Source organism: Phascolarctos cinereus, unplaced genomic scaffold (assembly GCF_003287225.1).
Source record: "Phascolarctos cinereus isolate Bilbo 61053 unplaced genomic scaffold, phaCin_HiC Scaffold_5;HRSCAF=322, whole genome shotgun sequence".
NCBI lineage: Eukaryota > Metazoa > Chordata > Mammalia > Diprotodontia > Phascolarctidae > Phascolarctos > Phascolarctos cinereus.
The window spans coordinates 243,111,423-243,240,142 of record NW_027555958.1 but is presented as its reverse complement, the minus strand read 5'-3'; the positions used below and the strand labels follow the sequence as shown (position 1 = coordinate 243,240,142).

Here is a 128,720-nt window from a genome sequence, read left to right as displayed (position 1 = left end):
TCACCAATTCTACTCCTCCTCTTACAGGACATTGATTTTCACCAATGAGAAAAGAGTTGCATACCAATGGACTTTGGGGACGTGGGCTACATTACTCCCCTGGGATGAAAGTCTTATAGTCCCTTGTGAAGATTTGCTAAGGCAAGTCCCAAACCTGTAACTATACAGTTTAAAGACAAGCATAAGTGTTTTAAAACCACAAGGATGTGACACTAATGCTCTGTTTGGGGAGTTCTGAACTGATCCATCCATTCTAGAGAACAATTTGGAACTATAGGCTATAAAACTGTGCATACCCCTTGACCCAACAATATCACCACTAGGTCTGAATGCCAAAAAGATTAAAAAAAAAAGGAGAAAGACCCATATATACAAAAATATTTATAGCAGTTCTTTTAATGGTGGCAAAGAATTGGAAACTGAGGGGATGCCCATCAATTGAGGAATGGCTGAACAAGTGGTGGTTTATGATTGTGATGAGATCTATTGTGCTACAAGAAATGACAAGCAGGATGCTCTCAGAAAAACCTGGCAATGCTTACATGAACTGATACAAAGTGAAATGAGTAGAACCAGGAGAACATTGTATACAGTAACAGCAACATTGTATCAACTGTGAATGACTTAGCTTTTCTGATCAATACAATGATCCAAAAAAATTCCAAAGGACTTATAATAAAAAATGCTATCTACTTCTAGAGAAAGAATTGATAGAATCTGAATGCCATTTGAATCATAATATAAAAAAAAATTTCTTTTTTTAGTGTGCATTTTCTTTTGCAACATGGTTAATATGAAAATGTTTAGCATGACTACACATGTGTAATCTATATCAAATTGCTTGCCTTCTCAAGTAGTGGGGAGGAACAAGAGGGAAGGAGAGAATTTGGAATTTTTTTTGTATTTTATTTTTCCCCAGTTACATGTAAAAAACAATTTTTTTTTTGTTTTGTGGGTCAGGCAATTGGGGTTAAGTGACTGGCCCAGAGTCACATGGCTAGTGAGCATTATGTGTCTGAGGCTGGATTTGAACTCAGGTCCTCCTAACTTCAGGGCCAGTGCTCTATACACTGCACTGTCTGTGTATAAAAACAATTTTAAACATCTGTTTTTAAAACTTTGGAGCTCAAAATTTTTAAAAACAAATGTTAAAAAATTTTTGTTTATATTTTTAAGAAAGAGCCCATATTTGCTTCTTAGCTCTAAGAATTCTGTAGTCCTTCATATTCACATTCATACATATAATGTTTTTTTTCCCTCTTATTGATTTCCTCAGGGCATGAACCCAGCACTGGGATCCTTGGATCAAAAAGTATTAACAATTTAAGAAACTTTTCTTTCATAACCCCAAATTGTTTTCCAGAAATGTAGGATCAATATAGAACTCCCCTAGCTGGGAATTAGCATGCTCATTCTCCCATTGCCCCTGCAACTTTTAACTTTTTCCATCTTTTACCATCTTGGCCAACTTGAAGAAGGTGAGATGAAACTTAATTTGCATTTCTCATTTGATTAGTATTGATCTTGAACAATTTTGCAAATAATTTTGAAAAGTTTGCTTTTCTTCTTTTGGGAAAGAAATCATTCTCAACCAATTGACCTTTAACTATTTGTCTGTTGGGGAATGATTCCTAGTCTAATATATGTGACAAATCCTTTTAGATTTTGGATGTCAAATTTATTTGAGCTATTTGATACAAAGATGTTTTTCCCTCAGTTCTTATTTTTTATTCTAACTGCGTTGATTTTGCTAGTGCAAAAACTTCATATATTCAAAAGGATCTATTTTATCTCATGATCTCCTTTATCCCACGTCTACTTATGAATTCTTCCTCCTATCCACACTTGCATACTTTATTCATATTTTCAAGATATATTTTTATTGGTATCTGTTGTTTTTGCATTGCTTACTTTTCTTCCAGTATCCCTCTCCCTCTGACGTGATAGCCATACCTTATTTTAAAAAAAAAAGGTTTTTTTAAGAAGAAAAAGGGGATTAAATCTATCAATATTAGTCATTGCACAATGTGGCTGTTACTGTGTACAACATTCTCCTGGTTCTCCTCACTTCACTCAGCATTAGACCATACAAGTCTTTCCAGGTTTTTCTGAAGTCAGCCTGTTCATCATTTCTTATAGCACAATAGTATTCCATTACATTCATATACCACAACTTGTTCAGCCATTCCCCAGTTGATGGGCATCCTCTCAATTTCCAATTCTTTGCCACCACAAAAAGAGCTGCTATAAATATTTTTGTACATGTGGGTCCTTTTCCCATTTATATGATCTCTTTGGGATACAGCTCTAGAAGCGCTTTTGCACCCTTCTCAGCAATACAAGTATCTAAGACATCTCCAAAGGCCTCATGATGGAAAATGCTATCCACATCCAAAGAAAGAACTGTGGAGTTTAAATGCAGATCAAAGCATACTATTTGCTATTTTTTTTCTTCTGTTGTGTTTTGTTTCCTCTTTCTGGTGGTTCCTCCAATTGGTTCTAATTCTTACTTACAACATCACTAATGTGAAAATATGTTTAATAGGAAAGTATATGTAAAGCCTATATCAGATTGTGAGCCATCTTGGGGAGGGAAGTAGGGAGGGAGGGGGAGAAAAATTTAAAACTCAAAAGCTTATGGAATTGATTGTTGATAAATCAAAATAAATTAATTAAAACAAAGAAGAAGAAGAAAAAGGGGGGAAATCAGCAAAACACTGAAAAAAAATCTGTGGTCAGATTCAGTGGTCCACATTTATGATTTCACCTCTGCAGAGGAGCAGGGGCTTGGAGGTATCTTGTCATATGTCTTTTTCAGAACTACTCTTGTCTTTTCTTGTGTATTTTAAAAGTTTTATTGATGCTTTTTGTTTTTATGTCATAGTCACTACTGCATAACCTCTCTACCCCCACTCCAAATGAGCCTTCCCTTATAACAGAGAAAAACAGTTAAGCAAAACCAACTGACAGAGCAACCCCATCTAACAGCTTATGTAATATGCTTGTTACAGCAATACCCACCCTTTCTTACCAACGAAAGAAGAGAGGTGTATTTCTTCAGCTCGTGCATGATGATTACATAGTGTTCAATTTCATTTTACGGGGTTTTGCCTGTTTACATTACTGTAGCTGTTCTGTATATTGTTCTTTTGTTCTGCATACTTCATGCTATGTTGGTTAATACATCTCCCCTTGTTTCTCTGAATTGTTTATATTCACAATTTCTTATAGAATGATAATATCCCATGCCATTCATATGAACTATTTGTTCAACTATTCCCCAGTAGATGGACTTTGTATGCAGGTTTTCATTACCACAAACAATGTCACTGTGTATGTTCTGGTATGTTTCTGAACTTTTCTCCTCTCCTCAACTTCTCTAGAGTACTTAAACCTACTTTATCTTGGGACAAATAATATGAACAGCTTAGTGACTTTTCTTATATAGTTGCAAATTGTTTTCCACAATGGTTGGACCAACCCATAGATCTATAAAGAATGTATTAGCATTCCTAAGCTCCTCCAATAATGATTATTGGTCACCAGTTTCTATGGTGTAAAGGGGAACCTCAGAATCGTTATTTCTCTTATTCATGATTTAACACAATTTTTCCTGTGGTTGTCAATCATTTGCCTCCTTTTGAGAACTACTCATTTATACTCTTATTGGGGAATGACTCTTTAGTCTCTTAGATTTGTGTCAAATCTAGAATTATTAGAAAATTAGAATTTAGATGTAAAACTTGTAGCAGATCGATTTTACACAAAGATATTTCCCCTCAATTTATATCTTTTTTTAAATTTGTGCTACATTGATATAGCACCTACCTCCCAAATGAGATAGTATTTGTAAAATGCTTTGTGAGCCTTAAAGTGTTATGTAAGTGCTAGCTACTACTACTATTATTGTTGTTAGTATGAAAGTTTTTTTTTATTCCATATAAAGTATGGTTGTATACTTTGTCTTCTATCCCATGCCTAGTTGTGAATTCTTGTTATCCACACATATGTATTTGAACAAGGGCTTTTTGGAGTCTATGTTTTAACTGAGACCTTGCTAACAATCTCTGAACCAACTGTCAGATCTCCAAACTAGTGTGTGTGTGTGTCTCTCTCTCATACACACACACACACACACACACACACACACCCCTTCTTCTCTGTCTTATCCTTTCCAAAGTTTGCCAGGATTTCTCTAAGGGGAGAGAAGCGGCAGGAGCAGTAATAAACTATGTTCACAGATACACATACACTCATGATATTAAGGCTTCTAGAAAATAAAAGATAATTGTCTTCCTTTGAATATGTCGGATCCTCCATTTTAAGAAGGCCTTCCACCTCTATTAGCTCTTTTTGAAACCCACAATGACCCTGTGGGGTAGGCTGAGCAGAGATTATTGTTCCCATTTTGTAGATGAGGAAACTGAGGCCCAGAGATGGAAAATTATTTGACCATAATCACAAAACTCTTCAGTGACTAAGCCCCTAGTTCTAGAACCCAAGATTTCTGACTCCCAGTCTATTGTTCTTTTTAACTATACCAGGCTGCCTTATTATTGTTCTTTATTTACAAAAAAAAAAGGGCAATTTTCTACCTAAATGGAAAGGAATGATCCTAATGATAGAATGTCAAGTGCTGTGGTTGGAGATGTTTAACATATAGGAAAAGAACCCAGATATAAAGCCCACAGCATGGGTAAGGAGAGGAGTTCTGTGTATTCCATGGAATTATATAAGGAATTACCCCTAAATACAGTTGGGTGCAAAGTTCCACCTTTTTTCTGCCCTCTAGATTCTTTGGCATCCTAGAAGAGGGGGCCAGAAAATCCAACTCGGAGAAGTTGTAATGGGATCAAATATGGGGGAATACAGATAAATTAATCAATCAATAAATATTTATTAGCACCAACATGCAGCTAGGTGGTACAGTGGATATGTTGCAATCTAGGGGTACTAGGAACCCCAAAATGCCAGGGTACAGGGCAGGAGTCCATCTTGAAAGAATTTGACCAGTCAAGCCTTCTTTCAGTCAGAGACAATGTTTATTGTGTTGCCAATAGAAACAGTCAAGATTTTAAGAATCTGCACATTTGATTAGGATAAGATGGATATTTTCTTACAGAAAGCTGTGGGAAGATCTGGATGGGATTGAGGAGTGGCAAGTAGCCTGGGGTGGGGCCAATTGCAGACAACTGAGGGAGTTAAGCGGCCAGTGAAAGGGCAGTTAAAAGGATTATACTGGGATAGGCCAGATGCTTCAGGAGATTGCTGGGGACTAGGCCATGTGGAAAAGTTTGGGACCTTTTAGGGGTCCATCATCAGCACCTCATCAGACAGAGTGCCAGGCCTGGAGTCAGGAAGACCTGAGTTCAAATCTAGCCTCAAATACTTCCTAGCTGTATGAACCTGGGTAAGTAATTTAACCCTGTTTGCCTCAGTTTCTGTAAAATGAGCTAAAGAAGAAAATGGCAAACCACTCTAGTATCTTTACTAAGAAAACCCCAAAGGGGGTCACAAAGAATCAGACATGACTGAAATGACTCAACAGTAGCGTAATTTTAAAGATATTCAGGATCGATTTTTTATATATCTCAGTAAGTAGAAGAATGCCCTCCAAATGGACAAGATCACAAGTGGTTATGTTACCAAGAGCAACAACTATTGCCTGGTACGTCTAATTTCTCATCTCTATAAAATTGTTATGATAATAGTCTTTGTACTTATCAAGGGCATCCTTGATGAAAGTGGGAATTCAATAAATATGAATTAAGTGTCTGTTATGTGCCCAGGCACTGGGCTTTTGTTTGTTTGTTTGTTCGGTCTGCACCTGTGATTTCATTGGTGTGGGGAACTCCTAGTGTAGAAATTGCCTACACTCTTGCTGTTCTATACTTCTTCTCTAACTTACAGGCTTAGAGAGTTGCCTGGCATTACTGAGAGGTGAAGCTACTTGCCCAGTGCCATTCAGCTACAGTGCATCAGAAGCAGGCCTTGAACCCCGGTCTTCCTAACTCCAAGGGCATCCCTAAAAATACAAGAACAAGGGGCAGCTAGGTGGCGCAGTAGATAGAGCACCGGCCCTGAAGTCAGGAGGACCTGAGTTCAAATATGGCCTTAGACCAAACACTGGACACTTACTAGCTGTGTGACCCTGGGCAAGTCACTTAAGCCCAATTGCCTTAAAAAAAAATTCAAGAACAAAAATAGCCCCTTCCTTCAAGGAATTTACATTCTGTTGGGGAAACACCAGGTAAAGCAATAAATACAAGATAATTTAAGGAGAGACAGAGAGAGATTGAAACAGAGAAAACACAAACAGTTGGAAGAACCAGGAAAGTCACCTGGGCTGTGTTTGGATGGAAACTAAAGATCCCTGGAGGCAGAGGTGAGGTAGACTGTGTTCCAAGCATGTGTTGAACTGAGGCAATGGCTAATGCAGGCCAGTGTGACTGGAATGTAAAGAATGTGAAGGGGAATCATGTGACAGGTCTGAGAAGGTAGGCTAGGAGGAAGCTAAAATGTGAGGCTTAAGAGATTGTTATAAAAACAGCAACAAACAATAACTGAATCATTGTGATCAGGGAAATTATATTGTCAGACCTGTGTGCCTTAGGAAGATGGTTTTGTTGCTTGGAGATAGGCTGGAGAAGACAGAGACCAGAAGAAGGGAGAGCAACTAGGTGGCTATTGCAAGAGTTAAAGGGAGCAGTGTAACTTTGTAAGCTGAGAGAAAGGGATGTGTATGAGAATTGTTAGGAAAGTAGACTCAATTAGACTTGGAAATTAATTGGCTACGTGAGGTGATGGAGAGAGTCAAGGATGACGTCTAGGTTCTAAACCTAGGCAACTGGAGGGAGGGCAGTCCTCTGTCCTCAACAGAAATAGGAAAATTTGAAGGAGGGGTTGGGTTAGGAGGAAAAATGAGGTCTGTTTTTGGGCGTGTTGAGTTTGATGTGCCACTGGGACATCCAGGTGTGAAGGTGTCCAGTGGTGGGAGTTCAGAAGACAGAGTAGGACTGGATTTTTATACATTTGGGAGTCATTAAGATAGAGATGACCATTGAATTAGTAGAAACAGATGAGATCATGGAGGAAAAGAATATAGAGAAGGGGAGAGAGCCCATGCTAGACACCGCGAGAGACACCTGCACTGAACTGGTGAGATGTGGAAGATGAGACTTCTCCAATCTGTGTTCCATACACACAGGAGGAGGCCTAAGGGAGGTAATGGATCACCTAGGAGGAGGTTGTGGTCAGTGGTGATGAAAAACTGCACGGAGGTCATCAGATTTAGAGCTAAGAGGAGTTTCTTGATAAGCTTTTAAAAAATTTTTTTCAAGATTAATTTATTTTGAATTATCAACAATCACTTCCATAAGCTTTTGAGTTTTAAATTTTTATCCCCCTCCCTCCCCACCTCCCTCCCCTAGACGGCGTGCAATTTGATATAGGCTCTCTATATACATTCTTATTAAACATATTTTCAAATTAGTGATGTTGTAAGAAAGAATTAGAACCAGTAAGAGGAACCACCTTAATAAGCTTTGAAAGCAGTTTGGTCAGAGATCAGGCTGCAAGGGGTTAAGTGAATGAGAAGAGAGGAAATAGAGATATGGAATGCAGACTTTTTTTTTTTTAGGAGCTCGGCAGGGGAAAGTAGAAGAGCTATAGCTTGTGGGGGATGGTAGGTCCAAACGAGGATTATGTAAGGATGGGGGTGAGTTGGGCATGTTTGTTGGCAGCAGAGATGAGAAGCAAGTAGGTAGGAGAGGAGAAAAGGAGAAGAAATGTTTAAAGAGGAAGGTCGAGAGAGAGAGAGAGAGACAGAGAGAGACAGAGAGAGAGAGAGAGAGAGACAGAGAGAGAGAGAGAGAGAGAGAGAGAGAGAGAGAGAGAGAGAGAGAGAGAGAGAGAGAGAGAGAGAGACTTTCTGATCAAGGGTAAAAATAGAGGGATTTGCCATGGCAAGAAAAAAGGCTACCTCTTTCTCAGAGCCTTGGAACTAAGAAAGGAGAGAATAGAGAACAGAGGGACTTTATGGCGTGGAGTAAAGGAGAACACGGAGTTCACAGTGGATGAACTTGATTTTGTCAGTAAAAAGAAGTGGTAAAGGTCCCCTGCTAAGATCGAGGGAGGGAGGTTGGTCGGAGGGGGTGCCACAAGGGGCTTGAGAGAAAAGAAGGTTTAGAATAGTTGCTACAGGGATCCGGGAAGAATGAAAAGAATGCCATGCCTTGGGGACCAACTGCTATGAAATAGTATATATTTTACTGGGCCCAGCCCTATTGTTTGACCTTTTAAAATTGTAATTTCTAAAATTATGAGCTTGAAAAATATCAACAAGTGTGAACATTTCTTTTTTTAAAAACTCGATTTATTTTTAAAAAATTTTAGTTCCCAGTTCTCTCCCTCTCTCCCACCCATTGAGAAAGCAAGCAATATGATATCAATTATACATGTGAAGTCATGCAAGACATATTTCCACATTAGACATGTTGCAAAAAATAAACAAACAGGAAAAAGCAAGGAAAATAAAATGAAAAAAATAAAGCACGAACATTTCGATATACAAAAGAACAGAAAAAGAGGATTTCATAAGAAACTATGAACTTTTATTGTGTGGCTTGTTTTTATGTATATATTGAATTTAATGACAGTTATAAAACTGTTCTGCTTTTCTGTATCCCTTCCTGAACATCCTTCTGCTTTGTTCTATGTATTTTTTAAATGATTCATTAATGCCCCCTTTTTTGCATCACTTTCACTTCTCATCCTTTCTACAGCAGCATTTAGTAGCAGTTGAGAGAAGATAGAAATTGGGGCAGAGAAGTATACTGGATTTGGAGTAGTTTGGCTGCATCTGGGTGATCCCAGGTAAATCACTTAACTTTTCTGCAACTTAGTTTCCTTATCTGTAAAATGAGGGATTTGAACTAGATAATCTCTAAAGGTTCTTTCCAATTCAATTATTCTAGCCAAAGTGGAAATAGAGAAGGCAGTTGGTTAGGGTAATCTAGGCAGGTTTTATTTTTTAATTGTATTCATTTAGAATTTAAATACAAAAGGACAAAGAAAATCTAATATATTCCCATGTACACAGCACAACATAAGAAGAGGATTCAATATAAAAACACAAAGTGCCATTTCACACTGTTACTTTTTCGAAAAACTATGTAATAAATACTACACATTTTCAAAGCTACCTCGCTTTTTTGTGGCTCCCTCTAAATTTTTTTGTTGTTGTTGTTTTCTGCTGTGCACTTATTTTTTTCTCCCTCTCTCCTCACCTGAGAGAAGGCTATCATTAGGTATATATACATATGTATATATATGTATATATGCACACATATGTAAAACAATACTGTACATACTTCTATTTATCAGTTCTTTCTCTAGGTATGGATTACATCTTCCTTCATAGGCCCCTTATAGTTGATTTGATATTAGTTGATCTTTAAAATGTGGTAGAATTCACTTGTAAATCCATCTGATCCTGATATTTATTTCTTAGGAAGCTCATTTATGACCTGTTCAATTCCCTTTTCTAAAATAGATTTATTTAAATATTTTGTTTCCTCTTACGTTAATCTAGGCAGTTTACATTTTTGTAAATATTCTTCCATTTCATTTAAGTTGTTAACTTTATTGGCATATAATTGGGCAAAATACTCCTTATTATTACTTTGATTTCATCTTCACTAGTGGTATATTCACCCTTTACATGTCTATTTTATTGTTTGTTTGTTTTTTTCATAAAACCAACTCCGAGTTTTATTTGTTAATTCAATGGTTTTCTTATACTCAATTTTATTAGCCATACCTTTAATTTTTAAGCTTTTCAGTTTGGTGTTTAATTGGGGATTTTTAATTTGTTCATTTTCTAGTTTGCTTTTTTTTAAATTACATACCAATTGCTAGGTTGTTTAGTCCCCAATTAGTTTTTAATCTGTTTCATGCAGGTTTTTGTAGACAATTTTGTAACCAGACCTTATTTTTACTGTTCGACAATTGACTAAAAGGTATAGAGAGTACAACACCCCACTCTGTTTATATTTGTTGATTTTAAAAGCATTTTGTTTGATAGAGCAAAATTCAACTTTAAGATCTCTCTCCCAACAAGGCTCCTTTTCACATGTAGTTGGGGGAGAAAATTGGTTTCCCTTCTGGATGTAATTATGAGATACTGAGGTGATAAACTAAGTGTAAAGATAAACTTATCCTTGTATCCCTTTATAATGTGTGAAAAAGCTCTTTAATTGAATTAAAAGGGGAAATGGCTTTTTACCCTTGGAAACAGGCTGATTGAAGACAGGCCATGCTTCTGGTGGCCCTTAGAAAGCTAGCTTGTCGCAAAGCTGGCAAGCAATTTTTACAGCAAGTGTTTCTGATAAAAGTCTTGTTTCTAAAATATATAGAGAAGTGAGTCAAATTTATAAGAATATAAGTCATTCTTCAATTGACCAAATGGTCAAAGGACATGAATAGGCAGTTTTTAGACGAAGAAATTAAAGCTATTTGTAATCATATGAAAAAATGTTCTAAATTATTATTGATTAGAGAAATGCAAATTAAAACAACTCTGAGGTACCACCTCACACCTATCAGATTGGCTAATATGACAGAAAAGGAAAATGATAAATGTCAGAGATGTGGGAAAACTGGGACACTAATGCATTGTTGGTGGAGCAGTGAACTGATCCAACCATTCTGGGGAGCAATTTGGAACTATGCCCAGAGGATAATCAAACTGTGCATACTGTTTAATCCAGAAATACCACTTCTAGGTCTGTATCCCAAAGAGAACATAAAAAAGGGCAAAGGACTTACATGTACAAAAATATTTATAGCAGCTCTTTTTGTGGTGGCAAAGAAATGGAAATTGAGGGAATGCCCATCAATTTCAGAATGGCTGAACAAGTGGTGTTATATGAATATAATGGAATACTACTGTTCTATAAGAAATGATGAGCAGGCAGATTTCAGAAAAACCTGGAAAGACTCACACGAACTGATGCTGAATGAAGTGAGCAGAACCAGTAAAACATTACATACAGTAACAGCAACATTGTGTGATGATCAACTGTGACAGACTTAGCTCTTCTCAGCAATACAATGATCCAAGACAATTCCAAAAGACTCATGATGGAAAATGCTATCCACATCCAGAGAACTATGGAGTCTGAATGCAGATCAAAGCATACTATTTTCACTTTTTTTGGGGGGGGTTGTGTTTTTTCCCCCCATTTTATTCTGTTCCTTCTTTCACAACTTGACTAATGTTTAACGTGATTACCCATGTATAACCTATGTAACTTATATCAGATTGCTTGCCATCTTGGGGAAGGGGGAGGGAGAAAAATTTGGAACTCAACTTTTTTTTAAATGAATGTTAAAATGTGTCTTTATATGTAACTGGAAAAAATAAAATGCTATTTAAAAAAAAGTTAAAAAAAAAAGAAAGAAAGGTAGTTAGTTAGCTCTGTAGCTAGTCCAGATAAGAGGCAGGAACTTAGTCCCTTAAAGGGAATAGCTCTTCATCTCTTGAGGAAGACTCCTCTCTCCTTTCCATCAGCCATGGCACTCTGCATTGGAGCTACTCACCAAATACGAGTCATCACATCCATTAGCAAGATGGTCTGGGAGACACTCAGTTCAAAGGAGTTCAAGGCACAGTGAAGATACAACCAGAAGGGTTTAGAGACACATAATCTCCATAGGGACATAGACCTAAAAATGAGTAGCATTCCAGCTGAGACATATCTTCAGGAAGTACGACCTCTGGCGGAAGAGAAGAGAGCTGGCTGGCTATGTATTAGGTAGGGAACTAACCCTGAAAACTGAGAGCTGACCTGTGGAGGAGAGCAGTCTCAGGGAGCCGAATTAAGCAACCAACCCACTAGAGATGCTGGGAGAGCAGCATGAGGACTCCATGAGAAGGGAAAAGGCATCTGCATGAGTGATAGGCATGAGTCGGCCTGGCTACATGTGCTTCTTACATTTATACCTCATTACTGGGGTATTCTATGTATGTGCACTGATGGAGCCCCATGAGTTATAACAACACCAACAACTAACATTTATATAACACTTACCATGTGCCAGGCACTGGATAAGTTTTACAATTATTATCTCATTTGACCCTCACAACAAATCTATGAGGTAGGTGCTACTATCACCATTTTACAGATGAGCAAACTGTGGCGAACAGAGGTTAAGTGACTTGTCCAAGGTCACACAGCTAGTAAGTGTGTAAGAGGGTGGATTGCAACTCAGGTTTTCCTGACTCCAGGCCCAGCAACCTATCCATTGAGTTATCTAGCTGCCCAATAGTTTTGGGATGTCCAAACTCATAGCCTTACTTTCAGCCTGGGGACAATAGTGATCATGGCTAATACTTGTAGAGCACTTTAAGGTTTGCAAATACACAGATCACCTTTCCTCTCTGGGAGTAGGTGTAGAGGGGTTGCTACATATTTGTTAGGAGTATTCCTTGATAGGTTTTTTATGATAGAAATAATACTTTTTATGGAATCAAGGGACTTGGATATTTGAATCCCACCTTCAACATTCATTACTTGTGTGATTGTAGGCAAGACATTCATTCGACCTCTGTTAGCCTCACTTTCCTCATTTGGAATAGATGGCCTCAGAGGTCCCTTTCAGCTCTAAATCTGTGATGACTTTATATGATCCCCTATCAGTATTAAAAGAGGCATGAAACAGGGAGATACACAATTGCCACAAAGGTGGTTGCTAGCGTCTTGTAGAATGGCCTGAGAAAAGTCCAATTCAAAAAAGGAATCCTATAGATTGTGAAGCCTGATGTTCTTGTGTGTGGATGGCATTGTGCCGATTACATCAAGCCCAAGAATACTGATGATGAGAAAGGGAGATAGGGTGGTCATGTAGCAGTCTACTTTTCCCAGAGCTGCCAGGATAATCTTCCTTAGGAACTGCTCTAAACATGATACTCAACAGCTTTCAAAGTCCAAACAGCCATCCCCACCCACAGACATCTTTACGAGGGAAGCAATTATTGTGGAGAAGGGGCCCATCTCCCTCATCACCAGCAGCTACAACTGCTGACCAACGGCCACCAGATAGGCAGAGAGACACCGGAGCCCCTGGGAGAGGGCCACTGGTCCGGGTTCCAGCCCAAGCTGGCAAAGTGGCCAGCCATCTCCACCAACTGTCAGCTGGCTGCCATCAACAGCACAGGCAGGCCAGCCTAGCTGAAGCATCAGGGCATCCTGAAGAAGAGACAGCAGGCAGGTCAGACCACCTTGGCCATCATTTCCCCTCAGATCCTGATGGAAACAGCTCAGGACTCTGAACCCAAGAGCCTTGGAAATGGAAACACCTCCAGCCCAGAGCCCCCACCCATCATCCTGAGAAGCAGCCCTTGTGGAGATGCAGCCTGGCCACGGCTCCTGCAGGGGCTGCAGCCACAGCTACTGAAGGCCTCTGAGAGAAAGTTCTTGTAACCAAAGTCTCTGTCACTGTCAAATGGTTCAACATCAGAAATTGGTATGATCTTATCAGTGGAAATGACATGAAAGAAGAGGTGTCCCTATCTGCTTTGGTGTGGTGCCCTAAGGACTATGTACTTTTTTTTTTAAAGGCAGTCGGAGTTAAGTGACTTGCCCAGGGTCACACAGCTAGTAAGTGTATGAGGCTGGATTTGAACTCAGGTCTTTCTGCTCCTAGAGCCGATTTGCTATCCACTCTGCCACTTAGCTGCCTCTGTGACTTTTCCATTTGACTTTGCAGCTGAAATCTTGCATATGTATTTTCTCCCTCATTAAAATGTGAGCCCCTTAAGGGCAGAAACTGTCTTCTATTTGTATCCCCAGTATGGTGCTCTGCATATAGTAAAAATTTAGTAAATACTTTATTCATTCATTCTTTCATTCAGTTGCCTCCCAGATCAATAGACTCCTGAACTTGTCATTTGAGTTCCTCCATAGACCGATACTGTGCTAAGATACAAAGAAAGTTTAAAGATAAAACATTTAAGGGGGTGCTATAAGAAATGATGAACAGGATGACTTCAGAAAAACCTGGAAAGACTTGTATGGTCTGATGCTGAGTGAAGTGAGCAGAACCAGGAGAATGTTGTACACAATAACAGCCACATTATGCTATGGCTAATACTGATAAACTTAACCCTTCTCAGCAATACAAGGATCTAAGACAGCTCCAAAGGCCTTGTGGTGGAAAATGCTATCCACATCCAGAAAAAGAACTATGGAGTTTGAATGCAGATCTAAGCATACAATTTGCTCTTCCCTTTTTTCTTCTGTTGTATTTTGTTTCCTCTTTCTGGTGGTTCCTCCTGTTGGTTCTAATTCTTACTTACAGCATCACTAATATGAAAATATGTTTAATAGGAATATATATATGTATAGCCCATATCAGATTGTGTGCTGTCTTGGGGAGGGTGGTGGGGAGGAAGGGGGAGAAAAATTTTCAACTCAAAAGCTTATGGAAGTGATTGTTGATAAATCAAAATAAATTAATAAAAAAATTTAAAAAAAAGACCATTTAAGGGGTGAGTTACACAACCAAGCAACTATGTACACAGAAGATACACTCAGAGTAGATTGAACAGTTTCAGGAAGAAGGCACTCTCTGTTCCCCCTTTGGTTATGCTGCCTTCTAGCTATAGCCATGCTCCTTTCTCCCTCTCTATCCCAATGTAGGCCAGCCCACACAGGTAGTTCAAGGACGCATTTGTACTTGAGTGGTGTGAGGGAATTTCAGGACACACTTTGTATCCTGTTGAGGTAAGTCACATGTTCCTCAGCCTCCTGTTACTCATTCTCTTGGCTCAGGTTAGAAGCTGTAAATAATCCCTTTCAGGAGCTTCCTGTGGTCACCTTTCCGAGGGGCCCTGAAGCTTGGCTCATTCTGCCTAGTCCACCTGAGCCGTGTTGTGACCTTCAACTTTCTACTCTAGGACAGTCAGGTCCTTTCTTGTTCCCAGCTATACCCTTTCAACCAGTCACTGGCTAAGCATGCAATATATTTTCTGCCTCTCTTGGCAAGTTAGTGGACATTCGTTCTCCTGGCACGTAGTAGATGCTCGATAAATATTTTTTGGCAAGCCATCAGTGAAGTGTTGTGGTCTACATAAACCTCTGATTTTTCTTCCCAGTCTTCACAGTCCAAGGAGCTCTCTATGGCTCTAGCAATACCCACTTTCTTGATTGTTACCCTCCTCCCTCTTCCTCCCTGCCCCTCCTCTGAAACTCTAGCTGCCAGTTGCCTCCATGCCTATGGCCTCACAGGTGGGAAATCAATCATTCGCACTTGCCTGAGTGGCACCCAACCCTTTTCTATAAACCCCTCAAACTGTCCTGAAGCAGGGACCCAGAGTTCCTTGCCAGAGCTTGGTGCAAGACTGTGCCTAGTCCTGGGGCCAGCCTCTTGCAAAATGATCCCAGACTCTCTCCTGTTATGGCCCAAAGCCACTTTGCCCAAGGCTCTATGGCAATATCCCATTTGGCATGTCTGATCTGCCCTTTCTCAGAGGTCTCAGCCTTGGTGGTGGAGGAAGGTACTGTGGGTTGTCTCAGTTTAGAGGTGACAGTCCTGGCCCCTGTGTGAGGGGTCAGCAGTGACCTTCCCTTCCTGCTTCTGGCTTCCTTGGGCATCTCCAGTTAAGTCACATGGCCCTTCCTGGAATGAGCCAAATACAAAGGCTTATTGCTTCCAGCACTATTTGGCTCATTTAATCTTTCTTTGAAGCGCAGCAAAGAACCCCGACACTTTCAGGCACAAATAGGAATACTAACAAAGGAGGACCACAGGAGGTAGAGTTGTCAGGGACCACAGACTCTAGGACAACCTCTACATTTTACAGATGGTGCCCAAGGTCATAGGATCATGGATTTAAAGCTGGAAGGTGCCTCAGAGGGCCAGAACCAAACCCTTCCTCTTTGGTTTGTTTTTGTTTTTGTTTGTAATTAATTTTCAGTTTTCAACACTTACTTCCATAAGATTTTGAGTTTTAAATTTTCTCCCCTCCCTCCAAGAGAGCGTGCAATCTGATATAGGCTCTACTTACATATTAAGCATATTTCTGCATTAGTTATGATGTAAAGAAGGATTAGAACTAGTGGGAGGAACTACGAGAAAGAAGAAACATAACAAAACAACAAAAGAAAAGGAGAGCCAATAGTATGCTTCGATCTGCATTCAGACTCCATAGTTCTTTCTCTGGATGTGGATAGCATTTTCGATCGTGAGTCTTTTGGAGTCGTCTTAGATCCTTGCATTGCTGAGAAGAGCTAAGTCTATCAAAGTCAGTCATTGTACAGTTTGGCTGTTACTATGTACAATGTTCTCTTGGCCAAACCTTTCCTTTTACAGAGAAGGAAAGCAAGGCCCAGATAAATTAAATAACTTGCTCAGGTCACACAGCAGGGCCAGGATGCAAACCCAGATCTGATAACAACCTTGGGGTTATATGTATTTTGGAGACAGAGAAGGTGAAACCTACTTCATCTTTATGACACCCTTTATGCTCCTGTTCTCTATCCAGAATCTCTCATTTTTTTTTTAATGCAATTGGGGTTAAGTGACTTGTTCAAGGGTCACACAGCTAGTGTCAAGTGTTTGGTCTGAGGCTGGATTTGAACTCAGGCCCTCCTGACTTCAGGGCCTGTGCTCCATCCACTGTGCCACCTAGCTGCCCCCAGAATCTCTCATCTTCTTTTACCTTCTTATAGTCATTCAAAGTACATGGAAAGCCCCAGGGAAGGAAGACATGGGAGGGGGTGCATTTTTCTGAGTTACCTCCCCCACACTTGTCTTTATTCTTCTTGGGCAATATCATCATCATCCCATTACTACTCATAATAAGCTCACTTTCACATCACCCTTTAAGCTCCCAAAGCACTTTCCTCACCACACTCCTCTAAGGTAGACTACCTCTCATTTTGACGCATTTATGATCTCATCTGTGGACATTCTCTCCCCCTACGAAGATCATAGCTCTTTCAATGCCTTCTTATCCCATGAAACAGTTATCTAGGTCCTGTGATAAAACTTCCAGAAAGAGTGACCCCAGACTCAGTTCCAAAGACGGGTGTCTCAAAAGACTTTTTATTAAAGAGGTTGAAGTACATCATTTCGATTCTCATGCGGGCTACTTTGGGGTATCTCCGGACAGGGTTCCTGGAGTCCCTTCCCTGGCGCCTTTTCCTTTCAATTCTTCCCTCCCATCTCTAAGTCAGGTCTATTAACTAACGCTTAGTTAACCCAGACAAACTGACTCCCAGAGATGAGGGATTCCCAGATCAACAAAGGCAGAATTTTTCCGCTAATTTCTTCCTACCTTGGTAAATTTCTTCCTACTTTTGTTTGATATATATCGACTTGAGTGATCATCGGCCGGTTTCCTTTTTTTTTCTTTTTGTCCCCGTTCAACCTCTCTCAGCAGCAATGGCTGCCGTCTTCAGGATTTCACAAGCCCCAAGGAAAGCGAAATGTAAGTACTGGGACCATTAAAGTCAGCAGGAGCACTCTTCCCAGCCTACTTGGATCTCACCTTTCTTGGTAGTTGCTTGGATCCCAGGACGAGCCCCCAAATTGTTATAAAGATGACCCCAGACTCAATTCTGAAGACTGGTGTCTCAAAGACTTTTTATTTAAGAAGTTGAAGTCATTTCGATTCTCAAGAGAAGCGGGTGCACTTCCTTGGGAGGAGAGAAATGCACAGAAGCCAGGGCCAGCTTTATAGTTAGTATTTGCCTAACTCATCCTTTCTGGATCAGGATTGGTCCTAATCCTTCTGGGTTACAATCTTCCTTATATGCCCCACCCCTAACATACATTATGTGCCTAGAATTGTGTTATCACCCCCCCCCAAGTTAGCCTGTCTATGCCGATTTCTTTTCTACTTATGTGGAAACTTAACTCTTTCATTTGTCACAGAGTCTACCTAATATGTTAGGGAGACCTTCCTCTGGGTTGTGGGACATTTCACATTCACATGACTAGCCCACCTTACTTCCTGAGTATATATTTTTCATGTCCCATCTTGTTTGTGAGTCATGTTGGTAATTTAGGCTGCGGTGTATCATCCCCACTATGGGTTCCTTCATTTCCCTTCCAGTTTCCTGTTGTTTTTTATATTTTCAAAGGCTGTGTTAGTCTTCAGGAGAATAATAGTATGTAAAGATCAATCAGCCAGTATGCATTTATTAAGCTCCTACTATGTGCCAGGCACTAAGCTAAGCACTGGGGATTCAAAGAAAGGTAAAAGACAGTCCCTGCCCTAAAGGAGCTTCCTGTCTAATCACAACAAGCAAACAAATACGTAAAATAAGCTATGTAGAAGGATAAACAGGAAACAGGAAACTGTGTTAGGAAGCAACTCAGGGTCATTGAAAGCACTGTAGTTTTCCAAATATGATCTGGCCCTTTTTCTTCTTGCTTGATTACCTGTTCAGCTCAGGATAAGATACAATGAGAATGTTCTAGACCAAAATAAGAGAAAAGAACAGGGAGGACTTTCTGATTCTAGTAAACTACATCTTTTTTTTAATTAAAATTTTTTTTCAATTAACAAAAGATTTATTTTCTCTCTCTACCACCTCCCCTGCCCCTCCCCATAAACCCTTGGAACAAAGTACATAGTAAAGCCAAAAAAAAAAAAAGACATACTGGCCATGTCCCTAAACTGTGCCTCATTCTGCATATTTAATCCATTCTCTCTATATCAGGAGGCAGGTAACATTTATAAAATATTCTCTCATTTTATCTTCACAGGAATCCTAAGAGGTAGATGTTATCATCATTAACTTGCAGATGAGGAAACCTGAGGCTAAGGACAGGTTATGATAACTTGCCTGGACCATGAAATGAGTATTTGAGGCTGGATTTCCCGACTCTTAGCCCAATGTTGCCTTGTTATATTTATCAGTTCTTTCAAAGTTGTTGGTTGTTACAATGTTGTTCTAGTATAAATTCTTCTCTTGGCTCTGCTCCCTCCAGTCTGCAGTAGTTTATACAAATCTTCCCATGTTTTTCTGAAACCATTCTCTTTGTTGTTTCTTATATAGTATGACATGATTCCATTATGTTCATACAGCATTTGTTCAATTATTCCCCAATTGGTGGATGCCCCTTAGCTTCCAGGTCTTTGCTACAATAAAAAGAACTGCTATAAATATTTTTGTACACGAGGGACCTTTTCCTCTTTCTTTCATCTCCTTGGAGGTAGAAGCCTAGTAGTGATGCCTTTGGGCCAAAGGGTATGTACAGTTCAGGACTTCTGGGGTATAGTTCCAAATTACTTTTAAGAATAGCTACATCTGGGGCAGCTGGGTGGTGCAGTGGATAGAGCACCGGCCGTGGAGTCAGGAGCCCTGAGTTCAAATCCGGCCTCAGACATATAACACTTACTGGCTGTGTGACCATGGGCAACTCACTTAACCCCACTGCCTACTCAAAAAAAAAAAAGAATAGCTACATCAATTCATAAATCCACCAACAATGTTAAATGTTTGTTTTCCCATAGCCACTCCAACATTTGTCATTTCATTCTTTTTTCAGCTTTGCCAATTGGATGTATATGAGCAGCTTTAATTCGTATTTTTCTAATTATTAGTGATTTTGGGGCACTTTTTCATATGGCTATACATAGCTTGAATTTCTTTCCCTGAAAACTGACTGTAATATCTTTTGACCCCTTATCAACTAGGAAAACACTCTCATTCTTATAAATTTGAACACATTCCTTACAGATTGTTGAAATGAGATCAGAGACTTCCCAGCAGACCACATCTTCGGAGTCGTATGATTGATAGGTATACAGAAAACAAAATCCTGCTTTGCTTACTGTTTGTAATGTAACAGGAGTTTGGGCAATGAGGGCCCAGTCCTGGGAACATGTGCAAGGGACCCTTCTGGATGCTTGAGAAACTTGCTTCTCAAGAATGGATAATGATACAAAATGGAAGGGTCCAGTTCTCCATTTCAGAATATGCACAGGTATTATGTGACTATTTCCTATTCATGTACTGCTGTTTGTTTTTCCTCTGTTCTTGAAGAGGACCATGACATCAGAAAGGTGATGCCAGGCTTTGCAAATAAATTGCATTTAAGTGAAGGAAGGCTATGCCTTTGCACCAGCCTCACTTTCTCCTCCAGAACCATCTAGGTCCAGTGGGCAAGATATAGATCAGGATGACTGGAGATGGCCTCGATGCATGGTGGCAGGAACTGGGAGAGTGTATAAAATGCACTAAAACCATGTCTTTTATCTGGTGATAATGAAGATAAAAACTGCTGTAAACCTCCAGGTGGGGAGAGAGAGGTAGGTCTGACTTGAAACTATGAGTGCATGGTACAAATTTTTCTGTCCCTGTTACATTTATTCTTTCCTTTTCTTAAGTGAAGAAGTACTGGACAGTGATGAATGGCTCAATCAACCTAAGCCAGAAGTGGACTGACCTAGCACCTGAGACACTACACGTTGTAAGGGTGCAACTTATTCATGAGCTGTGCTGCACTGAGAAGTAATCTGACTAGGGGAAGAATGCAGTTTACCACTTTAAGTCTGAGACTACTCTTAGACCAAGGTGTAGAGGGGAGGGTGTGACCCAGTTTAGTTTTTGTCCTCTCTTTTCAGTAAATATCCTTGGTAAAAGCTAACCACACTGTGTGACTCTGGGCAAGTCACTTAAATCCCAATTGCCTCACCAAAAAAAAAAAAAGCTACTACATAGTGAGATGTTAATCACTAACACAGAGACATTGAGGAGATTAACTAGTACTGGATATTTAAAATTGGGGGAACACATATAGGAATTGGAGCTTGAGCTGAGAGCATTAGAAAGACATGCCCCAAATCCCTCAGGGGATAACCTAAGAAATCCTGAGGAGCTGATGTAAGCTACCCAGACCTCTGGGGACTAGATGCAACAATGAAAATGGGTGTTGGGAAAAGGAATACCAGAGTCTTAAAATGGGCTACAAAAAAGCATGACAGAGTAAGGCAAAATACAAGCTCTTCCAATTATGTGTCTCCTATGCATATGTAGGGAGACAAGAGATTTTGTTTCTGGCAGGAATGTATAACAAAGGCAGGAACAAGGGGGAAACTTAGGGCAGAAGTCATCAGCCCCATCTGGCCTTTTCTGTCCTTGACGTGCATGGCAGGGAAGGCACTATGGGAATCCTAACTTCACAGAACAAATCCCCAAGGTCGCCTTGAGGCTGAAGGTTCCCCACTCCTGGTACTCTAAACAGTACCCATGCTACCCTTGGAATGGTTTCCTCTGCCAATTACATCACTATTTTCCCATTTACTGGCTCAAAATCTTGAAGTCATCGTTAACTCTTTCCTTCATTCAAATAGTAACCCTTAGCACTGTCCTGATCCTTCAGTTTTTCTTGCACCTGGCCCTTCTCTATTTCTATTGCTAGTAACCAAAACCCCAAACCCCTATGCTTGAAATCAGAGAATTTCAGAGCTGAAAGGTACCAGTTAGTCCAACCCACACTCCCAAAAGAATCCCCACTACCTCAACAAACGACTATCTTGCTTCCAATGAGAAGAAACCCACCATCTCTTAAAACAGTCCATTCTTTTGGTTAACTTCTCCCACCCCCACATCAAGCCTAAATCTGCCTCTCAGCAGCTTTACCCACTGCTCTTATTTGTCCCCTAAGGCCAAAATGAACAAATCTAACTCTTCTTCAACATGTTTGCCTTTTAGTTACTATTATCAGGTATTTTCAGGCTAGATAATTCCTTCAACCAGTCTTCGTATGATATAAAGATATAAACTTTTCTTCATCATCCTGGTCGTCTTCATCTGAAGTTTATCAATGTCTTTTGTAAGGTGTGATGCCCAGAAATTCCATGAAGATGTCACTAAACAGTTAAGTCTGTTATGTTAATTCAGTTTTGGGCTGATCACTGTTCTCAGTAGTAGGCAGTTCCCCCGAGTGAAGGGAACTTAGGACAGATGAGGGAAGGAGCTCTGATTTGACAATGTTCAAACCACTAGAGAGGGAGGGAGGGAGGTCTGAACAGCCATGAGAATGTGAGGGCACTGGAAACTCTCTGCTGGTGAGAGAATATCAAAAGCACCAAACCTAACTTCTGCCAACTCGACTTCTCTGTCCAGGACTGGACCAACGCCTAATAATTGGTCAGAGGGCTGGGAGGGCCAGACCTTACTGGACTTAATAGAAGGAGTGAATTTAGAGTCAGATCTGAGTTCAGGTTCCACATCCACCACTACTTTGTTGTGTAAACTTGGGAAGGTCAATTTTCCCAAGGAGAAAAAAAATCTTAAGAATTAGAAAGGTCCTTAGAGCAAGTATGAACAGTCTTCTAGCTGGATTTCCTTCTCCATCTTCTTTCCATGAAAGCCATCTTGCTCATTGTTAGATAAATCAACTTAGTTCCACGATGCCATGTCATGTTGAAAAAATTTCTTTTCTTCCCAATTATCTAAATGCCCGTTCTTGATTTTCAAGATCCAACAGAATCTATCCCCACCTTAACGATACAACTTTATCTTCCACACCACCTAAAGTACTCTTCCCACTTTTTCACAAATATCCATATCCAAATCCCTCTCTGTTCATTTTCTTTTGGTAATTTGCCTTGTTTTCCTCCCTTCTCCACCTATCTAAGCATAACTCATCTTCTAAGACCCACCTTCTTCATGAAACCATCTTCAGCTACTCTGGACCTCATTCCTCTCTCTATTTTTGAACTCTAGCCTTATAGTAATGTGCTTTGTGGCCCCTCTCCTCAGTAGACCACTTGTCCTGACCAAATTAGATGGCTACCAGCAACAAGGCCCTTTCCCAGTTTGAGTTGCTGAAAAGCAGACTTTGCACACTGGTACTTCCTTTTTTTGCTGGTCCAACTACTAAGGGATCACTCAAGACAGACAGTAACAGGAATAACTGTGAGGAACTGGAAAACTGCTGGTAAGAAATGAGAACAGACACCAGGCAGAAGGGTATGTGAAATACCAGTGTTTATTTGTTGGCACGAGATCACAACCTACAATTCCAATGCCTTTCCTTCACACAAAACTCAAGTTGAAGGAAATTGATCAACATATAAAGGAACTACACATTCAGACATATTAATATCAGGATTTTTAAAAAATGTGGGTGGGAGACTTTTAGTGGTGGTGTCAAAGCTTTATCTATAGATGGGAGGGATGGCTTTACTTTCTATTGCTCAGTCTATGGAAAGAATATTAAACATGTCCACCTCATCTTAGGTAGAAAAGGGATATGTGTGTATGTGTGTATGTGTGCATGCATATGTTTATGCACACACTGTTCACAGCTTGAAACTGGCCTTCATGATCTTTCTTATTCAGTCCTATTTCTCTACACATTGAATCGAACCCAAATCTTGCCAGCAAAGGACAAGCCTAGTACAAGGGGGAAAGGAAGTGGGAATAAGAATGAAGCCTAAAAAAAAACCTTGAAAAAAGAAATAAAACAAAACCAAACCTGTAATTCCTTCCATATCCATATGACAGGCTTCAGAATTGTTCCATTCCAAGAGATTAAACCAACATCCTTAGAAGCTGTTAAAATGCCACAAGTGGAGGACAAGAAGTCAAGAGAAATGGACCCCCAGAAAGCTCACCTAACTTTTGTGTTACGAAGGTTATTTTGGGAAAATGTGAATGGGAGGGATGGGAGGAAAAGGAAGAGTTTAAACTACAACATTACAATAACCAGAATCAGTAATAAAGAGCATGAGGTGCAGGGCATAGAATCCTCTGGCCTCCGAAGGGCCCTGCAGCTGTTCCTCTGCTTCCACAGTCCAATGAGCTCTTCCTTAGGATCACTTGTTCAATGTTCCTTGTTTAGAGGTAACTGAGACTATAAATTTTAAGCTGTTCTTTTCACAGATGCAAAACACACAACCCTAGCAAAGAGGTGTTTGTCTTCTCTGGCCCTGAGGATGGCTGGACATGTCCCAAGACCACAAGTGAGATACCTTCCTCCCCCCAAGTGTGTCATGGGCAGTACATAATAAAAAGATAATTAACATGCCAAACATTTCCCCCCCTTGCCTGAAATGAACAACAAAGTCTTAAGATATTGGCTCTGTGGGGTTAGAACAGAGGTTCTTACCAGCTTCAAGATCTTTGAAGGCTGGTTTCTGGATGAGGAAGGCTTGGGTTCCGAGATTCAGTTTTGAAATCATTACTTAATTTTGGCTGTTATTTGTACAACAGTGACCCTCCACTAAAACATGAGGATGGGCAGAGAAAGGATTATGGAAGGGTTTTTTTTTGCCCTTTTGGGGGACAAAAAAAGAACAGATACAATACATTTTGCTTCTTTGCCTCAACTTGGTATCTCCTGGAAACATCTGTTCATATTCATCTAAGAAGGAAACATGTGGCCTTTATATCTGGCCACTTCTTCCTTGAGGGAATGCTGAATGCTGTTATGGAGGAAAGTGGAATTGGCATTTCTAGATACACTTTTTTAAAGAACTAGTGTTATAATGCAAATGACAATTTATATCATCCACAGTGACAAGTATTCTACTGCAGAGAAACTACTCCACAGACAGCAACCTGTTTGGAGAGACCACACATTACTGGTAAAACGCATGCAACTTGACTTTTGACTTTCAATACTTCATGCTTACCCTTTACAAAAGGCCATCAATGGTGACAGAGACAACATACTTGAAATAATGGATTGGCTGGCAATTGCAAGACACAAAGATATTAATTTGCTGCCATTTTTGCAGCTCTGACACACAAGAATATGTGAGAGATTCTTGCTTAACACATACTTGTTTTAAAATAGTTCCCAACATCCTCAAATACTCTCAGTTACTTCCTCAAACACAAGACAATGTGCTACACACAGCTAGGACATCTTTCTTCTAAAGACATGCTAACTGTGATAACCTTAGGAGTTCAACCTATCAGCTGAAAAGAGCCTACAAATACTCCCAAGTTTAGAGAAACCAAACCTTAACAGGCAAATCTCCCAGAAATTAGGCCCATCAAAAACACATTCAAGGGTGCAGGACTTTTTTGATTACAAACCAGCTGTGAAATTTTCAGACCTTATAAAATGGACCCTATATCTTTACAAAGCTACATTCAAATCCTTTCCATTTCAAATGAGTTTCAAGCACTTTGTCTATTAATAAATGATACAATCCCATGCAGTTAACTATACTCTACTGGGGCTGAAATTAATCATTTATATTAAGTACAGTGTAGCATAACACATTTACATACATTCTGAAGATTTTAAACTCCACAGACCAAGATAACAAATGGCCTTTCCTGTCTATGAGCGGAGCAGAAGCAAGCTCTCATGTTAAATAAAAACTCTGAACACTTTAGATTGGAGAGGAATAGACATCTTGATAAACCCTTGGTGCAAAAGGGGCTCCACTTGATATGTGGAACAAGGCAACAAAGTTGGATTCTCTTGCCCAAGTGACAGCTGCTCATCCCTTCTTTGGCCTTGTTATTCATGTACCGGCTCAGGGAGAACACTGGCTTCTTGCCCACTGACAAGATAACTTGCTCTCAATTTTCATTTTCCTCAGGGCTTTGGAAGCACGGATCTAATTTTTGCTTCAAGTCTCTGCTCTTTGCTAAGGATCTTCTAAGAATGGTTCAATTCAATGTTAGTTCCTATGTTAACTTACATAGATTTTTCTAGTCCTTAAAGACTTAAATTTCTGTACCCTATCCCAAACCATCCCCAACTGCTTGTCCCCCACCCCCCACCCCAATCACTCATGTTAACAAAGGTTCTCATAAGTATATGTAACACTGTATATTCCTTGGACACCTAAGATACAGAGAAAAACCAGCTTTATACTTTTGAACAGAAAGTACACAACTCAGCAATGAGAATACAGTTAAAAGAACTCTGTTGTAGGATGCCAAGTTGGATAGGACAACATGGACCCCCAGTCAATGCCTTCTGCAAAAGAAAACCTTCAGTACTCCACTTGTGAGGCAAAGTTGCTCTAAGCATACTCTGCTCAGGAAGATTCTCACTGGGATTATTTCCAGTGTGAATTTAAGGGCAACGTCACTAGATAAATTGTTAAGCCACCAAATCCTAAGCTTCAGGAGTCAACACAGACTTCAGAAAATAGTGTGGTTTGAGGTCCCAGTACTTGTTTTCTTTAAAGAAATTCCAGAAGCTTTCATAGAGACTCAAGTATCCTTCCTTCCTGGCCCAATTCCTCTTAATTCTGTTTAAATTGTTGCCAGAAACACACCTGGCAAATAAATGATCCTCTGAGTACATGTTAAAACTATTAAGCTGTGATAAGCATTCTTGGCTCTAGGTGCACATATAGAGATTATGATCAGATCAACTAGCCTGGAATTCAATACCTAGATAAATGCTTAGCTGTACTCAAGTATTGTTCTGAACAGAATAAATATCATGGCTAACGTCTATCAACAACCAGCACATTAGTAGTTTGTGCTAATATTTTTGCTCCCCAACCTAAGGTTTTGTTTTTTAAATAGATAGCTTTCTATCTGCATTTGATGTGATTAGCGTATTAAAAAGGTATTTGAAAAGCTTAGCAAAATGAAATTATATCCACCTTACTCTTTTGTATTTAAAGCTAATTAAAACATACATTCAGTTGAAAATGAATCAGAGAAAAAAACTTAAATGTCTGATCACTGACAAACAGTAGCCTAGGAATTCCATCATACAGGTAACTTATGGTATCTTTTTTTTATTAAATAAAAAATTCTCCTTTTAGCAGAATCCCCTATAGTATCAGTCAATTAGTGGATTTCTGACTTAGAATTGTTGGATTAGTCTCTCCACCCTGCCCCATACAAATAATTTCATTTTTTAGAAATCCTAATCGAATCAATGTTATCAATGGTAGCCCCCAAGCTTAAAACTAAATGGTTATTTGCAATAGCGGCTGAGCTTCCAATGAAATGGCCCTAAAACTACCACATAGGTTTTTTCTTTAAAGCAGAACGGGGTGAATTAACATCTTGCATTTGGTCCTTCTCAATGGGAAATGCATGATTTTGCCAGAGATGAAAAGTCCAAGTTCCCCACATCTCCAGGGAGGTTCTGGGCTAAAGAAAATGATGAGTCTTTGTGAAAAAATTGAATGCATTTGTCCAAAAATTAAGACTGAAAGGCTAACTGAATAGAATTAAAGGCTGTCAGTCTCCAGTAAGAAATGATGAGATTTCTGATTCCACTAACTGGGCTTTGATAGAAACAACCTAGCAACAGTTCCCCCCCCGCCCCAATTAAATACAATATACACATGCACTACAGTCAACATTCTCTCATTTTCTTTCTTTCTTCCCCCCCCCCATCCCAGAATATTCTCCCATTGTTGGTGATATCTGAGAGGAGGCATCCAGAAAAAGGAAAGCCATTCAGAGGCTTCTCTGGATTCCCAGAGCTTCTAATTTCAAGGTCAGAGCAGTAACTGCCAAATAAGACCCATATTTTTCCTTAGATTTCTTCTCCATTAACAGACATTGAAATAAGCTGGTCTTGCACATATATATTATGAAGCTCAGTCCATATGCTTGCTATCCATCTGTGAGCACTACAGCCCAACTCTGGAAGACTACTCCTTTCACAGTTTCCAAGCCTCACGGGCCTCTCTGGGGCAAGCCTGATCTCCGTGTGGTTTACATTAACAGAATGTCAATGTGGTTAGGCAGTGTGACAAAACTATGTGAGCTTCAAGCAATCCCTTGCCTTTTTTAGAGATTAAAAAAAGAGGGAAAGGGGGAAAAAAAAGAGGGAAAGGGGAAAAAAAAAGAGGGGGAGGGTAAAGATGGGAGTGGGAGTTGGGAGAAGAGACACACCAAAATACTTGACTTCTGTACCTTCAAATAAAAAGTCACTTCACAGCTAGATTCCCCAAATATAGTCACTTGAGTTAATCATTCTGTATTCCAGCTTATTCTCTTGATGCACGTTATTTTCTGAAATGCAAATGGAATCCAAACCAAAGGACACTACTGATTATACCACATCTCTGTCTTCAGCCCTCTCCCCCTACAAACACACACACAGAAAAATTGTGATATTACGGAAGTCACTACATATTCTATTGCACATACTAAGTATACTCTCAGCTCAGGCTTCAAGAACCCTAGAGAAGTATTGGAACACCACAGTGCTAGGTAAGGAGCACATTATGGCTGTGAAATCTTTATTAACTGGAAAAGTAAACATGGCTCAGAATAAACTGATTTAAAAGGAAAAGGAAGTGTGGGAAAACTGTCATTCAGACCTCTAGAGAGGCATCAATGCATTAAATGGAAATTATAAATTTTTCAGTACAGGAAGCAGAATACATACTAGGGTCTAAAAGGTGCCTATTGATGGCGCTCTGTTTAAGAAGGCAAAAAGATGCCTTGAACAACTACCTTGCCTAGAGGATGGAGAGCTGAGGAGGAAGAAAGTCTCCATTACACAATTTTTTTACCCCTTTTCCTTATAAACCACAAGGACTAAAATATTCTTGTCTTGTCTTTTTTTTAATTCTCTTCTTCTGAGTAAAAGATTCTAGCATGGGTTACTAACCAACTTCTGACATCAAAAGACAAAACATTTCTTCACTACAGAGGAACTTGACTGTGTAGAAACAGGATTGCAAAGCTCCTGCAGCACACTCCTCAAGTACTTGATATTCATGTTACTTCCCCCGAGGTGTTTTCTAGCCATGGACTTGGGGTTGAGAAGGAAGGCCACAGAGACCACAATTCTATTGCTGGGCTGTGCAGCAAATGTGAGGTGACCTCAGAAATTATGCAGACCAACAACTACTCTAAAACTATGTGTAATCTCAGAAAAATTGACATGTCTCAAATTTATGTTACTTCTCCCTTTGATCCATTTCAGTTACTGCTGACTTCACAGGGCCACAGTGAGTAAATCTTCTGTACAACAGAGTATTGGCATCTGACTCTGGAAAAGTAAATTCAATGACTGCACTTTCATATTGGGTATACCACACACACAAACACATATACTCCCTTCTCTCTCTTCTTTGTCTCCAAGAAAGCTGGGATAGTTTATTAGCACCCAATGAATGAAGCCTCAGACCCACTGCAATCTTTACAAACCTTCAAGGGGAAAAAGGGAATATGAATTTTAAAAAAATTTTAAAAGAAAAAAAACAATTTTTACTTTTTTCTACAGGTATTCATTCAATAGACACAACGTACACGGCTCCTAAAATATGAGCCAAATCAAGAGGGTATGTTCTTAAATATTATGTGGATGGCTTGTGTATATGTACACACTTTCTTGTTTCTTGCTTTCTTTGAGGAAATGGGGCTATGGAAATTAAAAGTCAATGGATCCATCTATCAAATCAATCCACCTATTCTATCACAAGAGATCTCTAATCCATACTAAAAATGATAGGAATGGAACTTGTGATACAGAAAGGAAAAACAAAACTGTCATTCACTAGAAGCATGGTGCAACAATGCACTGATTTTAACTATGGGTATTGGACAAAGCTTCCATTTTTTAGTTAAAGAGTCTATAAACAAGTCCCTCCAGCTAAGGGCATTAGTAGCACTGATTCATGCTACGTTAAAATACTTCCTCGGCACAATTGATTTTCCTGACCCAAACAAAAAAGTCATCAGCAGTCATTAACAATATTCTATCCTTATATTTTGAATTTAACAGACTAGTAATAACATTTTCAAAATATTGTTAAACATGCCTTTTAAAAAAAGGCCTGCATGCTACTGATACCAAACTTTAGCTGCTCTTTCAGGAGTACCAGCTGTTTTTCTGCACAGGATTTTCAAAACAGCAAATCTATAGAACAAAGACAGAATCGATCTGGAAGGCAATGGTAGACGGCTTACATTCTTGGGATGTCACTTAGGTCTTGGATGATTTGATCTGATTTTGTTTTTCTTGGCTCTTTTGGGCAGGCCCTTCGAGTGCTCTAAAGTAGAGGGTGGGCTTCTTAAAAAGAGATGGTACATTCATTTCTAAATGGTTACATGGAAACCGAGTTCAACATTTAGAATCAAAGTGTAACGCTCTATTTCAAACCATTGGAAATCCTGAACCATGGATATAAAAACTACTTAATTAGTATGGGATTAGTGTATTCTGACAAAAATGCTAGTATTGCTTTTTGGCCCTGTAGTTCAAAGCTTTGCTTTGCTGTGATCTTCCTGTCTGCGAGCTTCTAAAATTGGCTACCTTCTTCTCCAGTCAGACACTAAATTGATAGGTCTACCAGACTTATTTGTTCCTCTTTTAGTGGGAGGGAAGAAAAAAACCCTTTTTGAAAGTCTAAGTATTTATTAGAATTATTAAATAAAAGAGTACTGCAGATTTAATTTCACATCTTGGCTATGTTCTGACAAAGGAGATGCTACTAAGAGCCTAGCAACAACCTCCTGTCCCAAGCCAGGGATTAACTAATGCCCTGCCCCCGCCCATCCCACAAACTCACAACCATTTCCTTTTTATTTCCCAACTAAACACAGCTGGCAAATAAAGACTGACAGTATGAAACATCAATAAACCAATAAACGAGTTTAAAATGTGCCAATACATTATGTAGCTATTCTAATAAATGATTAAGAGTCCTCTACCTTAGTACTTCTGGGCAGAAGTTGTACCTTCCATATCCATCGGAGGAGACAATATTCTGAGCATGCTCCACGGTAAATTTATAAATGCTGCTACACCACAAGCACGACAGTGAGCACATGAATGTTCCCCTCACATGCTTCTTTTTGGGGACACGACACGGTTGCCCTGGCACAGAAGAGGAGGAACACGTGTGGCTACTCTGGGGGAAGCACGGTCGGATGCTTTAGCACAGATACAATATCCAGTTCAGCACGATAAGGCATATGGACAAAAAGAGAGAGTTTATCAACTACAAATAGGGCTGTGGAAAGAACTTCAAACTGGCAGGACAGAACTGGTGCTGGCTATTCCAGGTCTTTACAGAGTCTAATCCCAAGAGCTCCAAGTTCAAATCCCCATTGTCATCAGGGCAGGCTGAGATTCAATTCTATCACTTTTTCACTGGATCTAGACTGGGGCTACTTGCTCCTCCTGCCTGGGTAATAAAAAGAAGCAAAGTGTTCTTCATGTTTTCTTCTGACAGAGTAGCAACGCCAACTGAGAAGACGGAAGGCTGTGAGCACCAGGGGCAGTCTGAAAGTCGTCCAACTCTTTCCTCACCCAGGTCATCATAGCAAATGACCAAGGGTGGGGAAGTTGAAGAATGAACAGGGAAACTGGCCTAGGACTGTCAAAAAAAATAAAAGATGAACCCTATTAGGCAGATTACTTAAGAAACTCTCTTCTCTCCTGAAGCACTCCAAGTGAAAGAAACTCTGCAAAATTAGACTCTTGAACACGTCCTTCTCCAACCATTTATTTACATATTATATGTCAATTATATAATGTGTATATAAATGCATCGTGCACTGACCATGACCAACCTGACAGTCTGAACAGCACATTACAGGACAGACTCCTGGAAGAGATCGCCTTGCATTAGTATCTTTTAGTTTAAGAAAGAGGGAAACGTCTGGCCAGGATGGGAACTGGACAGATAGGAACGCTTCAGAGTGCGAAGCAGAGGAGAAGCTGCCCGGCTCTCTTCAGAGGGTAGAGGTGGTGCTAAGGGAAAGAACACATCATGCACAAAATATACTTTACAAAATACATACCCATCCCACCCTCAGCCCCCCAAAGAGGATTTTTTTAGAAAAAGAAAAAAAGCTCCACTTCATACCAAACAGCAACATTATCAAAGAATACTTCCTCTGTTTTAGGCTGCTGCCCATGCCTTGTTTGAAAGAGGAGGCATGTGAAGAGAGGGCAAAAAGAGAATCAGGGAGAGGAAAGGAGATCCAGATTTCAGTCTATTTTCCAATTTCTGTTTTTCTTGGAAGGATGTCTTCAGTCATCTAATGTCTGGCACCGAGCTCTGACTGGTGACCGAGTATGTAGTGCCCATAACCAGGGTGCCGTTGTTCGCCAGGCAGCCTTGCCTCAAGGTCTCAAAGTATGAGGCCTGCACGGGTTTGTGATGCTGCAGCACTTTTACGGCATCTTCTATTTTAAACCAATCCCTTTTCCTTCCTGTTGGGGGGTAGAAAGAGTGACAGGAATGTTAGGGAAGCAAGGAACAGCTCCTTATCCTATAGCTAGTCTACAGAGGAGGAGTTTAGCACTGAAGCATTCTTGCAGGATAAGGGACCCCACAGACTACCTGACTGTTTCTCCTTGCCACTGTAAAACAAAAAGTAAAAAGAAGACTCCCAACAAAGTTTTTAAAATTTAATTCAAATAAGCAAGATACCTGCTTTCTTTAAGATAACAATTTTAACAAAAAACAAAACATAGGGGAAAAGCAGTTCATCAAAATAAACCGAGCAAACAACAACAATAAAAAACCTAACTTCATACAATGGGAAGGAAGTGACAGAAAAAACAAAAAGTTATCAATAAAAATAAATTTTAAAAACATTTAAATATTATAATATTAAGACAGTATTATTAATTCAAGCCAGAAATAAAACTATGACACTGTGATATCATGGCTCATGAAGAGTACCCATATCACACCTGAGACTCCACATCCCCTGTTGCTATAAAGGGCAATACAGACTTGTATGAACTGATGCTGAGAGAAAGGAGTAGAACTGAGAGAGCCTTTGCTACAACAATGTTGTAAAGACAAACCATGAGTCCAGGGGGCTGACGATACAGCATGTATTCCTAAAAGGTGAGGGACTCGGGTACAGAACGAGATGGATTTTTTTGGACATGGACAACGTGAGAATTTGTTTTGCTTGACTACATTTATTTGTTTGTTTACTGTGAGGCATTCGGGGTTAAGTGACTTGCCCAGAGTCACACAACTAGTGTCTTATTTCTGTAAGATAATGGCTACATGAGCTCAGTCAATTAATTGCTCAAGTGTTCAACTCTCCTGAACCCTGTTTCAAAGAAAGTGTTGACTTGATTTGGTAAAACGGGTTTACTCTTCCAGGAATTCCTCATATCAGTGAAATCACAAGTCCAGTCCTATCTCTATTCCAGCGGCAACTCTAGTTCATTATTTGGCCATCTTTGGGGCATAGCAAATAGTTTGGCGGTGTTTTTGGCAAATGGATTACCTACAGTGAAATTACACAAATGTGATTTAAAACAGAAAAGTTGGCAATGCTTTTCTGATGGCACTTCCACTTGAGTGTGCCTATTTCCAGTGATATTAAATCGATAACTCTGTTAATTGCTTACCCACAGAATTCTGACTTTGTAAAAAGAACTTACAACATCAATTTACGAAAGATCAAGTGGCTCTTCTGGAGAGAGCCGGCCCCACAATAAAGGCTGGAATGGACAGAACAATGAAGTCACTGGATCAATCTAAGACTATTAAGTGACTCCTCAATAAAGAATTCTGGATTTGGAGCAGTCAGAGGAATGGGACTCAAATCCTGATTCTGGTACTGACTACTTATGTATGACTTTGGCCAAGTCATTTAATCTTCATAGGACTCAATTTCTTCACTTTCCAAACCTCCCTTCTCTACATCATAGACAGATGATTTTATGATTCTAAGAGGGCTACAATACAAACTCCCTGATAACAGTTTTGTTTTCTAAAGAAATAAGAACAGTTTGGCACAAGCTGAACAATACAAACATTAATTACTGAGTCAGGCTTTTTCTTCCTTTCAGAAAAAAAGATGATTTTAGAAATAAATTCAATATACCCTCCTGTTTTCTGTTTTTCATTGATAGGCTTTGAGGAGATAGGGAATTTTAGTTTATTTAACATAAATTCTAAAATTCTCATTCTCAAGTTCAAAGGGCTTCCTCCCTCCCCCCTTTTCTTTTTAAAGACTTTCCTATTTTTTCTATAAATAATTCACGAACCCTTTGAGATTGTATCATCTACTAAGGTAAGAGTACAAGGGGCACCTGGTGCAGTGTTACTTACAGGATCACCTCCAAACACCCAACAGGATGGATAACTCACCAATATTGACTGAGTCCTCCCAGTCTTCCAACACTTCTGTGACAATAAGCACATAGACATATGTTCTGTGCTTCCTTTCCTGGTTCTGAAGAGGAAAGGGAAAATAAACAGAGAACATCTTCTATCAGACGGCTGATAATAATAATAAACTTACATGCCTCTGTTAAAGGTACTTGAACAGAAGGATTCTTTCTTTACTTTCTTTTTTCTTTGCGAGGCAATTGGGGTTAAGTGACTTGCCCAGGGTCACACAGCTAGTACAGGTCAAGTGTTTGCTCTGAGGTCGGATTTGAACTCAGGTCCTCCTGACTTCAGGACCGGTTTTCTATCCACTGCGCCACCTAGCTGCCCCATCTTTACTTTCTTATCTTCTTAAAAACCATAGAGTCTATTTAAAATAGATTTCACTGAATATAAAGTAAGGTCATTTGGCTAAGCTACCCTGGGAAAAAAGGTCACATTTTTCCCCCTATACCTCTCCATGGACTACCACTTCAAAAATTCCTAAAGCCACTACATAAATTAAATCAGATAAAATACTAGACTAAGAAAATGAGATCAGTGCCAAAATGATCAGAGACAGTGGACCAAGAGGGTGCATTAAAGGATATTTTCCTTATAGACTTCATCACTCAGCTGTTTTCTTATTCCTTATTTTTTTCTGGGCCAGCTTCACCAAATATTCACCTCAACACCATCTGTTCCCTCTTCGTCATTAAGGAAAGACAGGCTGTGCTTAGGATGATGACTGGGACATCATGCAGATCTTAGTTAAAGGTTATGGAACGGACTACACCTTGGAAGGTAGAGGGATGCCTGGATCATTAGAGGTGTTCAAGCAAAGGATAGGAGAATACTTGTTGGTTATTCTTGTTCAGGTATGGCCCCGAGTCTTCTTCCAACTATGAGATTCTATTATTCTGTGCTTTCATTGGCTCTGGGATGCACTGTCTCTCAAACTGGCCTACCTGCTATTTTAGTCCCCAAACTGGCACGTCATTTTCCCACTTTGTGCCTCTGCACTAGCTGTCTCACTTGCCTCCAATGAACCCCCCTGCTCATTTCTGCCTCTTGGAATTCTGAGCTTTCTTCAAGGCTCAGCTCAGGGACCATCTATTGAAAAACTTACTCAATTTCTTTAGTTATAAATGGTCTCTCTTTCTCCTCAAACTATTATGTATTAATACTTACTTGTAACATGTTTCCTGTTCCCTCCATGTCCCCAGTAAATTTAAACTCCATGATGGCAGAGACCATTATCTTCTTGTCTTTGTATCCCCTGGGTCTAGCATAGTGTTTTGCAAATAGGAGGTAATTAATAAAAGCTTGCTAATTGAATATGTTCTCTATTTTTCCCTGGCCCCTGCTTTACTCACTTGATCAATTCTACTAGACATCAAATATTTCAACAGAGATGACATCTGAATGGGGGTAACAATGCTACTCCAGAAGGAAACGAACACTACAGCACAGTGTTCAATAAACTCAAAGACCCTAAGCACTAGGTTAAAAGCTGACAATAAAAACTGTTGGGAAAACTGCAAAGCATTCTGGCAGAAATCAGGTTTATATTAACATCTCACATCATAAATGAAGATAAAATTCCAAATGGATATTATTACCTATATGTAAAAGGCAACATTATAAACAAATTAAGAAAAGCAAGGTAGGAAAGATCACTTCAGGTAGGGGAAGAATTTATGACCAAACAAGGAGAGTTACAGAATATAAAATAAATAATTTCGATTACAAAGAAACTTTAAAAGTTTTTATACAAACAAAACCAATGGAGTTAACAAATTAGAAGGGAAATTTCCTGTAAACCTGGGGAAAATATCTTTGAAAAAAACCTTCTCTAGTAGAACTCTGATGATTTATAAGGAACAGTTTTCAAATACATACAGGACAAAAGTAATTCCCCAAGAGACAGTCAAAGGACATGAAGAGGTAGTTTTTTAAGAAAGTGATACAAGCCATCAACAGCCACATGAAAACATGCTCCAAAGTCACTTATTAGATACCTACGTAGCAATGATATTTCTGGGTCAGAGGTTCTACACAGTTTAGTGACTTTGGGGATTTATTCCCAAATTGCTTTCCAGAACGGCTGGACCAGTTCACAGTTCAGTTCCTCCAACCATTTTAAGTTTCCTTTTTTGGTCAATTTTGATGGACGTAAAGTAAAACCTCAGATTCTCTCATTATTAGCAGCATCTGGAGCATTTTTTCCACATGGCTATTGATAGTTTGGATTTATTTCTCCTTTGAAAACTGTTTGTTTATATCCTTTGACTATTCATCTACTGGGGAATGGGTCTCTCTTATAAATTTGAATCAGTTCCTTATAATCTTAGAAATAAGAAACTTGCTACAAAGATTTGCCACCCCCCACCTCCACTCCATTACCTGCTTTCCCTTCTAATGTTAGCTGCATTGGTTTGTTTGTGCAAAACCTTTTAGATATTTTGTTCATTTTATCTTCTGTGAACCTCTCTACCCTGTGTTTGGTCATGAATTCTTTCCCTACCCACAGATCCAAAAAAGTACCTTCATTCCTTGCTCTTCTAATTTCTTTACGATGTAACCTTTTACCCCTAAGTCGTGTACTCATTTAGAGTTTATTTTGGTATAGGATATGAGGTTTTGATCTAACCCTAATTTCTGCCAGATCTTTTCCCAGTCTTCCCAGCTGTTTTTGTCACACTAGAATTTTTAAAGCATATCCAAGCTATTGAAGTGTTTATATCAATTTCCCAACAATTTAGAGGAAGTTAAAAGATTTAATTGACTTACTTCAAAAACGCCCACCAATCTTCCCAACGTCCCTTTCACTCCAGCCTGAGTAAGAGAGAAAAGAAAATAAGGTATTAATGCTTTGGTCCTTTATCACATTGCCTTCATTTTAAATCACACAAAATGAGAAGAGTTAAATCCAGGTGGCTTCCTTGTCTACAGCAGCCGTAGCAGTGCTCAGTGTCCTGTCATGAATGGGCCATGGCTGGGAACATGCTTGACAGAGACATCCTCTCCCATGAAGAAACATTTTAGCCCAACTACATCCCATACACCTACTTACAAATATACTTTAGCCCTTCCCTTGCCCTAGCCAAAAGCTAGCAATGTAAACCAAGAAGAAACTAAGAGCTCAAGATAACACTAAGATTTTTTTTTTATTATTTCCATAGTATTGCAATTTATATGGTGGGCCTGGACACAGGAGTACACATTTGAATTCCCAGGGTTTTGACCTGCAGTAGGACTAAAGCTGATGGGGAAGGGAGACAGAGAGCGAAGGAAAGGAGGAAGGAAGACAGATGGGGAAGGAGGGGAGAGAAATGGAGAGGAACAGAACAGGGAAGGAAGAGAAAGAGAGACAGAGCTTACACAGGCAGGCATGAGGCTGCCTAAGGAGGGGTCATTCATTCAGTGGAGAAAGACTGGAAGATACTGTTAGTAAAAAGGACACAAATTCAACCCTCCTGGTTGGGTCAGGCAGCAAAAACTTGAACTAGGTGGGAGTTAGGAGACGCCAGGAGAGGTCACTGAACCTCAGTTCCTCCACCCATAAAATAGGGCTAATAGTACTTTTTCACACTACCTATCCTAGAGGATGGTTGTCAAAGTCAATAAGCAGTTATTAAGAGCCTTCTGTATGCTAGGCACTGTGGCTACAAAGACAGGCAAAATACAGACCCTGCTCTCAAGGAGCCCAGGGTCTAACAGGAGGGATAACATGGAAACAACTACATATAAACAAACAAGATATTATACCCAGGATAAACGGGAGTGTCAGAGGGAACTAAATTTTTTTTATGCTCCCCCATTTAATATTTATTTTTAACATTCATTTTTAAAATTTGACTTACAAATTCTCTTCCTCCCTCCTGCCTCCATCCCTCCCCCATGCATTGAGAAGGCAAGCAATACAATGATTATATATATGAAGTCATGCAAAAACATTTCCATGTTAGCCATCTTGGGGAAAAAAAAGCAAGAAAAATGAAGTGAAAAAATATGCTTCAAATACATGCAGACTATTATCAGTTCTCTCTCTGGAGTTGGATAGCATTTTTCATCTTAAGTCCTTCAGAATTGCCTTGGAGCATTCACTATTGATCAGAAAAACTAAGTCATTCACAGTTGATCAACATATAATATTGCTGTTACTGTATACTACGTTTTTCTAGTTCTGCTCATTTCACTTTGCATCAGTTCTTTTTTCTGAAAGAAAAGTTTTTTTCAAACCTTTTCCAAAGGTTTTTCTGAAAACATTTTTGTCATTTCATCCTTTCTTATAGCACAATAGTATTTCATCACAATCATACAGCACAACTTCTTCAGCCATTCCCCAACTGATGGGCATCCTCTCAATTTCCAATTCTTTGCCACCACAAAAAGAGCTACTATAAATTTTTTTTAACATATAGGTCCTTTTCCTTTTGCAGAAAACACTAAGATTAAGTAGGACTGGAAAAGGTCTCTTGTATAAGGTCAGACTTTAGCTGAGACTTGAAGGAAATCAGGGAAAGTGGGAAGATAAGATGAGGAGGAAAGGTTCTAGGCAATGGAAAGCACCAGCGAAAATGCTCAAAGTGCACATTTCAGAGATGATTGGAGTGTCTTGTTCGAGGAATAGCAAGGAAACTAGTATCACTGGATTATAGAATATGTGGAGGGAAATATAGCATAAGAAGACTAAGACTAGACTAAGAATCTCAGAGGGCCAGATTATGAGAGGCTTTAAACGCCAAAATACTTAGAAAACTTTAAAGTGTTAAATAAATGTAAGTGATGACATTGTTTGTAGTTAGCATCTTGTCACCTTCCCTTAGCCCACCAATATTCCACATAAAATGTGGGACCAACAGGACATAATTCTTTAGATATGGCCTAAACAGGGTAAATAAAATACAGAGAGCTTTTACTCTGGCCACTAATCTCTTAATAATTCATCCTAATAACTACACGTTAGGTCTAACCCACAACTGAGCTTGTAGTAGTAGACTGCTCTCTTGGACTTCACCACTGTCTCTGGAAACTCATTTCCCTGCAAGACCACATCAATTCTGACACTCACCCATCCTTAGAACTCTCCTGCCCCTGACGCCCCTCTTCCACTCTGACAGAAGTGGAGGGTGATTATTGGAGAGCTCCTCTCAATAAGATCTTCCATTTAAAGAGGGTGCCTAGGGCAGACATCTCAGCCAGCCGTAGGTCTTCACCATGCTCCCTTTTACAGTTACTTTTCATGTGTTATCTTCCCCCTTTAGATTGTGCACTTCTTCAGGGCAGCAACTGTCTTTTGCCTTTCTTTGTAACCCAGCATTTAGCACACAGTGCCTAGTACACAGTAGGCATTAAATAAATGTTTATTGACTGACTAGTAACACTAGACAACTAATGTCCTGACATGTTTTTCACTTGAACTATTTTTTGCCTGTATTTGCCCTGCCTATAAATGACAGATAAAAAATAAAGATTAAACAAAAATGTAGATCAGGTTTTATAACTTTTAAGTAGATAAAAAGTAGCTTGGTATAGTAGAAAGAAGCACTGAATCTCAATTCTGACACATTAGCTGTGTGACTCTGGGCAAGCTACTTAAAATCTCTAAATCTCAGTTTCCTGTAAAATACAGGTAAATTAACACCTGCATTACTTAACTCTAAGGAGTGAAAGACATGACCATGAAAGCTTTAAAATGAGAAATATATCTGATTTTTTAAAAACAACTACACACACATACAAAATTATAAAAAACCTTCTATACAAATAAATTTTTACACAAATAAAATCAGATTTAAGTAATTGGAGAGATATTAATTGTTCATGGGTAGACAGGGCCTGAACTAGGGTGACTGCAGTGTGAGTGGAGAGAATGGAATGGAAATGAGATGTTGTGGAAGTAGAATCGGCAGGACTTAGCAACTGACTTGACATAGAAAGTCCCCTTTAGCTTTTCATGACACTGCTCTCCTCTGGTCTTCCTACTATATGTACTATAGCACCTTCTTAATTTCCTTGTTAGTTCTTCAATACATCAAGTCCTCTTGGCCTAAGAATTTTCAAAGGCTATGTTTGTCCTGGATTCCTTCTCTTTTCCCACTGTACTATCTGTGAAAGCATACTAAAACTTTTTTCCATTCAAATGAAAGTACTGGGGGCAGATAGGTGGCTCAGTGGATAGAACACTGGCCCTGCAGTCAGGAGGACCTGAGTTCAAATCTGGCCTCAGATACATAACACTCACTAGCTGTGTGACTCTGGGCAAGTAACTTATCCCCTTTGCCTACCACCCTCCCCCTCCAAAAAAAAATTAAAGTATTAAGAACTATTTCTTTAGTCTGAAATCCTTTCCAGATTTCTCTTTAGGAAAAGTGTGTAAAAAGGACAAGAACGAAAGCTAAGGCCTGGGAAAATGGATTAAAGGTGTTAACCAAATTTAGAGAAAGAAAAGTCTCTGGGGTCCAGTTAAAATCATTGCTTCCTCCAATTCCTGAAGGGATTAAGAGTTATGATTCACCTAAGTACAGTAACTCTTTCCCCATTCTGAAGGGATTATTGTATTGATCAGAGGAGGGGAGTGGTCAGAGAAGATACTAGTTTGAGGGGATTAGGTGACTACAATTCTATTTGATAGGGTAGAATGTTAACTCAAAATTATATTTATATATTGTAACCTTTTAAGTTGTTCAAGATTCCTATGTTACTTCAAATAGTCTTATGTCAATTGCACATGTATAACCTGCAATAGATTATATAAAATATATATATAAATAAAATAGATCCCCATGTTGGGGAGGGGACATGGGAGGGAAAGAGGGAGGAAAAATTTGACTTAAAATCTTATAAAAAATTAATGCTGAAAACTATTTTTATATGTGATCGGAAAAAATAAAATGCTATTTACTAAAACAAACGAAACCAAATGTCTTATGGCATGTCCAAAGGCATCTTTCTCAACCAGATCAATGCTTGAATTTAGATTAATGTTTAATGAATCAAGATTGTTTCTGGTAGACTTGTGCCTAAAATGCAGAGTAAAGTATTAATACTTTTGGCATTCGCTTTGCTGATCTCATCAGCTCCTATGGGTTCTCATCTCTATGCAGATGGTTGCCAGACTGTACTGACTGTAACTCTGCTGAGACAGAGTTACACATCTCTAAATTATTCTTGTGCATCTTAAAAATTATCTTCCCCTTCCAAGACCATCCTTCCCTTTCCAAGTGTCCTTATTGTTGAGGACAATACTATCCTCCCAAACAATGAGGCTCAAAATCTTACTTTAAAAAAAATATCCTTGACTCCTAACTCTCACTCCCATATATTCAATCCATGGATTTTGTCATTTCTACCTTCACAACATCTCTCATACCAGCCAGTCTGCTTCCTTTCACTCACATAGCCACCACCCTACTTCAGGCTCTTTGTATTACTGCAATAGCTTTCTAACTGGTCTCCCTGAATCTCTCCCCATTACAATCTATGCTTTACTCAGCTGCCAAACTGATTTTTATAAACAGAGGTCTTGAACATGTCAACTCCCTACTCAATGAGTTCCTGTGGCACCTTCACTTTTGTATACAACTTTTAATGGTTTATAAAGAACTTTGACAAAAATAAGTGTTTTAGGATGAGTTAGATAGAATATATTACAATCACATTTAAGAGATATAACTGCAGGAAAAAAGCTTTTGAATCTACTATGGCTCAACAAGGTCAAAATAAAGGTAAAAATTAAATGGAACTGAAATGAACCAATAAAAATACTAGAGGGCATTCATCAGACAGAAACCTAAAGTAACTAACTTTTTATATTACATAAGACAGTAATCTGAAGTTTAGTTGGCTTATTCAAAATAATAACCATAAAGTTGATGCTGCCAGTGGTTAGGTCCTCCCTCTATGTTTATGTATTTTATATATATGAAACAGTTTACAAGCATGCCTTTGGAATTATGCAAATAGTAGGCACTTGAAAATTTATTGATAGTACAAGAGATTAAAAAAAAACTCAAGAACTTCATATAAGAGGTATTTAACTGGAACAGGGCACCTCACAGAACTGTACTTTTGAATTCATTGCTTGTTAATTATCAGACTATAAACCATTCTCCCTTATATTCACTTGGCACTATGCCTTTTCCCATTATTTCTCATAATTACACATTTATATTCTTTGTCTCTCTGCTCCAAAGAGACTTTGAAAACCGCATGAATGGAATTCTTTCTTATTTAAATTGATTCCCACCCCCTCACCCCCCACTATTGGAAATAGTTGGTTTTCCACAGCCAACTAAGAATAACTAGGTTGCACTCCATGAATTAACCAGTGATGTTTATTATTGCACAAGAGGGACAAACTGGCAGGCAAAACCACTGTGGAACGCCAATTCTCCACTCCCACCTTGAGCAGCCAGAACATGCTCAAATAATCTCCAGAGACACACCAAATGCTTTTCCACCACTGCACCTCCACACTTACAGTGCTTAGGAATAAAGTCAGTGTTATACATTGCAGGAGAAGGGGAGGGGAAGAAGTATGGAGAGAGATTTACAGGAAACAGAAGTTACCTTTTCTTTTAAGCAGTGGGGAAGTAGTATTCAACAGAAGTTACTGCCCAAGTAGGTTAAAAGCATTTGAAAAGGGAATTAAAACTAAAAACACAATAGCTACAAATCCTAAAACTAAAGGGTACAATCAATTACTTAATTATGAAGCACTGATACAGAATCTTTTTTTTTAAGCACATTGCTACAAGATTTGCCATTTCTATATTCAACATCAACAAAGATGCAGTCTGTGTTATGGTGGAAAGAATACTGAGCTAAAAGTCAGGAAGAGACTTGCAACTAGAGCCCTGATTTTGTCAGACTTTAAGACCCAAGTCCATTTTTTGGACCAATTTTTTTATCTGCAAAATGAAGGGATTAGACTAGATGATCTTTAAGGTTCTTTGCAGCAATGACATTATGTCACTAGGTTTCAATGGTTTACATGTGTGTGTGTGTGTGTGTGTGTGTGTGTGTGTGTGTGTGTGTGTGTGTATGCTGGTTCAGCAACAACAGGGACAGTTATGAACACATCACACTTTTTTGCTCTGGAAATGTTCCTAATAAAGTTTTGTATAACTCGCATCATCATCTCTTCCACTGACATTTCTGTGCTTAACTTTGATTCATCTTCAACCGGCAGAAACGAATTTAAATTTCTACAGCCTGTGAGACCTTTTGTTAAGTTAATAATCAATAAGCCAACATAATTATACTAATGGAAGCTGCATTTAAAAGATCCTTGTGGGTAAATAAAAGAATTACCCAAAAAAGCATATTTTCCCTAAGTTCAGATTTTGACATTTTCATAGATCAGTCAGTATCACACACAGACTTGAAGCTAGAAGTACCCAAAGGTCATCTAATCCAAGCTCCTTTACAAAATGAGAAACCTGAGTTGAAAAAGGGTCAAATAACTCGCTCAAGGTCACAGAGAGTAAATGGCAGATCCAAGATTAAAACCCAGGTCCTTTTAATTGTGAAGCACTGAAATGGTAAGATATGAGTTTAATTAATTAATGTTAGTTAACCAATTAATATTGGTAACTTCTGGGCCTCAGCTTCCTAATCCTCAAAACGAAGAAACAATATCTATATTACCTAACTCAGAGGTTTGCTATGAATAAAGTGCTTTGTAAAATTTAAATCACTATATAAATCTCAGAACTGCTGAGATGGAAGGAAGGGACCTTTACAGATCCATCCCTCTCAATTCACAGATGAACGAAGTATGACACAGAGAAAAAAATGAATTGAGTTGCTGCTTAAGGATTCCAAGTCCAATCAATGATGGAAGCACCACACTGGGCTTCCTCTATATAACAATAATCATCAATAAACTAGCATTTCTTTTTTGTCTTGATTTTTCAAAAAATGTACATCTAACATAAAGAAGACTATTCTAGTTCTTTATGGTGCAAGTATCTACAATAAAGAGAAAGTAATTATTAACAAATAAAAGCCTTAGACTACAGCTTGCTTCAATAATCTTTGCCATGTACATCCATACAGAAGTATACCGTGTATATTTATTACACAACTTTCCTTTATCCCACGTTCAACCTTCAATCCCCTCTCTTTAGAATACTAATACGGACAACAACCCTTGAGGAGGCTATTTTTACATATCACATGATTACTGCATGCAGGTCAATGTAGGTATCACCATTACATCTGACAGATATCTGGCTCTGATATTTGGGGATAGATTTTATTTGGTTCACAAGACTGTTTTGGTCCAGCCAGGTTGCTTATCTGGACCAGTTTTTTTCTTGAAGTCAAATGAGTTACAAGCCTGATACGGGTGTCAAGTCAACGTGAGGAGAGAAGGGGGAGAATCTAACTCAAATCCTATCACAGCCATAAAAATTCAAACTGAGTTTTGTTGCTTAACATTTAGCTGTGACTGTTTATTTTACTGCTTAAGAAAACGAAGGTGAAAATTCTTCCTAAGTTAGCTTAGATGAATACCAATTTAAATCTAATATTTTAGGTCCAACAGAAGTAGGCTAAGAAACTTCTACTTTTAAAGATTCCTCCGTATTCACTTTATTCAGCAGAAGGCAATTAATTAGCTATCATTCCAGTAATGTTAGTTCTTAATGATGGGTCATAACATATACTGGACTCTCCAACAGGGTACATTCTAATCTCTATGTAAGACAATAAATTAACTATCAATTAGGTGAGAACCATATAAAAACCTGGGGGGTGGGGGTGACACACAGAGCCAAGATGGCAAAGTAAAGGCAGGGACTTGCCTGAACTTTCTCCTAACCCCCTCCAAATACCTTTAAATAATGACTCCAAACAAATTCTAGAGTAGCAGAACCCCACAAAAGACAGAGAGAAACAATTTTCCAGCCCAAGAAACTTAGAAGGTCAACAGAAAAGGTCCAGGGTGAGAAAGAAACAGTCCAGTACAGGCACCAGTGCAGACCAGGCCCCAGTAAACCAGGAGCATGCATCAGGGAGAATGAGTGGTAGCAGTGGAGGTTTCCAGACCTCTCAGCCTACACATGGCAAGGGGAAGAGACAATAGGTCAGAAGGAGTTTACAGGGGTCCCTTTGCTAGCACCCAGGGAATGACTCTGTTCCACTGCCTATATCTGGATCTGGATTGCAGTCTGGAGCCTTAGTTCCAATGTGAGGAGGAGCACTAGCACACCAAAGCTTGAGGCTGCAGAAGAGCAGGAACCCTGATCACAGTTCCAGGGTTGAAAAGAGAGCTTGTGGTTGCTCACAAACCAGTGCACTGCACAAAAGAGTAGTAAACACATCTCTCCCTAGAATCACACCACTTTGAAAGAGCCAAAACCCTACAGGTCCCCAGAATGACCTCTGACAACGGCTGCATAAAAAAACTGAAGCTTGGGACAGTGTCTCCACCACTCGGGAAGTAGAGCTCCTCTTTAGCATAGAGTCAAAAGTCAAGAAATAGGCTGGAAAATGAACAAGCAACAGAATAAAATTCTGACCGTATAAAGTTACTATGGTGACAAGGTAGATCAAAACACACTCAGAAGAAGACAAAGTGAAAATTCCTGCATTCAAAGCCTCAAAGAAAAATATGAATTGGTTTTAAAAGAGCTCAAAACAGATTTTAAAAACCAAGTAAGAGAGGTACAGGAAAAACTGGGAAGAGAAATGACAGTGATGGAAGAAAATCATGAAAAAAGAGTCAAGAGCTTTGTAAAAGATGCACAAAAAATACTGAAGGAAATAACACTTTAAAAAACAGAACTGGCCAAATGGAAAAAGATACACAAAACTTCACTGAAGAGAACTCTCTAAAAAGCAGAGTTGGCCAAAAGGAAAAAGGTACAAAAGCTCATGGAAGAAAATAATTTCTTAAAAATTAGAATTGGTCAACTGGAAACTAATAATTTTATGAGAAATCAAGAAACAATCAAACAAAATCAAGCGAATGGAAAAAAAAAGAAGAAAATGTGAAATATCTCATTGGAAAAATAACTGACCTGGAAAATAGGTATAGGGGAGATGATTTAAGAATTACTGGACTAGGGGCAGCTAGGTGGTACGGTGGATTGCGCACCAGCCCTGTGTGACCCTAGGCAAGTCACTTAACCCCACTGCCTACCAAAAAAAAAAAAAAAGAATTATTGGACTACCTGAAGGTCATGGTCAAAAAAAGTGTTAACACATCATCTTTCAAGAAATTACCAAGGAAAACTGCCCTAATAGTCTGGAACCACAGAGTAAAATAGAAATTGAAAGAATCCACCAATCACCTCCTGAAAGAGATCTCAAAATGAAAACTCCCAGGAATATCATAGCCAAATTCCAAACCTCTCAGATCAATAAGAGAATACTGCAAGCAGCCAAAAAAGAAACAATTCAAATATCATGAAGCCACAGTCAGAATAACACATCAGATTTAGTAGCTTCTACATGAAAGGATTGCAGGGCTTGGAATATGATATTCTAGAAGGCAAAAGAGCTAGGATTACAACTAAGAATCATCTATCCAGCAAAACTGAGTATAATCCCTCAGGGGGAAAAATGGACTTGAGGTACAATCATTAACAAAACATTGAACTGATAAAATTGGTTATTCAGATTATTCTCCCTTATTTCCCACTACCCACAAAAGGAGCACAAACTGGAAAGGCAATAAAGAGAAAAGGAAATATTGTTAAATGGAATAACAAACGTTTTAGTGGCATTCAAGCAGGCTTACAATAGTTGCCATCTTATCTGAGGGACTCTGAAAAGAAGAAATGCAAGGCTTCCATGCAGGAAAAAAACCCAATATGAAGCAGAGGGGAGGGTACTAGTAGAAGAGAAGGGACTTAACCCACATCAGGATGACTGCCTGTGGAAGAGAAGAAAGAAAAGGAAAATGACAGCCATACAATTAGAGGTTAAATATAAATTTGAGGCTCTTCCTAAAGAAAAAGATGGATACTCTTGGGAAGAATGTTAGAATAGAGCCGTAGAAGCCATTAGGTGAGAGCATCCAATTACAGACAGAGGCCTTAACGCAGTTTGAGTAAGGTTCGGGATCCCAGGATTCTCCCTTATGTGCCACTTATGTTGCCAGGGGGAAGAGACTGAAGGTTCTGGAAAGGTTCCTAGTCAGAGCCAGGGAGAAATCCTGCCATTAGTACATGAGGTTTCAAGTACCAGTTCCTGCTTGTTACATTCCCTAAACCACATCATGAGAAGCAGGTGCCCCTGCCAAGACCATTAGTCCCTGTTCTGGTCAATAACTGATGTTCCTAAATGGGTAAACTGGAAAGGCAGATCAAGGCATGATAGAACATAGAACAAGATGGAAGCCAACAGACAAGTAAAGCAAGCAAGCTTTACTGAAGGGAAATTGCACAAATGACACTACCAGAAGGAATCTAAAACTTATTGTCAATGATTATGAAGTCTTAGGCAAAAAACTGAAGATTATAGGGCGATAGGTTGTATTTTCCTCACAACTCATTGCCTATTAAAGGCAATGGATACAAGAGAAAAACTAATTTGGGAAATGAACAATTAGCTAAGAAGATGGTGTGTAAGAATAGGATTCAGATTTGTGGATTATGGCTTACAACACAGGGACTGACAGATTCCTGGCCAGAGTACACCTAAGAAAGTATTTTGGGGGCTGCTAGGTAGTACAGTAGATAGAGCTCTGGCCTTGGAGTCAGGAGAACCTGAGTTCAAGCCTGGCCTCAGACACTTGATGCTAGCTGTGTGACCTTGGGCACCCCAAATGTCTCACCAAAAAGGCAAAAAAAAAATCAGAAGAAAGGAAGGTTGGGGGCGGGAGATAATGAGTTCAGTTTTGGAAATGTTGAGTTTAAGATGTCTATGGAACATCCAGTCTGGTATGTCCTATAAGCAACTGGAGATGTAAATCTGGAGGTCTTTGAAGAGGTTAGTGCTGGATAAGTAGATCTAAGAATCATCAGCATAGAGATGACATTGATAGAGGCTGAATCCATGGGCGCTGTTGAGATCATTGAGTAGGTTTGTTTAGGTTTGCAGCTAGGTGACAGTGGACAGAATGCTAGGCCTGAAGACTCATTTTCCTGAGTTCAAATCTAGCCTTCTAGACACTTACTAGCTGTGTGACCCTGGGCAAGTCACTCAACCTTGTTTGCCTCCACAAAACGAGCTGGATAAGGAAGTGGCAAACCACTCCAGCATCTGCCAAGAAAACCCCAAATGGGGCCATGGAGAGTCAGATACAACTGAAAAAGGGCTGAACAACAGTGTAGGTTCTGGCTTCTCTCTGAATCCTTCTGGGCTCCCTGCTTCTGAGAGGTCTCCTTCCTCATGTTTTCTGCTGGCTCTCTGTCTGAGCCTCCCCTTTACCTTTGAATGGGATGTCCCAGTGAAGACTCCTCAGTATAATTAAGGTTTGGGATAAGGTTGAATGAGATAAGGGGTCCCATGAAAACTTCTTAGAAGAATAAACAGAAATTGTATTAGACTCAAGGCAGGCATAGCAGCCTGACAGGCCTAAGTTTTAGTTTACTAGAAATCACCTGAGTTACGGGACTCTAGCCCCAAGTACCCCCCTTTCTATGTCATTGTTATTTCAGAAGTTAAAGTTTGCCAAGCCTGAAACTGCTGAAGCCCCTCCTGTATCTTGTTGCTATATTCCGGTCATTGGCTTATACAGTACAACGTATCTCAGTAGTTAAAGTTTGAAACCCCCCTTTGTATCATGTTGTTACACCTGTTGCTATATTCTGGTTACGGTGGTAACCTTGCCACAACAGCACAGTGTCTAGCTTGACTGCACATTTTTAATTGTTTCTTTGGCAACACATCAGTAAACATAGGGGCTAAATACAGAAATGTATATTGTTCTCTACGTTATGTTTTCTGTTTCTATAGATTGGGACCCAGAACATTGGCCAGTTGGTGGGAGGGAGGGCTATTTAATTAGGTTCTTAGCTCCTGTACTCTGTCTCCTTTCATTAGATCATACCGGTGGAGGGACACCCAAATCTCGAGATTTGAAATAATAATAAATTAACTTTCTGTTTCTCCTTGGATACCTCTGTGTGTTTTTTAATTTGAGTGGCGTCCCACACACCTTTCTCACACTCTGCTTTGTGTACTAGTTACTTGTCTACATGTTGGACCTCCCTTTTAGACTGTAAGCTCCCCAAGGGCAAAGACTGTCTTGTTTCCCAATTTTGTATGGAGAGGAGAGAAAGGGAAAGGGAAAGAGAAAGGGAAAAGGAAAGGAGGAAGGAAAGAGGGAAGGTAATATAGCCATATGCTTCTGCACATCAGTCAATCAGAGGTTGGAGTCAGAGAAATAGTTTTTCCACAAAAAGCCAAGTGGAAACCTTAAGGAATACAGTCTGGGGGCTAGGTGGAAGTTAAACAAAGGGAGTTATAGAGACTAATAGGCTGGAAAATCAGTTCTGAGGTTAACATAAAAAGGGGTGTTCCCAAGTAAGGGTCTGGTAGAACTGTGTGGAGTGGGAGATGTGATAAGGGGCAGAGATTCACTTGGGCAAATTAGGTGCTTCAGATAGGCTGTAACCTCTATAGTACTCAGCGAATAGGGAAACAAGGGAAAGGAAATTCAAATGGGAAACAGGGAATAAAAAGGTGTGCAACAAGGTGTATTTGTTGATACATGTGCTCTCACACATGTGGGACATCTGGCTTTCCCAGGTTTTTAATAAAGCTTCTTCCTGATTCAACAATGGCTTCATGGAATTCATGATACTGATATAGATAACAGTGGCAAGACAGAAATCAAGAACACTGACCAAGGCCTAGGATGCAGTGGGAGACCTTTGCCTTTCTAGGTTAAGATCGTTTTGTCAGTTTGTCAGAGGAAATGCCCTTTGAATGACTAAGGGATGACTAAGAATGGAGGCAAAAGATGGCCCAATTTATGGGAGGAGAAGAGTTTCTAGCCAGAACAAAAAACAATTGTTATTTATACTCATTCTAAGCCATCAAAACCTAAACAATGAACCCTAGAGGCTTGGATTGAGGGCTATTCAGTGAAAGCCAGAGTGATTTGGGTTTAAAGGCCTAGTCAAGTAGTTCCATTTGAAACACAATGGCTTTTTAAAAGCCTGTTTTTCCAGAGCCTAATTTCAAGAAATAGTAAATGAAAACTGCTCTGGACAAGGACAAAAAGTTAATTGTCCTAGCTTTTTTGGGTGCTGGGGTGGTGGTGGTGGATAAAGAAATGTAAGAAATTTTTAAAAATCACTGAATGGATAACTAAGTAAATAAAAGAATCTAGGCCCCCCCCCAGCCCCAAAATATCTTACAAAATATAATCAAGCAAAAATTATATTCTCTTCCCCCTCCCCCCCATGAAGAACCCTTCCTTCCTTCTGGAATAGAACCAATGACATCACCAGGGTGATGTCTTGATTTGCCTTCCAAATGGATTTAAGTACTGCAGAGCTTCATTTAAGTTTTCAGCCTTACTCTCTCCTCCAGAGTCAAAACAAAAGGCAAGGTGACTCACCATTCAATTTGCTGTCTATACTTTCCTGACACAATTTTAAGTTTCAAAAAAAAAAAGAGGTTTAAGCAATCAGCACATTTCAGAGATGGCATTTAGCAGTCTGGCTAGGGAGTTACCTGGCAATCCAAGTTTCCAAAATCTATTTCCTCCTATTCTGGTATTCCACCTCTTCTGCTGGCTAACTGCAATCACAAGTATCGACGGATAACCTCCCCCAGTCCTTCAACATATCCAGTTCTAGAGATGAACACCAGAACTATAAAACCTAAGAAATAACTCATAGCCATAGTATTGTAAATACTAATTATACATAAAACATTTCCAACTTCCTTAAACAGATATTAACCCTTAATGGTCTCTTGTAAGGTTACTTCTAATTCAAAGGAAAAATTTTCAGAACAATGGAAGAAAGTTTTTGCTTTATTTTATAGTAATGCTAACAACTGGTTTCACAGATGTTTTATATCTCTAATTATATCTCTAATTTATAATCTCTATATTCTAATACCTATGAATTCTGGATTTCTGCCCTGAGGACATAATTTATGTTGATTACAGTTTTTTCCCTAGAAGACTAATGTGTTGTTGTTTTCCTCTACTTAAGTATGTCCATAGATTAAGTTTAATATAGTTTCAGAAGTACTTTTTAAGCCTGAGAGAAAACCCAAATTCTACCATTTTACTTCCTTCCCCATTCCAAGAGAAGATACTATAATGCATTCAACCTAGAGACAGATGAATCTCATTTATGCTTACCTGTCTCAAGGGTTATAGCCTCATTAAAATATTCTGTTATCTACCGTTGACTAAGTAATAGAATCCTAATGGTTAGACAAAAATAAAATTACAAACTAACTATTGATTTCTATAATAACAACAACAACAACAGCAACAACAATATAGCATTTATAGAGCACTTTAAGATTTGCAAAGTGCTTTACAAATTTTATCTCATTTGAACCTCACAACAACCCTGGAAAGTTAGGTGCTATTACCCCATATTAGAGATGAGTAAACTAAGGCAGGCAGAAGTTAAGTAACTTGCCCAAGTTTACACAGCTAGGAAATGGCAGAAGTTGAATTTGAACTTGGGTTTTCCTGACTAGGTCCAGTACTCTATCTACTGCACCACCTAGCTGCCCGTCAAAGAAGAATGTTAAGTTTCTATTTTGGGGGGATGGAGCCAATATGGCAGAGTAAAGGCAAGAACTCGCCTGAGCTCTCCCCCAAACCTTGCCAAATACCTTTAAAAAATGACTCTACACAAATTCCCAGTCCAAGACAACCTGGAAGGTCAGCAAGAAAGGTTTGTTGGACCTGGGTGAGGGAGGAGCACAAGTAAATGCAGGCCACGCCAGCACAGCCTCAGTCCCAGCAAACCAGGAGTGACTGAATCAACAGTGCTGATGGCAACAGCTGCTTTCCAAGCTCTTAGCTCACAGATGGTAAAGGGAATCAAACAAGTGATCAGAAGGAGATTATAGGCATTTCTTTGCTGGCTCTGAGGCAGGATTCTGTTGCTTTGCCCATACTTGGATCTGGGTTGCAGTGCTGAGTGGAAGTACTGGGACAGGGAGGGGCACTGGCATAGCAGAGCTTACGGCAGCAATGGAGAGGGAACCCTCCTCACAGTTCCAGGGCAAACAGTGCTTATGGTCACTCACAGACCAGAGCACAGGCCAGGAGAAGAATAAACATTTCTCCTTAGATCATACCACCATGGAAGAACTGAACACATACAGGTCTCTAGAAGTATCTCTGAAAACAACTGCACAACACCCCTGAAGTTGGGGACAGTTCACCCTCCACACTGAAAGCAGAGCCCTACCTTAACAACGAGCTAACAAGTCAGGTAATAGGCTGAGAAAATGAGGAAACAAAGGAAAAAACCCTCAGACTACAGAAACTTACTTTGGTGACAAGGAAGATCAAAACATACACTCAGAAGAACACAACAAAGTCAAAGCTCCTACATCCAAAGCCACTAAGAAAAATATGAATTGGTCTCAGGCCATGGAAGAGCTCAAAAAATATTTTGAAAATCAAGTAAGAGAAAGAGGCAAAATTGGGAAGAGAAACTGATGCAAGAAATTCATGAAAGGGGCAGCTAGGTGGTGCAGCGGATGGAACACTGGGACACTTGACATTCACTAGCTATGTGACCCTGGGTTGTCACTTAATCCTATTATCTAGCCAAAAAAAAAAAAAAGAATCGTGAAAAACGAGTCGACAGTTTGGAAAAGGAAACCCCACCTCCAAAAAAAATACTTAAGAAAATAACACCTTAAAAAATAGAGTAGATCAAATAGCAAAAGAGGTCCAAAAAGCTAATAAGGAGAAGAATGCCTTAAAAAGCAGAAATAGCCAAACGGAAAAGGAGGTCCAAAAGTTCACTGAAGAAAAAATTAGAATGGAGCAAATGGAAGCTGATGACTCTATGAGAAATCAAGAAATTATAAAACAAAACCAAAAGAATGGAAAAAATGGAAGAAAATGTGAAATATCTCATTGGAAAAACAACTGACCTGGAAAATAGATCCAGAAGAGATAATTTTAAAATTTTTGACTGCCTGAAAGCCAGGATCAAAAAAAGAGCCTAGACATCATCTTTCAAGAAATTATCAAGGAAAACTGCCTTGATATTCTAGAACCAGAGAGTAAAATAGAAAGTGAAAGAATCCACTGATTACCTCCTGAAAGAGATCCCAAAAGGAAAATTCCCAGGAATATTATAGCCAAACTCCAGAGTTCCCAGGTCAAGGAGAAAATATTGCAAGCAGCCAGAAAGAAACAATTCAAGTACTGTGGAACCACAATCAGGATAGCACAAGATTTAGCAGCTTCTACATTAAAGGATCAGAGGGCTTATAATATGATATGCCAGAGGACAAAGGAACTAGGATTAAAACCAAGAATCATCTACCCAGCAAAACTGAGTATAACCCATGAAGGGAAAAAATTGGCATTCAATGAGATAGAGGAATTTCATGCATTCTTGAGAAAAGACCAGAGCTAAATAGAAAATCTGACTTTCAAATACAAGACTCAAGAGAAGCATGAAAAGGTAAACAGGTAAGAGAAATCATAAGGGACTTATTAAAGTTAAACTGTTTACATTCCTACATGGAAAGATGATATTTGTAACTCATAAAACCTCTCTCATTAAGGTAGCTAGAAAGAGTATAGACAGCGGGCACAGGTATGAGTTGAATATGAAGGAATGATAGCTAAAAAATAAATAAAAATAAAATTAAGGGGTGAGAGAAGAATGTACTGGGAGAAAGAAAAAGAGTAAGGTAGGATAGGGTAAATTATCTCACATAAAAGAGGCAAGAAACAGTTTTTACAGTGGAAGGGAAGAGGGGGGAGGTGAGAGGGAATGAGTGAACCTCACTCTCATCAAAATTGGCTTAAAGAGGGAATAACATACACACTCAATTGGGTATAGAAATCTATCTTAGTAGGGCAGAGAGGTGGTGCAGTGGATAGAGCTCCAGCCTTGTAGTCAGGAGGACCTGAGTTCAAATATGGCCACAGACACTTGATACTAGCTGTGTGACCCTGGGTAAGTCACTTAACCCCACTGCCTAGCCCCCCCCAATCTATTTTGCCCTATCGGAAAATAGAGGGGAAAAGGATTAGAGAGAGGAAGAGTGCTAGAAAGGAGGGCAGATTGGGGGAGGGGGTAATTAGAAGCAAACACTTTTGAGGAGGGACAGGATCAAAGGAGAGTGGGCAGGATGGGATGGAGCAAAATATAGTCAGTCTTTCACAACATGACTATTATGGAAGTGTTTTGCATGACTACACACATATAATCTATACAGAATTTCCTTCTATATAGCTTGCCTTCTCAATGAGGGGAGATAGAGAAGGGGAAAGGGAGAGAAATTTGGAACTCAAAAGTTTTAAAAAATTAATGTTAAAAATAGTTTTTTAAATGTAACTGGGGGGGAATGTAAATAAAAATTTAAAACAAAAAAAGTTTTCTATTTTTAAGGCAGCAGAACACTCGCGGGTGATTGTGGGATCTAGTGTGCCTCACGTAAGCTGGCAAAGTAATTTTCCTTAAGCACAGCAATGACTCCCCAGCTCAATCAACTCCAGTGGCTCCCTAGAGTCTCTAGGATAAAACATTATTTTTTATTTGTTTAGCTTTCAGAGCCCTACAAACTGACCCCAAACTAACCTTCCAGCCTCACTGGCCATTATTCTCTTTCCTGCACTCCACAATTCAGCTAAACTGGTTTCTCTCTATTCCTCTGCACTGGTCTACCCATATGGTCACCTCATGGGCCCAGGATACACTCCTTTCTTATGTGTTGAGTTTTGTTTCCTCTTTCTGATGGTTCTTCCTATTGGTTTTAATTTTTACTTACAACATCACTAATGTGAAAATATGTTTAATAGGAATGTAAATGTATAGCCTATATATCAGACTGTACACTGCCTTGGGGAGGGTGGTGAGGAGAAAGGGAGAGAAAAATTTTAAACTCAAAAGCATATGAAGTGATTGCTGATAAATCAAAATAAATTAAAAAAATAAAAAAAAAGAAAAGGCCTAATGATTTATCTGATAATAGGTCTGAATTTTCTAAACACATGCCATTTGAATTGTACCTTTCCTAACCTTACCTCTACCCCTCCACAGCTTTATTCAGAAAATAAATATTAAAATCTCCAGAAGAGCAGGTTCAGGTTTTAAAGCTGAACTGGTATCAGAAACAAAAAAGAACTCAGTTCCCAGAGATACAGCTTCATTTCCCTTCACAGATGTTAAAGAAAATACAAGATGGAATTTTAGCTATTCTACTTTACTTTATTTGAGCTCAAATACATGACATCCAATTACAAGAGAAAAAATGTGATTTTTGTTTTCTCCTACTATTTTACTTTGATACTTCTAAGAAAATCCTATTCAAAGTATTTCAGATCTCTACAAATAGGACTTCTAGCCTTTGAACTTTAATTCTTTAGGACTGAAACATCTTAAAGCATTTTCAAATCTTAATTATTCATAGTAATAAAAATAAAGATAATGCAAAAATCAATTATTGACTAATATTTTCAATATTCTCTCCCATCAAGTCTAATTAAGTTTTCTTTCCACTCCCTATCTTTCAGTAGGATTTACTAATGAGCTGGAAAATAGTTGCCAAAGTTGCCTTTATCAGAATGAAGATAAAGAAGTAAAAGGTCTGGCTAAATCAGTCCCCAAATAACTGACAGCTATGTATATAGGTAAAGTTGCCAGGTTTTACTGTAATGCATAATAGGCATATTCTGACCAAGAAGAAGGGAAAGAAAGGGACCAGGGAAATAGAAATCATCTACAATTTCTAACGAGATTCAAATAAAGCACCATTATGTGTTCTAACAAAAATAGGATACTGAAATATGGAATAACCTCAGGTGTGCATAACATTTGGCTAAAATGGAGGGGGAGAGACACAGACAGAAAAACACAGAGAGACAAAGAGAGAACCTTTTTGCCGTGTGCATTTTAAACAGAATAAAAATCAATATTGCTTTTATTGTTGTTTTTTTTTGGTCTGGATGTAAAAATAGGACAGGAAGAAAAGATATAGAAGCACTCACAAGCATACAAGCAAAGTCACCAAAGTGTGTCTTAACACAACCTTCCAAAACAAAAAATACTGAATAAAAATATGAAATATTATTGGTTTTAGAAAAGGTCAATTTTTCCTTCTGCAGGGATTACCTTTATATGGTATGGTAAGTTGTTTTTGATTATAAGCTTTCTACCTTTTAGAATCTTGTAATCCAAGCTCAGGGACATGGCACAGTGGACAGAGTGCCAAGTCTGGAGTCAGGAAGACTCATCTTCCTGAGTTCCAATCTGGCCTGAGACATCACTTCACCCTGTTTGCCTCAGTTTCCTCATCTGTCAAATGAGCTGGAGAAGGAAATGGCAAATCCACTCCAGTATCTTTGCCAAGAAAACCCAAATGGGGTCATGTTCTGAGGACTGATGGAAATCAGTATCATGTCATTTGCAAATGGGAGGATCTAGAGGACCTTACCTTCTAAAGAGAAACCCTCATAAACCAGGACTCTGCACTGGATCTCCTCCATCACAGGGACAACTACCTTCAAGGGAGTGAATAGCCCACTTACTCCTGCCTCACCAGACATTTATTATCATAGGGCAGTCACACAGGGTTACAGTATTTCTGTTGTTATATCTTCTAAGGAATCTGAATGATTCTGACGTAACCAGGGAGACAGCTTGTTGTACAACTTATTGTAAATGATAGCATTTTCTCCTACCAAATCAAATACTTTTTTGTAATCAATAAAAAGTACAACAGGATACTATATTCTCTTCATTTTCTATTTAATAGCGAATGGTAAAGAACTGGTCCATAACTAAATATGCAAAAGCCTGCTTGTTCCCTACTAATACTGCTGAGGACAACCTTGACTTGTATATAGATGTTTATAAATATTTTGTAGAGGTAGAAAATAATCATGTAAATTGCATTTTCTCAGTATTCATAGTTATTTTTCTCCATGCTTTCAGTATTTTCCTTCCTTGTATATCAGTGTCTCAATGCCTCACCACTGTATTGCCTCCAGCATGAATCTTCTTTACATATACTTGGTCAAATGTGGGTGCTTTGCCTATTTTTACTCTCTATAGTTCCATTTTTACCATCTAGATAAGCGTATCTGAAGCTGTGGTATTAGGGGTAAGGACCAAGTGAGGTTGATGGTAAAAAAAAAAGTTTCTTTAAAATGTTTTTTGAAAATATTTTTCACTACTGTCATTTCATAATGGTAAAATAAAAGTCTGTTAAAATGTTTCTGGAAACAAAAAAGAGAAAATAAATTTTCATTACTGTCATTTCATTTTCATTATGGAATACCTATGGGATGACTTTGCTTAGTAGGTATATTGCCAAGAGTTCTTTAAATTAGTCCTTAAATGGTGAAGTTCTTCAAATGTATGCAATATCCTGTTCTCAGTATTTTATCTTTGGGTTAATTTTTATCTTAGTTCTGATGAGTCAACTGTCTGGCTGTATACAGAGAACTGACCCAGTGATAATTTTCACATCCATAAGAAGTATTTTCCTGTCTGTTAAAATGTAATATATTTCATTTTTTCTGGTGTGTTTGGTGCTCGTCATATCCCGTGCATGCTATTATTATTATTATTATTATTATCTTTGTAGAATGTGCTCATGAAGTAGAGGTGTGAAGCTTTTGTGTAGTCTAAAAGTCTTTGTTCCTTCTTATTTTCTTCCTAATTTCTTTCCCATCTTTTCCCCCATCCTCATATCTTTTTCACTTTTGGATTAAAGTTACCATGTAGGGGCAGCTAGGTGGTGCAGTGGATAAAGCACCAGCCCAAAAAGTTAGGAGGACCTGGGTTCAACTTTAGCCTCAGACACATAACACTCACTAGCTGTGTGACTCTGGGCAAGTCATATAACCCCAATTGCCTCACCAAAAATAAATGAATGAATGAACAAACAAAAAAACAAATAAATAAAGTCACCATGTATCAGAGTATTTTGTTAATTTCATTTGCTTGAGGGTCTTATCAATTCTTCATAGACTTTCTCTACCCACTTCATCCTTAGCAACTATGTTGGCATATAAGCTGTAATTAGTTTCATGGCGTCATTTTGCAAATGTTTATCATTAATACTACAATTTGTGGTGACCAAGTATGCCATGAATTGTTTCTTGTTTCCTTTGGGCATGTGATTAAACCTGCTCTGCCAACTCCATCCTTGGCCTCTTCAAGGGAGTATCTTTGAGTCATCCTTCTAACTAATACAACTTCCTTCTATCTTCTGGTTTCACTTGCAGTAAGAATGTCAAGATTTAATTCATTTGCTCAAGTAATATGTCTAATTGTTAGTGACTGGACAAAGACCCATGGTACACACTGAAAATCCCCCTACTAGTGGTGGAGGTTGAGGCTGGTGGATTGCTTAAGTTTAGGAGTTCTAAGCTACAGTAGGGCTAAAGCTGATCAGGTATGTGCACTAAGCATGGCATTAATATAGTGAACTCCTAGGAGTGAAGGTATAGCCAGCTGCCGAAGGAGGGGTGAATGGGCTCAGATTGGAAAAAAAAAAGAGCAAGGTAAAGCTTCCATACCTATCAACACTGGGACTGAGCCCTGAGTGGACACTGTACTTCTGGCCTGAGTGAGATAGGGAGATCCAAACTAAATGATTTACTCTATTTAAAAATACCCTTCCCAATAAACTATCACTTCAAAGGTCATTCCCCATATTTCCATTTTAAAATGCATTTACAGACTATTTGCAAAAGAAAAAATCCACCTTTATTAAGAGAGAATTTTCTGGGGTTTGATTTTAGCTTTAAAGTACTCATAGACAATTGTAATCATGGAAATGCCTATCTATGTGTACCTAAAAACATTACCTAAAATAACCACTGATTAAGAATAGTCCAGTAACAAATGCTTATTGTGTACCTGCTACATGCAAGGAACCATATTAGATATTATATGTAATACAATAAAATAAATACTACTACTTCCTATAAAACTAATATATGTATTTTAATAAGGACTTTAGTATTCTGTATTATTTTGTTCATAAAAGCTTTAAAATCTTTTGGTACAATTAGAGATTATTATTCTACAGTACTAGGTGATTTTAAAAAGAGCTTTATGGGATATGTAACTCTGTAATTAAAAAGTAATTTTCCTTTTTGACCTCTAGCAAATCCTTTAGTTATGAAACACAGATCCCCACATAACTTTTTATTCTAGGAGGTGGTCCTGTTTTGTCTCCTAGCTTAAAAATATGGCAAAAACCATTAACATCAAAAAATGTAGGCAAAGAACTTAGTTTACCCCAAGAGAAAAACTACATGTATTTCTGAATTTCTGTATGTGTCTTAAGGAGAAAAAACATCACGTCTGTGTTAGAAACTATTTGTGGTGCCATTTCACATTGGAAGTCAAGAGTCAGTTCACATCTTTGGCTTTACCTTTCAAGCCCTTAAACAAATCGCTGGTGAATCTCCGGTTTCTGGCGCCTGAGAACTTGGAAAGGCCCTTTTTCTCAGTTACAGTTCGCTAAGTGAAAGGAAACCCTGGCAGAGGTATCATCTCCAGTGAAGAAACTGGCTTAAGCCGGTTGTGATAATCCCCCTGCTCAGCCACAGCTCCCTTGCTCACATGGTTAGAGAGTGTAATTCAAAACTTGGCAGCCAGTCATTCTGAGTAAAATACCTATGAGCTTGAATGCTAGTAACAAAACAATAAATCCATTCCTTAGAGAAACTGGAGGCCCTTTCCCATAGTTTTCTTTAGAGTTTTTTTTTAAAGCAAATTTCTCAATATTTTAGCCACCATTGTATATTACAGTTACTTTGGGTTTTTAAATAATGTAATTTTTGAGCTGAAAGAGACCTCAGATATCATTTAATATAAACCTCCCTTCATTTCAAAGATAAGGAAAGAGAGAAACTAAGTGGCTAGTCCAAGGAGGGATACAGTAGGATTCAATTCAGGTCCTAAGATTCATAGATCTCTTGATTTGCTAGGGTTAGTAAAGCTCCTAGAGATAACCTAGATCAGTGGTATGAAAACTCAAATGGAAAGAAGGTGGCATGCAGGTGGAAGATAGATCATACATAAGGATCTCTGTGGGCTGCACGTTAACTCAGACAATCATTACATTATCTGTGTTCTATTGTATTCGCATTTATTTTATTATATATTTCCCAATTACATTTAAATTTGGGTTGTAGCCTTATTCAGGAGTGTTAGACCAGCCTCATATTTGACATCCCTGACCTAAAACCTTCAGTTGTACAGATGAAGAAATCCAAAGAGACTGAGAGATTTGCCCAGGGTCACACAATTAATTATAGGCAGATGAGACAGAATTCAGGGAGAAACCATTCATTCTCAGTGTTTTATTTTGTTTGTGAATTGATGCTGATGGAAAGCCCAAGTCAACCAATTCCTCCAGGACTCCACTCATCATTTCTGCAATTTTTTTTTTTGCCTCCATAATAAAATACAAACTACGGTTTGGCTTTTAAATCTCTTTACAATATGGCCCTTACTCTCTTTCTAGTATACATTATTACTCTCCTTTTCCTACTCTAAAAACCAGTCAAACCAGCCTTCTTGCTGTCCCTCATGCTAGAAGGGACACTTCCTTGTTGTCCAAGCCTGGCATAAGTCATCTCCTCATTTCCTCCCCTGAGAATCGCTTATCTCCTTCAAGACTCAGTTCACACAACCTTCTATATGAAGTTTTTACTGATTTCCACCTCCCCTCAACTACTTGTGCCCTCCATTCCCTAAATTACCACTAATGTATTTTATATTTATTCTATACTATATAGACTACTTTCCTAACTAAATATAACCTCCTCGAAAGCAGGAACTGTTTCATTTTGGTCTCTGTATTTCTAGTGCTTTATATACAGTAGGTGCTTAATAAATGTTTCATAACTGACGGAAGCCCAAACAAAAACACTCCTCCCTGCCCACCATCCCCCCATACGTACTGTCTCCCCCATTAGAATATAAGCTCCTTGAAGATGGGGTGCTTCAACTTTATATTCGTAACCTTGAGCTTAGTCCAGCACCTGGCATGTAGTAAGCACTTAATAAGTGCTCTTTCATTCAATCAGTCACATAGAACATTTTCAAGAAAGGTATTATTTAAATTCAGTAGTAAATTAAACTTTTCATAGGTTAATGAAAATGCAAGGTGTGACTAGTATTTTCAAATTCAATTAACTTGAGTTAAACTAAAAGAATTTGTGAATTGATAATATACAGTATGTGCTAGTATGGTCCTGGATCTTCAGGAAGAAAAGCACATCACTGGTGAAACACATACATAGTCAAGGATACAAGGAAACATGCTTCCACCTCACTGCCACCCTCAGATCCCAGTCTTATTCTAGCTCTGGGAAAGGAAGCTACATAATCATAACTAGTACAGAACTGCAGACCTAGAATAGCTAAAGGTAGGTAAGTTTTATATGGTCTCATATTGAGGTAGACAATGGGAGCTATTTTACATGCTTACAATCATGCTTCAGGTACGTTTGAATGCACATATGACACGAACCATATAGCACCATGAAAAAGACATGTTTCTCACATGGTTAATATGGGAATTTGTTTTTTTTTTTGACTATACATATTTGTTATGAGGATTCTGTTTTTCTTTTTTTCAGTGGAGATGTGAGAAAAAAATGCTTGTAAATTGAAGTAACTGAAGCATTTTATCTCTTTTTAAATGAGTTCACAAAGCTTTTTGATAAATTAATTGTTGATGAAGCCATAACAGATGATTAAGAGAAGTTTAGGATATGTTTCATTTGGAATGAACTTATGCAAAATAGCCTTCAGCGCCAGTTTCAAAGGCAGAGCATGTTAGACTGGATGAACTGTGGAACCAATCCAGTACTGCATTTCTTATGTTTTAAATAAGCAGTAACTAATTTACATAAGGATTCGTACTATTTTAAGACCAAATATATTCGATGGTATCAAATGAGAGGTATTTTAAAACCATGCCTTTTAACACACTGCCTACAACTGTAGGCTCCAATAGTTTGAAGAGTACTATTACAGTCTTTTATGAATTTCAACAGGCTTTTCTTCTTCTTTTTGGAGCCTCCCTGTCTCCAGCCAGCATTTCAAAACAAAAAGAGGTTTCTATGTGTAAAGAAAGAATTCTGCGACTGTTAAGTCTTTAGTATATGTGAGAAAATTAAGGTCAATACTCTTTGTACCATTTGTTTTAAGGAACATATAAGCACCTACGTTGTGCAGAGCAATGAAAAAAGTGGCAGCATCTGGCATTTTGCTAAATGCCATTTGTTGAGTGCTTGTTATGTTTTGTACACTGACCATAACAGAAACGACACATACATTGCAATACAAGACAGTGTAAGTGCTACATATGATGATATAGATTATTAGACCAAAAGATTCCATTTAAAAGGGACAAATATTAAGTCTTTCATGGGTTAAAAAAAATCTCCTTCATAAGAACAAGAAAGGAAGTTCTAGGGGTTTTCAGTTGACTGCAAGCTCCGTATGAAGCAAGCACTAAATTGTATTGTATTTTATACAGTATTAGAGCACAAGAGGGCAGGTTATAGACAGCAGTTAAGAGAATACTAAATTTGTTTTCTGGGCAGGGGATAGGCATATGTCACTAATAACTACCTGCATGCTAAAGAATGGATACAGAAAAGTCATGTAACCTTGATGACTGAGGCCCTCAGTGAAAAAAGGGCATCTCTTTCTTCTCCTCCATCTGATTCTCTTATCTCACTCTCCCACTGTAGCTGTTTTCTTCTCTCCTAAATCTCCAACCCCTGGGGAGGACCCCAACTCAAATTTTAATAAGAAAATGGAGGCCATTCCCTGTGGGCTCTCTTTACCCTTTCTCAAAACCCCTCTACATTGTCTGACATTCTCTCCTTTCACTTCAGTCTCTGACAAAAAGGCAGCCTTTCCTCTCACCAAGGTCAAAGCCTTTATGCGTTCTTTATCCCATCCCCTCCTATCTTTTCCAAAAAATGTGCGTCCGTGATCTCCCCCCCCATTTTCAACGACTAATCTCTTCCTATTGGGAGACAGCACCAACTACCTACAAACATAAAAAGGTGGCCTCCATCCTGAAAAATAGTTATCACTTGACCCTACCATCTCAAGCTATTACCCTTTTACTCTTCTTTTTCATACTCAACTCTTAAAAACACTTTCTACTTCTCTTGTTTCCACTTCCTTTCCTCCCACTCACTTCTCAAACCTTCCCAATTTGGCTCTCAACCTCATCAATCAACTGAAACTGCTCTTTCCAAAGTTAGCAATGATCTCTTAGTCGTGCCACAGGCAGCTAGGTGGTGCAACCAGGTGCAAAGAGCACCAAGCCTGGAATCAGGAAGATCTGGGTTCAAATTCAGCCCCAGAAACCTTACTAGCTATATGATCCTGGGCAAGTCATTTAATTCTGTTTGCCTCAGTTTCTTCATCTGTAAAAAAGAACTGGAGAAGGAAATGGCACACCACTCCAGTATCTTTGCCAACAAAACCCCAAATGGGGTCACAAAGAGTTGGACACAACTAAAAAGACTGAACAGCAACATCTTAGCTGCCAAATCTGATGCTCTTTTTAAAATCCTCCCCTTTCTTTATCTCTCCTAAGATACTTTCCTCTCTTCAGGTTTTCATGACATTGCTCTCTCTCGGTTTTCCTCCTACCCATCTGACTGCTCCCTCTTAGGATGCTTTGTTGGATTATTTCACAAGTTCGCCCATAACTGTGGGTGTCCTCCAAGGCTTTGTCCAGGTCCTTCTTCCTCTAAGTTACTCATCATCTCCTATGGGTTTAATTATTAGTTCTATATAAATGATTTCCAAATATATCCAGCCCTATTTTCTCTCCTCAGCTTCCTTCACACACCATCAACTTTACAAGACGATTGTGCCTGAATGTCGCACAGGCACCTCAAACTCAACATGTCCAAGACAGAACTCATTATTTCCCTCCCCCTCACACTCCCAACTTTCTCCTTTTCTGAGTTTCCCCATTTCTGTCTAGGGCACCCAGATTCACAACCTCAGAAATTATCTTTAGCACTCACTCTTCCTCATATCACACATCCAATCAATTGCTGTTGATCCTCCCTCCATGACATCTCTTGTATCTGCCCTTTTCTGTATACTTACGTGGCTCCTGAAGTTTTGGACTTAATGCTTAGTTCCCAAACTGTCTGTTCTCTGTCTCAAGTTTCTCCCTCCCCAAAACATGCCAAAGTGATGCCATGCTATGATTACCATGCTACCCCTCTACTCAATAAACCCCAACACTCCCTATTCCCGGGTAGGATCAAATACAGACACTACTCTGTTTGGCATTCAAAGCTCTTTACAACCTGGCCCCAAGCTACCTTTCCAATCATATCACACATTATTCTCCTCCACAGACCCTCCAGTTCAGTTCAACTGTTATTCTTATTTTTCTTCATTCACAACACCATCTCACTATCTCTGTGCCTTTGCACAGGCTGCCCCTCATGCTTGGGAAACACTTCCTCACAACTGCCTCACAGAACCCCTAGTTTCCTTCAAAGATCTGCTGAAGAACCATTTTCTACATGATATCCCGATACTCTACTAAAAAAATTACTTTATATATATATATATATATATATATATATATATATATATATATATATATAACACACATCTATTTGTACATGGGTATTGTATATATATATGTACATATACATACATGTACACATTGTCTCCCCCAATAGAATGCAAGCTCTCTCATAGAAGAGACATTTTTGTCTTTGTTTCCCCAGTGCCTACCCTAGCATCATGTAGGCACTTAATAAGTGCTCATTAATTACCAGATATATTACTATGTATATATTACCACCTATATGCTAACATCTGTCCAACTCAAGATCGGTTTCCTCCACACCCAAAAAATACAATTTTCTATCACAGAGTTTTTCCTGTGGCTCAAAAGAGAAGCTGACAAGAATTTATAAGTCTTTAAGACATTTTTGATCACCAAAATTCCAGTTCTCTAAGGTCTGAATGTGTCCCTATGCCCTTACTTCAAAAGACTCATAATTATGGGTTTAATTACCATCTTAAAGAGTCACAAACATGGAAGGGACCTTAAAAATCATTATCTAGTCCAATCCCCTCATTTTATTGATGAGGAAACTAAAGTTCAGAGAAGCTGAGTTGCCCAAGGTTTATAAAGGCATAGAGCAGCAAAGCCAGAATTAAAATCCCCATTTCTGCTAGGGAGTTACCTTTTGACCACTCTGTATGGTATCTTGTATGTGCCTATTTATTTATATGTTGTTGCCCCTACAGGCACACCTTGTTTTACTGCACTCCCAATTACTGAATTTCATAGATACTGCATTTTTTATAAACTGAAGGTTTATGGCAACCCTGAACTGTGAGTCCATCAGCACCATTTTTCCAACAGCTTGTGCTCACATTGTCTCTGTGTCACATTTTGGTAATTCTCTCAATATCTCAAACTTTTCATTATTATTATATTTGTTATAGTGATCTGTGATCAATGATCTTTGATGTTACTATTGTAATTGTTTTGGGGTGCCATGAATTGCACCAATATAAGACAGTGAACTTAACTGCTAAATGTTATGCGTGTCCTGACTGCGCTATCAACAGGACATTATCTCTCTCCCTCTCCTTGGGCCTCCCTATTCCCTGAGAAACAATACTGAAATTAGGCTAATTAATAACCCTACAATGGCCTCTAAGTGTTCAAGTGAAAGAGTCAAAAAAAAAAAAAGAAAAGAAAGGAAGAGTCAACGAATGTGGCAAACTTCATTGCTGTCTTATTTTAAGAAATTGCCCCAGCCATTTCAGCCTTCAGCAACCACTACCCTGATCAATCAGCAGCCATTGACATTGAGGCATGACCCTCTACCAGCAAAGAAATTATGACTCACTAAAGGCTCATATGATGGTTAGCAATTTTAGCAATAAAGTATTTTTAATTAAGGTACATACTTTTTTCAGACATAATACTATTGCACACTTAATAGACTACAACATAACGTAAACACAACTTTTATAGGCACTGGGAAACCAAAAGGTTCATGTGACTTACTTTACTGCGATACTCGTTTTCTTGCAGTGGTTTAGAACTGAATCCACAGTACCTCTCAGGTGTGCCTGTATCAGAATGTAAACTCTTGAGGGCAGAGATTGTCTTGGCCTTTCTTTGTATCTCTAACATGTAGCACAGAACCTGGTTACATATACATAGTAAGCACAATAAACACTTATTGGATGAGTGCATTGCTGTGGCCACTATCCCATGCTGTTCAATTGTTGCAGGTAAAGAAAAAGTTTAACATGTCTTTATTCTGATTACTTTTCTTTTAGAAATTCCTATTTGTGCTTAAATGGTCCTAATGAGCTGAGGATGTGTACGACCTGAAAAAGCAGTGGGTTGTGATGTTGTCAGAGTGCTCACTGGCACCCTCACAACAGCACAGATCTTTCAAAGTTCAAAGTAAAGTTGTCCTGATGAAAATTAGGAATGCCTGAAGTAGAAATGAGTAAAAGGAGTTAAACTGTAATTGTTGAACAAAAGAACTCTGATACAGCTTCTCTTTTCAGCTTTGCCAACCAACAGTTTTTAACTTTCACAATGAATCAGTAAGAGAGAGTTGCTTTGCAAACACCACACAAAAGAGTACTTTTCATTACACAGAGAGAAACTGTCACAGGGATGGCTGGAGAAAGCATTTCTTGCACTGTTATTATGGGATGTCAGTAGAACAAGGAAATAGCACTGTTATGACAGGTTCCTTTGGTATTTATAGTAATGGGACTTTCCCCTACTAAACTAAAAACTGGAGGCCTACCTAGAAAGGGGTGGTTAAATATGTGGTTAAAAAGTAACCTACTTTAAAACTGAGGGTTTTATTCAGTAACTCAGCTAATGTTTCTAATGCAGCAAATTCACAGTTTCAAAAATTTAGCAAATATGCTATGCCTTTAAGTCTGTTTAATAAGCAAACACTGGATTAGAAGCAGGTTGGGCTTAATCATACCTATGTCTGATAATGCTATTATATGCTACCTAACAGTCTTGCTAAACACTAAATTGTGATGGCTTTCCCCAATCAGTTATATGGGGAAGACTAAAAGGAAGCCGGCTGTAGGAATGAAAGGTAATTTGAGTTAATGCATTTCTTTCAAGCTGTTACTTGAAAAGTACTTCCATAGTTCATTAGTAAGAACAGCATTAGGTTTTTAAAATGTCAAGATTTGTTGGAAAAAATTAAGGTCCAAATATTTATTCTAACATTCTTTTCAATCCAATTGATTTTAGAATGCATCTGATGAAAGACTTTCTCTTCTTTCTCATCAAACAAGAAGGCTGCAACAAACTACCTATCTGAACGGAGGCTATTATGTTGTTTTTCATATCCTTCTGTAATTATGTAACTTTAAATCACATTGATTTATAAACTTTTGATTTATACACTGCCTAAAATTTCCAAAAGGAATTCAAATATATTTTATTTTCTCTATTAATAGTCAGGATTGAAGCAAGACTCTTCAAAGAGCATCTTGTTCATGTTGGTACAAAGATTTTATCAGAGTAATACTAAGCAGATCACAACTCATCCATACCTTAGTATATATAAGACTCAGAAAATAGTTTGTGGCTCAGATACTCCCATTGGCTGCCCAGCTCATAAGCATCAAGAGGCAGAATTTCAACTGAATTCTTTCCAACTCCATCTGTGCTCTAGGGGCCAATAGTGGCAAACTTAAACAGAAACGGAGACCACTAACCTGTATGTGCTGACAGCTACGTGGTGCAGTGGACAGAGCCTGGAGTCAGGAAGACTCATCTTCCTAGTTCAGATCTGGTCTCTGACATTTACTAGCTGTGTGACCCCAGGAAAGTCACTTATCCCTGTTTGCCTCAGTTTCCTCAACTAGAGAAGGAAATGGCAAACCGTTCCTGTATCTTTCCCAAAAAATCTCAGATGGGATCACGAAGAATTGGACATGACCAAAGCAACTGAACAACAAAGTGTACATAAGGATCCCTGTGGGTCAAATATTGACCCAGAAAACCACATACGGACATTATCTAGGATCTACTATATATTTATTTATTGTGTTAAATATTTCCCAATTACATTTTATTAAGCTCAGCGGCAGCCCAGAGTGTTGCAGGCTACCTATATGACACCTCTGCTCTATGCTATGCTGCCTCAAATCATTTTTCAGATGGGAAAATGTAAAGGTGTTTTTTAAAAAAAAATCTGTGTAAGGTCAACTATATTAATGAGGAACTGAGGTTTGAAACCTGACATATTGCCTTTAGTTCAATGTTATATAATGTTAGGGTCCAAGTTGAGGAAGGATTCCCTGGAGATGGTGACATGCTCCAGATGCCCTTGTCTGTGGATGACACTATTTTTGGGGGGTTTTTTGCAAGGCAATTGGAGTTAAGTGACTTACCCAGGGTCACACAGCTAGTAAGTGTCAAGTGTTTGGTCTGAGGCCAGATTTGAACTCAGGATCTCCTGACACTCTATCCAGTGCGCCACCTAGCTGCCCCTGATGACACTGTTTTGACTGCAGCAAGGTCACTTCCATAAGTCTCTGCAATCACTCAAGATCTGATCTGACTATCCACGTAGGAAAGCTTGAAAGACTAAGTGAATAAAGAATAATTATTGCCCAAATTTCTACATGCAGTCAGATTGACCTGATATAGATTGTCCAATAGTACATCCACCTGGAACACATAATATAGATGAAAAATGAGCTGGGCTCAGAGCTGAAAAGGAGCAAAGCAGGAAGGATTGCTCTGGTGAAACTGCAAAGCTCTTTTATTGACATTCAGCTCTGTAAGAAAGGAAAAGCTCAACTTTTCAATAGTAACATTCCACTGGTATAGCTAGATGGCAGCAAGACATGGAATACCATTGCCTTTGAAGAATTATGTATCAGTATTACACAGAAGGCAATGGATAGGTTTGTCATGGGTGTGAGAAGACTGTAATGCATAACCAAAAAGGAACTCCAAAAAATAGGAATTAAAGATGTTATCAAGGAACTGTGACAGAAAGGAAGAACTGCTGGGCAGGTGACAAGAGTGAAGGATATCAAGTAGAAAGGCAGAGCTTTCCACTATTACTCTTGCAATGTGGTTTCCCATCAGTTGCCTCTTTTTTACCCATTAGGATTCTCCAGACTGGTCACTCAGTTTCCCCAGCTGTAAAATGAAAGGACTAAAACAGACCTGATTCCAAGAGATTCCTGGATCTCAGGACAAATTACTTTTATCCTGAGGAGATCTGGCAGAATGCGGATGGGTAATGAGAAAGGGAGAAAAATGCTAGGTGCAGTTAGTCTACCACCTCATGAACAGCCTGAGACCTGCACTCTTCCCAATATTCTGGGAAAATATGGAACTCTAACAGTGCCTGAGAGTGGAAGCATGACTTCATTGTACTCCACCCCAGGAGAGCTGATGCAGTGACAATGCTACCTCTTTGATAGTAACACACTAAGTTGAATAACCTAGTAGCTATCCAAGCTTATTAATGGGCACCAAGTCTTGCCATTTGAATTGGGCTGCACTCAAGAAAAGGGCACATACATTAACTGCACCTTCAAGTCTTTATCCAGCCAACACAGCTATAGAAGGGGCAGCCAACCCACTGAGCCTAAACTGGATGTCTGCACAGCTACAGATTCCCAAGTACTCACATCTAACAATAACCCAAAAAACCCACAAGCACCATAGATCAGACTGTTTTCCTCTTATCTACTGAATGTACGACAGAGGAGGAGAAAGTCTTTATTAGTCTCATTAGAAATATTTCTTGATTTACTTTTTTTTATTTAAATTTTTTTATTTTTTCCATATGCTTTTGAGTTGAAAATTTTTCTCCCTTTTCCTCCCCCCCACCCTCCCCAGGACGGCGCACAATCTGATATAGGCTTTACATTTACATACCCATTAAACATATTTTCACATTAGTGAAGTTGTAAGTAAAAATTAAAACCAATAGGAGGAACCATCGGAAAGATGAAACAAAACTCAAGAGAAGGTAAAAATAAGTGATAGTGATTCGACTTCCATAGTTCTTTCTTTGAATGTAAACAGCATTATCCATCCCAAGGCCTCTGGAAATGTCTTAGATCCTCATAATGCTGAGAAAGGTTCAGTTTAACAATCTTAGTCATTGCATAACGTGGCTGTTATTGTGTACAAAGTCTTCTTCGTTCTGCTCACTTCACTCAGCATCCTGATTTACTTTTTAAGGTCAATAATAACAACCAGGTGATTCTAGCTGATTAGACTAAGTGTAGACTTAGCTAGTGGGAGTGAGGAGGGTGTGTCCAACCCTAGAATTACATTTCTCCTTAATCTTCAATAAAAAGAAGCAACTTAAAATACCAAAAAAAATAGATTCATATTGCAATTTTTTTTCTGCTACTGCCATTCATAGCAAGAGATATTAAGTCCCTGAACAAACATCTCTTTAGTATTTAAAAATATTATATTACATACACCTCTGTCACACTAAAGTATTATCAACTATAACATATCAACTGTAACCAAATTTCTAACAAACTTCAAAAGCTTTTATAGGCTAGTACTGTGCTTTGGTTTTACTTGTTCTTTTTTTTTTTTTAACCTTACTGCAGTTTAAATCTAAGTTTTTTCATTTCTTGTCAAACCAGTAGCAGAAAGATATAAATAGGCAACAGGATCATAGAACTGGAAGTGAACTTAGAAGCCAACTAATACCAACCCCTCCCCCTCTTTTTTTTATAACAGATGAAGAACTCAGGCCCAAAGAAGTTATGTGACTTGCACGGAGTCAAACAGCTGACGCAAGATTTGAACCTCTGGGATGTTCTTGAGTCCACGACCAGCACTCTCTCCAGCAGGCCAGGCAGACTTTTCCAATACTTATAATCTGTTAAGAGGTATGCTTATCCTTTCCTGGCTACTATCTATGCTACTTGGATCTTTCTCCTGATTTTTTTCACTCATAAGTGAAACTAGGGCGAAGGTACCATAGCCATAATACTCACATTTATCATTCATTACTCAGAAATGCCATTCTGCTTTTGCCAGGTAAACATTTTCAACAGAACGTGGTTCATATCTTTTATTCCCCCTCTCTTCTCCTTTTTATGCTGCTGCTCAGGTCAGGAATGCCTTCCAACTTCCTTTCTGCCCACCCATAGTTATTACTTCTTAAAACTTGGCTCAAAGAATCAGAATAAGTTATACAATAACAATAGGGGAAAGAAAACAACCTTGAAAGATTTCAGAACCCTGATCAATGCAATGACCAGTTATGATTTTGGAAGACTGGTAATGAAGGATGGTTCCTATCTTTTTGTTACAAGACCAGTGGTACAAAATAAAAGATACATTTTTAGACATAGATAATGTGCAATTTTGTTTTGTTTGATTATAATTACTTGTTACAAAAAAGGGCTTTTATTTGAGGGAGATTAGTGGGAGGAGAGTCGATGGGCAATAACCAATTTTTTAAAAAAGGGAGCATCAATGAAAGATTAAAAATACAAAGAAGAGAGAAGGAAGTTCAGAAGAAAACACAGACAAGTAGGGTACTTTTATCGCTATTTTGTTAAATATAATATACACTGAAAAAAGAAACAAACTATAAGTAACAGTTCATAGTTTCATATGTAACTTTATTTTCTTTGTATATTAAATATTTTCTGCTTGCTGTTATTTAAGTTCATCACAAAAAAAGAATATAAAGATTTGGTTCAAATTACATTTTCTCTAAGAAGTATTCCATGTTTCGTATTTTCCTAGAGCTCATTGTACCCAATCACTATAAGGGACTGAAAAAGAAGAGAAGTCAGTTTCCAACCCACAAAGCATTTTCAATTTAAAATACTGCAGAAGCTGTTGAGCGGGGGGGGGGGGGGGGGGGGAGATATCACCCATGGAGCAAGGTTAGTATAGGAAGAAAGAAGCCTGGAGAGAAATAAGGAATTTGGACTGACAAAGGAGGCAGAAGGGGAGAAATCTATTCAGGGAAAACTGCAAAAGCAAAGACATACAAGTAAAAATGGGTCATAATTTGTAGAGGACAGTAACAATAGACTTAAGGGAAGAGGCAAAGGCTAGATAGAGAAACTGAGGCACTGACAAAATGAGACCAATCTCTTCAGTTCTGAGTCTTTAAGGCAGCAAACAGTGGTAGAAACAGCCTTGTTTGTGGAGTGAGAAAATGTGGGTTCACAGGATAATAGCATACACAGTAATGGCAATACTGCATGATGATCAACTGTGAATGACTTAGCTACTCTGATCAAGACAATTTCAAAGGACTCGTGATGAAAAATGCTATTCACCTCCAGAGAAAGAACTGCTGGAGTGTGACTGCAGATTGAAACATACTAGTTTTCACTTTTTTAATCTTTTTTATACTTTATTTTGGTCTGTGTTTTCTTTTACAACATGACTAATGTGGAAATATGTTTTGTATGGTTGCACATAATACAGCATATCAAACTGCTTACTGTCTTAGGGAGGAGGGAGGGAAGAGAGGGAAGGAGAGGATTTGGAACACAAAAAAATTTTTAAGTGAATGTTACAAAATTGTTTTTACATGTAATTGGGGAAAAAATAAAATATTATTTTTCTTTGCTTTTTTTTTTCTTTTCAGGCAATTGGGGTTAAGTGACTTGCCCAGAGTCACACAGCTAGTCTCAGGTGTTTGGTCTGAGGCTAGATTTGAACTCAGGTCCTCCTGACTTCAGGGCCGGTATTCTATCCACTGTACCACCTAGCTACCCTAAAAAAAAATATTATTTAAAAAAAAAGATTCTGCAACTTACTCTCCCTGTGTAACCTTGGGCAAATTACTTTACCTTTCTAGAACTGAGAGTTCCTTAGCTGTAAAATCAGGCTAAAGAGAATGCCTCATCTTAGGGGTACCCACTTTAGGAAATAAATGGAAAAAATCCCTGCTATAGGAATAATGGAATATTGTGTAATAAGAAATGACATTCTTGAGGAATTCAGAGAAATATGGGAAGATCTGTAACAATGTGGAGGGAAATATACAAACCAAAAGATAAATATACACAACTACAATGTAAATGGAAAAAAGAAAAAAAAACAAACTGCAAAAAACCTCTAGTGAACTAAAACCCTAAAAATGGGCAAAGATAAAGTAATGCTAAAATCCCTGCCTCTTCATGGCAGAGATGCTGGGGACTACTTAGGGTAGGATGTTGTATATACTGTCAGAATTGGTCACTGTATTGAGTTTTTCTGCTTAATTGTTTTTCTTTGTCATAAGGGAGAATTCAACCTGGAGAAGGGTTTGGAGTGGGTAAGTGTATTTGTAGAAAAGACTGTAATGTGGGTAGCCAGGTGGTGCAGTGGATACAGCACAGGCCCTGGAGTCAGGAGGACCTGAGTTCAAATCCAATGTCAGACCAGACCCTTGACACTTGCTAGCTGTGTGACCCTGGGCAAGTCATTTAACCCCAATTGCCCTGCCAACAACATCAACAACAAAAACACAGTAATAAAAACAAAGGGTATAAATACATTTTATTTTTTAAATGATAGATTTGGACTGGAAACTTTCTAAAATTCCTTCCAGTTCTGAATCCTATAATGCTCTAAGACTTGCAGGCAAGCATAAGTGGTTGATTAAGATAACAAGATGAAATGATATGGAATAAGAAAAGGTTAGCTAGCTACCAACTGATTAAGAACCTTGAATGTTACAGCTAAGGAGTTCAGATTTGATGTGACAAGGGAAAAGGGAGCCACTTGAGCATGGGAGTGACAAGGGAAAAGATATCCAGTTCTTTAGTAAGAATAACCTGGCAGTGGTATATAGGGTAAAGCAGAAGAGAGACCAGAAACTCAGAGTGTAACATAGTACTGAGGTTACAGCTACTGCAAGTAAAGAAGAGAACAATTTGAAATGGAATGAAGGATTCCTAGATTTCCAGTCTATAGAACTGTCAGAAAGGTAGTCCATTTTTGAGGTATGAGGCATATTCCTCCCTCCCCAATCGTATATGCATTATATTCACAATCCAATCTTTATGGAGTAGGTAAGAGTCATCTTATTTCTAGGGAAATGTGGGAATTGACTTTGTATGAAAAGCCTGATCAGAAAGAGGTCAGTAATAGATGGAGAAACGAACTGGCACTAGAAGATCGGAATGGAAATGAGACAGAAAACAAGATGTAATTTGTGGGGACAGAGTTGCTAAGATAAGAATAAGCTTACAAGAGAAAACGTGTGGTTAAAATGAGTCAAGCCTTATAGGCCAGTTATGGGACAGACTCTTAACCTATAGAGAATCTATAGGTTTCAAGATGGACAGTTTCAAGGAGCTAAGAAAGCAAAATTCTGAGTGTATCAAGAACCAGAACAGGGAGTTAGGGAGCTGCTGAGAAATAACATGGTTTTAGCATTAGTACTTCCAAAATTCCCTAACATGATAGATTTTGGCTCTAAATGACTAACAGTGTTGAGATACATTAAGGGCTCACTACAAATGAGGAAATGGTATTGAACAGCAGTGTGAAGTTTAGTCTATACAAAATTATTGTCTAGACAAGAGAAGAGTCTTCAATGGTGGCCACAGTTGGGAAAAAATAAATAGAATACAAAATCATTTACAAAACGTAACAACTGACTGTAGTGGAAGATTATATAGGGTAGTACTGCCTCAGAATTGGGCAGAGAAAAAAATTGGCCTAAAGAATTCTGGGTATGAGGCCCAACTAAGCCATATTATCCCAAGTATTGCTGCTACTCTTTGTTGAATCTGAGTTGACATGCAGTCAATTTTCTTCCTCCTCCTCCATTTTTTACTATAAAGCAATTTTGATCAGATTTCCAAACAAGACTGTATCAAAAATATATTGTGTTGATTTATTTTTTTAAGAAGGACATTGACAAGCCAGAGTTCACTTACAGCAAAGTGAACAAAACATTTAGAGGATTAACAACTATTAAAGAGGCTTGAGAAGCTAAACCTGGAGAGGAAAAAACTTAGGAAAGACCATGAAATCTATCTTCAGGTACCCATATAGCTTTCATGGAGAGAAGAGATTAGACTTATTTTGATAGGCCCCAAAATGAAAAGCTATTGGAGGAAGTTATGGAGAAGTAAATTTTGGCTCAACAGAAAGAAGAACTTGGTTTAGAGGGACCGAGTGACTTGCCCATTGGTTATACATGGCTAACAAGTAAGTACCAGAGCTGGGATTTGAGCTCAGTTCTCTCCTGATCCCAAGACCTACATTCTTTTCATATCACCTCTCATGATAATCCCTATGTAAAGGATGATAGATAAAGGATAATCTTTTGAAGTTCCTTCCATCTCTGAGATTCTGTGTCTGTTATAATAAGACCACTATACATTCATTTTTCATATAACAGTCTAGAGAAAGATGATAACAAGCATCACTGTGCACCTAGTATCATTTGTCATCACTATCTGACATTAATTGGCTTGTCAGCCTAATTGTAGAGATTGTGTGTATTTTCGTTTATATAATTTCTATGGGACCCTGAGGTCCTTTCTCAAACTAAACTGCCAAGCACTCACACTCTACTTCAGAGAGCACAACTCCGATGGACTGGCCACACTGTTTGAATACAAAATGTACGCTTGCCAAAAAGACTATTTTATGAAGAACTCACACAAGGCAAGCATTCAAATGGTAGTTAGAAGAAGTGATACGAGGATACTCTCAAGAACTTTGGAACTGACTGTGTGACACGGGAGACCCTGGCACAGGACTGCTCATCCTGGCATGCCCACACCACAGAAGGTGCTGTGCTCAAAGAGCAAATCAGAAGTGGAGTAGCTCAAAAGAAGCACAAGATGTGCAAATTTAGAGAATCCACCCCAAATGTTGGCACTGACTATTTGTGCCTGACCTGTGGTAGAACATCCCGAGCTCGTATTGGTCTGATCAGCCACAGTCGGGCACGTGGCAACTTGACTCTAGCACAGTGAGGTCATTTTGGCACTCTTTGAGAAGGAAGGACAATAACCAATCAATCAATTTTTACAGAGAAAAACACATTTTTAAGACATCATATTCCAGAATTATTGTGCTATAGCAACATTTTAAAGTGCTTTATAGTAAGACCAAAGCACATTTTTGTTGAAGAATAGTAATCAATTTAACTTATCTTACTGTGAATAAAGAAATTGTTTATATTCTTAAAAAAAAAATCCAAAATGAACACGGGGGATCCTTCTATTGGAAAGAGTCCTGGGCAATTCTGCCACATAGTCACACGGATATACTGGAAAAAGAGGCCAGTGGCAGAGATATCAGAGAGGAAAGATGATAAATTTGGATTAGGGTATATGTGGAGTTTAAGCACACTCAAATGGACATGGGCTATGAGTAGTGTAAAATATGAGATTAGAGCTCATTAAGGGATAAATATGTAATTTGTGGAGTTGTAGGATCACAAAATTTAGAACTGGAAGAGTCTTTAGAGATCATCTAGCTCAAGAGGCGATAAAACTCAAGGCCACAGAGGCTGTAAACTGCCCTAGATCACACAGGTAGCATATAAGAGCGAGTGTTCAAACTCAGGTCCTATGTTCCATAATCAGTCCTTTTTTGACTACTAAACTCAATGAATCTTTATTAAATGCTTACATTGAGTTAGGTCCTGGACTAGGGACTAGAAATACAAAGACATTTTTAAAAAATCAATCCCTGCTCTCAAGGAGCATACATTCTCCTTCAGGGATATCACATGTACATATATACAGGGAAGGAACAAATGGGGCAAGGGAGAGTTCAAAGTGCTATAGGAAAATCTGAGGAAGGTGAAGTATTAATAAGAGAAGTGACCAAAGACGCCTTCCACAAAAAGATGGCACACAATACTTCCCTCAATCCTCAATAAAGAAGTAAATACTCAAAGCTCTAGAACAGATAAAGAAAGAACAGTGAGTTAAGAATTAAATCTTGAGAAACTCCAGTTAAAAGGTAGAAGAAAAAGGGGCTGAAGAAGGTATGATCAAGGTTTATACTATTCTACTGTTTAATTGTTTCTATATTATTTTTAAATGCTACCTGTTGCATGTGTGTATACTATTTCCCCAACAGAATGTAAGCTCTGAAAAAGAGGAATTTTATTTCCTACTTCTTCCTTAACTTCCTGGTACCTAGCACATAGTAGGCACTTAGTACATATTTGCTCAACAAAAAAATCTAGAAAAATCACCTGAAGGGAAAAGTAGTGTTAGCTATTATACATTTGTTCAATTTTTGTGGCACAGACTGAATACATTCAACCGGCAGTTGGAATCTCCCATATACACTGTATCTCTTATTACAAAGGTTCTTAAAGCCCGGGGCCTTATTAACTTCTATGTTGTCTTTAATATTCTGATAATTGTATTTCAATATAGCTGGTCTCCTTTGTAATCCTTTTTAATGTACTTATTTAAAAATATCATTCTGAAGAGTGAACCGCAGGCTTCAACTAAATTGCCAAAGGGAGCCATGACACAAAAAAGGTTAAGAACCTCTGCTCTATTAGGCTGTCTTGCTTTTCTATCTGAAGCCCTAGCATTTAGCATAGCACTGGGCACTTAGTAAGTGCTTATTACTACGTGCTTTTGCACTCATTCATTCCTTCACTTTGCTCTCAGGAGTTTCAAAGCTAAAAAAATCATTAGATATTGCAACAGTTCACTTTTCCTAGGCAACTGCCTAGATTATGGGAGAGACCAATAAATTCCTCATCACCATAAAAGTAGGAAGTAGTAAGCTATTTTAGAATATATGTTAGAGTAATAACAGTAACTGGTATTTGTATCATGAGGTAGTTTTGGACTGAACAATGACTTGATTCTTAATTTGCTGAGAGGTAACAAGATTACAGAAAAGCTACAAAATATGTTATAATGATCAAAAACTACCTTTCTATAATACTAAAAGCATTACATACGCAGATATATTTTAAAAGACTACACAAATAGAACAGAATAGGGTAGGGTATTTAATAAGACTGCTGTAAGAAATTAGAAGGGAAGGAAATAACATCTCTACTTAAAAAGAGACAAGATACTGGCAAATGTAAATGTCTTCAACAGCTCACTCCCTTTTTTCTTTTATATGTACCTCTTCACACACTTCCCGAACAGCAGCCACACTAGGCTCCTCTTCAGGCTCCATGCCTCCTCCAGGGACAATCCATTTGTCTGGATGACGACTACTGCTCACCAGCAGCACCTAATATTAAAAAATATATGTACATATGTATGTATATATATATATATATAAATATTTATATATCTATATATCATATAATAAATGCTTATTTGGAAAAATTCAAAGTTAAAGAAAACAAAAACAACAACCCCAAAATGATCATGAATTAAGCAGGCTTGCCATGGTGGTTATCTCCTTAACATGCACACCCCTCCAATCCATCCTCCACTTATGCAGCTACCAAAGTAATATTTCTAAGGCAGAGGAAGCCACTCAACTGCTCAATAAACCCCATCGTTTCCCATTAGCTTTTAAATTAAATACAGACTCCTCAGATGGCCATTTAAAGCCCTTTCCAACATGGCTCCAACCTGCTTTCCAACCTTAGTATTACTTCCCTTCACGTACTTTCCAACCTGGTCAAATGTGCCTTCTCACACTGTTCCTCTAAAGTGACATTCCATCTTCTGGGTCTTTGCCCAACCTATCCTTCATGCCTGAACTCCTTCCTCACCTTAACCTCTAAGGATCCCTAATTTCCATCAAAGCTTCATTCAAACATTGCCTCCCACACAAGATCATTCTTGATTCCCGCCCCCCAAGCTGCCTAGTGTTTGGTTCCCTCCCAAAATTACCTTGTATAAGTTGTGTATATACTTATGTGTACATGTTTTCTGCCCCAAAAGAAATATATGCTCCTTGAGGGCAGAAAACTGGATTCCCCCCCTTGTATGTCCAGTTCTGTGCCTAGCATACAGTAGGCAGCTAATAAATATTTGTCTGACTCAAACATCTCATAAGATCCTGGGCTTTTTTTCTTTAGCCAGTATCATGTTTTAATTCCCCAAATCTCTGAAATAAGGAAACAAAATCACTTTTAGGTGTGTTAAAGGGGCTTAAGTAACCAGCACTCACTACCTTTACCTTGTTCTATGAGTCACAATCCAAGGAATACAAATGTTTGTTTTAGAAAGCAGAAATCCTTCAAATATAAATTAGTTGATTTAAAGCTGTACAAAAGGGGAGGGAAACAGGTAGACCAATAAGTATTAGTAAGGGAGGCAGCAGAGCTTTGGGAAAAGACACTTGATACCTAACAGTCTTGTGACCATGGGCAAGTCATTTAACATCTCAGAGAGTTTCCTCACTAGTAAGCAGGGATAATAGTAACTTTAGTAACTACTTCACAGGTTGTGATAAAGAGCAAATGAGATAACGTATGTAAAATTTCTCTAAACCTTAAAGCCCCATATAAATGTCAATTATCCAAGTTTGGCCCCAAAGAAAAGAAATAAGAAGACACTTCTCCCTGTCCCTTTGCAGATGTCAGGGTCAAGGGATGTGAAACATTGTATATTTCATCAGATTTTTTTTTTGGGGGGAGTATTTATCCATTTTGCTGAAATTTTTTCTTCTTTCTCTTTTTCCCCTCTGTTTTTTAAAGCATTTCTTTGTCATAAGGGATTACAAATCTATCTTCTCTTTTAACTTTTATGGCCTAAGAACAATGATTTCTCTGTCATTCTGATATAATTTTGCCTATAAGAATCCTAGTTAGAATCTAATTGTTCAGGTTTTCTCTGAGGCCTGAACCTATGCTTCAGTATAGTAATAAAGCTTTTTTAAGTTTTTACTTCTGTAATTTCTAAATTGTCATAAATATATTTTGGCAGCAGTTATCAATCACATGAACTCAGAAAGGAGAAATTTCTCCCATAATAGTTTTTGCCATGTTGATGTTATAGTACAAATTGTTCTCTCAGCTCTATTCACTTTACTCTGTATCAGTCCACACGAGGATTCTCAAGTTTCTCTAAAATCATCTTTCTCTAAGTGACATAGCAGTTGACAGTGTGTTATCAGTGAAAATAATTTCCACACTACATCAACAAAATCACAGTTCTGGACCAAATATATGAACCTATACAAGAAAAATAAAAAGCAAAACAAATGGGACTAATAAGTCATATGCAACAGTGAATAAAGTTCTTTAGAAATTTCTGTCCAAATGAACCACAGAGAAAAGTTTCAAAGGCTAAAGCAAAGAAAAAAGGTCACAGCTCAATGAGCAGTATCTATTGCCTAAATCACTGAGGTGAAGATGAACTAGAATGACCAATAATAATAATAATAATGAATTCTACTACTTATATTAAGGCATAGATAGCTACAAAATAATGAGACATTACTACTCAAAGTAAGAAGTGGTATCTAGAAGAAATTGTATTACTTTATGGTGTTATTTTTACAGCTATGATTGTTAAAGGTAAATAATTTTCCTTTTCAATTTTCCTTGATGACCCAGGTAAAAGATAAAATAAAATTATTGCTGTTTTTAGCTAGAAGTTTTAACGGCACATATGTTTCAAAATAATAAATGGGATTCTATAACAAGTTCTTATTCTAAACTTTCACATTATCATGTAAACTTTGCTTTGTTCATCTTGTATTCTCCCCAGGAGAAATTTGTTCATAAAACGCAAACATTTCAATACAAAGAACAAGAAACTATTAAACTATAAACAGCTTTTTAAAATATGTATGTGTATAAAATGAGATAATAATAAAAATGCTCTGTGTACCTTTCTATACTTCTTTCTTCCCTATATTTAAAAAGTGTTTATTAATTCTCTTTTTAAATAACATTTCTATCACTATCCACTAAGAAGAAAGAAGAAAGAACAGAAAGGAGTTCATTGCGGTCACTGGATGGAAGAGTTGTGTGGAAATGAGTTAGACCTAAGAAGACAGGATAGGTAGGAGAAGGCTAGGTTATAAATGACTCTGAATAACAGAGGATTTCATATTTGATCTGAAGACTACAGGAAGCCACTGGGGTGGGAAAGGTTGGGGAGAGAGGGAAGTGATGTGGTAACTTCATATTAGGAGGAAATTAATTAACATGCTTTTAAGTTATTTAGTTTACCTTGTCTCACAATGCAACAGCATTTTTGTTATTGTTAAGGTTCAGTTGTGGCTACCTCTTTATGATTCCCATCTGGAGTTTTTTTGTCAAAGATATTGGACTGATTTTCCATTTCCTTCTCCAGCTCATCTGACAGATGAAGAAACTAAGGCAAACAGGGTGAAGTGATTTGCCCAGGGTCATACAGCAAGTAAGTGTCTGAGGCCAGATTTGAACTCATGAAGATGAGTCTTCCTGATTCCAAGCCCAGTGCTCTATCCACTGTATCACCTAGCTGCTCCATAATAGCATTAAAAGTTTTAATAATCTTTAAAGATGGCAAAATTTTAAAACAACACAATATCACTTAGGTTATCACTAGCATATTCAAATGCTTAATTAGGAATAACTGAAATGCAACATTAGGGAGAATGGTGTACTGACTTGCTGGGGAGAACGGAATAATGGCTGGAGCTACTGCAATAATCCAGGTAAAAGACAATGAAAGCCTGAACTAAGTTTGTGTTAACTGGGAAAGGATATAAAAGAGAATGAATAAGAAGAAGAAGCAAAGCTTTGGCAAATGAAGATTAGGTTATTGGGAAGCTGGGGAAAAGAAGACGGGTCCAGGGAAGTGTGTAGCTGGGTCATTGAGAAATTGGTATTGCCTTAAAGAAGAAAAAAGCCATTTTAATTCCATTTTCAGAACTGGAACTGTTTATCCTTGTTATGAATATGAATATGAAAATGTGGTCACTCAAAAGAGACTGGTTTAGCAATCCACAAAAGAAAATTAAATAATGGATTAGGAATGCAAGAATATGATATGCAGTTCAACTGAGTTATTGACATATGTACTATACCTTGTTTGTGTACTTCAGATGGACAATGATCTGAACAGGAGTAGAAACAACTATATTCCATTTGGGAAACTGTGGTGTACGTCCAATGATCACAACTTGTTGTTTGATGTAATGGACCACCTTTTTAAAATTAATATTCTCTTAATGATGCTATATAGTCATAAATCATAGAACATCACTATCTCAAGAGAATCAGAATGGAAGGTGACCCAAAAGTGAATGAAGAGGCACATGGTTGGGTATAAACTGTATAATATTAATAATGATAATTTATAGACAGACAGTACAGAATGCATCATTAGGGATAGGTATATCGGGGAAGGGGGAGGAGGAAAGGGAGGGAGGGGATGACCGACGGATAGGAAGGAGAGGAAAATCACAAAGTGAAACAGATAATATCCTAAAAATAGCCTTGGTGTTCATTAAATATTAACCCCAGAAGGTGTGTAATTTAAAAATACTCTAAAGGACCAATCTGTACCAACATTTTTTAAAATCCGTAAGTCAAAGAAAACAGACATAGGATGAAAATGTTTATTTCACAGTAAAATTATAATAAAAATTTTGTGCATCAATTGATACTTCTTGCTTTTTCAAAGCTGAGACCTGGAGGAAATTCTATAACATGTCAGACAGACGGTATCTGGAACATTTATAGAAAGATATTGGCAAAAATAACAAAGATGAAAAATCATGGATGGACTGTATGCTGAACTGGTAAAGGGAATAAAAACATCAATAAATGCATAATCCATCAAATATGAAAAAAGAAAAGTAGTAGGCAAGGAAATTTTATACAGACCAACATTAAAGAAATAGTTAAATATGGTCAAATTCCACACTAAAATTTATTTTATATAATTTTTAATATAAAAATAATGTGAATATCCCTAAGTATGAGTCAATGTCATATACTGGATAAGGGCACAGGACTTAGTGACAAGAAAAACCTGGGTTTAAATCCTGTCTCAGGAACTTCCTGCCTATGAGACCATGGACAAGTCACTCAACCTCTCTGACCCTCAATTTCCTCATCTGTAAAATGAGGCCATCACTACCTCTAAGGCTACTTCTAATTCTAAATGTATGACTGAATGAAGTAAAAGTGGCTTTAAAAATGTTGCACTGTTAAAATTTGCTTCTTGTATTTGGGGGGGGGTTGGTCACTAAAACAAAAGTCAATGATGTAACTCCATAAATCTTTGGCCTATTTTTTTTTATATTAAAAGATAAACTATGCCTCTAAGGCTTAGAGATAACACTCTATCAGCTTTAACTTCATCCTAGAAATATATATTTGATCTCATTTTTTATCATCTTTGTAGTTTTCCCAAAATTTTGCTTAAAAAGCTTTAAAGTTTGCATATTTATATATATATTTTCTTACTGGAGCCTTACACCCACCTTGTGAAGAAGGTACCATAGTTACCCTTATCTCCACTTTATAGATATGGAAACTGAGGGTGAGTGGCTAAATGATATGTCTACGACCACACAGCTAGTGTCTGGAGTAGAATTTGAACTGAGATCTCCCCGATTCCAAAGCCAGCACTCTCTCTGCTACAAGGCTGTTACCTGTCTTTGTAGCTCCAGCATTAAATGACTGCTGAACTAAATGGAAGGGAGGGCAACAGGATTAGGAGTCCCAGCAACTTCTGGACTAAAAATCACCAAGTAGATACCTATCCGCATTGATGCACATCGAGCTCCCTATGCTGATGAAATCAGGAGAGAGAAGAGAGATGCTTTTCTAGGATATAGCACAGGGTTAGTATAGATCTCACTTCATCAACATCTACAGTATATTATAATTAAAACTGTTAGTCCTAATAACCCCATAACACTGCAAAAATTCAAATGCCTTATAAAGCAAAGAAAGATGGACAGCTTTGGTATATAGTGACTTTATATAGTAAAATGACTATTCCAATTATTTGAAAATCAGTAACGAATATATGGGATCAGGATACCCCAGTTCCCAACTATTCTGAAATAAAGGAAGCTGGCCTGTTTTGGCCAGAAACCCTGAGGGTCTTTCTCTCCCAGACTGATTTTTTTTTTTACTAGGTAAGAGAGGCCATTTTTTGCCTCATTTCTTACTGAATTCTCACTGAATGGGTGTTGCCTTAGACAAACTGAGACCTCAGAAAGACCTTAGCTTAAAAACGCCAAGATCTTTCATTGCATCCAGGGTCATCTCCAGTTGTCCTGATCTGTATCTTGCCACTGGGCCCAGATAGCTCAGGAGAAGAAGTGAAGCTGGTGACTTTGCACAGCCCTCCTTGGCTTAAATTCAATTCACTTGCAAGTCATAACGTTACCTTGTTGATGTCATGGTCCTCTTCAAGAACAAAGGACAAACAATAACAACAACAATGAGGCAGCAACCAATCACACTAATGTTCAATATATTCTGAGCCAAAAGATGCAGAAATATGCAAATGAAGAATGTCACTGTCAAAGTAAGTGAAACTATACTTGGTCATTTCACAGTCAGAATAATAATTATGTGAATGAGGCAGGCTAAAGGAACAAGTGACCAAGAGATAATGGCCAATCAACAGAATAGACTTCACCTTCCCTTCCAGCTTCCTCTAGCTTTTATAAACAACTGGCATCAAAACTGTATTTTATCAAAACACTGTAAAGGGAAAAGGTGAAGAAAACAGAGGCTTATAGTTAGAGTGGACCAGTCAGCAGTTATAGGAGATTAGGAAGCCTTGGCAATGGAAAAAGAGGGACCAAAATAGAAGTATTAAGCATAACTAGATGAGAATCTGATGAAGAACATATTTTTAGTAACTGTACATTTATATCTTCCACATGTTAAAATTAAATCCTAATTAATTTTACTATCCTGATAAGAATAGGAAACTGGGGAAATTATGTACAATGTCTAATAATTATAAATTATTAGAAAAGTTCTCACTACTTTAGAATCATAAATCAAAATATCTGCTGACTGTTCGTCAGGGTGTATGACACTATATTAGGGTTAGGCTTCATAATCTTCAATGTACAGGCAAATCCCAGATCTACCAAAAGCAGCTTATATAGTTCCAGTGACAAACAGTAAAAAATCAAATATAAAACATCTTAGTAAAGTTGTCAAAATATTATCATTGGTGAAGGTACAGCATATCCCACCTGACTTTAGATTTAATGACTTGACAGAAACTATAAGTATTACAAATCATCTTTCAATTATTTATAGAAAACTTAACTTTTAAATTTGACAATATTCCCTTCTACTGATTAGTTTTGCTGACATGCTGATACCACTCCACTTAGTTTACAAGCAATTTTCCAAAAAGCTATTTGAAACCCAAGCACTTGACCACCACCCCTGCTCTAAGTAATGTTTAAGGGACAGAATAATTCAGATTCCTGCAGAGCTTTACCTCAGCCTATGAAACCAGCTTGTCAATTTGCAGCATGGAGTTACAGGAAGAAGCTAAGAAAGGGGTCAGGATGGGAAAACTGGCCAAATGCCTATTATTTTCTTTTTCATATACGCATGGTCTGGCTTTATTTAAAGAGGCATTCCCCAAATACAGAGTATACTCTTTATTCAAATATCAATAATCAAGACATTCTAAATACAAATAAAAATTATTTTTGAATTATCTTCCATCTTGGTCCCTTGGTCTTATTATGATGAAGAAACAATGACATCTTCAATTTTGAGAATCTTTCTTCTAAAAAACTGAAGGCCCAATGTTCTTATGAAGGTGGTATTGAACAACAAAGATCCTATTCATAAGTTTCTTCTCATTGTTTTTATAATCATTTTCCTTCTTTTGCCCTAAAACTAACATCAAGAAAGGGTTATGTGACTGTCACAAAACATGGAATCAGTAATAAGACACTGGAAACTTTCCTTCACCTCCTGCTACAGATGGTGAAGCAAGCAGGTTTTCATTAGGGATGCTTCAAAAGAGATCTACCCCAGGGCAACAAGCTGGTCTGTTTCCTACTCCCTTACTGAAACCACTAGAAATATTCCTGCCACAAAACATATCCAGTATTATAATATTAAAATTTATTTTTGGAAATTCATTATTTAGAAATTAAATGATTATTTGGGATTATTCAAACATATTAATTCTCAAATTAGAATTACATATTTAATTAGTGACATTTCAAACATGAATTTCAAAATACCTACAAAATACAGTGCTATAAAGTCCTAAAAATAAGCAAATAAGACTGAATTTATCTGCCAGATTTTTTTCCTTTCATCAAAACTAGTTCCCTTTAAAGAAAGAGCTATATTATGCATGTAGACTCATTAATTCACACTTGACTAATTTAAAATTTATAATTCAGACAAGGGTTCGGCAAATATTTACATTTTTGTGAAGAAAGGGTATGCTAAGTATAAAAGAGATTTATAGGAAAATAGTTAAATAATCTGAAAAGCTTTTAAAATTACTCTCAAGAATCTGTTCATATGCAAACCATCTATGCAAATAACCCTTATCTATTCCTAATGATTTCTATCAAGTAATACTTTATTAGCCCTATAAGTTACTGTGTATACTTAAAAGGAACAAAACTTTTATTCTGAGCCTATAATTCAGATTGTTTGTTGGCCTTTCCCCAATTTAGTCCAAATCAATTAAGTTTTAATGTACTTAAATTTTAAGTACAGAACTACTAGAAGTATTTACAGAACCAGCTTTTCAACATTACAGAATATTTAGTGGACAAGGTTAGGGAGAAAAAAAACCTTTTCAAATCACTTTACATGTGCACTTTAAAACATCACTTTTTTTTAAACAACAAGACAATACTCTAACTACAAAAAAATGTTAGAGTATATTTGTGTTTTTAGAAACATTTTGTCTGGATGATAGTATGATTTGGTAGATTCAGAACTGGTTAAACGGGAAGGTCCAAAAAAAGACGGTCACTAATGGTTTGATATCACCACGGGAGTCTCCAGTGGAGTATGCCCCAGAGTCCTGTTGCCTTATGTTGTTTAACATTCATCAAAAGACATAGAAAAAGACAAGTGTGGCATGCCTGTCTAATCTACAAATGACACAAAGCTGGAAGAGATAGCTAACAGAGCCTGACTCGTTAAAACATTAGGCTAAATCTAATAAGAGGGAATTTAATAAAAGAAAAATACAAACTCTTACATATCAGTTTAAAAAAAATCAACTTCACCAAGTACAAAAGGGGAGAGGCATACTCAAAATGAATTAGAATATGAATCAACAATGTGATATGGCCTCCTTTGTGTTCTTAAGCTCCAGGACTAGGGAGGCGATAATAACAATGGTTCTCTGCCCTGATTAGACCACATTTAGAATAGTTTTAAGTACAATTTAGTTAGCACATTGATAAAGTGTTGACTACACAAAGGAGGTACCAGGATGATGAAGGGCCTGGCAGCAGTGCCACATGAAGATCATGAGGATTCTGAAGGAGAGATATGATAATGAGTTCAGAAACTTGGAAATCTGGAGCTAGAAAAGAGCTGTCACATGCAAGAGGCAAGAGACTTGTTCTGTTGGCCCTGGAAGGCAAAATGAGAACTGAGAGATGGAAGTAAAATTTGTAAAGTAAAATGGAAGGCAAATTTAGGTTTGATATAAGGACAACCTTCCTAACAATTAGAATTATCCAGAAGTATACTCTGCCTCAGGAGATAGTAGGTTTTCCTGCATTGGAGGGTCTTTCAGCAAAGGTTGAATGGAGACTTGGGTTTATGTTGTTGAAGGTAAGTGTTCCGGCATGAGTTGGACCAGATGGCCTCTGAAGTACCAGTTTGTAGAAAATACCTCGGATTTTCTTCTAGGCAGGCAAGAACATTTTAGCAACTGATAAAAATTACAGGCTACCTTTCTATTTCCTCATCTCAAAGCAGGACTATATTTAAATGCATGTTGCTTATTTTCAAAGAAAGATTTAACTACTGTCATTTATAACGTTTCAGCACTTACAGAAGTTTTTCCTTATTTCTATTTCAAATCCAATTTTATTTCAATTATCCCAATTCCCTATTTTCTACAGCATAAACCATTAAATTACCTGAAGACTTAAATGATCCTTCAACTTGTTATTCTTTTTGTGAAGTTTTTTTTCATAAATACTAGAATTCCGACAATTACTGTTGTTGGAAATCATATGTTGTATATTAAATATGGCTCATCTGATATTGACAACACCTGTAAAGAGCCCACAGCTAACAGCACTGAAAGACTGGATATCACTATCATTGCACTAAACTTGCATTCTACATGGAGCTTCATGTCATGTTCATTCCACACTTTACCCACCAAAAGTAAGTTAGATGTCTTGATTCATGTTTTTTTACTTCCTTAGCACATAGGTGTTTGGTTTTCTGAGGCAATTAGTGTTACAGTAAAGACATTATTAAGAAATACATACTTGAGCTCTTTCTGTGGTGGCAAAGAATTGGAAATTGAGAGGATGTCCATCAACTGGGGAATGGCTGAACAAGTTGTGGTATATGAATGAAATGGAGTACTACTGTGCTATAAGAAATGATAAACAGGCAGACTTCAGAAAAACCTGGAAAGACTCATATGGACTGATGCTGAGTGAAGTGAGCAGAACCAGGAGAACGTTGTACACAGTAACAGCCATACTGTGTGATGACTTTGATAGATTTAGTCCTTTTCAGCAATGCAAGGATCTAAGACATCTGCAAAAGTCTCATGATGGAAAATGTTATCCACATCCAGAGAAAAACTATGGAGTTTGAATGCAGATCAAAGCATACTCTTTGCTCTTTTCCTTTTTTTTCCTTTCCGTTTTGTTTTGTTTCCTCTTTCTTGTGGTTCCTCCTATTGGTTCTAATTCTTCCTTATAACATGACTAATGTGAAAATAAGTTTGTTAAACTTATTTAGGAATGTATATGTAGAACTTATATCAGATTGCATGCTGTCTTGGGGATGGATGGGGAGAAAAATTTTAAACTCAAAGCCTTATGGAAAGCCTTATGGAAGTGATTGTTGAAAACTAAAAATAAACTAATAAAAAAGAATTTAGAGGAAAACAAAAGAAATACATGCTTGAACAGTAGAATTAAATAATGACTTTCATTTCTCAATTTACAATTAGAGTCCTTAATTGTAGACATGATTTCTCCATTGCAAATAAGATTATCAACTGTGAAATGATTTAGTTATTCTCAGCAATACAATGATCCAGGACAAGTCCAAAAGATTCATGATGAAAAATGCTATCCATATCCAGACAAAAAACTGATGGACTCTGAATGTAGATTATACTATTTTTCTTTTTCTTTTTTGCAGTTTTTTTTTCTTTTGGTCTGTTTCTTCTTTTACAACATGACTAATAGGGAAATATCTTTTACATGATTACACATACACAACCTATATCAAATTGCTTACTGTCTTAGGGAGGGAAAGATATGAAGGAGGGAGAAGATTTGAAACTCAATTTTTTAAAAAAGAATGTTAAAAATTGTCTTCACATGTAATTGGGGGGAAACCCATTTTAAATAAATAAATGATAGTCTCTCCATTGCAAGTCCTCATATTAATCTTTTTTGAGCTTATTATCAGTTGGTGGCACCTTGCTAATTATACAAAATGCACCATGCTCTTCTTTTATATATCTAAGTCACAAAGATTAGTGATCAATTAAGTTGTCAACAAGACTGTATTAAGCATCTACTATGTGGCCAGTGTTAGGAAACAGTCCCTGCCCTCAGGGAGCATATATTCTGAAGGTTATTTTCTAACATGCATTCCTGTACAAATACAGAAATAATTATTAGTGTCCTGAAGATTCTAGATAATTAAAAAATTTCATGATGTTCTTATCTTATATGTTGATCTGAACTTTCTGGAGCACTAGAAGTATAATTTAAAAGTAGCTTTTACATTCCTTTTTGTATCCTAGAGTACTGCTACAGAGCCAAGGCTATTATAACAGAAGTTCTACTATACTACACAACATAACTCTGCTGGGCACGACACATATGAAAGATGGGCATTATTTGTTTATTTCATGAGCTGCAGTAAAAAGACCACAAGTGGACCCAAAGAAGAAACATGTTAAAGCACTGAAATACAACTTCAAACAATATGGTGCAGCTATGGAACATGGAAGAAAGGTAACAGTAGTAAGCAGATATACTTGAGCTGTAGCAATGAGAGATAGGCAGCTCTCTGAATGCCAGCATAATGACAAACTGAGGCAGGTCACTTCTAGAGCTCTTCAGTAAGCCAACGTAGATTCTTCAAATGTACCGAGAGTGGAAAAAGCCAATGCAATATCTTATCTTTCAATAATAACCATAGGAAAAAATACCAAAATCAGCACCATTAACCATTTTCAAATAAAAAGAACAAGACACAGGATGATAAATTTCAGAACTAGAATAGACCTTAGAGAGTCACCTAGTGCTACCTACTAGTGCTACATTTAGCAACTCTTTGCACTTTATCTCATATAATCAGACCAGGTGTTATACCACTTCTTCAGAGAAAGAGTGTCAGCATCAGGGTTAAAGGAGTTTAGGTGATTATAAAATCTCAGAAATGAACATTTTGGATATGATGATGATGATGATGATGATGATGATGATAATGATATTTATGTACCCCTTACTACGTGCCAGGCACCATGCTCAGCACTTCGCAATTACCTCATTTGATCCTAACAACAACCCTGTGAGGAAGGTGCTATTTTTATTCACATTTTACAGACGAAGAAACTAAGTCAAACCAAGGTTAAGTAACTTGCCCAGGGTCACAAAGCCAGTAAATATCAGAGGCTGGATCTGAACTTCCAGGTCTTCCTGACTCTGGGCTCTGCCCACTCAATCTACAGTGCTACTCCTTTCTTTCTTTTTCTTTTTCTTTTTTTTTTTTGCTAGGCAATGGGGTTAAGTGACTTGCCCAGGGTCACATAGCTAGTAAATGTTATGTGTCTGAGGCCAGATTTGAACTCAGGTCCTCCTGACTCCAGGGCTGGTGCTCTATCTACTGCGCCACCTAGCTGCCCCATGCTACTCCTTTCATATGGGTATTATAATTTCAAGCCAAGGAACCCACTTTTCTCAGTACACATTATAAATGCTAACAACTCTGATCAAGGTAAAAGATATTTAAGTGTATGGAATGCATTGAACCAAAAAAAAAACCCTAAAAAACTTGCTGATATTCCCTCAGTAATAACATTAACTGGTGACTGTTCTTTATACATCTGTTTATCCCAGCCAGGAGGATGTACTTCTGAACATTCTATTATCAACCTTGCAATTTACTAAAAAATGAAGACAGCAGTCATCATTAGAGTTCTTTTCTTTAAGCCTGACATGGAAATAAATTCTGCTTTTGTTTACACTTTGGGTTTAAAGGCAAAGCTATAGACAAGACAGATCAAATTGGTATGACAAAAAAAATCTGCGTATTCTCCCAGTCTTCATTATCAATTACCAACATAGAACTAATTAAGCTAAACCTTTCTTCTCTACTTTTCTTCTACTGTATTAAACGTTAATTGTGCTATTTTTTTCCTTGACTGATTCAGATGTGACTCTACTGCTGTCACTAAACAAAACAGGAATAGTATCTTCTGGATACTTCTAATGTGTTGGCCCTAATAGGAAGATGATAATAATCCCCTTAATATTAATAATACAGTGGTCTGACTGAATACATGTGTAGACTTCAGGATGGTTTTGTTGGGATATTCAAAACCCTTCCCTCAAAATAAGATTTGTTTAGAAAACACCATACTAGCATCACCTTTCAGACTGATGCAAAGTACCAGCCTTGGATAGGAGAAAGTAACTGTATTTAGATTTAAAAGGTCTTTCTTGTACCAATCCTCTTCTTGCAACCGAGTCATCGCTGTTCCTATTCTACAGCCTGTTCATACCCTCCAAGTATCTTTTCACTGCCCTCTGGATCACCAACAATCTTAATTCTTCAGAGACTGTGGCACTGGATGCTTCTCAGTATCCATAACCTGATAAAATAATTCAAAGTAATAATAGTAATAATAATAAAAATAATAGCAGCTAGCATTTATACAGCACTTTAAAGTTTGCAAAGCACTTTACACAGCTAATCCTCACAATATCCCTGGGAGGTAGGTGTTATTATTATCCCCACTCTACAGATGAAAAAATAGAGGTGGGCAGAGGTTAAATAATTTGCCAGTTTAATAAACTGGTCACAGAGCTTGTGTCTGAATCTGGATTTGAACTCAAAAGGAGGGGTAAAAGCCTATTTGTACACACACACACACACACACACACACACACACATCCACAAAAATGTCTACAGTTAATGTTCTATAGTAGCCAAACAACAACATTACTTATAAACCAAAACCTAAAAGTTGCCTAAATGCAGGAATTTAGAGCTGGAAGTAACTAGAGGCTGTCAAGCCCAATCCCTCCATTTACAAATGAAAGAAACAGAGATTTACCCAGGATCACAATGCCAGTATGTGGGTCAGCAGCAAGATCTAGACATTGACCACAATGTTCACACCACAAGGAGGAATCAGAAGAGGACATTAGTGAAAGGATATTGCCTGTAAGTGTGACAGATGGGAAGAAAATAGCTCTATAGGAAATGATGGAGATATGAAAACATTTGACTCTTAAAAGATATTCCTGGTCACATAATAAACACTTAATAAAAACTTGTCAAATGATTTTATGGAATTGAGTTGGAAGCAAGTACAGAAATCATCCAGTCCAACGTTTTCATTTTAGAGGTGAAGAAATTGAGATCCAGAGAAAGGCTGTGACTTACCCAAGGTCACAAAAGTAGTAAGTAACAGAGTCAAGATTCAAACTCACATATGCTACTATGACAATGTAAAAAGCAAATGCATTTTATGGTGAACAGAATGTTGGACTTGAGGCCACATGGACTGAAGAATGGGTTCATATTCCACTTCTTACAGGAGCTGTGCAACTATGGGTATGTCACATAAATTCTCTTGAGTCTCAGTTTCCCTACCTGTGAAATAGATTTAAAAATACCTGTACAACTTATTTAACTGGGTTGTTATGATGCTTTAACTAAATAATGCATGTAAAGTGCTTTGTAGAGAGATCTTGAAATCATATGCATAAAGACGATAATTAAACCCATGGGAGCTAATGATCTCAACAAATGTGAGAGTGTACAGAGAGAAGGCCTAGAACAGGGCCCTGAGGCACATTCACAAGTCAGAGAAATAAGACAGTATTACGTATGCAAACCAGATCAAAGAAAATTTTCCAAGAAAGGACAGTCAAGAAAGATGAGGACTGTGAAAAGACCAAACATGGCAATTCAGAGAACTGCCAACCTACTATATACCACGTTCCACAATAAATTCACAAAGAATAAGTGACCTTAATATGAAGATCACACCAAATGTAGGGGATATTTTCTTTCTATCTCACTGTCTCTCTATCTAGGAGACTGGGACTACCCATCTCACCCAGGCTAGAAGTGCAATGGCCATTCACAGGCCCAATCTCACTTCTGATCAACACAGAAGCTTTGACTTGCTCTATTTCCAATCTTGGCTGACCCATTCCTCCTCAGGAGGCAGCCTGGTAGCACCTCCTGCTTTTAGGGGCTCAAGACATTGGTGCTGGATTTATCGTGGACACCTGATTGGCTTTAGCCTTATTTGTAGCTTAAAACTCTTGAGCTTAGGTGATTCACTAACCTCAGCCTCTCAAATCACAGGGATTACAGGTGTGTGCCACCATGCCTGGCTTAGGAGATAGTCTTAACCATACAAGTAATAGAAACGATTACAAAAGATAAGAACTTTGATTACATGAAATTGAAAAGCTCCTGCTGAAACAAAAATGACGCATCTAGGCTAAGAAGGGAAGTGGTTAATGTGAAAAAAAAAACTATAAAATTTCTCAGCGAAGTGTTTGATATCCAAAATATACAGACAACTAACAGGTATACATGACTTTTTAAAAAGCCATTTTCCAATAGATAAAAGGCCAAAGGATATGAACAAACAATTCATAAAAGAAGAACTGCAAACTGTTAAAGAATGAAAATAAAAGAATGTTACAAATCACTAATAATAACAGAAATAAGTTTGGTATGTGGCTCACAATTTTTCTCTCCTGAGCTGTTGCCCTCATACTTAAGAACTTTTCCTCAAAACCCTAACAGTTAAGAAAAGGATTTGTTCTGTAAAACTTGGACTCAGTCAAAAAGCTGCACCTGGAAGGCCATATGTGGGCTCAAGGCCACAGGTTCCCCATTCCTACCCTAACCACTCAGTTCTTCAACCTACCCACTTCCCACGACCTACTCCTCCAACCAACCTCAGTCACGCACAAAGATGGTCATACCCCTGATTTTGCCATGACCCACAAATGCGCCACCTCCATGTTCAAGAATTCCAAAATATCCTTATCTGACCATAATCTATTGGCTATCCACCCCTCTTTCTGCCTTTCCTTACCAAACCCTACTCTTTTTTGACACAGTGACCTTCAATCCCTCAACCCCCCAGTTCTTTCCCAAGACATCTCCCCTGCACTTGCCACTCTCTCCTCTTTTCCCCATCCAGAACCCCTGGTGAATTAGTTCAACTGTACACTGTCATTTTCTCTTGAATCCCTAGACCTTTACTATATTACCAATTGCACAGTGTCTTGTCTTGGATCACTCCCACAATCCAGACACCTTCTCTCCTATAGAAGCTGTGCTGAACGAAGGTGGAAATAAAATCACACAGCCATTATGATCGAATTGAATTGAACAAAATTACGTGATACAACTTCATCTGGGCCCTCACTGGTGCTAGGCAATCATAACTATACCTCCCTTATCAACTCACTATCCTACTCTCTATAGCTGCTCTTCTAAATTTTTTCATCTCTCCTCAAATCTCCAATGGCTTCCCTTCCCCCAACTCTCTCAGCTGAAAAACTTGCCCCATATTGTACAGAAATAATTGAGACCATTTGCTGTAAGCTCCTTCTCCCTTCTTCCTCATCTCTCTCCCTCAGATGCCTTCTGTCATTTTATCCCCTTTCACCCAACTTATATGATGAAGTGGCCTTACTCCTTACCAAGACAAATTCCTCTTCCTGCACAAGTGATCCCACTCCATTATGTTTTCTCCAAAAGACTGCCCCCTTTGTCATCCCCACTCTCTCACTTATCTTCAATTTCTTCCTGTCTACTGGCTCCTTCCCTATGAACTTCAAAAGAGAAAATGTCTCCCTCCATCCTCAAAAAACCGTCACTTGATCTATCCTCACTATCATCCTATATCTCTTCTGTTCTTGTGGACTAAACTCCTAGAAGTGCCTCCACTTTTCCTCCTCTTACTTTCCTCTTAACCCTGGCTTCTGACCTTATCCTTCCACCAAAAACTGCTCTCTCCAAAATGACCAATGATCTCTTAAGTTGTCAAATCCAATGGCCTTTTCTTAATCCTCATTCTCCTCGACCTCTCTGCTGCCTTTGACACTGTTGATCACCCTCCCTTCCATCTAGGTTTTTAGGAAACCATTCTCTCCTGCTTTTCCTCCTACCTATCAGAATGCTCTTTCTGTCTTTTTTGCTAGATCCTCATCCAGGTAATACCCTCTAATCATAGGTGTTCCAGAGGGTTCTGTCCCAGGACAGGTCTATTCTCTTCTCAGTCTAAACTACTTCACTGGGTCATCTCCACTTCTATGCTGATGATTCTAAAATCTACCTGTCCTGCCCCAAACTCTTTGCTGACCTCCAATCTTGAATCTCAAACTCCATGTCTAGTAGACATCTTAACCCACCATGTCTAAAACTGAACTCGTTATCTTTCCCCCTAAATCAGGTTTCCAAACTTATTTGGCCTACTGCCTTCTTTAAAAAAAATTACTCAGTGCCCCCCTGGAAATCTACTTTCTTTAATCCTTTGATAGCTTTTTTAAAAATTTCTGTTTTTTCAAACTACTAGCATCCCCACCCAATTGCTCCAGTGCCCCACCAGGGGGCGATCCCACTTTGTGAACCTATGCCTAAATCATTACCCCCTAACTTCTGTATCACTGTTGAGGGCAACACCATTCTCCTAGTACCTCAGGCTTCAAACCTGGAAGTCTTCCTCACCTCTTATCTTTCACCCTCATATCCAAGCTGTTGCAAGGCCTATCAATTTCACCTTTGCAAGATTTCTCCAAAACACCCTCTCCTGTCTTCTCCTCTGAAACTGCCTCCACTCTGGTTCAGGTCCTCAACACCTCATGCCTAGACCACTGGAATAGCCTGCTTCAGGGTCTGACTGTCTCAAGTTTCTCCACTCTAATCCATCCTTCATTCAGCCACCAAAGTGATTTTTCTAAAGTACGAGTTTGACCACATCACCTCTACTCAATATCTACCTCTAGTATTACATCACATCTACTCAATAAACTCCAGTAGTTCCCTACCTTCTCCAGGATCAAATACAAATCCTCTGTTTGGCATTCAAAATCCTTCATGACCTAGACCTTTCTACCTTTCCAATCTTCTGATAATTTAACTAACGTGGCAGGGGCCACATACTCTTTGATCCAGCAACAGTAGCCTCCTGGCTGTTTCAGGAACAAGACACTCACCTCTCAGCTCTGGGCATTTTCTCTGGTGGTCTACATGCCTGGAATCCTTTCCTCCCTTATCCCTGTCTACTGCTTTTCCTGTTTTCCTTTATGTCTCAACTAAAAGCCCATTTTCTACAGGAAGCTCTCCCCAACCCTTCTGAACTGTATTGCTGTCCCTCTTTTAATTATTTCCTTATTTACCCGGTATACAGCTTGTTTGTACATATTTGTTTGTTTGTTGTCTCCCCCATTAGAATGTGAGCTCCTTGAGGGCAAGGAATATCTTTTGCCTCTTTGAATCTCTAGAGCTTAGCACAGTGCCTGGCACATAGTAGGTGCCTAATGTTTACTGACTGACCAACTCTTCACAAAAAAAGAATGGGGACTTCATATTGTCATAGACCAATACAAACCTATATTCCTGGAGAATAATGTAGCCTCCCTGGGCCCAAGATTCCTCTTCTGTAAAATCACAAAATTAAGAAAGTTGGTTAAGCTAATTAGATCACTTACAGCTTTAATATTCCGTGACCATGATTTACAAATAGCTTCATTACCCAATTCTCAAAAGTTAATTCAGTATAAGTAATGCAATGTTCAGTCAGCTTTTTAAAATGGTTTTTTGATACATTTATTAGCATTCCTTTGAACAGTTTTAGATTAAAATCCTAAAGAAGAATGACAATGCCTGTGACTTTTATTTTTAGGATACCCTTAAACATTTAACAATTATTGTTGCTACTGAAAAGATCTGCCTCCGAGAAATCTCAAATGATTAAAGTACTGCTACTGATGGTGTTATTACTAAGTGGCATAATTTTTAAGCAAAAAAGATTAGAAAAAAAAACCTTAATTAACTTATTCGTAATGGATTTCCATTTAAAAAATCAGTTTACATATATAATGCACATATATTTACATCATTCATAACAGAATTATTTAAATAATTTCCCCCTGAAGCCCGGGATCCTATCTGATACCCTAAAGCTAGAAATGTGACAATAACAGGACAAAGCTTTTGTGAAACTAAGACAGCCACTATAATCCTAAAAGAGTATATATTAAAAAAAAGTAAAAAAAAAGAGTATATAACTTACAAGGAGGCGTTGTTTAGAATCTCTGTTAAAATGCATCTGCTTTGGAAACCTTTAAAACAAGTGCCTGTATACAAAGTATATATATAGTGCCTTAGAGTCTACTGTAAGGAAATAATATATCAATAATATATTGTCACAGGAATTCATTTTTTTAGACTTTAATTTTAATTCCCACTTCCTCTAAAATCTCTCTGGACAGCATCTACAGACAATCCATCATTTCATCACAGCTTTTCTTCACAAATATTGGCTCAGATTTCTTTTCCTATATCAATATGATGTGCTGTAGGTCTGCCACCATTAACACACTGCTGAATACTTTCCCACAATATAACATAACGAATTTTAATAGCTTTTATTGTTTCCATTTTTACTTTGCGATTCTATTACGTACACACTTCCTTGCAAATCCATCATTCTAGGTTTTCAAAGCCTCTGTACTTTATTTCTGAAGCACTGCATTCACTGAATCACCACAAAAACTACTTTAGAAGCATAGATTTTTTCATAACTACCAAAAATAAATCAATAATTCGAAGCATTCAGGTCCTCTTCACATCCCCCTCCCAAGCAATTCTTGCCCTAAGGCTTCTTACTTTTGGGCAGTGGAAGGAATTAGTCCAAGGACCTTAATTACAGGTTTCAGCCTTGAAGATTAACTATAATGCTGAAAATTTTCCAGCCCAAAGACTATTTCACCAATTTTCTCTTTTCTCACACTGGACTAGGGTATACTGCTTGTAGTAAAATAGCTGCCACTGGGCATCCTAACACTCAGCTATTTGTAGGTCTTTCCTTGCACAGGAAGTACGATCAACAAAACCCCAGCCAAACTGCACAAATGCTAAACGAAGCGAATTACCAGCCTAGCCTTGTTCGGCGACACAGTGGTCACCCAACGAAATGTGTCTGACAAATATAGTTCTGTATCCGATGACTCAAAAACTCGGGCTGTGGTAAGATCCCTCTGTAACTACAGACCATTCATTAAGCCACCGTCCTTTGACCTCTATCATTCTGAACAAAAGAGAATTAGTGCCTCCACCACCCGCTCCGAAATTACTTTTCCCACATCCTTTATTTCCCCTTTCCCCTCCTTTGGGGCTCCATAATTTCTCCAAACAGCTTCTGGCTCTCTTCCTCTCCTAAATCTTTTCCTTATTCATCACCTTGGCGAAATGCACGAGCTAGACTTTTCCACACTGGGCAAATCCCTTTTAAAAAGGGAGCCGGCCCTGGGCAGGTCGACTTGGCCCGTAGCCCCAGCCCCCCAGCAGCCTCCTCTGCTTACGCCCCCCACGCAGATCCTCTCCTCCAGCCCCCGTTTTTCAGCCCTGCCCCACCCTACCCGACATCTCTTCCAGAATGACAACCTCCCTTCTCTGGTCCCCTCCTCCCAGTCTATTGGATGGGGGAGGGGAAAACCACAAATAAGGATCCCTTCTGGTCCCCCCCGCTCCAGGAGTCGGGGGGAGGGAGCGGACACCCCCTTCCACCATTTCCGTCTCCCCTCCCCCCGGTCGGGGGCGTCCCTATTGTCTCGCACGTTGCCCGGTTTGGTCGGTCCCCACGCGCGCCCCCCGACCCCGGTCCGCAACACCGGAGCCCCTCTCACCTCCTCCTCGCTCTCGTTGCGGAAGCACAGACACGCGGCCCGCTTCTTGTAGCCATCACCATCGTAGGTCCGGGTCTGGTTCGACTTGAGCTTCATCATCGTCCGGGCCCGGGGTCGCGGGGGCAGGGCGCGGAGGGAGAGGCCGCCGGGGGAAGGGTCCGGACCGGGTCCCGGTCGGGGTCTGGAGGCCGCTCCGGGGCCGGTCCCAGGCGCGCGCACGCCGGGAGGGAGGAGGGGAAGGAGCCGCTTCTCCGCTACACGGCTCTGCCGCTGGCCCGCCTCGGCCGCCTCATTCCTCCCGCTCCAGACTCCTCGTCGTCGTCGTCGCCGCCGCCGCCGCTGCCGCCGTCACGGCTGCTGCCACCGCCACCTCCGCCGCCGCTGCCGCTCGCTTCACGGCCGCCGCTGCCACCGCCCCCTCCGCCAGCGCCGCCGCCACCGACGACGACCAGGCCGCCATCTTGGGGGCGAGCTGCGTCAGGGGCGTAAGGCTACGCGGAGCGACGAAGCTGCTCCCGCGCTCTCGGCGCAAGTAGCTTTCGGGAATCGTTCCCTCCCCAGCGAGCGCAGCTCGAGCCCTTGCGCCAACCGCGCGGGCGTAAACGGGCGTCTGGGATGGGGCTGGCCCTCGTCGGAGGGGCTGGGGGCGGGGAGTCTGGGGGTGGCCTCTACGCTAGTAGCGCAGCTGGGCCGCCGGTATACGGCGGGTGTGGCAGGCCTAGGCACCCTAGAAGAATAAAGGAAGCCAGAGCAAAGAGCTGGAGCTCGGGTTCAGCGCTACGTCATCGGCGGAGCTGAACAGCCGTGATGTTCTTCCCGGGGCAGGTGGGGGATGCCCCGTTCTTGTGCTGGGGATCCTAGCTTGGAACTTCGGGAATAGGATGAGTCAGGAAGGGGTCGTCCATTCAAAAGAACAAATATTTATCTCTCTAGTCTCGTAAAATCTAGGGAAATTGCTTTTGCTTCATATAAATGGGCGATGGGGTGGTTCTGCAGAACAGGGCACGTGCTAGGAAGAGTCTAAAACAGCAATACCGCTGGCAGCAATGAAGTTTAGGACAGCATTCCACCCTCCCACCATGATCCCCATCTCCCAAACATCCTTCCCCCTAGTCATAAAGAAAAAAAATGCAGCAAAATACTCCCGAGAAATGTAAAACAGCATCACCTTGTTCCTTGAGCCATCTCCTCCCACTTTTGGTGGATTTACTCAGTTGGGCATCCGTGCCTTTTAGCAACTTGCCATCCCCATCCTTCATCCCCCAGGGACTGTCTGGTTGCATTGGCAGGTTGTGGGAAGAGGGAGGGAATCTGGAGTCAGTCACTTGCAATCCTTGTTCCTGGAAAAGCCACTCTAATCTCTTCGGACCTCAGTGTCCTCACCCGTCAAAGATGGAAGTTGGAAAAATTGACCTGTAAGCTCCCTTCTTAAGGAAAACTTCCAAGTTTATCTTCTGGGGTTCCCTCAATTTTCTGAGTTGTTCTCACACTGAATCTTTTTCAGTCAACTAAGACGTTATTGATATGGCCTATCCCCAGCCCCACCCAGAATGGGGTCATGGTTCAATCTGATCCAATGTTTAGCTAGACAGTAAGTTTCTTGTACTGGGACAGCTAGATGGTGAAGTAGAAAGAGTGCCAGGCCTAGAGTGAGGAGGATTCATCTTCCTGAGTTCAGATCTGGTCTCAGACTTTTTACTAGTTATGTGACTCTGGGTTAAGTCACTGAACCCCGTTTGCCTCAGTTTACTCTTCTGGAAAATGAGCTGGAGAAGGAAATGGCAAACCACTCCAGTATCTTTGCCAAGAAAATGCCAGATGGGGTCACGAAGACCCAGACAGGACAGAACAAGAAGTTTCTTGGGAAGGTGTGGTTGCTTTTATTGTCACACTTTAAAGATTAGAAATGGACCCATTAGAAATGTGACCACAAAACATTCCATAGCTTCCTTTAGTAACCTATCATAACTTCATAAGCTATGAATTCACGGTATCTAATTATTTCATAAAGTATATGATTCAATCTTAGCAGTTTGGTGAAGTGAAAGATACTGGATCTGGAGTCAGTTACTTGCTACGCTAGTTCTTGGCTAAGTCATTTAACCTCTGTGGATCTCAGTATCCTCAGCTGTAAAAGATGAGGTTGGACATATTGACTTCTAAGGTCCCTTCCACAGATTTAAATCTATGATCTTAGGATCATTGTGGGTAGAGTCTCCACCGAGAAAAATTAAAATCTCTCCATGCCTTTGTAGTTAAGTTTGTGAGCTGTAGTGGCCAAAGAAATTCATCAGCTGATGGCAAACCTCTCCTTTACTCAGGGCTGGTCTTTGGATGACAGACCGTACCACCAAGCAGATACTTGAAGCACCTCTAACTTGGTATTAGGGCCTGCCAAGGCTTAGTTTCCAGTAGCATAGTCTTTAAGAGCCTAGGGCCACCTTCAAGCCACGGTGAGCTTCAGAATAGGAGTTTAGTAAAGATGAATTTACCTCATTCCATCAACTTACTTGCATTTTCACTCTATATCACTTCTTATGGCAATCAGTTCCAGGTATTTATGGCTCACTGCTTAAAGCTGTATTTCATGTATCCTAAATTTATTTCTTTAAAGTTTCAACATGTATTTGCTTCATCTATATGTCATTGACTGTAGTCCTATCATCCCTTAGATCTATGTCCTTCTGATGTGAAGTGTCAGCCTTCTTAGTTAGCATATGAGAGTCTTCTTCTTCCCCTTGGTTTTCATTGTGTATCTCCAGATTTTTTCCCCCTATTTGAGGGACAATGACTAGAATCCCAAGAGCAGATACAGAAATGAGTTATCTGCTTTTTCCCAAATCTTTTCCAGTGATACTTGGGTAGTTGAAAGAACACAAGATCTGGAGCCAGGCATGGTGGCACACACCTGTAATCCCTGCAACTGGCGAGACTGAGGCTGATGGATTGCTTGAGCTTAGGAGTTCCAAGCTAAATTAGGGCAAAAGCTGATTTTGTGATTAGGTATCTACACTGAGTCTGACACCAATTTGGTCAAACTTGAGAAGCCAGGGAGCCACAGAGTTGCCTAAAGAGGAGCAAACTGGTCCAGCTCAGAAAGGGAGTGACAAAACAAAGCTTCTGTGTTTACCAGCAGTTTAACCTGTGAGTACTCTACTTCCAGATTAGTCAAGGTAGACAGACTCGGTCTCCAAAAAATAAAAGAAACCAAAATTTGGAGTAAAAAGACCTACATTTAATCTCAGCACTGCTGCTTATTACTTTTGTGATGTTAGCTGAATCATTTTACTTCTGTGACTCACTATGCTCATCTGTAAAGTGGGTAGGTTGGACAAAGGGATTTCTAAAGTCCCTTTCAATTCTAAATGCCATTAACTTTCTATGTTGTTGTAAGGTGGATTTTAGTGTGTTTAAGAAGGACTTTTGTTATTCTTTTTAGATAATAGGTCCCAGGATCCATGGCCAAAATATATATTTCCCACGAATTATGGTTGAAAACTTCTACTGCGCAGTTGCAGTGAGATATAGGGGTGACATAATGTACACCTGCACAGTGCTAGGTTATGATGACATCACTGAAGTTAATCTGTGAGCTTAATACTGGCAAATTGTCTTCTTTGTCTGTTGCCCCATAAAACAAGTGGGCACTGATTAGTAAGTGGGGAACCCATTTTGGGATTTGGGTAATGCACAGAGGAATTCATGTACCTGCTTTGATTGGCCGCCATCCAGGATTGGGAAGAATCTGTATGTTTGCCTCAACCAGCCCCTATTGAAACTTAGAGGATGCTTGGAGTTATGCTCCTACTCTTGCCCACTCTTGCAAGAACAGTGATTAGGGAATGCTGTAGGAATTATCCATTATCAGCAATCCTCTTGAGAAGACTAGACTAGAATAAAGTAAACTTATTTAATTCCTCCAAAGCTGTCTTCCTCTCCTTCTGGCTGCCCAGATCAAGAGTGAATCTGTTAGGGGCTGGAGCTCAAAAAACTCCAGTGCCTGTCATCTGTCTTACAGTCGCCCAGCATTTTTTGAATTTTTGTTTTCAAACACCACACCAGGCCCATGTTTTCATGGAACAATCTACAATGACTCCTAGACACTCCTGAGTAATAACAACTCCAGTATTAAATTACTTAACAATTGGTCACAGTACTCTGCATATAATAGGAATATATATCAGGAAATACTTGTTGAATCAATTGTTTGCCAACTCATATAATTCAAGAGCTTTTCCTGAAACTTATTCCTCTTAACTTAGCCTTTCATTACTTGGAAAAGTAATCAGCATGGCTATTAAAAATAGTAAAATCTAAAAACAAGTGAAAAATGGTAATTCCTTAAAGTTTCCATATACGTACAAACTTTTGTATATTTCATATACATACATATGTATATATACACACACACACACACAAACTATGGTTTTTATGTACCATTTTATTTCTTATTTTATGTTTATTTGATTAGTTTGCCATTTATTTAACTTATAATAGTACTTTAAAATTCTTGCTATATTTGGTTTTTACATCACCTATATCATGCCCCTTGACTCACTGATTGTGGTGGGGGAGTTAGAAACTTCTTGCTTACCACTGCCACTTTTATCTACAACCATCACTCAATAACCTTTCCTCCTCTGAGGTTCATTCAATCTGTATTTTTCACCCAACTGAGAATCAGGCAGCTGTTATCTACTATCTCTCAGGCTACTTTCCTTCCTTCCTGGATACACTGTCATCTCTAGGTTTTGCTGATACTGCTTTTCTTCCACCACTCTGCTCCCACCCTCCCCTCCCTCCCACTGCTCTGACCATTCCTTCTTAGTCTCCTTTGATCTTTGTCTTTATCCTACTAACTCTGAGCTGTCCTTGGCCCTTTTCTCTTCTTCGCTCCATATTATCTTGTTCAATCTCCTTATCTCCCATGGTTTCTATTATCATCTCTATACATGATTCCTAGATCTATATATCCACCTCCAGTCCTGTACCACCAACTATTACACATGTTGACCTGACTATCCTGTCTCTTTTTTTTTTTTTGGCTAGGCTGTTATGTGTCTGAGGTCGGATTTGAATTCAGGTCCTCCCAAATCCAGGGCCAGTGCTCTATCCACTGCGCCACCTAGCTGCCCTTAACTTGAATATCCTGTAGACATCTAAAACTCAAAATGTCCAAAACAGGGCTCATTATCTTCACCCTACCTCCCCACCCCCACAACATTCCCTTCTTTCAAACTTCCCTATTACTTTTGAGCATCACCATTATCCCTGTCACCACAGTTCACAACTTAGGCGGCATTCTTTACTCCTCAATTTCATTCAACCCATAATCTGGTGCTAAGTCTTTACCACCTATGCTCCAGTTCTCATCAATGCCCCATTAAAAAAAAGTTTATTAAATTTACTTATTTTTAGTTTTCAGCATTCACTTCTATAAGATTTTTGAGTTCTAAATTTTCTCTTCCTCCTTTTCCTCCCCCCTCCCCAAGATGGCATGCAATCTGATATAAGCTATACATATACATTCACATTAAACATAATTCCTCTCAATGTTCCACTCTTACAGCTACCACCCTGGTGCCAGCCTGGTTGGTTTCCCTGCCTCGTCTCTTCCCATTCTAGTCCAACATCTATTCGTCCACCAAAGAAATCTTCTGAAAACACAAGGCAGACCATATCACTCCTCTACTCAACCAATTCCAGTGGCTTCCTCCCTCCAGTGAGTATCAAATATAAAATTCTCTGGCCAATAAAGCCCTTCACAACCTGGACCTATCTTTCCATTCTTCTTACATTTTACTCCCTTTGAAGTCATGCAAATCTTGGCTTAAGGAAGTCCTAGGGGGAGATGGTGACTTTAAAAGGAAAAAAAATCCCACAACACTGATCTTACTGCTCTTCACATACATTAAATCTCTCAAATGTGCATTTCACTGTGCATGCTTTCGATGCTCTTCTCTCCCTGCTCACCTATCTCTCCTGGCTTCTCTGGCTTTGTTTTGAGACTCAGCTCATATCTAACCTTCTGCAAGAGGCCTTTCCCAGTGTCTTCCCATCCAGTGCCTTGCTTATGCTTCTACCTCCCATTTAGGCTACATATATTTTATGTGCACATGGTTGTTTGCATGTTATTTCCTTCATTAGAATGTAAGCTACTTGAGAGTGGAGATCCTTTTTCCTTCTTTCTTTTTATCCCCAAAATTTAACAATGCATACAGTGCATATAGCATATAGTAAACACTAAATCAATGCTTGCTGACTGACCGACCAATATATTTCATCCCTTCCATCTTCCAGATAGCCATCCCTTATAACCAAGGAAAAAAAAAGGAAAAAAAGTTCAGCAAAACTAATGGAAAATTTGACATTGTATACAGCATTCTACACTCACAGTCCCATTCCTCCCACTCAACCCCCGCCAATCTCTCTACAAAGGAGGCTGCAAGGGTACTGAACATAGTCATTTTATCTTCACAACTATGCGATGTGTAATAGATTACTACCCATCTTTTATAGATGAGACCAAGGCTCATGGAGGTAAAAAGACTTGCCCAGCACTTGAACCCAAGTCCTAAGACTCCAATCCAGTGTTTTTCACTACACTCTGTTGTCAGTTTAAAAAAAAACAAATTCTTTGGGGATCAATAGCTAAGTCATGGTTTGTGGAATTCTACAAAGGGCATGTAGTCCACAGGCCAAATCCAAACCACCTGAGATCTTTACCAAAAAAATTTAGCAATTACTAAAACTTAGCAATTGCTAAATTTGATTTAGCAATTACAATCACCCAAGAATTAGCCACCGTGTCACATTAGGTTTGCATCAATTAGTAATTTAAAAAAAAAATCATTTGACCTGCCTGCAAATAGGCAGGTCTCTGATCATGTGGCTCACTAATTAAGAATCTAGACCACTAGAAAGTGCCCCAGAATACTAAAACCTGAATCCTATTACTTACTAACTATGAGACCCCAGGCAGACCTTCCAGCAGGATATTACAATAGTCCAGAGTGGTGGCAAAGTCAGAGAGAAGGGGGCGTATTGGGAAGATGCTGCAAAGGTGAAATTGACAGACCATGGCAACAGCTCATATGGGGGGAGGGGGGAGAGACAGTGAAGAATCCAGGATGACTCCAAGGTTGTGAGCCTGAGGGACTTGGAAGATGGTATTGCCCTCTAAAGTAATTAGGAAGAAGGGTTAAGGGAAGGGTTTAGGGGGAAAGATAACAAATTTAGGCCGTGTTCAGTTTAAGATGTCTACTGGACATCTGGTTTGAGAGGTATGAAAGGCAGTTGGAAATGTGAGATTTGAAGTTAGGGCAAGATAGATTTGAAAATTGTTAGCATAGAGGTGGTAATTAAATCCATGGGAGCTGATGAGCTCACCAAGTAAAGCAGTATAGGAGAAGAGAAGTGGACCCAGGACATAACCCAGTTATGTCATAATTTCATTCCTGAGTTTCTTCAAAACTCTTGGATGGGGCAGGGATCAGCTTTCACTAATTTACCTAAATCTAGTATTTCACCTTGTCCTAGAATAGTTTACCTGCTTTATACTTTTATACTCCAGTGTAATTTAGTCCCTCTGATATTTCTGCTTCAAAAAAGCACAGTGAATTGAGGGATCTTCCTTGAACTTGGGCAAAGAACTCTGTAGCTTCTTTCTCATCCTTCCAAATCCCTTTTGCAATGGGTTTAAAGTCCTCTGGATTTTGATATATATTGAAGCCATTTCTTATGAACCTTGTGAGGTGCCCTTCAAATTCTAGCTTGCACTCAGATTGCCCCATTTTGTCCCTGTTCTCTTAGCATGAATAATGTGGCCCTTATTAAAAAGATGCCCTTTTCCCTACAATAGTCTCTTTGACTGTTGACTAACTGTACAGGAATTCTTTTTCAAGTTGTCTCTTCGTTTGGCTCTGTGCCATACATTTACCCTGAGCTTCCAATAAGGTGCTTTAAAACAGAAAAATCTCAGGGCTTCCTGGTAGATTATAGCATTTTAAAGCTGTTCCTATCTTTTTTCCAGCTGCCCTCATTGTGTCCCAATTTCCTTTTCTAAAAATGAATAACCAAGTGACAGGTTTATTTTGGTTTTTCCTTTCCCAGCAGAATGTTGAATTCAATGATATCGTTGTCACCATCCCAATTGCTTCCTGCACCAGTTCCTATTAACTACTCAGGAGCAAGCACAGCACCTCATTTACATGCTCCAATTTTCACTGAATGAAGCCTATTTCAAGTTATAGTTTTAATATACCAAATATACCAAAAAGAGTATTTTCTTTAATAAGAAGCAAATTTCTTCTACTCAAAAAACCTGAGATACACATTTTGAAGTAATTTGCTAAAAATTTGTGTGCATTATTGAAGCACTTCCTATCTAGACTAATTCTGTAGCTTCCTCGACTTATTTAAAATTCCTAGTTCTTTTATCACTTTAGTCAAATTCTTTTTCGAATATAAAGTATGGAATTTGTAATAACAGAAATTATATACTCTTGTTGCTATCCCTTACCAGTGTTGCTTACCGCCTCCTCTCTTATAATCTAGAAAAAACACAGCCCATTGTTTGTCCTATCAAGTCACCAACATACCAGATACATCCAAGCCACCATACTAATGTTGGTAGCATTCAGATTTACCTATTCCTTTTCAAACATTTGTACAGAACCATCTGTACATTCTTATTTGACTTTCCCATCATTTCTCAAACCTACTTTTTGTCAAAGTTAGTGGGAGAGGTGGTGATATAGTGGGAGGGAAAACGCTAGATTTGGGAGCCAGGGAGACCTAGATTTGAATCTCAACACCTGTTTTCTAGGCTTATGACTCTGGTGAACAGAGAACTAGAGTCAAAAAGACAAGTTCAAGATTTGTGACACTTAACTAGGTTGTGTAGCCACAGGTGAACTTTTTTTCTGTAAAATGGAGAGAGAATAAATACCATAATCCCTAGAAAGGGCCAAATGAGAGACTGGATTTAAAATACTTTGAAAACTTTAAAGGTTATGTAACAGCCAGTCATTTATTTTTGGCTAGGCAATGGGGTTAAGTGACTTGCCCAGGGGCACACAGTAAGTGTTATGTGTCTGAGGCCAAATTTGAATTCAGGTCCTCCTGACTCCAGGGCTGGTGCTCTATCCACTGCGCCACCTAGCTGCCCCCAGCCAGTTTTTTTTTAAAAAAATTATATTATATTCAATTACCTGTAAAGGCAATTTGAAACACTCTTAAATTTGAGTTCCAAATTTAACCTTTTTTTTTAAATCTGAGTTCCAAATCTTCTCCCTCCTTTTCTCACTTCCCCCCTCCCATGGTAAGCAATTTGACAAAGATTATACATGTGAAATTATGCAGAATGTATTACCATATTAGTCATGTTGTGAAAGAAGTCACACCAAAAGAAAAAAATTTTACAAAGTGTCTGTGTTCTAACCCCATCTGTTCTTTCTCTGGAGGTGGATAGCATTTTTCATCACCAGTCCTTTAAAATTGTTTTGGATCACTGTATTGCTGAGAGTAGCTAAATCATGCATAGTTGATCATTGCACAGTATTGTGTACAGTGGTCCTGTTCCGCTCACTTCACTTTTCATCAGTTCATACAAAGTCTTTACAGGTTTTTCTGAAATCTGCCTGTTCATTTCTTTTAGCATAACATTCCATTACAGTCATATGGCACAACTTGTTTAGCCATTTCCCAATTGATCTGTATCCCTTCAGTTTCCAATTCTTTGCCACTACAAAAAGATTTATTTTTGTATTTTTGTACAAATAGGTCCTTCGCCCTTTTTAAAAAAATCTCTTTGGAACAGATTTAATAGTGGTACTATAAAAGCCAGGCTAATTACTTCACCTGATTCAGCCACTAATTCCCTTTGGCAAATTATTTACCCTCTCTGGGCTTCAGTTGTAAAATGAGGGCTTTGGTCTAGATGGGTGTTTAACTTTTTTGTCTTGCAGATACCTTCTTGGAATGTTTTAAAATGCATTAAATATGTAGAATGACAAATGAAAACAATTATATTGAAAAATTTAACCTTGCTTGAATTCTCACAACTATGAAAATCTACTTGCAGTTCTGGACTTTTACAAATAATACAGGCTTTATAGTTTCATAACCTTCCCACACTTAGCAGTATAAAACTATCAGGAATATGGAAGGCAGGTCCCAGGGCTTCCTTTTAAGGGCCTACGCTAATTCATGTCACTGAAACAAACATGGCCTAGAGCTCCAGCTGAAAAGCTATAAAGATTTAGGGCGCGAGGCCATGTGGGCTAGAAAGTACAAATCCATTCACATTCTGTTTTGGTGAGAAGGAAAAGGGAAGACAGGGAGCCAGCAACATCTCAAGAGTCTAATCCAGGTTAAACAATCGTCTCAGCGTGTGAACACGGGCAAACCACTTGACATCATTCAAGCCAGCTGGAAAATTGGATAAAAAGCCAGGCTAGGCAAAGGCAGCCAACGGGGCACTGAAAGTTTCCCCAAACACTAGCCCTTTCTGCCAAAGAAAGCTTCCCCTACTGGCAGTGAAGGTTCCAAATTAGTTGTTGATGAATGCAAGCCAGCAAGAGGGTTTTGCCTTGCAGTAGCCTGACATCTACTGGTTTCCACTCAGATTGCATGGACAAGATAAAAAGTTTTTCAACAACTCTTGGAAACATGCTAATAACCAACTTCTTCTGGCCATGCTCTAAAAAAAAAAGCCATTTACTGGGAAGGGTTCTGAAAACCTTTATAATTCATTCAACAATAATTTAACCAGACTTGTGGGCTACCCTGTCCAAGCAGAGTTTACAATTTATGACAGCTCCTGGAATGCCTTCAAACAAGATTTCATAGAACTCACCTGAAAATCTGAGGTAGGTATTACTCGTCCAAAAGTTGCCAGGACTCCTCTTCTACTCCTGTATTCAGATCTCCCTCCAGTACTTGATCTCAAATTCTCACAGTAACTCAAAAGGTCTCTTTGCTATTGGATATACAAAACACTGTCAGGTTAAAATACAACTGTGACAGCCTAAATCAAGAAAAGCAAGTTCTTGAAAAGGAAAATAAGATAGAGCTTTGTTTTCAGTTCCTCAATTTCTAGATTGTAATCACACTCTCAACCTTTTATTTCAACTTGTGAAACAAAACATTTCTCAATCTCCAACTTAATCTTGAAGCTCATTTACAGTGAAAGCAAAATGATGGCATGGAAAACCCACAATTTACTACCTCTCCCATGTTCTTTCTTAAGTCTTATACTTCATACCTGCCTTCCCCTCAAAACCTTCTACAGCAAAGTTTCTTAATCTTTTGTCACGGGCCCCTCTTGGATGCCTAGTGAAGCCTATGGGCTTCTCAGAATGTTTTTAAATGCACATAGAATTACAAAGGAAACCACTGATACTGAGTTATCCAAATATTTAAAAAATAAACAAGTTCACAGACTCCAGATAAAGGACCTGTGCTCTATAGAACCCTTGCTGAGATGGCATTTTTTTTCCAAAGACCAACAAATTCTATGGAGACTCTCTAGAAAACATCCACTACACTGAAACTAGTTATGACTGTACTTAAGATGAAAACATAATAAAGAAAACTAATGGCGTACATTTCCAAATATTCCTTAACAGTTCCAAGGAGCTATTCCAACTCTTTCCATTTAGGCATCTTTACAAACAGCAGCCAATTGCTACAGCCATTTTCTTGTACACCTGCCCCTCTCTCAAATCTCTGCTTCTAAGAATGTCGTAAATGGGTTAAGATCCATTATTGTCCTACTAGCAAAAAGCCCACTTCCAGCCAAGGGATAGCTAAATGAACTTGATGTATTTGCAAGAGCAACCAATCCTTTCCAAATCAGCATTCAGTGACTCAGAAAATACCAATTAACAGCTGGCCTAGGTTAGTCTGTAAATAGTTGATTTACTTGACCTCAAAAAGCTAAGAGTATTTCTTCAGCTTCTCAGGGCTTTTATCCCAAGGTCAGTTAAAAAATTCCTTTCACATCATATCACTGACTTTCAAAGTTAAACTTTTCACTGGTGAAAATACCTACTCTCTCCACTAAGGAACTATGTTCATTCTGGCCAATGACAAGCAGACTTTATTGGGAGGAGAATCCAGAGACCTCAGGAACATTTTCAACCAAGCAGAACAGACAGCTCCCATTTCAAAGCAACTGGAAGAGAAGCAATTAAAGGCATTCCGGTTGAGAGAGAGAGAGAGATGCTATTTCAAAGTAGTTCTCACAGAAATAACTTCTCATCTTGAAAGAGAGGGCATGGAAGTCAAGACTTTATATCTCTTTCCCTAACCTCCCACCCCCACCCCCAGCTTAGATGACATTGCAGATAAAAAGGATTAGGGCCTTTCAGTTTAAATACTGATATACAAATCAGTCTTTTCTGGGAAGGACCAAAGGCAGAGACACTACAAATGTCAATGAAACAGGCACACAAGACCAATAATTTTTTTCCCAAATTTTATTCAATATGAAACATATCTCTACAGTTTTTATTGAGGAGGTTGACCACGTCCACGACCAAATCCACCTCTCTGTAAGAGAAAAGAGTAGAGTTACATTCACATACATAACTTCACCTCTCTACTCTTCTTCCAAAAATTCCTCCAGTGGGCTTTGCAGAACACCTCATCATTATCATTTAAATTTGCTTTTCCCTTAAAGTAATTCTCAGAGTTCTCAGAGAATGTCCACATAGTCTATGAAGAAGTACTTCCAACCAACTCTTGCTGCATTAGAGACAATGAGCATGGATGGCACTCCCACAAGCCCCAGGGTTGTTTGCCTGTGTAAAGGTAAAAACTGTGGAGTTCTACCTGCTCTCCAGCAAAGGCATAAAGACAATGCAAACTCATGTAGTACAGTTTCTAAAACCTACCCAAGTTCAGGAGAATAGTTACCTATACATTACAGTCCAAAATGAAATTACTCACAAATTGGAATTCTGTTGCTGACCCAGCCCCAGCCTCGGCCTTCTTGTCAGCACCAGCTAGAAAAAGAAGCAGTAAGTTAGAATGATCATCTGGTCTAAGTTTCAGACAAAGACCAAAGAAGGAAATGGAGGGTGAAGAAAAAACAGCATTTGAATTTAGTATCCCACCCCCATTTATTAAGCACTTACTATGCACCAGGTCCTGGGCACCGTACTCTGGCTATACAAAGAGGCAACAACAGTCCCTGCCCTTAAGGAGCTCCCACTGTCATTATGGAAGGGGTACATGTGTGCTCACATGCACACAAAATTAGGTATACGCAAGAACTATACAGAGCAGAAGGAAGGAATGTCAAGGGGAAGCAGCTAGGAGTACAGGGGAAGAGCTCATGCAGAAGGCAGGGTCTGAGCTGAGCTTTGGAAGAAGTTAGGGAAAGAGGTAATGAAGGAGAACATTCCAAGCTCAGGGACAACCAGTGCAAAGACAGAGAGAAGGGAGATCTATGTGAGGGCCATCAAAGAGGCAAGGGTGGCTAGATCATATAGTGTTAACAGGAATAAAGTGTATAAAGCCTAGAAGATGGAAGGGGCCCAGTTGTGAAAAGAATAAATGCCAAACAGAAGATTTCACTTGATCCCAGAGGTATTAGGGAGCCACTGGAGTTTACTGAGGGTGTGTGTAATGGTCACTTTTAAAAAGTCAGCTGAATGAAAGATGTATTAGAGTGGGGATGTGGCAAGGAGACTGATTAGAAGAAAGCTATTGCAAACAATCCAGGAAAAGGAGAGATTAGGGTCTGAAGAATGTGGCTGTGGAAGTGTAAGAGAAGGGGACAGAAGAGAGGTTGTTGAAATAGAAACTATAAGATTTAGCAACAGATTGTATGTGAGGGGAGTTAAAGCAGAGTGAAGCATACTGGGAGAACTGTGGTACCGTCAAAAGTAATGGAAAAGTTCAGAAAAGGGAAAGGGAGCTAATGAGTTTACTTTTGGATATCTTAAATCTGAAATGCCTACAAGACAGGAGTGGGGAAGCCATATGAATCCTAAACTTCACAGAACAAATCTCCTTAATAAAAGGATCTGTTCCATAAAACTTGGACTCAGTCAGAAGGCTGCACCCAAGGACCCAGAAGGCCACAGGTTCCCCACCTCTGCTATAGGACATCCCAGTACCAGATATTCAAAAAGCTGCTGGTAATTCAGGATGGAAGCTCAAGAGATTAAGGTTGCATATCTAGATTTGGGAATCATGTGCATAGAGGTGAAAACTGATAAGATGACCAAATTAGAGAATAAAGGGAAAAAAAAGAGAAAAGGATTCAGAGAAGGGAAACAACAAAGGCTAGAGGTCATGACCTGGATGAAAATCCAAGAAAGAGCAGTGCCACAAACACCTAGAAAGGAGACTATCCAGGAGGAAAAAGCACCAACAGGGTCAAAAATTTCAGAGACATCGTCAAGAATGAGAAACATGAAAAAGCCAGTAGGGGAAATACAGGAGATAGCAAGTGGGGATGGTCAAAACAAATGAGTTTTTTAAGGATGGGAGACATATGGACACATCTGTAGACAGTAAGAAAGGAATCAATAAATAAGGAAAGAATGAAGATTAAAAAAACTCAACATGGATAACAGTAAGGGCAATTTGCTAGAGAAGTTGGCAAAGGATGGACCAAAGGATGTACATCTATCTAGGCTAGGAGGAGGACCACATTTTATGTGAGACAGGAGTGAAGAGATGGTAGGGGAAGATGTCTGAGCAATGAGAAGGAGAGGGGAAGGGGCTCTGCCTCACTTTTTCAATTATGCATGAGGCTAGGCCTCAACAGAAAGGATGAGAGAAGGGGGTATCATAGGAGGCCTGAGGAGAAGAGAAGTTTGGACCAGCTGTTGTGGAGAGAAGGGTAAAGGATTAGGGAGTGGAATAATTGCCTTAGTGTCCCCAGGGCCCAGTTAGGATTAGATAATGTACATTTGTAGTGGACAGTTCTTTTTCTCCAACTCCCTACCTGAATAGGAGGCAAAAGAGGTCAATGGTTGGAGTAATCCAGGGCTAGTGTTTTGCAAAGAGTGACAGGCAACAAGACAAGGAGGCAGGGATTTTAAGTAGTGAATAGTATAGAGCTGAACTGGTTTACCAGGAGTTTAAAACTGGGAAGGGAAGAGTGTAGCTGGTGCAGGCATGATAGCCTTAGGGAGGCAGGTGAAGTCAAGGTGAGTTTTAAGGACAGGTTGAAGGGGTTATACAGCACAGTGGAAGATGGAATGATAGAAAAAAGATCAGATAAAAGAATTTAATAAGGCTAACCTTACCTGATTTTTAAAAATTAATGGGAAAAAATAAGAAGTCTGAGACACATTAAGTTAGGAGCAACTGGAAGGGTCATTGGTTATGTCAACTATAGACCCACTGAACAACTTTTCATTCCTTCAGCAAGTCCTTGCTTCCCACATTGCCCTTTGAAATGCTAATTAACCAATAAAGTGGTTCAAAGGTCCCTAATATCCCTAAAACTTCTACCACTAATCAGTGAATCCTGAGATTTTGTCTCTAATTTAACAAATGTGTCAGTTAGGCCTCCCTAGCTTCAATCTCCAAAGGACCCACCTTGTATGAGTTTTCATAAAAAATTCTTAATAGCACCAGACTGCTGAGACCTAAACCTGCTACTATGATGCACTGACTCTCCCTGAGAGAAGACAGGAGAAGCTACCCAGTAGTTAACTCTACAACCACCTTGCAATCTGACCAAGCTTACCAACTTTTTTTCTTGTTTACAGGTTTCAACTGTGTCTGACTTTTCATGACCCCATTTGGGGTTTTCTTGGCAAAGATACTGGAGGGGTTTGCCATTTCCTTCTCCTGCTCAATGAGGAAACTGAGGCAAACAGGGTTAAGTGACTTGTCCAAGGTCACACAGCTAGTAGGTGTCTGTGGCTGGTTTTCTTCTACCTCTGTGCATTTCCAAAGACCTGGAACATACTCTACCTCTTCAATGAAATCCCTTTCTCCCTCAAGTTTGTGGTTTGCCGAGGCGGCCCTTCTAGCATAGCAGCTACTTGTTATGATTTAACACAGCTGGCAAAAAGTTAAATTCAGCCTGCTGCCTGTTTTTGTACCACTGTGAGCTAAGAATGAAGTTTTATTGTATTTAGTAAAAATCATTCTTTGCACATGACAAAACAACTTGGCCCATATAAACCATACTGTTCGTGTATGTATGTTGTCCTCCCTATTAAGATTTGCTTTCTTTAAAAATGTTTCTTTTCTTTCTTTCCTTTTTTTTGGGGTATAAGTGTTTTTCATCTTTTCTTTTTACATCTCCACTGCACGACAGTGACTTTAAAATTAATAGGCACTTAATATCTGAGGAACCCTTAAAGCTCAATGCAGGGTCAAAAAGACCAGCCCCAGTGACTGAGGAGTTGCTGAACATCCTAGATCCCAGCCTGGGGAGAGTAAGAAGACAAAAGTTCTTAGACAAGCTCAAGCAGATGAGTCACAAGTCTAAAATGCTGTCCTACAGAAAACACAAAGAACAAGTCTAACATCCATCTTGCAAACCTTCAACCCAGGATCACCTGCCCCCAACGTATTTACAAGGTGCTCACAGGACAGACACACCACCTCCTCAGGGCAGGCCACCTGAGCTCACTACTAATTTTGTATCTCAAATGGCCCCTCACAGCCACAGGGCAATTCACTTCTTCCCTGTTTAACCATAAATCTCCACAATCTCCCAAACCTCCTCAGATTTCATACCACCTCCCTCCATCCTCTCAAAAGAAGAGGCCCTCCTGATCTCTTCCTTTGGACTCCACACCTCATCCTGCATTCTCTCCTAGGCAGCTGGTAGACAGGGGATAGCATGCAGGGCCAAGTCAGAAAGACCCAAGTTCAAGCCTGGACCCAGACATCTTCTAGCTGTGTTATCTTGGAAAGTTACTTCATGTGTGCCTCAGTCTCCTCAACTGTAAAATGGGAATAATAGCTATCATCTACCCTCCATGGTTATTGTGAGGATCAAACGAGATAATATTTGGGAAGCACTTAGTACCGTCACTGGCACATAGCAGACAATTATATAGATAAAAAGTAATTATCACCATCACCTTTGCTGTAGTCTCAGCAAGGAAGAAGCACACCATCACCTTTGCTGTAGTCTCAGCAAGGAAGAAGCAGGTTTTCTCCCTAGCCAAGGCTAAAATTTGCTGTTAATTCCATGTGCTGTGGAAGTTCATTTATCTTCTAGCCTGTCCCCTCCTTTTCTTGCAAAATCTCCTTATCTACAGGCTCCTTTCTGGCCAAACACCCCCAGGTTCATTCCCATCCTTTAAAAACAACAAAACCATTCATTTGACCTTGCCTCCCCTCTTCAAACTATTATTCCGGGTCTTTCCCCCTTTGCAACTAAACTCCTAAAAAGGGCTGAGCACACTTGTTTCCTCCATCCCCCTATTTCTTACTCATTAATCCCAACTCCACCACTCTTAAAAATGACCTTTATATTTCTCTTAAATTCAATTCCCAGTCCTCATTCTTGTTGCCCTCTGTAGAGCTGGTCCTTCCTGAGTTTTGTGACTTAGCACCTTGGTTCTCCTCTTTCCTACCTGACCAGTACACATGCTCCTTTACATTCATTCTCTTAGTGATCTTACTAGCTCCCAAGGTTTCAGTTTTATGCAGGCTGACTTACATATCCAACTTTCATTTCCTTGACCTGTATCTCCTACTACCCTCCAGTTCCCAAACACTTCAAACTCAACATGCCTTTCTCCTAAACCAAGGGTGGGAAACCTGTGGCCTTCTAGGTCCTTGGGTGTGGCCATTTGACTGAATCCACATCTCAAACTCATCATGCCTTTCCCCAATCCTGTGCCTAAACCCACCCTTCTTTCAACTACCCAGGCTCACAAACCAGAAGCCATCCCTGAGGACATTCCCCATACCCAAATAAATAATAAAGCTTACTTATCAATTCTGCCTGACAAACTCTCAATGGTCAGCTTCTTTCCATACAGAGGGCCATCCATCACCCTCTTTCAAGGCTTTATTACCTGCCACACCTGAGCCTCTCCATCAGGCCCTCCTAACTGGTATCCTCCAGTCCCTGATAAATACCCCCCCCCCCCCCCCCCCCCCCCGTGTCGACAAATTTCTAAAGTACAGATCAGACCATGTCATTCCCAGGCACAAAAAGCTCCACTGACTTCCAAATGCCCCAGCACTAAATACAAACTGCTCTACTGGGCATTTGGAGCCATCCACAGTCTGACCACTCTCTATATTTCGGATTATTATCCCTCTCACACGCCACGTTCCAGCCACAGTGGTCCACTAGATGCTCCCCATGCCTGGAATGTGCTCTCTCTTCCTTTAGGTTGAAATCCCTAACTCCCTTCAAGGCTCAGCTCAAAGACATACCTCCTGCCTGAAGCCCTGATCCTTAGCTGGTAGTGCTCCACTCTCCCCAGCCCTCCCCACATATTTTGCATGTACTTACTAGCAGACGTGTTGTATGTGTTCCCTTCAACACTTAGCAGAATACAAACTTCCCAAGGGGAGGATTTTCTTTTGCCAAACACAGAAGGTGCTTAATAAACTTTTGGTCAATTAAACTGATAAATCTCCTGAGAAGCACTTACGGGGAGCAGCACTTCGTCTGTATGTGTCTCTGTCAGCTTCACCTCGAGTAAGCCGGGCAGGTCGCTCACCCTCCAGACCTATACAAATTAAGAACAGCATCAATACCATGAAACCCAGGTAACTGGAATTTTGAATGTAGACACTGTTGACTTTGGAGTGTCTGCAGAGAGGGAAGCTGTGCTGCCGGAACCCCAAACTATCTTGGAACAAAAACTCAAAATATCTAGATCCCCAAAATCACTTACGAAAGGCTATTTTAATCTCCAAATTGTAGCTGAAACATTGTATGCTTAAAATAAAACTAGCAGAATATATATTCCAAATGACTTAATGAACCTTTGAAACAGTCCATTTCTAAAATTGGAGATTTTTTTGTACAAACAGGAAAAAACCACCAATTCAAAGCCTCTCAAATTATTCTATCAACACTTCAAAAACGGAGTTTCAGAAAGCCTAGGAGGCTTCTACAACTCTTTCAGTTAGGTTGGTTTCCCCTATATTTAATTCATTAGGGCACATCAGTCCAAACAAGCTGAGGTATGTGCAGATACAGATTTATAATACCAGAAGCTAAAGGGATACTGAAAAAAATTCTAGAACCCCTAGAATGTGATGAGCTCATTGTATACTTTCAAAAGTGTCCCAGCAATCTGAGGGCAACTCACATAGGAATCAGAGGAAATTTCTGTTAAGAATTCTTGGAGCAGCTAGCTGGGGCAGTGGATAGAGCACTGGCCCTGGATTCAGGAGGACCTGAGTTCAAATCCAGCCTCAGACACATAACACTTACAAGCTGTGTTACCCTGGGCAAGCCATTTAACCCCACTGCCTAGCCAAAAAAACAAAAAAACCTTCTCACTCTGTCCTACCACTTCAAACCTGAAATTTCATACAGTACAAAATGAGTTGTTACTGGTTTCAGGAGAATTTTTAAAAGCCCAACATCATTCTGAACAAAACAAAAACAAAAACAGACGAGTTTACAGGGGCTTTACAAACTAGGGGGGAAAAAAGACCCAGTTATCCGGTTTGGTATACAATAAGAGCAGTAGTGGTAGAGACTGTTAAAAGGTAAATGAAGTATTATGTAGGTGATTACCATTTTTCTGGGCTTTTGGAAGAAATAAAAAGAACAAGATTCTTTAATCCTTCTGACTCACAGCACATTCCCTCATATAGAAATAGTTAATACTTTCAAAAATCATAAGCAAAACCCTCGGAAATAGCCAGTTCAGCATTTCAAATTAAGCTGACCATAAAAATACACTGAGAGAAGTGGATGGTGGGAGTTGTTTGCTGAATAACCCCAAGATGGAGGGAAGGGCTGAGGAAATTTTGGAGCAAAAGACAGGTGAATTTGTCTGTCTTTATTTGGGGGGAAAACCTACACTTGTGCTTTGGAAGATAGTCTGATAAATAATCCCTCTTTTTACAGGCAGTCCCAAAAACGAACGAGCATATAAATCCTTAAAAGTCCAAGATAGCGAAGTTCCCTTACTAACCCCCACACTGGAACATAAGCAGAATAAAGCAAAAGTTGAAAGGACTTGAGCAAAGTTAATGCCATGAGTCAGTTTTTAAAAATAGCCTTTAAAAGCTTATGACTACACCTCTATTTTGTGTACTTCATTGTTTCTCCTCAACAATAAAATATAGTTTACTCCCAAGGCAAATAGCATTCTACTATCAACAAATATCTGGTCCCAATGAGTTTTCTGCCTTGATATGTATGAGCTTAAAAGAAGCCCATGGTGGTAAAATCAAACAATTTTAAAGCACAATACCTTTGGGCCTTGGCCTTCCTGTCTCGGGACGACTTCTGCGGAGTGTGGCAGGCACAATCTCAGGGGGCAGGTGAAGGTAATCCCGGAGGTACTGAATGCCCTCATTGGTGAGGTACCAGTAGAAATGCCTCCATGCAAACTGCTCCTTAACATAGCCACGGGACTTTAGAGACTGAAAGAAGAAAATAGCCAGTCTTACAACTTGGGTTCTCATAATCAAATGGTCTGCCGAAGAAGAAATTGTAAAACTTCTTTAATTACCTCCTTGAGGTTTTTTAGGGGGTGGGGGAGAACAAAAAACATTCCCCTTGGGGGCAGTTAGTGGATAGACCACTGGCTCTGAAGTCAGGAGGACCTGAGTTCAAATCCAGCCTCAGACCAAACACCTGACACTAGCTGTGTGATCCTGGGCAAGTCACTTAACCTCAACTGCCTTAAAAAAAAAAAATCCCCCTTAAAACAACCCCAAGAGACAGGAGTGCTGATTTTTCTCCCCATCTTACAAAGGAAACTCAAAGATTCAATATCTGATTGCACAGGACTAAGTGCAGAGGTGGGATTCCAAAGCCAAGCAGAACTTACCCCATTATCCCAAGCTTGACTCCTAGACAAAGATAATGGTTCTCAGTCAAAATGGGAATGAACCTGCGAACCACTTAACAGCCAATATTGTATACTCAAATTGACTTGAAGGTTTCTAAGGACCACTAGAGGAAAAAACTCAAGTTCCTTGAAATTAGAAATGGTTACAAAGGAGAAAAATGAAGACTGTAAGAATATAAATCAACGGGAACATATTAGTTTTAAGCCTTACAATTTCAAGTTCATTCAAATCAGTCAAATTTGATGCTCAATGCTATAAGGCCAGCTTAGATATTACCTTTGTTTCACAAAAGAGAAAACTGAAGCACTTACGTGACTTAAAGTAACACAACTAGTTAGTGGTCAAGCCAGAATTAGAACAGGTATTTTGAGCCAGCACTAAGTATTTTCTATAAACCAGGCACTATGTTAACCAATGAAATCAAGAAAGGCAAACACTTGGTCCCTGCTCTCAAGGAATTCACATGACAACTGGGTAGAGACACAAGCATGCATGTACAAGATAAAAACAATGTAAATGAAGGTAGGTACTGGGGTGGTGCAGAAGGTGGTAACTGAGCTCAGTTGAAGTCAGGAGGCAGAGGTGAGGAGGGACAACATTCCAGGAATGGGGGATAGCCAGTGAAAAGGCATGGTGTGGGAGATAGAGTGGCCCCGGGTGTCATCACAAATAGGTCAGTGTTCCTGGATCATAAGAATATCTGAAGAGTGAAAGGCAGCAAAAGGTCAGATTAAGAGCTTAAAATGCCCAAAGTATTTCATCTTGACCAAAGAAGTAACAGGGGCCCAATGTAGTTCACTGAGGGGGGGGGGAGGTGACAAAATCAGACCTGTTTTAGGAAAATGATTTGTGGCTCACCAGAGGATACTTTTGAGCTGGGGAGGTATATGAGGCAGGAGACCAACCAAAAGGCTATAGCAACAGCCCAGGTGTAAGGGGATGAGGGCTTGTGCCAAGCTGACTGCTGTGTGAGTACAGAGAAGGAAATTTTTATGAGTCCTTCTCTGTCCCACTAAGCTTTATTAACTGGGCAGCTAGATGGTGAAGTGGATACAAGCACCAGGCCTGCAATCAGCAAGGAACTCAGGAACACTAACACCAGCTGTGTCACCCGGGGTAGTTAAGTCACTTAACTTGTTTGCCTCAGTTTCCTCATTTGTAAAATGAGGTTAATAATAGCACCTAACTCCCAAGGTTTTTGTGAGGATCAATTAAGACAGTAAATATAAAGCATTTGGCACAGAGTAAGCATTATATAAATGTTAGCTATAACTTATTATCATCACCCTTCAATGGGCAGTAGGGACAGATTAAGTTTCTGGGATTACCTCAAAGAGTCCCAAAATTTACCAAGAATTTTCTCTGGACAAAAATTTTAAATCCCACCACTCCCTACCACTTTCCCTCAGTACCTGCATGGCCTTCATGACATGGAGATTGGGCACATTCTTGTCTGCCAGCTCAGGGTGCTTTGGCATGTGGACATCCTTCTTGGCTACCATTACTCCCTCCTTAAAGAGGAGTTCATAGATGGCAATTCGGTTCTTCTTGGGCATCAACATCTGAAAAACAAAAGTAATAATAAAGAGTGAGTTTAAGGAATGCAGTCAATTATTGGACAACACTACAACAATCATCTCTAAACAATTCTGCCACCCAGGCAGCCTAAGACTGTTTTCAAATCAAACTCTAAATTTGAAAATACATCTGCAGAGTTGCTAGTTGTCGAACCCTTAGCCAATAAAAAATTTTTGTACACAATTGACAACTAAATTATTTACAGAATAAAGTGCTGGAAACAGACAGACTCTCTGCCTGATGGGAATAGACTCAAACCCTCCATTTGTACCAGGCAAAAGCGAGTGAAAATGACAAGCAAAAAGAAAAATGCAAGGCAGAAATGCCACTATGGAGAAACAACAAATTTATTTCCATTTACCCCCGCTTCTGTGTCGTTCTCGATATGACCTGTCTAATCTCAAATAGAAGATAAAAAAACCAAGAGTAATGCAATCAAATTAACACAAACACTATATTAGCCCTCCCTCTGGTGCCAGAATATTTGGTTGCAAATCCTGGCTGTCACCTCACGGAGACTTCCAAGCTTTCAGGGTCTTAGTTTCACGATGTATAAAGTAGCGGAACTGGAGCAGATAATCTTAAAATTCTTCTTTTACTTCCAAATGCCATCAAGGGAAGACGAGATGCCCCCAAAAGCATTATTTTGTAAACTTTAATGTAAACAGCACGATCGTTGGGAATCAAGAAATCTCTATATGTTCAGAGATTGGCAAAGTATTTTAATAAAAAACACATCCAACTATGCAATTAAGAATGACTGAGAAAGTACACCTTGAAGTCCAGGGATTCGGGTTCAAAATCCAGGTATGCCTACACAGGTGACCTTAGACACGTCTCAACCTCTCTAGACTTCGGTTTCCTCACGTGTAAAATGAATGACACAGAATAAATGACTTTTGTGGTGCTTTCTGGTCTCAATCTATGTTTCTGTGATAGTTCTTTAACCTAACCCCCAAACCGCCACCCCCAGACCGAAGAGCCTCGGCTTCCGCAGCCTCCTGCCCCGTGCCAGGCCCCACTCCAAGGCAGGAGGGGAGGAATCTGGGACCGGGACCTGGTGCAAGGACCCTTCCCCAGAGAAATAAGAGACGGGTAGCGTGCCTCCCATCCCCCTTAGGGCCTGGGGGGGCCCCAATGTGCACGGCGGCCTGGGACCGGCCTGGCCCGCGCCTCCCTCCCTCCTTCAGGGCATGTTTTCTTGCTACCTAAAAATAAGGGCATTCGCGGGGCTAGTAAAGCCCGCCGGCCCAAGGCCACGTGCGGCCAGGGGTCTCGGCTGCGGGATGGGCCCGATGCGGTGCGGATGGAAAGAGGGCCCCGTTCCCGGCTCACCTCGGCGGCTGCTACGGACGCTGCTCTACACGGAGCCCAGGATAGAAAGGAAAGAGCATGCGCGGCGCGGCGCCTCTTCCGGGCTTCGCTAAGGACCCTGTCGATGACGTCAGGAGCAGGAGGGCCTTGGATGTCTTCGCCAATGCCTGATTGAAAGCTCCCAGGGAATTTTAAGGGCATCCTTTGATGGCCTTCTGTGGTTAGTTTCCTTTAGATGACGCAGGCATGCACTCTCCAAGGAAAAGTTACCCGGGTCACCTGCCGTCTCTTCAAAAGAAAAAAAATCTAATTGGAAGCTTCTTAGAGGGATAGGTGCTTTATAAATAGCCTTCTGCTCTTTTTTTCAAATTCAAATGTGTGTATATGTATGAGCCGTTATAAATGTGTCCATACATATACACACCCACATATGTGCACGAATATAATACACTCTATTGCATACACATCCACATATGTACACGTATCACATGCATACATGTACACATATATAGGTATATGTGTGTATAGAGAGAGAGGAAGAGCAAAAGGTTATTTGCTGTTGTTCATTAGTGTCTGACTCTTTGTGACCTTTATGGGGTTTTCTTGGCAAAGACACTCTAGTGGTTGCCATTTCCTTCTCCAGCCCATTTTTCAGATGAGGAAACTGAGGCAAACCATGGAAATGATGAAGAGGGGTGGTAGAATGGTTGGATTAGGGTTGCTAGAAAAGAATTTCAGAGAGCAAGTTCGGCTCTGTCAGAGCAAGATTTGTTACACACAACAGGGTTGTTCCTTAAGGGACCAGCAGCATACAAAACTAAAAGATGCATACATGATTTCTGGGCAGTTTGTCAGGAGCTGATGGTGCAGATCATTCAAGTTCTTGCACAGTTTCCTGATGGGGGGCATCGCTGGATGTGAGTCTTACACATGGTTGGGAGGGAAAGGGTCTTTTAGCAAGAAAAGCTACTGTAAGAATAGGTCTTTTGGCAATAAAAACAATTCTAGGAATTATCACAAGATCTAATCATTATATGTGTGAAACTGTAAGGCTATTACTTAGTGGCTAATGCTTAGTTAGCTGTTACTTGGAAGAAAGGCTCACCCCACCCTTGTTACTGGGGTATCTGCTGTTGCTGGGCAAAAGACAAGGCAGAAGTCAGAACCCCATGACTTAATCCATGTGTGACCCTGGCAAGTCACTTAACCCCATTGCCTAGCCCAAAGAAGAAAAAAAAAGTATTAAAAAAAATGACTTATTCAGGGTCACACAGCTATCTGAGGCCAGATTTGAACTTAATGCAGAAGGCTCTTTCTGACTCCAGGCCCAGCACTCTATCTACTATGCCACCTAATTGTGTGTGTGTGTGTGTGTGTGTGTGTGTGTGTGTGTGCGTGTGTGCGTGTGTGTGTGTGCACAGCATGAATTGGAAATAATTAACCCTGGACTGAAGAAGGATTGGGAAGGGCTTCTTGTAAAAGATTTGGATTTGGATTTTAGTTGGGATTTCAAGGAAGCCAGAGAAGTCAGTAGGCAGAGTTGAGAAAGGAGAGCATTCCTTAGGTTGGGGGGGTGCCCTCCCCCACAGCTAGAGAAAACTCCTGGGGTAGGAGAGAAGGAGTGTATCATTCCTGGAATAGCCAGGAGGCCAGGGTCACCAGAGCAAAGAGTGCTTGGCAGGGAGTAAGGTATTAGAAGACCAGAAAGGTAGGGGAGGTATAGGTTAAGAAGGGCTTGAATACCAAACAGAGTGCTTTGTATTTTATCCTGGAGGTGATAGGGAGCCTCTGGACTTTACTGAATATGGGAGTAACTAAATAATGTCTTCCCCTTTTAGATTTCCTTCATCTACATTGTATGTATCTTGTTTGCACAGTTATTGGTATGTGGTCTCCAATAGAATGTAAGCCCCTTGCAGGCAGGGTCTGTTCTTTACTTTCTTTGTATCCCCAGTTCTTAGTTCAGTCCCTGGCACATCATTTTTATTTTATTTTATTTTTTTGCTTTTTGGTGAGGTAATCAGGGACTTGCCTAGGGTCACACAGCTAGTAAGTGCTGTGTCTGAGGCTGGATTTGAACTCAGGTTCTCCTTACTCCAAGGCTGAAGCTCTATCCATTGTGCCATCTAGCTGCCCCCACATCATTTTTTAATAAATACTTGTTTGATTGACAAATCACACACAGTAGTCAAGCAGAGATGACACCCAGAAGGAGATAAGAAGACATCCATACTCAGAGAATACTGGGGACTGAAATGGAGCCTGCACCCTACAGTGACTCCCTTTAAGATGGGGCCATAAAGATACCTTTTCCCAAGGTCCTGCTGAATCTTTTTTGATGGGGTACATCAAAGATCCTGGCTGGGCAGAAAAAGCAAGAGAACTCTGGGGGGAAAAAAGAGATTCTAGGTCAGTTGTGTGATCATGGAGCAGTTGAGACTGTCTCTCAGAGTTCCCCCTCCAAGGCATAGGGAGAGAAGAAGCAAAAAATCTAGGATAAAATCACCCTTTTCAAATAGCAGCCAGAGAGAAAAGGAAAGAAAAAAACTACCACTAATGTAACAGTCAACGAGAAACCTTAACAAAAGAGAGTAGACATCCCTCAGTATAGATTTGTTTGTTTTTTCCCCAAATGCAAAATATAACATTGTCACCCCTTATCTCCCCATGGTAAAATGTATATAAGACTGTTCTTTGTCCTAGCTCTATTTCAGTCAGCCTGGGCTTGGAAACATTTGTTACTTCTCATACATGTTAGCTGAACAAAAGAGCATTCAGGAGGGGCAGCTAGGTAGTGCAGTGGATAACAGTATAGGCCTTGAAGAGGGAGGACCTGAGTTCAAATCCAACCTCAGACACATAACACTAACTAGCTGTGTGACTGTGGGCAAGTCACTTAACCCCAATCGCCTCACCAAAAAAAGCATTCAGGAGCACGTAGGTATCTCCTGCAAGGACCATCCTAATGCTGTGAAGCCTTAAGGGGGAGAGAATACCTACTATATAAGTTTGGGTTTGGAAATTACAGATGGACCTGGCATAGTCTTCCCTTTTTCACCATCCCACTCCCAACCTAATTTCTCTTAATACAGATTTAATTCTGGATAAAATTTCCTTGCAGTTGTTAATTCATACAATATGTCTTCATACTAACCAAAGAGTAAAATGGTCAGGCCTATGGTCAGTCTAGTTGAAGAGGAGCCTGTGGGCAGAGCAGCTCCTTTTTTTTTCTTTTATAGTTAATTAATTTATTTTTTGTTTTCAACATTCACTTCCATAAGATTTTGAGTTTTAAATTTTCTCCCCCTCCCTCTTCTCTCATCTCCCCACGACAGCATGCAATTTGATATAGGTTCTACATATACATTCATATTAAACATTCACATTAGTCATGATGTTTTAAAAAAGAATTAGAACTAATGGGAGGAACCACAAGAAAGAACAAAACAAAATAACAAAAGGAAAGGAAAGCAAATAGTATGTTTCCATCTACATTCAGACTCCAGAGTTCTTTCTCTTGATGTAGATAGCATTTTTCATCATGAGTCTTTTGGAGTTGTCTAAGATCTTTGTATTGCTGAGAAGAGCTAAGGCTATCAAAATCAGTCATCCTACAATGTGCCTGTTACTGTGTACAATGTTCTCCTGGTTCTGCTCATTTCACTGTAGAGCAGCTCCTTTCATGGAAAAAAAAAACAACATTGGAGTTTTCAGAAAAGTTTATCCACCACCTCTGGGGGCCTGTTTCTCCAATCCTTCCTCCTGCTGCCATGCACACCTATATTCAATATTCTCATGTGTCACTCAGAGCCACTGCTAGAGCTTCAGCAGGTCGTATCTGAGCTCCTCTGGTAAAGTAGCCTGCCAGCAGTGCAGTAAGTGAATGATCCATCTGTTACCTCTCACTCAATACATGACACCTCCTTTTCTGATCAGACATTTCCTAGATGATCCTTCTTACGCCACCACTACCCTTTACCCCCTTCTTACACTCGAGGCATTTACTGTTCATATTCCACAGCCTATTTACACCCTTCAAATATCTCTCCGTTGCCCTTTCAGTCACCAACAATCTTGCTTCTTTAGAAATTGTGGCACTGGGTTTTTCTCAGGGGCTATAACCAAAGACAGTAATTCAAAATAATAATAATGATAATGATAATAGCCACTAGTATTTATATAGCCCTTAAAGGTTTGCAAAACACTACATATCTTACTCAATACTTAGAACTCTAGGAGATAGTTGCTATTATCCCTGCTTTACAGGTGGGGAGACAGGCAGATAAAGGTTAAGTGCTTTGCCCAGTATCACATAGCTAATAAGTGCCTGAGACTAGATTTGAACTCAGAAGGAGTCAAAAAAAAATTCTTACAGTCTATACTCTGTATCAGAGGTGTCAAACATGTGGGCCCTGAGTGTGGCCTGAACCAGATTAACACGGAATTGGTCAATATTTAAGGAAATAAATAAAAATACAATAAAACATGGACAATATTAATATGTGGTTTTCTAGATCAATGTGGCCTGCTGGTATCCTTACGTATGGTTTGGTGGTCCTGTTTCTATACGAATTTGTCATCACTGCTCTATAGAGTAGTGAAAACTACTATACATATATATATATATATATAAACTACAAACCAAACCTAGAAGCTGCCCAAATGCAGCTTGGACTTGTAGGATCATGAATTTAGAGCTGGAAGAAATCTTGGAGGCCATCAGGTCCAAACCTCTCATTTTACAGATGAGGAAACTGAGGCAGAGAGACTACCCATGCTCATCTAGCTAGTATGTGGCAGGATTGGAACATTGACTCCAAGTCCAATGCTCTACCTACTGTGGCATTGGTCAAAGCAAGAGAATATTGTATTTCTTTTATTTCAGTATTTCAGGTCTCCCTGATTTCATTGGTGGGGATACTTTCTCACTGACACAAATTGTTAACTCCTCCACTCCTTAAAAGGAAGGAAACACTCGGAAGCTTATGGAAGTGATTGTTGATAATTCAAAATAAGTTAGTTTTAAAAAAAAAAAGGAAAAAGGAAGGAAACAACATTTATTAAGTACCTAATGTTATGGGCTGGACAGCTAGGTGGTGCAGTGGATAGAATGCTGGACCTGAAGTCAAGAAGGCTTATCTTCCTAAATTCAGATTAAAATCCAGCCTCAGACACTTACTGTGTGACTCTGGGCAAGTCACTTCACCCTGTTTGCCTCAGTTTCCTCATCTGTAAAATGAGCTGGAGACGGAAATGGCAAACCACTTCAGTGTCTTTGCTAAGAAAATTCCAAATGGGTTCACAAAGAGTCAGATGAAAAACCTGGAAAGACCTATATGGTCTGATGCTGAGTGAAGTGAGCAGAACCAAGAGGACTTTGTACACA

The 128,720-nt window shown here is 39.2% G+C and overlaps 2 protein-coding genes across 2 annotated transcripts; both read right to left on the bottom strand.

The window, feature by feature from the left end:
* Positions 1–22,995: 22,995 nt before the first annotated feature.
* On the bottom strand, positions 22,996–99,937 carry NUDT3 (nudix hydrolase 3). Its single transcript, XM_020999589.2, has 5 exons — positions 99,452–99,937; positions 78,314–78,424; positions 36,845–36,889; positions 34,052–34,136; positions 22,996–32,142 (listed from the first exon to the last, which is right to left on the bottom strand). The coding sequence occupies exons 1-5, from the start codon at positions 99,548–99,550 to the stop codon at positions 31,964–31,966; spliced, it is 519 nt and encodes a 172-aa protein (XP_020855248.1). The 5' UTR covers positions 99,551–99,937; the 3' UTR covers positions 22,996–31,963.
* An 11,978-nt stretch (positions 99,938–111,915) lies between these two features.
* On the bottom strand, positions 111,916–123,463 carry RPS10 (ribosomal protein S10). Its single transcript, XM_020999590.2, has 6 exons — positions 123,356–123,463; positions 121,855–122,004; positions 119,839–120,010; positions 118,054–118,131; positions 112,406–112,461; positions 111,916–112,006 (listed from the first exon to the last, which is right to left on the bottom strand). Exons 2-6 carry the CDS (start codon positions 122,002–122,004, stop codon positions 111,965–111,967), a joined length of 498 nt encoding a protein of 165 aa, XP_020855249.1. The 5' UTR covers positions 123,356–123,463; the 3' UTR covers positions 111,916–111,964.
* Positions 123,464–128,720: the final 5,257 nt, after the last annotated feature.

Excerpts from the sequence above, each read along its gene's own strand:
- RPS10 (XM_020999590.2), bottom strand. The coding sequence starts at position 122,004 with ATGTTGATGCCCAAGAAGAACCGAATTGCCATCTATGAACTCCTCTTT. Across the intron at positions 120,011-121,854 it reads ATGTCATGAAGGCCATGCAG|TCTCTAAAGTCCCGTGGCTA; the intron begins GTACTGAGGGAA and ends TTCTTCTTTCAG. Across the intron at positions 112,007-112,405 it reads CAGCAACAGAATTCCAATTT|AGAGGTGGATTTGGTCGTGG; the intron begins GTGAGTAATTTC and ends TTTCTCTTACAG.
- NUDT3 (XM_020999589.2), bottom strand. The coding sequence starts at position 99,550 with ATGATGAAGCTCAAGTCGAACCAGACCCGGACCTACGATGGTGATGGC. Across the intron at positions 78,425-99,451 it reads GCAACGAGAGCGAGGAGGAG|GTGCTGCTGGTGAGCAGTAG; the intron begins GTGAGAGGGGCT and ends TTTTAATATTAG. Across the intron at positions 34,137-36,844 it reads GATTGGTGGGCGTTTTTGAA|AACCAGGAAAGGAAGCACAG; the intron begins GTAAGTCAATTA and ends TTTCCTCTTCAG.